Source organism: Lampetra fluviatilis, chromosome 5, assembly GCF_964198595.1.
Source record: "Lampetra fluviatilis chromosome 5, kcLamFluv1.1, whole genome shotgun sequence".
NCBI lineage: Eukaryota > Metazoa > Chordata > Hyperoartia > Petromyzontiformes > Petromyzontidae > Lampetra > Lampetra fluviatilis.
This window is the reverse complement of record NC_136279.1, coordinates 11565176-11687071: the sequence shown is the minus strand read 5'-3', so window position 1 is coordinate 11687071 and position 121896 is coordinate 11565176. Positions and strand designations below refer to the sequence as shown.

The window sequence follows — 121896 nt, the reverse complement described above, 5'->3', positions numbered from 1 at the left end:
CATGTGTCCAGGTGGCGTAGGGGTCAAAGCCCTGACCCTGCACTGCTGAGATCTTGGGTTTGAAGTTTCTGCCCGTGATTACACTGGATTTCCGAGTGTAGCTCGTTGAAATCAGCCTGGTCACCAGTGACTGCACACACAAAACATCCATCGCATTACATTAGAGTTTGCACTTAATTTGGCAAAATGTCAACCTTGTGAATGAATAAATGTCGCTTTCATTGTCACGTGACGAACGTTAGTCCCTCGAGCACGGCGGGTTGGGGAAGTTGCTGCCCCCGAGTGCGGATCAGAGATCACTTGAGATTTCAGAAGCAGTTCTGTGATGTCTAGTTTTCTGCAAGCCATTCTTGAACGTGCACCGGTGAAGGAGGACTGCTGTGGGAGTGTTTCAAATGGAGTCCTCGTCTTGCGATGTTGATAGTGTGCCATTGGGAGAAAGGCAATTACTGTACATACGTAGATTCCAGATTTTGCTTTGGACTTCATGAACAAATAAACTGTAGAAACAGTTGTCTGATTACATTAGCTCATTGTGAATTTCATCGTAAATGTTACTTGCAACAACACTCACATTTTAAATGCACTCAGCTTGATAATACATTCACAATTTGTTCTATTTTAAAAGTTGTCATCTGATTGGGGATGAATGTTTTTTTTACCAGTTACGCTCTGTTACATACACCTGCGATAGTGTCCATGTATCGATTCATATATCGTAATCGATTCTCATGTTCATGATACGCGAAAGAGAATTACCCGTGTAAAGGTCGATTATTTTCCATGTATTTGTTGAAATTCATTTTTATTGATCCTTGCAGCCACATTTACCACGTCAGAAAAATAATCGATTCTTGAATCATGGCACTGAATCGTGACAAGTAATTTAATTTCAAGGGGAGAGCACCTTTACAATAATGTGCAATATGATGTTGCAATACAATGCAATGTATTCACTGCTGTCCGCTGCACGAATGAGCATGCTGCTGTTAGTTGTGTAGTTGTCTACCTTTTTGGACGTTTTACAACAAAGTCATGTTGTGTTCCCCGATGAGGGAGTCTAAACACTGAGGTTTGCTTTGTTTTGAGTAACTGCTGGCTCCCTTGACACCAGTGGGTCGGTTGATGTCAATGTGAAGCTAACGGAATGACCTAACCCTCAAATAATGGTTCATCTATGGTATATAATCTCATATTGTGCTGTTTTGGACCATTACACGTTCTGTAGTAAATAAAATAAAAAATATTCTGAACTGAATGCCCATTCAACTCTCCACATGGAATTATTCTATTTTTCAAGCCACCAGGATTTTATGAGCTTTTGGTCCAGAGTTTACCTGCTTAGCTTTATGGGATTGTTTGACCATACTTCACCACGCTAGTCATTGTAGGTAGGCGATTGGGGGGGGGCGATTCAGTTATCACTCGCCACCGACATTAACTGAGGTCAGGTCTCGAACGTAAGTCACCAGAGTTACAGAGTTCAGAACGCAGCGCACTAACCACTGTGCCACCACTCTACCCATGCACGGTGCTGTATAATAGGTTTTACGTGGATCAGGGGGGGGGGGGGCTTGAGTTTAATCGCTGGGTTCATTGCGTCAACAACTGGCAAACTAGTGTCTTACCGAGGCCCCATCAAATCCTACATTGCACCGACAATGCCCCCTTGCCCCCTCTAATCAGATTGTCTCCTGCGCATTGCATGAGCTATGCACGTGCTCCTATGGATTTGCAAAAGATAGGACGCAGGATACACGAAATATTGATGCTACTGTCTCCCTTGAATTAATTTGTTAGTATTATTGTACCCTGCTTTGATAGGGTAGTGATAAAAAGTACGCGTGGCTATTATTGTGCGTGCTCGTATTGACTGAATTGTGTTTGATGTTTTTTTGTAAATAACCGTAAGAAATTGCATGACAGTATATGTGGCATTTGAAGTACTGAACCTAATCTCCCTGATATTTTTTGTAGATTGTTTTGTTTGTCAATGAAGAAAGAAATTGTAGAAACCATTGATATCAGCAAATGAGATGGAACATATTGATTTTACACTCACTGCCGGTCACGGGGTGGTGGGGAGGGGGGTTGGCGCGCTCACGGCTAACACCAGTGACAATTATCTGAACCGGTCCTGGGCCTCTCCTAGGTCGACTCAGCCTTAAACGAGTACCTGGTGCGGTGTGTAAAACATCGCCACTCGGGAGACAAAGGCGGCCGAGCGTGGTCCTGGCCACCCACCCCCTCGTGTGCCGTTCCGGCCTTCATAGGTGCTGCACTTGCACCCAACAGTCTGTGAAGGCTACACGGGGCATCTTTGTCTTTGGGGAGGTGGGAGGGGGGAGGTTGTGGGGTTGTTGTTTCATGGACTCCAATATTTCGAGAATTGTTTTATTGATGATTTTGTATTGTAGAATGAAGTCAGTTACTGGAATGCATACTTTGTACACAATATTGATGAAAACGTAAATGTATGTATTTTCCTTAAATTACATCCTCCATAATCCCCGTGGTTTATATTATCAGGTCACAGGCATCCCAATTGTGTTCCTTGTAAACTCTGAGTAATACATTTTTTACGTACAGAATATACAATTCAACCTTGGTTCTCTAATCCTACACCTCTTTTTAAATCCTTTATATTAAGTTCGCGTGCTTGCGTGCTTGCTTGCTTGCTTACGACCGTGCAAATCTTTCGGTCGTTTTTTAACCCACTTCCCGTGATCCAATCGAGCTGACATTTTCCACACAGACTCGTTGTGCGTGACAATTATTTTTCGTGAATTTTTTTTTTTTAAATCCTTTATATTAAGTTCGCTTGCTTGCGTGCTTGCGTGCTTGCTTACGACCGTGCAAGTCTTTCGGTCGTTTTTAAACCCACTTCCCGTGATCCAATCGAGCTGACATTTTCCACACAGACTCGTTGTGCGTGACAATTTATTGTCGTGTAAAATTTTTTCCAAAAATTTTTCCAAAATTTTACACTGTTTAGGGAATTTTTTAAAATATTTAATTACCAATTGCTTAATGGTGGCAGACAATCATCTGACCCATAGGTGGCAGCCATCTCAAGCCAGAGGACGAGAGGACTCTAGCCGCCACGCATATAAAGGAGTTATAGTGAAAAACTTTGTTTTTACGGGTTAATTTTTCGAGAAGATATTAGCTTTACGTTTCATCTTAGTATTTTTTTACGAATGAGACTTATTACGGTATATATGCTGCCTAATAAACTGTGTACTGCACTAAAAACCTGTCAAAATGAGTTAGATTACTGGCAAGGGCTATCAATAATTGCAGAGTGATGTCTTCACCGGTCCTGGCCTCCCCTTCTTTGACCTACCTGCACTGACCAGCGTTGTGCATGGTCAAACAACTCCCCATGACCGCCAGTGGATTGACAAACGGCTGTAAATATATGATAAAGAATACTTTGTGATGGACATTCAAATAACAAGTAAGTCTTGAACAATCACGCAGTGCTTGGATAAAAACAAGATGCATCAGCTCAGGATCACGACTGCACGCTACCAGACTTGACTCGTTTGGTCTTCTTTTGCCAATGTCACATTTTTGTAATTGCAAGGAATTTCTTTAGAAAACAATTCTTGTTTTTTTTTCCGAGGCACGCGATACAGATATGACGTCTTGTAACGATGAACGCTTTCCAATGGTCGGTGCAGTTTTATCAAATATTTCATGTTTGCAGTACACTCCTTTGTGTTCTGTTTATGTTTGATCAAATACATGGCTGCAGTTTGTGTATTTTATTATTCGTAAAATTATTTCCTTCCTAGGACAATTAAATAGTAATAAACATCGCATTTAAGTGTTCTTCAGCCTCACCAGTAGAGTGAACGCCTCCCAGTAGCGTCATTAGCAAGGCTAACAGAACAGCGTGAAACCCACTGGTAATTTTGTTATATCTTTTGGAGACTTCAAAAAAGGAATTAGTAGCAAATAAACTCGCATTATTTACCCACAATGGAAATTCAGAATATGTTTGCTTTGAATCCTATACACATGTTTTTAATGTTTGCAATGCCAGCAGTTAATGATTGATAATTAGATTAGTTGGGTTTGATTGTGTCGGTATATGGTCAATGTTTTTAACTATCATTATATCTACATGATCTATCTCAAAATAAGCTAATTATGAATTGTATTATTAGTAGTGAAAGCCTACGTATGAAATTTAAACAGTTAATGATTCAATACTATTCACCTTAAATCAGGTGGAAGCTTCAATAATCCAGCAGATAATAGTGATGCCATTTAGATGTTTTGGTTTAAATGCATATATTTGACCATTATGTAAATAAACATCACCTTCCTTTTTGTGTAAAATCCGAAGCAATATTTTTTTGTGCATGAATAAGAATGAATAAGGGAATGAGGTTCAACATATTTGACCTCTTGCCTGCTATTTTTAACTCCTCGTCGTTACTATCCGTCCATTACAGTTATATACAAAAACAAATCTGGAGCGTGGAAACAAAAAAAACCGAAGTTGTCACCATGCCAATTAGCTAGCGGGTGCCCCAATATATAACATGGCTATATAATTAGCTTTTAGTGTCATATGGACTTTCGAGTTTGGCTGACTCATCCTACCCCGGAAGAAGGGAAGCAATTGGCTAAAGATAAGATCGGCGGAGGGCCTCCTGGGCGTTTAAAGGCACGCGGTGGGCAGCCACTCACGGACTCCTCCGCCTTTGCTATATACCCCGGGCGAGGGCTACGAGACCTGCAGCAATCTATCTCTCCCTCAATGTCTGCGGTGACAGGTAAGGTGCACCCGTTTGAAATTATTTATTCCTGTATTTATTCGTTACGTGAACGTGTGCTGTCGTGTTCTTGCATGGGTGTGCTCCGGTGGGGAAGTGCCTCTTTAGCCGTCACAGTGACGAGGTTCTCCACGAGTGACCGCTGCAGGTGAGCTGCAGGTGAGTGAGTGAGTGGAGGGAGAGTCCGCTACTTTATGGGGAAATGAGTGTGGAAATGCGTCCGTGGGTATTTGACTCAATCTGATTATCGCTGGTACTGACTGGAGCGTTTCTCGTCAAACTATTCCCCGAGTTCACTGAGCACGTGTGAATAACACATTTAACTTCCATGGAATGGGTTCAGCGTTGATACCGAGTAATGTATGTAAATGTTTTATTATTCTTAAATGCTGTGACCATTTGATCCGATAAGCACGGCTGGCTGTATATGGTGCGAAATAAGTTCAACATACATCATACTTAATTTACAGGGTTAACATGTAACATGTTTTGAATGGTTTACAAATATACTTTTCAGGCTTTGCTGAAAGTCGAGGGACTTGTAACTTATACAGTCGGTTTTTTTGCTTGCAACTGAACGAAATGCAGCTGTACCAGCACGGGACTGACATTCCAGAGATGCGCGGATAATTTGCGGGGTTCTCTTCACCGTTTTCTTGCTTATCACTTACGTGCAGTTTTCTGACAATGTTCATACATTGTGGAGAGTATAGCAGAAGTCCACCACAATCCATGTAATTATTCACGCCTCGACACATTCGCCAACCCGCAATTGACCCAGTGTGACGGAAGTTTGGTAGGGCAGGTCCTCATCCAGCAGTGGATTGACAAAAACTCTGTGTTTCTAGATTTGAAGCTTTCGTGACTGCAGGGATTCATACTCTTAGTTTTTTCGGTAAAGTCACGTAGGTAAAAAATAAAATTAAAATTAATAAAATAAAAAAAAATCACGACGTTTCGGAGGCAACACATTTGCTGTATCAATTATGACTTTGAAACCCCCCGCCCACCTCCTACGCATTTCCCATGAATATGCTAAATTCCTCTTGATATGCACATTCTTTTTGTTAAGGCGCTCTTCTTCCACCTCCAACCCAGCTTATGTATAAGCTCCTAGCTTGGCAGTGTCTCATTCTTCACCTGAAGACGGCTGCTTGCGTTGTAGCCGAAACGTCGTGAGAATTATTTTTTTTTATTATGTTTTATTTTTATTATTTTATTACTTCCCTTCTACGTGACTTTACCGAAAGAACCAAGAAGATGAATCCCTGCAGTCACGAAAGCTTTAAATCGAAATTTGATACAGCAAATCAAGTGATACAGCAAATCTGGCTGTGACGGTCCCACCTGATGATGGAGACTTGTGTTGCCTCCGAAACGTCGTGATTTTTATTATTTTATTTTATTAACTTTAATTTATTTTTTTACCTACGTGACTTTACCGAAAAAACGAAGAGTATGAAACTCTATGTTTTAGGCACATAAGAGAGGCAAGTACTGTATAGATCGTAATTGGTATGTAGGCCTGCTTGCTTTGTACGGATGTTACACACACACAAATGGTTGTGCCAGTCCAGTAAATGCGATCGTTACACAATTTTAGAGTAACTCTGCCATCTGCTCATGTAAGCACTTTGAACAAAAAAACAAGGATACATTCCTCAGATCAACAAGATTATTTGGGCCTTCGGATCTAAGGTCATCTGTTTAATGATCACTTTTTACTCTTCACTGTCCACTGCTCAGGGATCCACTCTGCAGTGTTCACGGTTCACTGTGCACTGCTCCCCGTATATTGAATTAACGAAAAGGGCACTTTCATTAACGAGGTTAACTTAGCCAGATATTCCGGACTGCTCGTATCATGTGAATTCTGTGGGGGGAAAAACACATTGATTCAATTCACCGTAACGGCACACCAAGCGTGATTGCTGTGCAAAGAATGTTTGCTATTTTATTTATTTATTAAAGACTAGTTTAAGTTATTGGCAAACAGCTGCAATGCACTCTGCATTGGATATTTTCTCCTGAACTCCTATTGCTTGGCAATTATAGATGGTCATGGAAGCACAGAAGTAAATATATATATTTTTACTATAGTTAAGCAGTTTATAATCATGTCGTACATAAGGTAGATTACCATTCATTGGAGAAGGTTAATTATGGTGGTGCAATCGTTAGCATACTATGCTCCTAATCTGGTGACCCAAGTTCGATTCACAGCCATGACTCATATCAGTGGTGACATATTTCCCCCACATCTTCGCAAACAAACACAGACCAGTATGGTAAAATATGATTTTTTTAATACTGTGACCGAAACGACATGAAGAGGCCTGAATCCAGCGGTGGCTTGACAAAGGGTTTTACATTGTAATGATTTTAAATATTATTATAAAAAATATGAGAAAAGTGACATTTTTCACACGTGTGTCTGTGTTCTGGCCAGACAAGGTCTCCTATGAGGAGCTGAAGCGGTTGCTGCAGAGCAGAGACGTCAGAGTGTTCGACGTGCGGGAGCCATGTGAAACGGAGGAGGGAATGATACCTTCAGCCATCAACATTCCAGGTACAGCCACAGCCATCTCAATCAGCCACTCCATAATTAATTGAATCGCATTTGTTTATTGATTCAATAATGAACTCTTTCACGGTACATGTTGCCTTCTACTAAATTCTACCAAATCTCTTTCATATCATGATCATCGTTGATATTTGAGTTAGATCACATGAGGAAAATGCTAATATGTGTTGTACAACCCTTCCTCTTCCCAACACAGCCAAATAAAGCTGTCACGTGAACAAACGTGCCATTTAATTTCTGCTTTCACAAACCAGTGTGTTGTTGAAGAGTAATCCCACTAAATTTAACATTTGGGTACAGACAATCCGCCGGTAGTGGCAAACACAATCATCAGGCAGTTGCCAGATTTGTGAAAATCTCCAGTGTTGGGCCTTAAAAAAGCCGAAGTGTTAAATTCCCTTTCAAACATTTATCCATTTCATTAATTCACTCATTGAAGTACAACCACTATTCACACATTCAGCCACTCATTAACTAATTCACCAAATTACATTTTTCTAATTTAATTAATTTAATCATTCCCTCATTCATGTACATCCACTTTTCACTAATTTAGCCAAATACTTTTCTACATTCACTCATTCATCAATGTGATCACTCATTAAGGTACAACCACTATCCACTCATTCTGCCAATCACTCATCATTGTATATACACATTCAGGTTACAGCTCCATTTCACTCATTCACTTTCATTTATTCACTCATGCATTAATTATTTCACTCATTCAGGTACAGCTGGTATTCGCTTATTCATTTATCATCCCTTCACAAATAGAATTATAGTTCAACACTGATATTCACTTACATTAATTGGGCACGTTAAACATTAAACTGTTGTTTTGCGATGTATATCATTAAATAAGGACTGACTACAGCACTGTACTTTCCGTAGACTTTCAACCACTTTGCACCCACATACCACCGCCCATTGCATAACCGCAAGCATTGTGATACAATCATTAAAAAAGAAAAACAAAAAACTGGTTCGTCTTCTTTCGCTGAATCCTGTTTCGTTGGCTTTTGTGCTGTGCTAAAGAAACAGAACGGTGATTTCGGTACAAAATGCTGTGTGCTCACTACGGTTTCACGACACAATATCAATATTTTACTAAATACGATGATTCATAGAAATGTCCGTTTCCCATAACTTTGTGAATGTATATGGCACCTCTGTTGTATTTTGATTCCTTTTGTCATGCTTTCAGTACGAATAAAGATGACTTAAAGGGTTCTTCAAGTGCAGTTCACGTAACACAAGCCTGCCACAAGTCTTCCAATCACTGCAACTTTACAATCTATCATAATAAAAAAAAAACTCGTAAACAGAAATGCCTTAAAATAAAAAGATATAATCTGCGACGTTTCGGGAATTACCCTCTTGGTCAGATATGAAGAAGAGCCATTGCCCACAACGTCGGAACATATTTAATATATTAAAATTTTTCTTACTAAATATATTTGTATATATACAGTTTACGTATATTTTCATATGTATATTCTTATTTGCATATTTTATATAAGTGTATTTTTCTTTTGAGGCGGTGTTATTGACGAGTATCTTGTTTGTTTTTTCTGTTGACTGTGCTTGCTAGTGCACCACCGCCAACACAGCAGCAGCAAGCAGCATCACCAAATCACGTGTTTACAATCCATAGTGCTGAAAATAATGACAAAATTAAATTAACCGCAAAAAAATAATTTTCATTAATCGCCAAGTCGTCCATTACGCTCGATCATATTTTACCCAGGATTAATTGAATGAATAATGGCGTATCACTTACAACTTTACAATTATTGCCTTTGTATGTGTGTCAGGATGTCAAATATACATTAAATAAATACAAGAGCAACGATAATCAATACTGATGCCACCATGTTGTCATGGTTAGCATACTGGACTTGCCATCCTGCTTCTGTCTACTCCTGAGAATAAATGGGCACATAACAGTTCGTCCATCGGCAGGTCGCGTGTGGTGAGGAAAAGTGTGAGTGCTCTCATTTTTTCCCGAGATGTCTCGCCAGCGTGGAAGAGTAGGCCAAATACCTCACAGAGAGGTTCTCTAGAGCTCCCTCTAGTGGAGGCCCTTCCTCCAGACGCGGCGTAAGAATGTAATAAAAGGCCTGCGCCACTTTATTACCTTTACTTAATCACGAAATATTGACATTTAACAAAACGGACGATACCATTATCGTGAATCTTATATCGTGGCATCACCACATTGCGGCACACCCTCGTGCTTCAGCCAGTGCGAAGTTGGCGATGAGAGTTAATTTTCCATCGGGGAAACAATTGTGCCACTTGTGATTTGGCCCAGATTTATTACATGGGTATAACATCACACACTTGCGGTTATAATACTGTACAGCAGAGGGGAGAACTCGACCAAGAGTACCGCCATCGTGGAGATGGAATGATGAGATAAGTTCATTTGTAAGAGTGAGATGGATGGTAGCAGCATTGGACCGTGAGGAATGATGACCGCATGGGGTGGTTTACATCCAGTAATGGATAGATAATGACTGTTAATGATATAATTCACATGTATAAATAACATGAATGCAAAATGTCAGAGAGAACACGGGTCTGTGCACTGCACACGAGTTATTTAACCTTTTTTAGAAAAATATTATTTCCATAACCCGCGCCCCTTTCGATGTTTGTCCCGAACACGCACTCCTGTGTTGCACAATGTTTTCAAGAACGTAATGTTCTTGTCGTTACTTGCTTTGTCTAACAAAAAAAAGATGACATTTTTATCTGGGCTTTTTGTTGTAATTTTTTTTATTTTGTTTGCAATATTTAAAAAAAAACACACCTTTGTGAGACGAATGTTTACAGTCTCTTTCTTCAAAATAACTTGTTTTAACAGGTGGCCCGCTGATATTGTCAGTACTCCTTCTGTCAACAACAAAACTGTGCTCGAGCTCACGATGGGGGATGAATGGACATGGCCATGCCACTTGACTGTAAATCCTCAGGTCAATGCTGTGATTGTTCTAAATACTTGTGATAGTATCTAGAATTATAATGATGCCCTTAAGAGTATGGGCCTAGCAATGGGATAATTGGGCAATTTTATGAAAGAGCGTAAATGTGTGAAAACACTGCCTGAGACCAGGGGGCTGCAATGTGACACTTCTATGCAGTGCTGCCAACTTCTCAAATCGGAAAATTGCCAAATTAACCTCAAAAGGTCACCAGATGTCGCAAAATATCACTTTTAATGTCGTCAAAATGTCACTTAGCAATTTACCAAAAGCGGTTCACGTAACTAAATTGATACAGAACACTTAATACACTACTGGAATCGCTCCTAAATTTGCATGTCCTTGTCCCAGAAAGTCACAGGAATCGTCATTAGTCGCTTTGCAAAAAAAAAAATCGCAAAGGAAAGCCAAAACATCTCTTGATCTCGTGACAAAAATCACGATGTTGGAAACACTGCTTACATGTGGTTACTGGCAACACTTACACAGCAATCGAATAAGCTCTAAATAGTTTGTTGAAAGGGGGGGGGTCAACATTTTCCACTCTCCTAACTCTCCTGCACCATTCTTTATCATCCCTCTCTACTCTGGACTGTGCGGGTCTAAACATTTCTTCCCTTGCTGTGCCCTTCCAGTGGGGAAGATCAACGACGCTTTCATCCGAGATTCTGGCACCTTCAAGGGCCTCTACGGGGTGGACATGCCGCACAAGGAAGACAACATTGTGGTTTACTGCCGATCTGGAATGCGTGGACAAACAGCACTTTACAGTCTGCGAAAACTCGGCTACACAAAGTACGCACTCTCAGTTCTGGTTTTAACCCATTCACAATGCGGAGACGTGTTTGTTTTGTCCAGGTCGAGGGCAAACTGGTGTCGGAGATCATTGTTCGGAGTTGGGATTCCGATCTGTTTCAGCGACAGCACTTGTTTAACCTCCAGGATTGTTACAGCACTGATAAATAATCCCTTGTGTTTTTTGGGGGTGGGGGGGAGACCAATAGTAAAGGCTAAAAACAAGCGTAGAACAAATATACCTTACAAGCAGGTATAGGCATGTTCATATTTTTTTTTACAAGCACTGGCTGATCTTATTTACAAATCCAGTATTATCTGGATAACACTCACTTAACCCAACCATTAATTTTGGGGCGCCACGCTGGCGGGATGTTAACTACCTCAACTAGTCTAGAGGAGATCATGGGTTTGATCCCGACCTTGATGCTTATATATTTGGAGTTTGCACGTCCTCCCCGTGGTCGCGTCGATTTTTCTCCGGGTCCTCCAGTTTTTTCCTTCACATTTCTAAAAATGCATTTAGAGAATTTGGCTGCGATAAATGTCCACATGATAAGCAACTTCGTTGAGCTATAATTTAATTTGTGGCCAGGTCGCTTCTGAACAGAGCTATATAGATCAGTAGGCCTTAACTGGTAAAATTAAAAATAATTCATTTTGGTTCAGTTTTAGTTTATATTTCTATTCTCTATTCTGTATCATGCATATTACTACATAATGGGCTTTTCCCCTATCCAATTGAAATACTGTATAAGTTAATATACTTTGATTTATGCACGTGACTACTGTATTTAGTATAACATTAATTCAGAGGCCTTTAGCTTACGATTGTTTTTTTTAAAGACCTTGTCCATCTGCTCCTTTGGGTGAGTAAGAGTTATTTTAACTAAATTTTCCATCAATGATAAAATGCACTTGTGTTTGACAGGTGTGAAGGTCTTTAATGGCCACAAGCAGACTTTGTAATAGCACCAAGATATGACCTGTTCACAACATACTGCCTCTGACTTTGAGGTCAAGATCGCGGTTTTAACTTTTAACACCCGGTCGTAGGTCATGAGCACTCGTTCCACGTTTATGTAACCCAGTCAACCTATTAAAATACAATTTCATAGTTCATATATATAAAACACATTCCTGCGGAGGGAGCTGGTAGGAACGTTGGGTTGCTCGGTCAATGGCCAGGGTCAACGGCAGCGTGGTGTATTCCGCAAATATGGCCGACTGTGAGGGCGGGCACAAGCCGGCGTGAGTAGGTTAAATGTTGAGTTTTATAAGGGCACCACGGGGTGACCAGCCCCTCCCTACCCAGCCACACCCTCCCCACCCAGCCCCTCCCCACCCTCCCTACCCAGCCCCTCCCCACCCTCCCCTCTCCAACCAGCCCCACCCCTCTCATTTTTTGATGCACGATGGACGGACACAATAATCCCCTGTGGGTTGGTGGAACCAGGTGGTTCCTACCAGTAAAAGCTAAATTCCAGCTATCCTCGATTCACCCATGGATACAGTCCTCCCCACGTTTTCTACTGGTCAGTGCAGGTTTGTGAAGAAGAGGGGAGAGGAGAGGACTGGGTCTGATATCACTTTCCACTTTAATTAGGCATGGCCAGGGATTAAACTCAGGAAATGGGTTCATAGCGCACCGTGCTAAGCCGTGTACCACTGCTCCACCCTGTAATTCATATAAAGGACGGGCAGAACAAGGAAGTGCTGCTGCTGCATTAGTCTTGTTCCTCTTCATTTGCGATCGTACAGAATAACAACAGATGAAAGAAAAACATAAATCATGAGATTAATTTATATCATGGAGGGAAAAATCAGACCTCGACATTCTGATTGGATGGTCCTTTTCAGACTTTGAGCACATTGATCAAAGTTCAGCAAATGTAATTAATAATTTAGTTAAATAACTTAAAATGTAGAAATGGTGAGTAATACTACTGATAGAGTGGCAGCCATAGCAGTGGACTCACTCGTGCATAAGGCCACCATGGAGATGGAGCAATGAATATGAATTCGCCTGTATGCAGGATCTAGATTGTTTCATTTCAAGAAAGGCAGTGATAGCGATGGCATTGGTAAGTCTTCATCCAGCAGTGGATAGATCATGGCTGATGCCGATGATGAAGTTACCTTAATTTTTTTATGAAAAGCCAAGTGCAATGTGGTCTCAGATTGTAAGTCACAATATTTTGGTTGACCATGGCCTTAAACATTACTTTTGTCTACATGTGTATGTTTAGTTGTTGAGCAGTGCTAACAATGAAAGTGGCAGTCAGGTGGTTTTTCATCTGCTTACTGCTGCCAAGTGGGTTCCCTACCCTTTATTTAGGCATTTGTAAATACAACGGGCAATTGTGTCGTTTAATAACTAAAACGCAAACAAATAAGTAACTGATTTTGAGGGCAATTGTAGCCAGCTTGTGTACACTGCACGGTGTCCTAGCAAGCAGGTTAAAATAACCAACAAGCCAGAAATGTCAACATTTCAGGGCCATGCGACTGTCACTGCCCAACAATATTAACAAGGACAGGACCCAGGGTGACTGAAGAAGGTCAACGGAAAGCATTCATCATCGATTCATCAAACAAGGCTGCATCCTCTGTTATTTATGCAAGTGTAATAAGGGACTCGATCCTGGTTCTGTCTCCGTCGTCCTTTATTCGGGTTCTTACACTTTTCCCGCACGGCCCTCGCTCAGAGCTCTCCCCTTGGCAGCTCCGTAGCTGCCCTCGCTCCCGTAGCCTCCACACCTCTGCAGCTCCGCTGCAGACCCCCTGTGCAGTCCTCCGGCTGCCCTCACTGCAGCCCCATCGCTGCCCTCACTGCAGCTCCACCGCTGCCCGTTGTTCCTCCGTGCTTGGTCACCGCTGGCCGACGGTGCCAAGTCTTACCCTCCGTGTATCTGGCGATCTCGCCACTCCTCGACCTCCGCCCTGCGTGGCCTCACTCTAACTCTGTCTCCCACACTCCCCCGTCTCTTCCGGTATCTCTCCCTTAAGACCTCACCCCTCTCTCCCACGTGACCTAACTCCTCCCCCCATGACGTCATATCCGCGAAGCCGTTTACGCCCGCATTACACAAGGATATATTATGCAAGCCGTCCACGAATTCAAGTTTTAAATAGAACCAATGCATTGGCAATGAATAATTGAGCCAAGTCAATGTGTATGTTGTTGTTCTGTTACTTGTTATACAGTGTATTACAATATCATAATTAGATTTCATCTAACATTTAAATAGTAAAAGCATCTCAAGGGAAACCATATTTGAATAATCAACACATACAGACAAAGTTAATCAATTTATTTGTACAAAAATCTAAATAAAATCACGGGTTGAACAGATTGAGCAGCAGCGAGATGCACACGCCATCTCGACCGCTGTAGCCCCACCGCATAGAAGAGGCTGATTTGTAATCGTTGGGGCCAACAACATCTGCAGCTATAGGGAAGATCGGGAGGGGTGACGTTTGGGATGGAGATGGAAGGGCAAATTTTAGGGAGTTTGTTTAGGCCATTACCATACCTGTCAACTCCTTATCAGTGGCTACCTTATTGCAGACAAATTCAGACCTTATTGGTCACCCCGTGCCCTTATAAATCTCAACGTTCATCCTACAAAGTCCCACCACAAAGTCCCACCACAAGGGAGAAACACAGACAAATAGACAAAACAATGTTTGCACATATTAAAAAGGCTGTATGCCGTATGGACCTGCAAACTCAATTTCCCTGTACAAGAATACGGGTAAACCGTATGGGTTGACAGGTATGCATTAGTAATCAATGGAAGAGGGATAGTTCTGCCCGATTCTATCTCGTTCAATTATTGTACGTTGTATGTACTGAATATTAGTTGTGAATGTACACTGAATGGGTATTACTTCGTGAGCAGTTTAAATTGTCTTTCCTATGGAGAGACTGGCTCCCTCCATACGAATGTGAAATTTCTACCACCGGCTCAACACCACCAGCAAAGATGAAAGATGGGCATCACCCTGCACTACTTCAAGCAGAGAGCAGCTGGAGTTCGATTCCCAGCCACAGCTAACAGCCACGGGGAGCAAACAAATCTGCTCCTGGGTTCCCTCCCGCCAACTGTTTCACCAACCCGCACTGACCAGAAAAAAAACCCTCGTTATCGGTGTGGCGAGGCCTTCATCTATTGGTGGATTGAGAATGGCTTAGATTGCATTTTTTGTAGAAGTTATACACTCGTATTTGTGCTGTTTCATTTGCAGGTCGCGCAACTACACGGGGGGCTACACAGAATGGAATTCCAAGGCCAAGAAGATGTGATTCAGCATCACCTTCATGGCTCTGCTCAGGCCAATGCGCACACCTGAATGACTTGATATTTGACTGTTTTCATATACAGTAATTACAGTATGTGTGTTGTATGTGTGTGTGTACACACGCACAGAATGTTGTCAATATAAATGTTTTTATTTAATTTTTATATATATATGTTCATGGTTAAATATTTAGTAAATTCAAACGTAATGCTACTGAATCATTTTGGGGGAAATAAGTGTATACAATTCAGGAGAGGGGTTTAAAATAATAAGTATATTACATGCTGCATAGTATATATTTGTGTATTTATGCAGTACAATTACACATGGCTATGATGCTATATACATTCAACAAACCTCTCTGACATTAATTGAGTCCACTATTGTGCTGGTGGGGTTTTTAATAAAATCTTAGACATAATATAATCATATCGGAAACTCAAATGATTAAACCAAAACATGATTGTTCTGATCGTGTCTTATCTTGTAGGTGCATACCTAGGCAGTGTGTTTCAAACACTTCAAATATTAATTTGAATGCTTTTTTGAATGAGAAAAACACTTCAATCTATGGTCAATGCATCATGGCACCCTTTTGATCTAACTCCAGTACATTTTCATAAGATACATCAATGGGTGTGACATCGATATATCCTGTTGGGTGGCACACTTCAGAACTTTAAAGCCTTTTCTCATTAATGGGAGCTCCAAGCTTGTGTCGGACAGCCCAAGAAACACAGCCTGGGTGCGTGTCTGTCTGTCCGTCTGTCTGTAGGCGGGAGGGAGGGAGTGTTATGGAATCATCCTGTTTATAAAACTGGCCAAAGTACTCAAAGGGTTGCCCAAAGTTAGAGATAGGACAGCCTGGGTGCGTGTCTGTCTGTCCGTCTGTCTGTAGGCAGGAGGGAGGGAGGGAGTGTTATGGAATCATCCTGTTTATAAAACTGGCCAAAGTACTCAAAGGGTTGCCCAAAGTTAGAGATAGGACAGGTCCTCTCCAGCACAGTCGCTATCACAGCCCCGTCGTCTCATTGCACCCTCAGCGCGCACCGCATCCTGCACACCTTCCATGAGTTCTGGTCATTAAATGCCTCCCGAGGACAAATGCATTCTGAAAATGATTCCAGAACCCCCATGAATGCGTATGAATGTTCTTCCTTGTTTGGATGAGACCTGCCTTTTGAAGCGATTCAGGGAGCAATATGCAGTTATTAAATGCTCAGAAATGCATTGTAAGCATATATGTATGGTTAATGGGTGCTCCATCTTCACCAACATAAGACTGTATTAATAGATGTGTTTTTAACAAATTGTAACATACGGTGTATAATGGTGAAGACCCATATGCATTTTTGAATGATGTATGAAGGCAACGATCGTGAAATGATATTGCACATAATTTTAGCATTGCATAATCCAGCTATGCTTAGAAGATGTTCATAAAATTTGCATGGAATTGTGTCACAAACATTTAATTTAGACAAAAAGAAAATCTAACTGGGCATGTCAGCTAATAAAAACTTTTTTTTTTGGTCCATGAAAAAAGATTGAAACACCAATTCCTCATATAGAAACAAATCAATTAGTAAACAGAACTTGTGTTTGAATATCAAAATAAGAAAACTTTTAAATATTTAAAACATTGACATTGAGTGCACTTTGGCAGAGCAGAAACTGGAAATAATTTATTTTTTTATCTTATAAATGAACAAAAGGGACACCATCATGCCAAATGTGTGCATGGGTCTCCATCTGTAACAAGTGAATATTTGACTAATGTATCCGCCATATGAGACACTCAGGAAAAGTGAGGCACACCCCAAACTTGCGCCTGGTGTTAATAAATATATACAAATATGGTCGCAAGCACATCTGTGTAGTGACATCGCTGGATGCCACCATGTTGTGGTGTAGTACCGGCCCTAGAGGGGCACGGTGTGCGCTGGACAATAGCGCTGGGTGGCACCAGGCTGTAAGTGCAGTGCCGGCCCTACAGGATAGGGTGTGTGAGTGCCAACCGAAGGCTAAGGTTGTGTGAGGCCATGGCACTCTGGTTGACCCGGGAGGACACGTGACCGGTTAAGTTGACAGAGGGGCCCCAAGAGAGGGCTAGGGGGGTCACGTGATTGGGACCCAGATCCTTCCCGAGGGTTCTGGAAGGTGGACGTGGCCAAGGGCGGAGCCGGCCACGCCACAGAGAATAGAAGCCGGGTCCCGAGAGGGACCAGCGTTGTTCATCTCGGGAAAGAAACCCTTCGTCTACGATCTCCGTTCAACGAGTCTTCCAGCACGTGGACCCGGGCAGATGTTGTAGTCCCGGGTCCGTAGTAACAGTTAAGTGGTAACTAGTGTAGTTAGCCGGGTGGTCACCACCTTAGGTTGTTATTCTGTTAAGGGGAAGTTACCCCGTGTGTTGGAACTGAATAAATGTGTTGCCTCCAAAGTCTACGTCTGCGACTCATGGCACCCATTACATATGTATCCACAACGTCTACTTTAAAATGCAGGTGGGGGGGGGGGGGTGAAAGTGCATCTTATAATGCAGATAATAGGGTTATAGTTTTCCGACTAGCCGAGGGGCGCCACGGTGACGAGATGTTAACTACCTCGCCCGGTATACAGGGGTCGTGGGTTCGATTCCAACCCTAACACCTGGATATTTAGAGTTTGCATGTTCTCCCCGTGGTCGTGTGGATTTTTCTCCGGGGTTTCCCTCCACATTTAGAGTCGTGCATTTAGAGTGTTTGGCTACAATGCATTTCCACACGTTGAGCCACTTCGTTGAGCTATCATTTGTGGCCAGGTCGCTTCTGAAAAGAGCTATATACTTCAGTGGCCTTACCTGGTAAGATAGAAATAATTAAAAATTTGACAAAAAATTGGATGTTGCTTGTATGAAACAATACGAAGTCTGATGGCACCCATAGGAAGTCTGATTCGCACACGTGTTTATGCAAGGACACATTTTGGAGTCAATACTTGTACTTTACTGTTGAACAGTTTATTAAATGACACGAGTATACAAGAAACAAACCGGTGTTATTCGTGAAGCAAATAGTACTGGATTCAATTGCAATATATTTTTTCATTCACCAATCTCTAGCGAAATGATTCAGGACATTATACAATTCATCATTTTACTTTTGGCCAAATATGTTTTTATCCATAATTATTTCCGCTAAAATTATCAACCTGTAATTCATTCTCATCTTTTGTTGAATCATCGTAGGATAAGACATCTGTGGTAGAGTTGGGAGGGGAGCAGAGGCAGAGTCATACACTCACTGCGATATGTATGCATGTATGTTGAACTTCGTTTGCACCGAACGATGCCAACCGTGTTAATTGGAGGTGTGGGGGAAGGACAACAAACTAAACGCAAAACGCAATTTGAAAGAAATTATATGAACCTGGTGACTTGAGTTGTTACTCGCACCTCCAATTAGCACGGTTGGTTGCGAAATAAGTTTAAAATACTACTGCTGTATACTTTATTTTTTTTTATTTTTTACCAGGTAAGGCCCACTGAGCTAAATAGCTCTTTTTCAGAAGCGACCTGGCCACAAATGACAACTCAACAAAGTGGCTTATCACGTGGACATTTACAGCAGCAAAATACTCTAAATGCATGTTGAGAACTTGCAAACTCCAAATATACAGGCGTCAGGGTTGGGATCGAACCCACGACATCCTGCATACCAAGCGAGGTAGTTAACATCTCACAACCATTGCCGGCCACGGCTACCATCAGTGGCAAGTTATACCTGAACCGGCCCTGCCGCGCCTGCCCCCCCACCACCTCACTTCACCAATCCGCACAGTAACCAGCGCGGCGAAGGTGAAAAAAAACCACTCGTGATGGACACGGAATGCCAAGGCCTTCATCCAACAAGGGACTGACAAAATGCTGCAAATTCTGTGTAGATTATGGAGGACAGTTTGAGTACCTTAATGAGCAACAAAGCAGCGTCTTAGCGTACGTGGATGCGGATTGACTTGGGATCAACGCGGTGGTTGGGGGACGCCTTTCTTCGGTGGTTTAACAGCTTTTGCTTCAATTGCAGCCACCTGAAATGGCACCGTATCAAACTCACACGTGTGTATCTTGCGCCTGTGCAAGTGGTGCATTTTTGTTCATACACGTAGGGAGTTGAGAACAACTCATGTGCTCATGAGAGTCACTCTCTGGCTCTCTCTCGTGGGTGCTCACATCTTTACATTTTGAGGTATCTGAAGCTGAAAGTGAATGTGTATAATCTACTCAATTATAATGATATACTCTTGCATCCTACGGGTGTAACGATGCATCCGTTCAACGATACAAATTCTCAAAACTCATAATATGAATCTAATATGTAATCACATTTCATTTGTATTTCATGACTATTCAAAAACGAATGGCCTGCGTGGAAGAATAGGCCAAGTGCCCTCTAAAAGGTCTCTAGAGCTCCCTCTAGTGGAGGGTCTTCTGCTGATTGTAGCGTGAACATGTAAATGTTATATTCATGCAACATTTACGACGATATAATTAACTACATTGTACAAACAAGATGGAAATGTTATGAAGTAGTGTAAATGAGACGGAAACAAATGATGAAACATCAAATGTTCCTGGAATCAAATTACAGTCGTGAAGGACAAGAAATCATTGAATCTCTGTATGAGTGACTCACTCCACTCTTCGTGAATACACATGCACGAATGTACACACATGTGATGTGCTAAACTCGGTATGCTAACTTCTCTTGATAAACTGCTTTAATGAAGAGATGTTACGGACCAGGTGACATGGCATTTTATTGTGACCTTGTGCTGACTGCTGCTTGCATCTCTTTGAATAACCCGACGAACAAACGCTGCTCTCGATAATGCTGCCATTGTGAATTGGATATGATATTATTGAGAGTGACAAAAAGGAAAAGGTGAAAGATCAGGAAACATTGCTCAAGATCAATGCTTGTAAAATGGTACAAATCCAATAATTGCACTTCAGCAGGCTGACAATAATTGTCCTGCAATGATCAATAATGGTGTGCCTCATCTACGATCACGTTCGTATGTAGATACAATACTTTTGTTTTATTCGTTAGCGCCTCTTTACTGCAAACATGCTTGAGAATGTGAATTTTTTTACACTTTGGATTTTTTTTTAACCACATTCACTTTTATAATCATGTGTTTTTTATTCATATTTTAATCTGTTAATTATGCTACAAGCATCATCCTTGTCGTTAGCACCTGCTACCGATTAAAGATAAATGTTCAATCAGGGAAAAACTTACACCAAGATACCTTTGGGCCCTTTCACATCAACATAACAGTCCAGGAACCGTGTTACTTGCCCTGTACTGCAGATGGCAATGTCTAACTGCGCTTGAATGTTAACTCCTCTATTTTGTCTTTGATAATACTGTATTTGAATGAGCTCAGAGCTGGATTCAGTCCAGTCAGGCGCAATGCCACCACCGTATCATTGATTTTTTACAATTCTAGGTCACTGAGCCGACACCATCAAACTCTCTGCACGGGAACCGTTTCCGCTACACAGGAATACATTCCAGAAACCCATTCAATGCTTGCTCGGCATCTCATTAACCTGCCATTTCCCCATTGTAAAACATTTATACTGGTAGGAACCTCATGGTTACACCAGCCCACAGGGGATTATTGTGTCCGTCCGTCCGTCGTGCAGGGAGGGGCTGGGTGGAGAGGGAGGGGCTGGGTGGGGAGGGTGGGGCTGGGTGGGGAGGGGCTGTGTGGGGAGGGGAGGGGCTGGGTGGGGAGGGTGGGGAGGGGCTGGGTGGGGAGGGGTGGGGCTGGGTGGGGAGGGGCTGGGTGGGGAGGGTCGGGCTGGGAGGGGTGGGGCTGGGTGAGGAGGGGTTGGTCACCCCGTGGTGCCCTTATAAAACTCAACGTTTAACCTACTCACGCCGGCTTGTGCCCGCCCTCACAGTCGGGCATATTTGCGGAATACACCACGCCGCCGTTGACCCTGGCCATTGACCGAGCAACCCAACGTTCCTCCTAGCAGCTCCCTCCGCAGGACAATGTGTTTCTGCCCCTTTTCGTGGTCACCTGACAGCTTGGTAGAGACCCCAGCGGTTGAGCGGTGAGCTCGTTGCAAAGCCGCCTCTTTTAACGAAGCTGCGTCTCCGCACGTTCGTTTCTGTCCACTCTGACCGGAGCAAAGTCCTCACCTCTTCCTGCAGCCGCACGAGGCTGTTGCGCAGGTCCTTGACCTCTTCGATGCGCTGGACAATGCAAGGATGGACAATGGCACATGGAGTCAACGCGTGTTTTGATTTTGATCGCTCAACAGAAATTGAGGTTTCGTGATGTGCATTGTCGTGTACAATATTGAATTGATTTCTCTTTATCGCCATGGTTGTGCTGCGTCTATGTGAGGTGTATGTTTCGGTACAACATGGAACACATCTCAGAGAGACACGGAACACATGCTAGAGTTAATGGTTACACTTATTAAGAAACTTGCTGACTGGTATATGGTGTTCTGAATTTCACTACTGGTCCGATTCAATACAAAGTCTGTAACTCATACATTTGTAGAAAATAAATAAAAACATGGGTTCATACATAATAATTTGGAACACACGGTTTTTAAAATTATGTTTGTCAATGGCGGAGCCAGGATTTTCAGGTAGGGGGGGCAACCCCTACAGCAATAAATAATGATAGAGGAGTTGTTAGTAAGTAAGGACTTGTCCCTTGCTTTTTAATGGATGCGTGTGCGGCGATGGCAAGGGTCGAATTCGAACCGCGTTGTGTGATCGGCATCGCGCTCGCTGAAGGTGAATGCCTTCAGGGAAGTCGTGTCCTGTATACGCAACTGCGCACAATTCTGAGTCACTTATAACCGCTTTGCCGTTACTTATTGCCAATTATGGACTCAGACTATTGTCCTATCATCTCATAGAGTTCCTGGCACATAATAATATGCTACACAGTGGCAGTGGGGTCGCAAAATTCCGATTTATTACTAATAAACCTCAATGATCCTATCGAAATTAAGGATTTCGATCGGATCATTGGGGGGCACGTGCCACCCCACCTCTCCCCACTGGCTCCGCCAGTGATGTTTGTACACTTAGAGTTGGGCTTAACCTATTGTCACTGATTTGCTTAATCGTCTTGCAACCAATCCACAACCACAACCACCAGTAGTGGCATAAGCAGTAGTAGCAGTGTGAGTGTGCATGAGTCATTGGTTTGTGGAGGGATTGGGGGGGAAATAGAAAATCGTGTCAAACATACTGAGCCAGAGGCGTGTTTTCTGAGTTAATGGTTTTGGCACACCTCCAAATCCATTTAGCAACAGAAAAAAGCGCTCCCGTTCAGTGCAACGATGCCTCTCTCATAAATGCCCTTCCACTGACAACACTGCCCGTTTGCGGCACCCCCACCACCACCACCAACCCGTGCCAGCTGCCACAACGTGGAGAGTGAATTACAGACGGCGTTAAATGCCATTGCGCGCTTCAAGAGGTTGACGGGGATGGGGGGGGGGTCAACGTGAACTCACTTCCTCGGCGATTTGTTCAAACCTCTCCTCGTGCTCGGCAGCCCTCACGGCGAGGGCGACGAGCCGGGAGTCGACGTCTGCCAGGACCCGAGAGCTCCTGCCAGTCGAGTCGTGCATGTCGCGTGTCATCGTGGCGGCGAGCTGCAATCCCCCGGTACAGCAACAACGAAAACAATCACGACAACAACGACAGCAACAACGGGCGCGTTTGCACAACGCGGTGGGAATCCATAATATAGGGGGGGGGGGGCGGGGGGTTAGATCGCGTAAATATCAATGTGTCGTTAAACCCGCCACCACCCGACACAGCCGATTTAGTAAGGGTTGTCACGAAAAAATTGCGTGCCAATTCGTTACTAGTACAGCAAACCGGTGTTTTGGAAAGCACAACATTTATCATCTGAACACGACGTTTCGCCAGTAGTTACAACGAGCTTCATCAGGCGACAGCCAGATTTGTTTAGGTCGGGTGTGAATCCAATATATATTTTAAAAAAATGTAGGCAATTGTAGCCGGTCCGCCCCGTCCCATCTCCTCCCATCGTGAATCCTTTCGGGAGTGGGGGGGGGGGCTAAATAGACAACAGCAATACAAAATTTGATTAAGTTCGGAGACAGTGAGTAGGTACTCTGTGTTCTGTTCTCCGGAGACGTGGGCGACTCGATAACAGCTGCAATAGCGATCAGAGGACACCCTCCACGTCACAGCACCGCAGCTGAATTCCTTGGTCCAGAAGAGGGCCCAACATCTCAATTTGGGACATCCCTCGTGCTCTGCTGTGCACGTGGGGGCTCGGGGTACAATCTCCGGTCACCATTGCCTGATCTTAAATCATCGTAAAAATACGCACCTGGCTCTCCACAGTTGTGCGAAATGATTTCTTAGGACCCTTTTAGTTACAGAGTGCAGAATTGTTCATGCGATTCATGACAGGCGAACCTATACCGGCTTCACAATCTGGAATTACAGTCAAGGCTTTTAGCCTCTGGATTTCAATAGTGTGTGATTTGAATTTCAGGTCTGCTGAATTGTAAGAGATGCCCAAACATCTCCACGTCTACACCCACATCGTAGCTAACCCTATGTAAATCTCCAAACGTCAAGATTAAAGCACAGCAACCCACTTGAAGCCCCCTCACTCAATCCGTGGAGAGCAACCTGGGACAAGGCTGACGTTCCTAACAAGCACTCTTTTTGCCGACCCCGCATAAAACGTTCCCGGGTTCCACTTTGCTCCGCAAACAATGATCTGTAATTGAACCGCGTCAGAACATTTGCACGGCAGAGGCAGCCAGCTCCTATCCCGATGGAAGATTAAGAATGGCCGACAAGTGCGACTGCAGTCACCGATTTCAAACGATGGACGGCATGACACCGCTGCCCACCTTGCCAAACTACTGGCAACATTTTAGATATTCACCGATTTCAAACGATGGACGGCGTGACACCGCTGCCCACCTTGCCAAACTACTGGCAACATTTTAGATATTCACCGATTTCAAACGATGGACGGCGTGACACCGCTGCCCACCTTGCCAAACTACTGGCAACATTTTAGATATTCACCGATTTCAAACGATGGACGGCGTGACACCGCTGCCCACCTTGCCAAACTACTGGCAAAATTTTAGATATTCACCGATTTCAAACGATGGACGGCGTGACACCGCTGCCCACCTTGCCAAACTACTGGCAACATTTTAGATATTCACCGATTTCAAACGATGGACGGCGTGACACCGCTGCCCACCTTGCCAAACTACTGGCAACATTTTAGATATTCACCGATTTCAAACGATGGACGGCGTGACACCGCTGCCCACCTTGCCAAACTACTGGCAACATTTTAGATATTCACCGATTTCAAACGATGGACGGCGTGACACCGTTGCCCACCTTGCCAAACTACTGGCAACATGACTCATGCACACTCACATTGCTACTACTGCTTATGCCACTACTGGTGGTTGTGGTTGTGGATGACGATTAAGCAAATCAGTGACAATAGGTTAAGCCCAACTCTAAGTGTACAAACATCACTGGCGGAGCCAGTGGGGAGAGGTGGGGTGGCACGTGCCCCCCAATGATCCGATCGAAATCCTTAATTTCGATAGGATCATTGAGGTTTATTAGTAATAAATCGGAATTTTGCGACCCCATTTTAGATATTCACCGATTTCAAACGATGGACGGCGTGACACCGCTGCCCACCTTGCCAAACTACTGGCAACATTTTAGATATTCACCGATTTCAAACGATGGACGGCGTGACACCGTTGCCCACCTTGCCAAACTACTGGCAACATGACTCATGCACACTCACATTGCTACTACTGCTTATGCCACTACTGGTGGTTGTGGTTGTGGATGACGATTAAGCAAATCAGTGACAATAGGTTAAGCCCAACTCTAAGTGTACAAACATCACTGGCGGAGCCAGTGGGGAGAGGTGGGGTGGCACGTGCCCCCCAATGATCCGATCGAAATCCTTAATTTCGATAGGATCATTGAGGTTTATTAGTAATAAATCGGAATTTTGCGACCCCATTTTAGATATTCACCGATTTCAAACGATGGACGGCGTGACACCGCTGCCCACCTTGCCAAACTACTGGCAACATTTTAGATATTCACCGAGCAACACCTTGCAGCTGTTACACTGGCTCGCTCACCAACCTCGACGTGACCACCTGATATGAAAGGATGGCTGCTGTCAGTGGCATGCTTGGGCGCACAGCCTATAATGACTGATTTACATCATTGTTAAGTGTACGCTCACTGTTTTTGAGCCATCCACGTGGGTGTAAAATAAAGTATTCCGCCCTCCTTCACGCCCACTGTTTAGTCTGCAGAGGGTGCTATTGTCAAAGCGAACCCACGAAGAGGACTACAGAACTTGAATGGTATCAAAGTTGAGCGAAACACAATTGAGATCAACTCATAAGGTTGTCATCCTGTTAAATAATATGTGAAATGTGTTGATACTGATTGCTTCATCGTTAGTCACGGTCAATGCACTGCTGGATGAAGGCCTCCACAAACTGCCACCGCCTCTCACAATCTTACGACGTAATATTCCACCTAGCACCTACCTGCACATGAACAGATTGCGTCTCTGCATTACAAGATATGCAATCAGCAATGTAGAAATACAAGAAATGCATTCAGAAATGGAGAAATCGAGTGGTAATTGATGATCAGTTAAAGATCAGAAGTAAAGTTAATTTAATCGATTTAAGTCCCCCATGAACTTGTTTGTGCGTGTCATTCAGAAACCGTTCAATATAAGATCGTGGTGTTTCTTTCATTTGATAGCGCGTTAAACAGCCAATATAATTAAAGAGAGAACCATTGTTCTATCTTTTATTGTTTTTGAGATATTTCGGATTAAAGCGGTTCTTAACGATAAAATACGCCTCGAAAACAGTAAAAGATAGGAGCTTCCCCTTATAGAGTATTACGTTCATGAATGTGTGTTCTTTCCAATAACAAAAAAACCCGGAATATTTAAATTCAGTGGTTTCCGATGGGTTTGTCTTTAAATCTAAGAAGTTGAATCAAGTCGTCAACAATTTTTGTGTGTTTTTTGTGGAAAAATACAAACTTTTGGAGTAGTTAGTGTCTTACCATAGATTTTAAAAATCATATCAGGTTAATTATATTTGTTCAATACGTTTGCCTGGTGAAGTTAAGCATCATGAACTAGTTATGAATACATTGTATCTTACACGTTCTGTCTCTTGGCCTATTTTCTGCTGGGTCCCACTTATCGCCTGCTGCAGGGCTGTTATCGCAACTTGAAGATGTTCCTTCAACTCATTGGTTTTCTTCTGCAGCTCTTTAACTTGAGAATCTCTACCGTAGAGAATAAGAAAGCACAGTACAATTCACAGTTACTGGAGCAAAAACTGACATCACTCCATGTTAAGATTCTGAATAGCTGAATAAGGATATAAGTCTTTAAAAGTTGAATAACCACATTGAGTAAAGCTACAGTATATCAGAGAGCTTAACATTAATTAAACAATAAATAACAGATAATTTTGCTGGGTCTAATTAAATATTATAAATTGCAATACCTGTTGTGGTCTAGGTATTAGTTTAAGCATCTATTCATAAATGATGCACAGATGGATAAAGAGCTAATTTAGCACATGCAATATTGACTAGGTGGTATCACAGAGCACCTGTAGTTTAAATTCTTTGGGTCTTTCGGTAAAGTCACGTAGATAGGTTCAAAGAAAATAACAAAAAATGACGACGTTTTGATCGCAACACAAGCGGTCGACATGATGACGACCGCCAGAGTCCAAGTTACGCCTATCCATAGTAACCATTCCATCCTCTTTTTGCTACACTGATGAATATATATATTTTTAAAGGACAATAATGACAGATAGATGTGTCGTGCCAGAATGCTGCAAGCAGAATGCTGCAAAAGCATTCTTGGACTTTTTTTGGGCTGAAATGAAGCACTGATTACATGCAAACGATGCAATCGTTTCGCGAGAGATGTCAATGTTCGAGGTCACCTGCGATGTTTTGGAGGGTGCAGTCAGAGAGAGAGAGAGAAAGGGCTCATTGCAAACGATACCTTTTCATTATCTCTGCCTTGACGACTTTTCTCAGCTCGTGTCGGCTTCGGTCAAGGTTGCTCGCGAGTCCTGCGACGTCTTCATCCATCTTGCGGTACTGTTGCATTATGCTGTTGCTCTCCACCTCACACATAGCACTCGGAAGGTTTAGACAAGCTGCTCTTTCGAAGAAAATGTTGTGCGCTACCGTCACATTCACCATGTGTTCATACTGTATATAACGTTCTGCCACTCAATGAGTCAATCCTTGAAGAGAAACTTTACCCTTTGTAATGCCTGCTGTGATCAGTTTAACTTTCACGATCACGACTATGGCTTGCACACATTTCGTAATGCAAGATTAAACTGCTGGAGGCCAAGTACATCTTGGAAAAACAGCGTCAATACTGTAAATGTCGCTTTCCATGATGTGGCAGAATAATCATCTCACAGTTGGAAGGTCGCAGGAGTTCATTCAAGTCATTATCTCTCCAGGGGTGATAAAATGCAGACCAATTTGTGGAATGTCCTTGTCCTTTGTCAATGCACTTATGAATGAATGCCTCCCCATGCTGTGTTAGCCACAGGGGGTGTTTGACCATACTTCACCGCACTCTCCTGTGTGGGGTTGGTGAAGGGTAGGCCCAGCACTGCTTCAGATGTCACTTGTACTGATATTAGCCGTGACCGGGAATCATACTCATGCTCTTGAGTTCATAGCGCTGTGCGCTAACGACTGTGCCACCCATTGAAAATATTATTATCAGAGTATTGATAATAAGTGCTCTAATTTGAACAATGCTTTTTAGTTCTCTCCAACGAAGGTTCAATGCATTAATGCATTAGCTCTGTCCGTCTTTCTGTCCATTTATCTGTCTCGAACATTGGGTCACAATAACTCGAGGACAGACGATTAATCACAACTTAAATTCAAGTCAAGAATTGTGCTGCTATTAGGGACACTTTGCCATGCCTTTCAAGCCTTTTCTCATTAATAAATCGTCAAGGTCGTGTCGGACAGCCCAGAACACGCAGCCTGGGTGCGTGCCTGCACGTCTGTAACAGGGAAGGTCACGATAGCTCTCCTAAAGACGATCCAATAACAAAACTTTAGCATGAAGTTGCCTTGCTATTATGGAATTACCCTCCTATGAAAAAAACTGGGCTAAATGATTAATAGAGATCCAAATTTTGGGGATAAAAACCCAGTGGTAATGGCTAAGACTTTTCGGCCAAGGCAATAATAGCATCAAATGCCATGCGTGCCTCGTCTCTCCATGATGCCCAATTGTGAGATTATCTCATTTGGCAACTCAGAAGGTAATGCTATTATCTCGAATTAATTACTAGATTTTTCTGGGGGCAAATACGTATTGGAAAGCTTGACATTTGCCACGCATATGCATCATTGTTTCTGCCTTATTTAGCATCAAATTGCGCTGGTCGCTGATACCTTCTGCAGATCACGAAGAGCCGTCAGCTCCTGCTGGTGCAGCCGCTGCAGTGCCGTCAGCCGCTTCTCGTTGTCTTGCCGAAGGCCTTTCTCAAAAGCCATCTGTCCACATTCCAGAGCTCGCATGCGCTGGACACAACAATTCCGTCAGTATTATGCATTTAATAAGCTAAAAATACGTTAATTCATTTTAGCTGCAATTTAAAATTCGATTATGTAATCTGAGTTATGAAAAACCCAGTCATTTATAATGTACTTTGCAGTCTGACTTCTCCTTTGCATTGTTGTGCACATTTATTAACGTCCTTAGGCAGTGCCAGATTGTCTCCAAAGTGATCACGGACGGCTTAAAGCCTCAGAGGCACAAGGCAGCAGTAGGCGAAAGTAGCTTCACTGTACTAATGATTTGTAAAGAAGATGGAACTCATTGTTGTGTTCTATGGGAACCTCATTTGCCAGTAAAAAATATGATAATTGGTTCTTTACCCTTCTATCTGGCAACAAAACTGACACCTTTTTACAAGGAGTCATGTTTGCATAGACCGCAATACCTGCAGTCATAATACAAACAAAAGAACATAACTCTGATAATGTGCACTGTCCGTAAAGTTGATTGATTGGTCCAACCCATATGAGACTAGGCTCTAAGGAAACCTGTCTCGGGTGTGGATCAATCAACTTTACGGACAGTGCACATTATCAGAGTTATGTTCTTTTGTTTGTATTATGACTGCAGGTATTGCGGTCTATGCAAACATGACTCCTTGTAAAAAGGTGTCAGTTTTGTTGCCAGATAGAAGGGTAAAGAACCAATTATCATTGTTGTGTTGCTGTCTAAATTAATATGGCCACAATTGTGACCCTTGATTTGATTTAAAACAAGGCTGTGTGCATTATATACGCAGGATGGTGATATCGCACAGCAAGGTCCGATGGGAGGACCAATCCTATTGGCTACAAATCTATTTTTGTCTATGAATAATTAGTCTTATTACCTACAGCCAGCATTAACTGTTTCGTCAAATTAAGTTTCTTCTTCATAATTTACAGAGATTGTTAGCGTCGGGTTTTGCTGTGCACTTTGGCATAGCTACCTTCTCGATTGCCAGGAACCTCTGTAGAGCCTCCTCCCGCATCTTCATTTCCTTCGACACAATCTTCCCGCTCACCTCGTCCACCATCTCTGAAAGCTTTCCCTGAGACGTGTGAACATTTCATTCGGGATTATTCTCGTGCCAACAAATTGAAGATATCGGTTGTAAGGACACAACTGGAGTATTTTTTTGACGAGTGAACTTAATAATGAAAAGCAACATATCAGTATACGGTATGAAGAAAGTTTCAATCAGTGCATATTAGCTTCTATAGTTAATAGATCACAAACATGGACACTGCGAAAGAAAATGCAACAAAAGCTGAAATGATCACAAGGAAGCGCGAAGAGGTTCATACTTGTTATTACAATACATTGAGAGGTAGAATAAGGAATACATAGAGAATGCATGAAGTTGAAAGAGGTATTGATGTAGTCATACTCTCTCCAATGACACGTGCCTTCACCATTCACCACTTAATTTGTTTCCCGCTTCGTTAGCTGCGTTATCACGATGTGTAGGAATAACTAAAAATACTCAAGAGCGAATGGTGAGCAGTGATATAGCTTTCACCTTCCTGGCATCTTTTAATTGCCACTTCGACCTTCAAAGCGGCTTTCATTTCGCTACTTTGACCTTTGCAGGCCGAATTTAATCAAAACAAGCGCGTTCCAAAGCAGGTTAATTTAATGGTTACTTTTTTTTTATTACTTACACCTCTCATAGGCTCGAGGGTGCTGTTATTGATTGATGAAGTGAAATGATTTGATGCAACAACATACGTGAACATGCCCTCAGCTATTTTTCATTTGAGATTTGTATGGACTATTGATCATTGTAAATGCTGAATTCATCAAACGTGCATTTAGGTTCATGTTGCACGCTTTGGATGCCAATGGTTAACACAGTATATAGTAGATTATAATTCTAGGTTTAACATGAAAAATAAAGAATGCTATGATTTTTTGCCTTCAGAAATCCTTCAAAGTATTACTTTTTAATTATTCCAATGATTCTTAAAAATAACTGAAATTATATTTATGGTGATGTGTTAAAAATGTTACATAAAATAATTTAATCACATTTTCAGTTGCAGTCAAGTGTGAATTGTATATTTAAAGTTGTATGTAGTTATAATTCAAATAGCTGAGAATTCATTTTGTAAAAAAAAAACTATGTGGCTTCTGCCACTGCACACTGAAGTAGAGCCATGACTCAAGTGTTGTTCTTGCACCTTTACATAAAAGCACTCCTGAAACCCACATAGAACACCATATTACGCCAAATTCTCTGGAGTGTAAGCCCTCAAGGCTCAACAACCATGACCTACAAAAAATAATAACACTTTGAATACTTCTGGTATCAGAAATGCACGCTGAGATTCTATATTTAAGTCAAATCAAGTCATTGCAATTCAGTACAGCCTATTCATTTAAATAATGTCACACGAACTGAAACCCTGGCCAGATTCTACAAATTTCCATTTAAAGAGGTACATTGCATGGCTACATAGTAAAAGCTTCAAAGTTAAGGCAAACACTTTGAAGTTTAAACAAGAGGTATAATTTTGGCAGGCTTTAAAATTATTTGTAATTTGGGGTCGAATTTTGGTACAGTAATTAGTGCAATGTGCTACTAAACCAGCCACCTGAGTTGTATTCCTGGCAACATCTAACGTCAGTGGCCAATTATATTTGAGCTGGTCCCAGGTACCCCCTCAACCGCTATGCACTAACCAGCACGGTGAAGTATGGTCGAACCCCCATGACTGAGATGGCACAGGGAGATCTGCATCCAGTAGTGAAAGACAACGGGCTGTAAATTATATTTGTATTTAAATATGTATAATATGTTCACGTATAGCCCATTACACCTGTCTTTTGTGCAAGGTGGTCACCCATCCAATCACTATCCAAAGTCAACCCTGCTTGGCTTCCGAGATAGGACAATGTCGGACACAATTGAACAGCCAAATAGAAAAATGTAGATGTTGCAGTGGAACATTGTATAAAGCGTAACGTATCATTGTGTGATGTAGGGGAGCACCAAACACCTGCATGAGCGCCCCCTGTCCCTCCGTCTCCTGCTGTCGCTCCTCTATGTGTCCGCGCAAGGCCTGTAGCGTCTCCGCGTGCCTGCGGTCGTGCTCCACTTGGGCTGTGCTCAGTTCATTCAGCCTGGTGATGGGCAGAGACATCCATGGCAGAGACATTATCATTGGCATGCTGTTTCTGTGCAGTGTCTTGATATGATGTAGACGCTGCATCCATCTAAATGGTCGCTGCTGATGTTGTACTTAACGCTTTGATTTTACCAGAAACTATTGACAGAAAATTTCGGGACGATTGGCAAACCGTTCATATGTTTTGTTACAAATGGGGATACAGTGTATCTCGGCAATGTTGTTCTCATGTGTTCAAGTCACTGGTTATAACTTGGAATAATATGGTATTCAATTGTGAAGAGTTTTGTGCAGTACTGTAGTTTCAGTACTATTCTAAAGACAAATTAGAGACATGGTACAATCATTGTGTGGCACATTAGGAAGGGACCACTATTTTAATTATGTCCTTGTGCAGCAAGGGAGTAAAGTGTGGTTCTGTGAAAGTCCTGATGTGCTGTTCAGTGCATCAATGGACGTGTGAACAGCAGCATGTGATGCCTGAGTTGGGCCTGTAGGTGGCTGGCAGGGTTAATGATTAACCGGACTTGGACGCCAGTCACATGGTTAATGGCGACTGAAGAATTACTGTGTGTGACACACGTGCTGCTACATTTTACAGAGTGATGGTGCTGTTCTTCACAAGATTGCTATTAACCACAAAAAATGTGTCTGCCCTCGATTTGGAGCACCTGCCCACGTCCTTCATTTCGAGTGTGCAACAATTGAATCATCATCCACGTGTACATTGAAGAGAAATGGAAGGTTATCTCAGTTATTCAGTGGAAGAAGTATTGTTGAAACAAAATGTTCATAATGCTGTGATTCAGTGCAAAATACATGGAATGGTAATTCGTGACAACTCTGAAAGTACTCAAATGCACTTAGCAGCGGTCAGAATTAATAACTAAAAGTGGATATTTACGTAAAAAAGTTGCATGTAATGTGCATCCTTTGCGATTTGATGAATTATAAAGATTTTGGGTCAGAGGTTGTATTCGATAATCTTTTTTGGGATATTGTGATGACTGTAGCAGCCTCTAGTGACAGCAGTTATCACGTAAATATCTTACATACAAGGCATACGAATTCAACAGTCAGTTCCTACACGCTTGATTCGATGTATATACAGCAAAATATAGGTTCGATATCTATATCGATCAACTAATCATTGCACAATTACATCTGTAATATAAAGCTTGAGTTATAGAAATGTATATATGTGTGTATATCGATACTTACCTTGCCTCCATAGTCTGAATCAGACTTCTTTTTTCAGATTCCACCATTGCCTGCTTGTTTCGAATATCTAGCAATGCATTGTGGATATCAGAAAACCTACGAACAATAAGAAATAATAATCATGCAGAAAATGATGGTTAACCTTGTGTATTACACACCAATCACACCAAATATATTGTTTTTAAATGTACATTCACGGAATGTTTTACGGCACGCAATATACCAACCCATTAACTCCATCATAGATTTACTCAAAATAACGTGGTTAAGACTGGTGTGGGTTAATGCAAGTCGGTGCTAGTCTGTAGCATCGGGAAGCAAATGACAAATTCGTGTTGGAATCTGCTTTTTAATAGTAAAGAAGATGTAATCCATTTTATTGTCAAAGTAATGAACTTAATATAATTCGTTTTTGAGCAGCAACTAATACTGCACGTTTGTACCTGTGCTCAAGCATGCTTTTCAAATGATTGCTGGAGTACTCCGTCACGTGCCTTTCTCCACTTATTCTCTGCAACGTCTCCACCTGAAGTAAAGCAGGTGCATTTAGAGAAGGTTTAGTTATTGGTTTTAATATTACGTAAAAATTGCAACCAAAACAAAATCAATCGAGATGAGAGATGCCACAAGTTGTTCTGAGGTCAAGAAAGGAAAGTCAATGTAGGGACTTGAGGATTGGAGTTAAATGGTTCCATGTATGATCATGGGTAAGGAGCATTGAAGCTTTCATTTACATTTAAATGACTGGATCAGTGCAATCAATGTCCATGTATCCACATTTTTCCTTGTAGGGGTACAAAAGGATACATTTTCAAGCGTGGTTATCTCTGAGTACAACACATCTACGATAGTTTTTTTTTAAATTATATCCCTTATTAATTCTACCAGCCCCTTTTTGGCCAGTATCAATATGATAAAAAAAAATAGGCTTTACCCTTTCCAGCAATCATACAGGTGTTACGATGTTCAAACAGATCTTTACAAATCAAATAATACCAGTATCCTGTAATAAATTTCGATTTAAATGCTTTCGTGACTGTAGGGATTCATCTTCTTGTTTCTTTCGGTAAAGTCACGTAGAAGCGAAATAATGAAATAATAATAAAACATAATAAAATACAATTTTCACGACGTTTCGGCTGCAACGCAAGCAGCCATCCTCAGGTGAAGAACAGGTCTGTCGGAAAGACAGCGTCTTTTTTACCGAAAGAACCAAGAATATGTATCCTGTAATACATACATTACATGCAAACATTTCTCTTCTACAAAAAATTGGCTAAACATCACAAGCGCGACTCTCCAAAAAAATCTGGAGATTCAAATATTTCCTGGGCATATAACTAACCCATCTCTTCAGATCTCGTAGACTAATCAGGCATGAGCCTAGACAGTGTTTGGATGGGTAACCACCATGTATAACCGGTTGTTAAAGGTTGTGCGGCTACGTAGTGGGGAGTAGAGAGCTGTGAAGTCAAATCCATTGTTCTAATGTAATTCTATGCTTTCGCTCTTCTCTCCAAAAGTGGGCTCACGTAGAATTTGGTAGGACGCCACTTTTGTTCGCACGCAGACACTTGAATGAATGAATGTTAAAAAGAGATCCAAAATCGTCTTTAAAATCTTCTCTCTCTAACATCAGAAGATTTTAAATTCAAAACTCATCCCTAATGTACACCGCATCTCATCGTTGACAGCAAGGTTCCTTCTGTGACACAATTGAGTTATGCCCCCCACCCCATGGTCATGGTACTGCTGCTGTTGGTGCTCACAGCTGATCTGGCTTCGACGTCGCTCCTGCGGATGAGCTGTCGCATCTCGGCGTGGAGGAGCTGCAGCGCCGCCGCCTGATCCTCGAGCTGGCCACGCGTCTGCCGGGACTCGCGCGCGAGCTCCGCCAGGGACTGCCTCAGATCCACCTCCCCACGCCGCCTCTCGCCCACATCCTCGCGAATATCCGCCAGCCTTCCGCGGCACAACGAGCACGTAAACGTTTGCAACGATTTTTGTAAATTATTATAACGATCAGTGATATGCACTGGTCAAAGTTGCACTCTCGCCGCAGCGGCGAGGTGTTATTTCATTCTACTGGTATAAATGAGGGTGTGGATTCGATCCCGAGCATGACGCCTGTACGTCTGGAGTTTGCATGTTCTCCCCGTGGTCGCGTGGATTTCTTTCCGGGTCCTCCAGTTTTCCCTTCTACATTTAGAAACATGCGTCGAGAATATTTGGCTGCTATAAATTTCCACGTGATCAGCCACTTCGTTGAGCTATCACTTGTGGCCAGGTCGCCTCTGAAAAAGAGCGATATAGCTCAGTGGACCTTACCTGGAAACATTTAAATAGTTGAGTTTTAAAGGTTCGGTTTGCTTATCTCCATAGGTGGCACTGAGGCAGTGGTGGGAATTCCACTTTCCCCTACGGTACAGGGTAGAATGTAGAGGCCGACAGCAATTAAAGATCGATTGACGACGTTAAAAGGAGACCTGTAACAGAACGTTTTGTGGGACTGCATGAAGCGATTGCCGGAAAAGTGGAGACATTTCATCCATCCTCATCATCGACCGACTCTTGATGGCTGACAGAAGAGAAGAATAGAAATAAGATGGCATATACCAGTTTTTTCATCGCACAATTATTAACTTCCAACGTAGAAGTTATTTCAAAGGATTTCAGATGAAACCCTGGAATCCGAATGGAAACTTAACCTCATGACCTGATGAGGACAGCACAATTAGGATGAAAATTTGGCACAAGACAGACAAGTGGAATCAAATGGCAGAATATGTAGCGGACACCTACGGCGTATCTACCCATTGCTCGTGATGATGATGAAACAAACAAACAGATGGAGGAAAGCCCAGCACAGGTGGCAACTTTAACTACCTTTGATCGAGCTGGGCCCTGCATGCCTGCACCACGCTCTGCTCCAGCTGCTTCGTGCGAGTGGCGAGGGTACCAAAAGCCAGCTTCTCCTCGTGCAGCGTCCCCTCGGCACGCTGCAGACGGGATACGATGCCCGCCACGGCGTCTCCGCCCGCACGCACCGAGTCCATCAGGGCGACTCGAGCCGCCCGCTCAGCCACCAGCCTCTCCACGGTCTCCGAGCGCAGCTGCCTGAAGTCGCTCTGCAGCTGGGCCACATCTGCCCTCAAGCCGTGCACCACCTCCGAGCGGAGCTGCCACACCTCGCCCTGTAGGTTTCTTGCCAGGGCGTCGTCCGTGGATGCGTGCGCAGGCGCATGCCTCTGTGGTGCTGAATACTCCGTGATGGGATGTGTCGAGCTGAGTCTGATCGCAGGCAGGCGTAGGACTGGGACCGACGACAGGTCCGAGGCATCAGCACGGCCTTCTGACATGACCTGATGAGCAGAAGATAGCGTGTCGTCATGGTCAGTAGATTTTTAGAAGGACGTATCATATTCATAGCGTGGAAGAGTAGGCCAAATTCCTTTGAGGTTTTCTTGAGCTCCCCCGAGTGGAGGCTCTTCTGCTAGAAATGAGCCGAACAAAACATTTCAGGCTGTGGATTTACCTTTTTTATGTGTTATTTTAATACTTCGGTTTTTTAAAGCAATATACGTTAAAAAAACACATTCAATAAATTGTTTTTTTCGCTGACCAATGCTGCTAAATCTTTAATCAAACAAGTCTTCATCTAAGCCTTTATAAGTGAGGTCTAACTTTCTCCCCCATAAGGGCTAAGCGGTAAGCCATGCCCAACCACAGACTGCCTATGCCACTCTAGGCATAGGCAGGGAGTTCAACACAAAGTCATCCGGATTCTGAAATTGGCAAAAACGAAATGCAAATAAAATTCAAAAACACTTCTGCGATAATCTTCTAGAATACGTTTATGAAAATAAATCGCACATTTTTCAAACTGACTATAGACATTGACAATAAGCTTTTCTCAAAGGCGAAAGCAAATAAGAGTTGTAAATTAGCCTAAGCCATTAAGATAGAAGCCGTGTACAAAAATCACATTTCGATAACGTAACAATATTTATACTCTTTTATTTACAATATTTCCTCAATAAATACAACATCCACACACACACATATAAAAGTAACCTTACAATTCGCAGAAAAGTATCCAGGAGACTCAATGCGGCGCTGCTTATTGATAAACTCAATTGTGACTGCAATTTGAGTTCCTGTTGTTTAAGGGAGGTGAGAGCCCTCGAGGTGTAGCCGTCATCAAGTGGCTGGAGCACTACCCTCACGCTCCACTCTCACATCTGAAAGTCATCGAGGCTATTACTGTACACAGATCGTGGCCATTGACACTCCCCTATGCGTGTGTGCGGTTTTTTTTGGGGCGGTTCGTGCAGGGGACCAGCCATGTGTGAGGCTATATGAGTTCACGGCTGCCACTTAGGTGGGGCTTTTGGATTGAAAGAAGCTCTGTTCAACGCTGATGGAGCGGCACACGAACAGAAGAGTGGGCTAACAAGAAGGGCACTTCAAGCAGTCTCCTTCACGCGCGGCCACTCTCTTGCACCACCCTCTCCTCCTTTCGCTTGTGCTTGTCGAGGCACTCCTCTGTGTACAAATGAAACACGTTCACGTACTACCCATACCTCCTATATATGTTTTTTTAATTCCTCGTGTTCATTTAGAACAACAACCATAATTTTACATTCAGCTGGTCGAGCCAGATGATTGCGCCAGGAGCAACAGAGTGGCGGTCGCCCTGATGATGCCTCCGTTTTTGTGAATCGGGTGACCAACTGAATCACTGAAAAGTCAATCTCAAAATGAACATTAAAAAAATGTGGATGAAAATCAACACCTATGTAAAACAACTACATGTACGCTTCTGGAGTGAATGTAGTCGACAGACAACACATTATGTGAGATTTAATGCTGTAATGCCAAGACAAGATGTGAAATTCCATGTGGATACAACACTAGTGGTCTATAGATTTCGATGCTTGGAAAGATGGCACTTGTTTGCAGTTGGGCCATATCACTAGAAAATGTGTGAAAGCAACTCATGGTTTTGTTTAACATATTTTCTGCTATTTGTTTTGGAAAAGCGGCCAATAGGAAACATCATGATTCCCACCGTGTGGCACAAGGGCGCAGTGGTTAGCATACCGGAGTTCAAAACCTAGCCTTAGCTCACATACTGGCGAGTGATATGAGAACAACTCCCCTTCCACCAACCAGTGTGTTGAAGTATAGCCCCCCCAATGACTGACACTGCAGCATTGATTCAGTGAATTAGAAGCAAGACTCTGGACTGTTTTGCTTGAATCAATGCTGCTGAAATGATGCACTCCACAGACCACAGAACTGTCGTGGGGCTGACTGTTGTGTAATTTTATTTATTTATTTTATTCACGCGAAGAGACAAACATTTGAAGGAGACAGCGTCTGCTTATCTATATTTGGGACATTCTCCACCGGGACCCGATGGTTATGTTGAGCTCTAGTCTCCACATCGTGCTCTCCTGCCTGCCGCAAGATGTTCAGGAACTAAAAGCCAATGTCGAGGTCTGCTGGCCACCAAGAGAACATCTGGATCTTTATTTATACTGGAGGAATCCGATGAGCTATAATGTTACTTTTTACAGATGTCCAGTAGGGGCGGGTCAGAAAGTTACAAAAACAATTTTAAAAACTCCATGGTTCGTGTAGCGTGTAGCGCTCACTGCACTTAGTATAACGCGTAGGTTTTCACGACCAATATTATACATAATAAAGGTGTTTTGGATTAGATCATGTAAATATCAATGTGTCGTGAACCCAGCACCCGACACAGCCAATTAGTGAGTTTTGTCACGTAAACAAAACGTGCCAATTAGTTACGACCGATGTGTTGGAGAGTAAACTAACAACATTTACAATATTAATGACGTTTCACTGGTGATTACAACCAACTTCATCAGGCGATTTCCAAGAATTGTGAACAAGTCTTCCTGTTTCGGGCTTAAATAGAGGAGCAAAGGTGATGGGGTCAGACATTGTGACGATGTGTGACGAGGGGGGGGGAGTGTTTGAGAAATGTGACGTCACATCAAAATGCCCAACTTTAAATAAATATAGACAACACGTTCTACTTAATTAAATAGACTTTTTAATACATGTTTTCTCCTACAACATCAGAGTGCAGCGCCACATTAAATACACACTACAATGACAATAGTTTAAAGCGATCTGAAGCAAGTTTTGTTTTTGTGGGGGGGGGCAGAGCTTTGTGACGTCATATTTGAGGGGGGGGTCTGACTTTTTGTGACGCCGTGTGACGAAATGGGGGGGGGGTCAAAAATCGTCCAAAATCGCGTGACGTCATTTATGGACGGCCCCATGGCATCACTGTGAGCCGATCAGGTGCGATGACTAGAGGGGGGTTAATGTAGTCATATACATTACAATGAGTTACCTATTACCAGTTGGGTTAGTCACAGTTAACCAACATAATTTACTAATATAATGAGCCAAGAATGTATGTGTGTAACGTCACTCCATGTCGACCAGCCCCCCTAATTAATAATCATGAAGAGGTGGGGTCCTCCACATTGACCCCCCCCCCCCCCCGTCATTAATAATCATGAACGGCGGACGTCACTCCGCATGAAGACGGTGGAGTGGAAACGAATATTTGTTTACGCAACAATCACAATAAAACGTTGATTTACATCTTTAATATTACAGCTTCCGTCTTAGGACGGGCTAACAAGCTAGTGAATGAAATAAATACGTAACTAAATGGTGTATTACTTTTTGTTATTTCTCTCAATTTCAAAAGATTATCTAATTAGTCTTGATTTGAATCTTGATTTGAAGCTTTCTTGACCAGTTAATTAGTTTTTACGAAAAACATTATCACAATCAATATAACGTCATTGCTGGCACGCATGTTCTGGTAACTTCCCGACAATCTTTGACATTTCTTTGGACTTTGTACCAGAATTCGCCTGTAATTGATGTAAATGTATGTTATTTGTGTTAATTCATCGATGCCAGTAATATGGCATTGGGGAGAGGAGGGGGGGAGAGGAGGGGGGAGAGGAGGGGGGGAGAGGAGGGGGGGAGAGGAGGGCGGGAGAGGAGGGGGGGAGAGGAGGGGGGGAGAGGAGGGGGGGAGAGGAGGGGGGGAGAGGAGGGGGGGAGAGGAGGGGGGGAGAGGAGGGGGGGAGAGGAGGGGGGGAGAGGAGGGGGGGAGAGGAGGGGGGGAGAGGAGGGGGGGAGAGGAGGGGGGGAGAGGAGGGGGGGAGAGGAGGGGGGGAGAGGAGGGGGGGAGAGGAGGGGGGGGAGAGGAGGGGGGGAGAGGAGGGGGGGAGAGGAGGGGGGGAGAGGAGGGGGGGAGAGGAGGGGGGGAGAGGAGGGGGGGAGAGGAGGGGGGGAGAGGAGGGGGGGAGAGGAGGGGGGGAGAGGAGGGGGGGAGAGGAGGGGGGGGTGCGCGAGCCGCACCCCGCCTCCCACCACGTCACTTCCGGCACTCCCGGCATGCCCCCTGCGTGCTGGGCGAGCATCCGAGATGGCCGACCTGTCTCTGGACGAGATCATCAGGAAACGCGGCATCCAAGTGAAGGGCGCCAGGTGAGGCGGGGGGGAGATTCTCTCTTTCTGGCTGTGATCATACCGCGACTAGAGGCCACCGCGGGGCCCGAAAGCGACGACCGCGCGTGGCCAGGGGGTAGGCCGCGATTGTGCGACGCCTCCACTCTTGTTACACCAGACGGGCGCGAAGCCCACACGCCTAGGCCGCACAAAATGAGCCACTCGAGTTATTTGTCTTAGGGGCTTTATATATTTACGCGATGTAACCCAACAACAACAACAAAATACTCGTGTGTTATGGATGATGTTGGTCGCGAAAGCCTACATGTTAAACCGCGGGGTTGTCGTTGAGGTTATTAAGTTGACGATTGGAGTTGCCGATAGATCGATAATGATCGCAGTGTCAGTTGTTCATCCGGTGAGGCTCGCCGAGTTTCGAATAAAAACAACTTTCTCGGGGAGAGGTTTTGCATTGGATTGGGGTTGGTTTTTGTTTTAATTCAAATGCGCGTACCGAGGCGGTGCCCCCCCCCCACTACCACAGATATCTTCTCTCTTCACCCCGCACTGATGAGTCGTGGTTAAATATCCCATTACCGACGCGGCGTGGGGAGGCCTTAATCGGTGGAATCAGGATCACTGGAATATATTAAAATTGAAAAGTTAATTTACACAGGTACAGTACCGCTCTACTGAGTAATGTACTGTGTACCATCCACCGGTGTGCTGTACTAGTAACGGCACTTTCTGTTTGCGTGACAAACCTTACTAATTGGCTGTGTGGGGTGGTGGCGGGTTTAACGACACATTTATATCCACGCTATCCCACAAAAAAATCGATATTATGGATGATATTGGTCGCGAAAGCCTACGTGTTAAACTGTATACCATATTGTATATATACAGTGCGGTTTCATCTCTTAGTTCTATGTTGCCAAAGTCCAATGTTTCAGATCCATATTTCATCGCAGGTAATATGCTGTTTAAAAATGTATTCATAAGCATCTATAAAAAGTGCATGGTTGGGGTTATACTTATCGATGGAACACGTGGATCAGAGAACATGCGCAAATTAGAGATGTATATTCTTGGGTCTTTTGGTAAAGTCACGTAGATACGTCACGTATTTACGTGACTTTACCAACAGACTCAAGAATATGAATTCCTGCAGTCACGAAAGGTTTAAGTCAAGATTTAATGAGACGTGTTGACTTAAAAGTAAGTGAGCTTGGGCAGGCCAGGTCGTTGGAAGGAATTGATGATGGTTGCTTGTCAAAGGAGAGACCATGCCAGAGAGTACGTCTACTGCTAAGATGTAGAAATGAGATCAGTTAATGTGTCAAATGAATTGCTGCTTCGCATGGCTGAAAATCCTTTGTCCAGTAGTGGATTGATCATGCTTAGTTGTCTCTACTATTACAATAATTACCACAAAATACACATGTTGAGTCCATACATTGACTAAGTTAACACATTCCTGTGGAGGGAGCTGGTAGGAACGTTGGGTTGCTCGGTCAATTGCCAGGGTCAACGGCGGCGTGGTGTATTCCGCAAATATGCCCGCCGGCGTGAGTAGGTTAAACATTGAGTTTTATAAGGGCACCACGGGGTGACCAGCCCCTCCCCACCCAGGCCCACCTCTCCCACCCCCCACCCAGCCCCACCCTCCCCACCCAGCCCCTCCCCACCCAGCCCCTCCCCACCCTCCCCACCCAGCCCCACCCTCCCCACCCAGCCACTCCCCACCCTCCCCTCTCCACCCAGCCCCACCCCCCCCATTTTTGGATGCACGGCGGACGGACACAATAATCCCCTGTGGGCTGGTGGAACCAGGTGGTTCCTACCAGTATTATACGTGTTTATATAAGCCTCACCTCTGTCAGGAGAATTCTGCCAAGTTTTTGCAGGATCGGGTGATGTAATTAGCAGATGATTTTCACCATTGAGATGTTTGGCTAATAGCAGTTACATTGTATGTCTGTTTTGCTATGGGAGGAAACCCATGCATAACATGAGAACATAAAAAGTCCAGGCCCTTTTTGCTGTTACCACTGCACCACCCTGCCACCCAATTCTGTACTTCTGCCTTACTTTTGCCTTTGCAGAACTGGGCCCCGACCCACAAATGTTAACCTGAGGGCCAGACTGGGTGACACTGTCCCTGCACCATACAGTGGGCGCATCAACCAGGGCCCGTCCGGGGTGCGGCCTTTGTTGTCTCGCCCCTTCGATGCCCGGGCCAGGCTGGGCACGAGCGATGGACGGCCACAACCGCTGCTGGTGCGGGATGCTCGCGAGAGGCTGGGACCAGCAAAGATTGTTGACGCACGGGCGAAGCTGACAAACAAGCCGCCCACGCAACGGGTGATGGATGCACGGCAGAAGCTGTTGAGTGCCCGCAGAGGTCTGGGTGGGCCTGTGGCAGGGCCGGTGGTGGGAAGCGCACCCGCAAGGGTTGATAACAGGATGGCAGATGCCCGCCTCAAACTGAGCGGCAGTCGCAATGGAGTCACTGCGCCCGCTCAAAATTTTGCTGCCGTCACGCCGCAGTTCACTCAGGGAGCTGCACCGGTCTTCCGTCATGGGTTGGGCCTCAGCAAGACCATCATGGTGAGTTTGTGAGAAATTAGCATGTGGGTGAATTTTCTGACAATGAATCATGTAAAACATTGTTAATTGTAATCTTTCCTTAACTTTTAACCGGACCCTTCCTGTCATATTAATATGCTATCTGAATATACTATAGATTTGGTGTATAGTCTTGTATTGATATATCTGCATGCATTTGGTGTGAGTGGGAAGCATTAAAGGTTTAAATTTGAGACTTAAAACAAATATAGTGCATAGTTAACTCCCATTGTTTACTTAATGCTGTGTTCAAAATAAATATAACCTTGTAATTGTACCATTAACATAGATGTCAAGTGTAACTCATGAATTTCGGTGAGGCTTAGGGTACTATAACATTTTGTGTATACATGTGCTTGTAAAGGGGGGACATTGTTTCAATATAGCTTCATGTTTATTACGATGTAAAATATAAATGTAGAATGTGCGATTTTTTTTTGGCAATATATTTACATAATGGAGGCATTTTTTTCCTAAAATGGTTTTTCATATTGAAAAGCTGTGAAAATGTGCATGTTTTCCATTTTTCAGAAATCTGGACCAGGAATCAAACCTCAGACTGGACAGCAGGCTTCCACAGGTGTCCCACCTAGACCAGGATATATGTCTGGTCCTGGGCCTACATCAGGACAAGGTTATATGTCAGAACCAGCAATGCATTATAAGGATTTATACATGCCTGGACAGCAATACCTGGATAAACCTGCAGTCACGTCTGGACAGGGTTACACATCAAGACCAGGTGCTAATACTGGACAAGAATACTTGGCCAAACCCACAATGATGTCTGGACAAGGATCTGCACCTCGACCTGGAATGACCACTACAAAAATTGGGCTAACACGGACCATTGGGATGAACGTAAACCGCCCAATGCAGAGTGAACCACCGCAGGTAAAGACCTTAAAATACATTTGTCATTTTGTTTTATTTCCACATGTTTAGTTTCTCTTGTTTTCAGAAGAAAGCAATTACCAGTTTAAAAATGGTGGGTATATTTATAATAATAGATAATTCTCTGTTTTGTATATTTCAGAATGAATATAATATGGGAGATGAAGCCTATACAGATCCTAACATGAAAATGGCAGCAATTAATAAAAGGGCTGCTGATGAAGTAAGTACATTTACGTTAAAATATTTTCTAAGGTAGCATCTTATGAAATATGTACAGTGCCCACAAGTTCCGTTTTTCTGAAATGTAGATGTTAAACACAACTGTGTATTTGCTTTGTTAGGGGTTGAAAGGATGGACAAAGGTTGTGCCAAACCAGTCTTACTACACTCCTCCAGCCCCACCACGACCTGCCCCTACACCCCCATCTCGGCCTTCACGTCAGATGGATCTTCGTAATGAGATGTTCACCCCCAAGCCACAGACCATTCCGGTAGGAAATTGAGGTTTGAAAAAAGGTTGAGCTGCTGATATTTGTAGTATTGACCAGCAAGAGTTTGTATTTTTTTGTATCGAAACATGACCCAAAGCATTTTTTTTTCTTTCAGAAAGCTGCTTCCAGCACAGGTCCAAGCCCACTCGAAGGGGTAAAGCTAACAGTGGAAAATCTACATCCTGAAGTATCCGAGGAAGACATTGTTGTACGTATATTTCATTGTAAATTAGCTTTTAACATGGTTCACCTTGAAAATTACTGTCTGAAATTTAGATTTAAAAGTTACAACTTTAAAAACATGTTTAGTTTTAACTAGGATTGAAGGACCTTGTTCGATATTTCTTTGTACTTCAAGATTCTTCTTACAAAAATACTTTTGTCTTAATGGGCTCTGATGTGGTCCTAATTAAAGGCACAATAGACTCGATTATCCACGTTAATGACAGGGAGGACGGCCGCGGATAATTCAAAATCATGGATGATCCAAAATATCCCTTTTCTGTGTATTTCTATGCCAAAAACCACTAATATAGGTATAAATTATGTTTCGGTTCAGAAAATGTTGTTTGTTAATGAACAAAAACATTTGTTGTAAATAATCGGCTGAGCAATGCGCGTGCTCTGGACACTTTCCTGCTCCCACGCAGAAGACTGCCCACTAAGTGGATAGCAGCAGAGCCACTCCAATCAAAATCAAACGCCCCCCCACCACTGATGTAAAGATATGCAGCTTCTGTACTGTAGAGGCGATCACGTGGATTTCGGATTAACCAGAGCACATTTTTTTTTGTTTCAGCACGTGACTTGTAATTAACATTTTCAAGAATATCAATGTTTAGAAGTTTTAGATTATAAATTTGGGCTTAAGGGAAAATCAAAGAGTTATTAATTTATTTAAAAATATCAGGTGCGCAGTTAATCCGCAAATCGGATAAACCGCACGCGGATAATCGAGAGTCTACTGTATTTTCTTTGGAAAATCGTGTGTCGCATGTGTGGATATTTGCTGCTTTGATTGCATTTTGACCTGATTTTTGGTTCTAAGAAAAACATGCTACTGTTTCATGTATGCTGGTATTTTAAATAAGTGTGGAATTCAGGTGAGCAAGTGGCCTAAGAGTTTAGTGCCGAGCTGACGAGACTTATACCCTGGGATGAATCCTGAAAGCTTCTCGTAATTAAACCAGGTCTTCAAGTGTAGTGCTGTAATGGTCTTGGCTCAGTCACCAACAACTAACACACAAAAAAACTCCATCACATGTATTTGGCATCTGCACTGAATGTGGTTAAATTCTAGCTCCATGTGACTGTCATTTGATGCACTTTTCTCTGTAGCAGGGTGGATGGGAAAGTGATGCCCCCCCGCCCCTGTTATTTGGGCCTTCACTGTATGTAATAAGTATTGCTGTAACTCCTTTCAATGGGCTATTCTCGAACACAAAGAGTTGCACTTTTTCTATGAAATTTTCAATCATATTTTTAATCTCATGAAATGATACTGATAGCATAATTTTGGCCACAAGGAAGATGAAGGTTTAAAAGTAAGAGTGTGGAATTTTTGTTGTATTTTTAGGAGCTGTTTAGTGCTTATGGAGCACTCAAGCGCGCCCGCCTGGTCCAGGTTGGCATTGCGGAGGTTGTATACGTGCGGAAAGATGATGCCATTACAGCCTATGAAAAATACAACAATCGCTATCTGGATGGTAAGCCAGATTACATTCGCAGGCCCATTACCATTCATTATTTAGCTCTCCCAGTGGGTTTTCAGATCGTAGTGCGTCTGGTATCAGCATGATGTCCGACGTTTCGCTCCATGTACTGGAAACTTCAGGAACTGAACTAAATAGAGTTGCTTGCGGTTCCCAATGAAGCACACAGAATGTGGAGTGAAATGTTGAACATCATTCCGTACAAGATGCAATACAAGCCGAACACCATTGATAAGAGCTGTACAATAGAGCTGCAAATCCATGTAATCAATGATGTAATAAAGACTGACAATTGCATTTTCTTGCACTCTTAATTGACATTTTTTAAAATCCCATGTACTTTAACAATTACAATGTTGATTTTTAGTTTCTACTGTACTTGTAAAAAATACGTTATGTTCATAGAAATAGCATTTATGTTACTCTTTGGTTCTTTTGGTAAAGTCACATATAAAGAGAAAATAATAAATTAAATAATAGCATATGACGTTTCGATTGCAACACAAGCAATCATCATCAGGTATAAATGAAAGAGAAAACAAACCTAGTATACTTAGAAATATAATGCAATACAACACAGTCGGCTAACACAACAGTAATCACCCTATCTGGTTGATTATGTTCTTCCAGAGAATGCTAAATTTGAGAGAGAGATAAAACACAGAACCGGAGACAGACAGACATATAAGCAGAGAGAGATAACACAGAGACAGGGAGAGAGAGACACGCATAGGCACACAGAGAAACCAAGCCTCCGTGTCGAGGCCTTAAATAGAGAGAGAAGGAGGGGGGGGGGCGGAGAGAGAGGGGGGGGTAGAGAAATTAGCATGTTAATGAGTGGCACGGAGCATGCGCAACAACAAAAATGAGGGGAGACGGAGAGAGAAAACACACTAAATCAAATGAACCTAGCAAAATTTCGAAATGTAATGCAATGCAACACAGAGTTGGTAAACACACAATGCATAGCCTGGTTGATTACGTGTTATTCAAAGATTGCTAAATTAGAAGTTGAGTGTGAAATTTGAAAGACACAGACAGGAAGACAGATACACAAGCAGAGCGAGACAATAACAGAGACCCACAGAGAGAGAGAGAAAAAACAAACTTAAAACTTCCCCGTAGAAGTGGTTCAAACTTAATTTGGAGCTTTCGTGACTGCAGGAATTACTCTTTGGTTCTTTCAGTAAAGCTTCCTAACAAAGTCATTATGCTTGTTTAAAGTGCTCATTGTATAATGTATTTTGTTTGTATTTTACAGGTCAGCCTATGAAATGCCAACTTCACTTGAGCAAGCATGATCAGCAACCAAACTCTGCTCTCAAGTAAGCTTGCCTTGCTAATAACCATGCAATGGCTCTTGTTTTTGTTGTCCACTTCTTGCTAATGGCCTCCCAGATTCTCTTCTATTTTCTCCTTTACCCAATTTCGTATATCAAGCAGTGGCCTCCGTGGCCTCAAACCCTTTGAATTGGAGCTCTGAGATTGCGGTTTATTAAACATTTATGAAATATTGTATTGATAGCATTAAAATGTTACATTATTTGACCAGAATTCCCAAGTGTATTTCTATAGACCATATTATGCAAAAATAATCTTGGAGTTAATGAAAAGTCGTGCATTTGTGTTTTAATCATATTCAATTATCAACGATTGAGAGTTGTCAACTAAATCTAAGGTGGTCTAACGGGAGCTGTTTAGGCACTATTCCTTGCCATTTTTCCTGGGAAATGTCCAGGTTTATTGCATATATGTACAATTGATACTAGAGGAATTAACTATAATGTGATTAACACCAACACTGTCAATATAGGCCACTTAATATTGATTTAACACACAGGCTTTAATGACTAATATTCAAAATAAAGGTATTATGCGTTCGATCGTGTAAGATTAACATAATCAACTGTACGGTAATTGATTGTGACTCACCCGGCCATTAATACGTACTGCATATTCTCAGATGAACATAATCCATTGTAATTTATAGGACTACATATAAATGTTTTTTGCACTTGATAGGCTCATAGTGATGACATCACCTTTGCTCTATTTAAGACAGAAACAGGTTGACAACTTCATAATTCTTGGAAATAGCCTGATGAAGCTGGTTGTTTTGGCCAGTGAAATGTCGTACTCATAAATATTGTGTGCTGAAGTAGTCGCTTATTGGCACCTTTTGTTTACGTGACAATCTTTAATAATTGGCTGTCAGGTGGTGGTGGGTTAACAACGCGTAATATTGATTTACTCGTGACACTCCTACCACTGCCCGTAAGGTAGAGTAGGTGGTGTTGCACCCACCTGCGTTACGACCTGGGGTAATGCACCATTTTTATATTGAGTAAGCCAAACATTAACACACCTCAGCATTAACCAATAATAGTGCAAAAAATAATATGCATGTTGACAGTGTAGAGGCCCAAGTTGTAGTGACTAAAGTTGACTGAATTATACAATTAAAAACTGTTAACAGGTCAATTGAGCCCCTCTATTACCTGATTAGTGTGACTAAGGTGTTTCGTAACAGATACATTTTTGTAGGCTGTCTGTGAATGGTAAGGCCTCATTTGGCCAAGGGCTGTATTATATAAAGTCGCGGCAATATGTTCCTCTCCTTCAGAAAGTACAGCTATAGTGTGTGTGCATGCATTGTGCTGTCAGACGGTTGAGTGACGGTCCTTCCACCGCAAGCTACATGCAGCAGACTGCCTGGCGCCAGGAGAGCAAGCGTGCCGCATCTACTACCGAGCTCGACCCAGACGTCATCCAGTGGGCACTGTTCAAGTCCACAAGCTCAAAATCCAACACGTTCCGGCCTACTGCTTTTAACATTAAAATTTAAAATCCACAAGCGGCGCGTGCGTTGCGTGATGATTGTGAAAGAGCGATGTTGTAGATGTCTGCATGCTTCGGGCCTGCAGATTTATACATTGGGTTATGTTACTGTGGGTTGTATTCTTTTTCCCAGTAGCGGTATTGCTTCAGTGTGTTTATGAACACAATTTATACTTTTGTTTTCCATAAGCTTGACACGTGAGCCTTGTAAGAAATGGTAATCTTATAGCAAATTAAATTTGAAAAAGCCAGTTGAGAATAAAACATTACTATTATAAAATAGAGTAAGAAACATGCATTATTTGCTACCATCAAGATGCAAAAATGTACTTTTGTTAGCTGTTAGCTATGAGTGGATTGTGATAGTTTTTATTAAAATAAAATAATTGAGGTTTGCTTTTTAGGCTTTGTTTCATGTACATTTTTTTTGTTTGATCACCATCTGCTGTATGGCATATGCAGCTAGTAGACTGTTTAATGTAACCTTTTGTCATACCTGGTCTCACAAATATGAATGTAGATTTTTCCACATTTTCAGCCCGTAATGGATACACGTTTGTGTTTTTGTCTGCCATGTTGGTCTTAAGAAATTAAGCTAAATAATGCAAATATGAACAGTTTTGTTTGAAAAGCGTGCTTATAATAATGCCCGATCACAAATTCGTTTCCTTAGCAAATTGTATTACCATGGGGTAATTTCTGCTGAGGTTCTAAATTAAAATTTGGTTATAACATTCCTGTGTTTGAGGGCAAAAAATTACTGCATTGTTACTGAAACTTTACCATTTGAGTCCAGTATCCCCAAGCTCATGTTAGATATCTGGAGAAAATACCAGCCAGCAATATCACACAACATGTACCATGGGAAAGTGTAATTGCCTCTCCGATGAATATGAACTGTTGTAATATACTTTATCAGTAAGGTCGTGAATAATACCATAACCTTTTTTTCCCAAAGGATGCAATTCGCCTTGACGTTCTCTTGATAACACATTTTCACATAACGTAAATAGTCCGGACAACAGAACATTGCTGTGTATATTATACAAGTTTTGAATTTTGTAACGTACAGTACTGCAAGGTTTTCCACCTTACCTCTGCTTCTGAGTTAATTTTGTTTCCTGGAAAAAAATAAACTTTCTTTTGAATGTTACATATATGCTTGATCTCATCCAGTCGCGATAACAGCATTGAACCTGATATGTTTGTGACTGCTTACCACACGTCTTAAAAGTACACCGACTACTGTAATTAGTTCTGCAAGAAATGCAGTGCAGTATTGTGAATAGGGCAGGTGGTAAGGTATCGTTTTATTAATGAAAGTTGGGTCTCGGTACATGAATGAAATTGTACGCATATCTGTACAGCAATAACACATTCTCTAAATAAAATTGTGATCCCATGCCAAGCCATTGAATTGCAAGGGAAACACATGGTTACATTCCTACTTGTCACCTATCTTTCCATTTACAACACCGTCAGAATAAAATGATCACATTACACATTTGGATGCTGCCTTGATATGTTTAGGACATTCGGCCAAAAGAGTGACCACGTCTGAGAGGATGACCACAGGGTGACGAGGAGCGAGGTGGATGATTGCATCAAGTTTGCATGTTAATGTGACATTGGGAGGCCTTCATGCAGCAGTGGATTCATTAAAGCTATTCATAAAGATTGCCAATCTTGATTCTTTCGGTAAAGTCACGTATGTTTTATTTTTATTATTTTATTATTTCCATTCTACGTGACTTTACCGAAAGAACCAAGAAGATGAATCCCTGCAGTCACGAAAGCTTTAAATCGAGATTGCCACAATGTCAAGTGAATGCACTGCATTCTGGTGCTGTTGGAGTATGAAGGTTATCACTCTGGACTTGCAATCCAGAGGTCGCCGTCTCAATTTGATTTCGCGGCAGTAAATGTACACAGTCGATCGGCAGGCCCCATGTGGATAAAGTGTCGTTTTCCCACTTCCAAGATGTTCTCCCGAGTGGATGACCTTTTTCCAGCAGTGGTGTAAGAAAGCAGTTGTGGCGCTGCACCTTTACACGGTGTTAACATTGAAACGGAGGCTGAGGCACATCTCAAGGACTCCGATTGGCATTTTCAAGCTTTGGGTAGCAGTCTAAATTTAAACCTCCATTTCCAGCATTTTTCATTCGGCATTTAATGGGCATTGTACATTTAATTGGAAAGATGGACCTTGTCTGATGTGAAAGCAGAAGTTACTCATCAGTGTCCTAATCCTATAACAGCTTGGTGAGAATTTTATTGACTGTGTTTTTCCCTTAACGTCGGAAAAACGGATGTTGCAGACAACTTACCAGGTTATTGCTATTTCTTTATAAAAAAATAACCTGCCAACTTCCTACACCCATGTTAAATCACACTAACCCCACCTTTTAATAAACTCACAAACCACATTTGTATAACTGTCATTAACGTCATGGTGTTAAGCTATATAGAAAATGTCATGAGCCTCAAACCTTGTAAATCCTACTTCCAAGCATGTTATTTCCACCCTGATGCCTTATTTCCAAGCTGACCCTTTCAATGGCAATGGCTGAATTTTCGATGCTTTTATCATATGATAGCATATGCACGACGAACGGATTGTCGAATGCAGTCAAAAGTTCACTAAGATTTTTGCAGTCACAAAAACTTCAAATTTAGAATTCACTACTAATACCTGCGATCCATTGAGAACATTTCAAATCGCGCAATTGTTGAAGTTTGGTTCAATTCAAAATTAAGACAAGCTGTCATTGTGTTCTCACTTGTAAGATCGTGCCAGTAATATAATACACCCTGGCAATGGCACCTGAATGAAGAAAAATATGTTCGATGGCGTAATATAGACAGTGGAGGTGGAGGAGGTGCAGCTCATAGTGGCTGGGGATTCACGTGGATAACACTGGTCAACACACTTTTTTCTGGCATAAGGTATTCCAACGGTTTTAAGGTAATTTTGGGGTGCTGATTCCAAATCTGGCATCAGTTTTCGTCTATCACATCAGGTTTTTGAGATATCAAATATTGCATTTTCAATAAAAACTGCAGAATAAAAATATTAAATAAATGTGGATATCTACATAAAATTATATAAACACACTATCCTAAAAATACAGTCACTGACTCGCAACAACTTGCAATCATAAGTGACAGAGTTAATTTCGGGTAAAATAAATGAAAATGGGGTATGCCGATAGCATAAAAATGAGATGTGATAGAGCAAATCTGAGATCAGATTTGGAATAAGCACCCTGAAATTAGTCTAAAACAGCTGCAAAAGTCCAGGCCAGTGTAATAATAGGTGACCTAATAAAGATGAATACTTTGGATAAAGAACCATTGCAGCTTGTTGAATGTGCTCTATTACTCTTCGTAAGAAAATCAGCTACAACAGCTGCGCTACTTGCAAACAGCACACAGATAATCCGCTACCTTTCCGACACTATTGTGTTTAGCGCGTAAAAAAAGGGCCTGACTGCCAATTATCACTTTCGGAAATTGAGTTTGGGCTTCATTGTAAAGTCACGTTGGTCGTTATTGTGGGGCTTTGCACATGGGCGTTGTGCAATTTATGTACTTAATCTGACATGCAAGCGGGTTTTTTTCTTTCAAATCGGAGGTAGTTTCAAGATATATAAGCAAGAGGAGCATCGCAACTCTGCCACAAAGACACTCCTGCAACGCAAAGCAAGACTGTGAAAAAGGGGAAAAGGTCTGTATTAGAATATTCGTTACAAAATAATTTAATACAAACTTTAAAAAAAATGTTTAAGAGCCGATTTAACTCAAATTATAATTTGACAATATAATTTATTCGAAGACCAATTTACAATAAAGTAACCTCAAACTTATTAACGTTGTTTGGTTTCACCCTTGTACATTAACACAATCACGTGAGTTTATTTTCCATTTCTGATTTGAGCTGATAAAAGATGTCTGATTTGGTTCAATCGTGACAGAAATAAACTTCGTACAATAATTTAACAATTGAACGTGTACTAGCATAGTTGTCAGAATGTAGTCGTTCCATGCTAAGATTTCAAGTGGTGTTTAACATTTTTACATGACGTTTTATTCCTGTTGTGCACACGTGCTCAGTGCTGCTGGAATGATGGGAAACTGCTCTCGACTGCTGCTTCTGCTGGGGATGCTGTCAGTCATCTCCCCAGCCACCAGTGCCATGTGCTGGGCACGGCTGGACCAGGTGAGGGGGGAAACACATTACCACTACTTCGATGGGCAGTGCTCGTAAGGCCGCTTGCTTCTAGCTCTACGAGGTATAAATTTCGATTTAAAGCTTTCGTGACTGCAGGGATTCATCTTCTTGGTTCTACGTGACTTTACCGAAAAAACCAAGAAGATCTACGAGGTATGTTTACATTGTACCGCATGTTGTTCAGCATGTCTGACATTTCACTCGTGCTGGGAGCTTCAGTCAAAAATAAATATCTTTAGATATTACGTGAAGGAGCTTCCAGAAGCAAAACGTCAGACATGCAAAAAAACCCGGCACAAATTTGAAACACATTCTAGAGCCGCTATACAGCACAACCACAGCAACCTAAGCAGTACAATGGGTTCCTTCTCTGACTCTTATTGTAAGTGTCTTTGTTGCGAGTTTCTTCATCTTTTAATAACCTTTAATTACAACCAGTTGAGAGCCTCCAGAATAGACTCTTCTCCTTCAATGCAGACATGCTAAAATATATGGTAGTGGTTATATGGTCAATTAATCAAGCCACCGACATCTTTCACAATCCGGAGATGTGATAATCCACCTAATATCTGCAAACGTGTTTCAGCCTTTGGCGACATTTGACAACTTGCCTTAAAAATATGCAGACAATTATATATCACCCCTGGTTAAATGTTTCCCCGTGATGCACGTTCTGCTACTTTGCAGTTAGATGCTTCATAAAGCCAAAAGGTAATGATTTCAGCCAGAAGATTTGTAATTTTCACAGACACTGGCTTTTCACCCAATCTTAAAAACAGCACCACCATTATCATCAGGTATTACCAACCATGACTCCTCAACTGCCAAACAACAGGATTACAAGAACTTCCTTGGATAGGATTTCCTTTAGGCAATTAATCCCCCCCTAACCTTAGCAGTTTATTTTATAGGAAATTTAAGGAGCACAAAAATACTGTTCAGCCGCTGTGGATCATGCCGCCGTGGTGTATTGGTTAGCTTGCTGAATTTGAAATTCAGAGGCTGTTGGTTCAATCTCCAAGCATTTGAAACAATGGGGAAATTTATTAAATCGCCCCTGCCTGTCCTCCCTGCAGTATAAATTTGTACACCACGGGTAGTCGATCGGCAGGTCTGGTGTGGTTTTAAAGTGTGAGTTCTTCCACCACTTCCAAAACGTCTGGCCAGCGAGGAAGAGTAAGACAAATATCTTCTGGAGTTCTGACAAGCTCTTTCTTATTGAAGCCTTTCTACGAGCAGTGGCCCGAGGAAGCAATGGTAGGGCAGCACTTTAAATTTTCCACATGCGGAGAAATGTAAAGGCTGGTGATCTCGATGGCACAACCACATCCTCTCCGCCAATATCGTATCACTGTCTCTTCCACCTCTGCTGCCACCCAATATCTCATCACCGTCTCCTGTCTCTCTTTCCCATTCACTGACACTTCCCAGGGGTGCTTCACCGACTGCAAGAAATACTGCAGCAATGGGACACGGGCAGGCACGCCGGCGGCGGTGCTGGAGAATCTGCTGGCATGCGTGCAGGTCAAATGCAACGACGACGGTGATGACAACGACGACGGTGACGACGCTCCCCTGCTGCAGTGGATCGCCAGCAGAGCCGAATCCCACAGCGATTTCGACATCGCCAACAACAAGTGGTGGCTCGTCCGCTGGGGTGGACAGAGTGGCCTGAGTGGCGAGGGTGGCCAGAGTGGTGGAAGTCCGAGGGTGGAGCAGGTGGATTTGGCGGGGCAGGTGGAGTCCTCCCCGGCCAGTAGTTCCAGCCAGGCCAAGCGTTCCGTGTCCTCCCCCAAGTACGCCATGGGGCATTTCCGCTGGGGCAGCCCCGATAAGGCCACCATCCGCAAGCGCAGACCGGTGCGACCCAACACGTCCGACAGCCCCGAGGTCCCAGACTACGCCTTCAATGGGGTGGACGGTCCGGCAGACGACGCGGGCGACTCCGTGTTCATGAGCCGCAGGGAGACGCCGGCCTCGGCCGGGCACCGTGGAGTGGACGCGGCGGCGGCGGTGACGGGGGAGGATGCCGAGGTTGGAAATAAAGACGGGGTCTTCCACGTGCCTCCGCCATTCAAACGCTACGGTGGCTTCATGAAAGTGATGCAAGAGATTGACCATTGGCCACTGGTGCCAGTAATCCGCAAGGTCATGCACAAGGAGAGCACAAAGTCGCTTTGAGCGCCTCCCGTGTTGAGGCGACGCAGTGCTTTGTTTAGGTCGGTTCATGAAACGTCGATTTGATTTGCATGCATTGACGTCAGGATGCATTTGTTGGTGTCGTTTACTTAAATTCAAAAATAAAAAATCTATTAATCGCTTCAGTTATTGTCTTTCTCCCTTGCAATGCAATACGACACGAGTGCTTACCAAATGTTGAAGGCTTACATTGAACATTTCTGCAATATAATAGATACAACTGGCATCATTACGCAACAGACAAACGCAAATATTGTACACCTCTCATTTAACAAGCCTGTTATGTGAACATCGAACATGCAGTCCTGCCTTATGCCACGTCGGTTGTGAGGGTTTTTTTGACCATACTTCACCACATTAATCACAACGGGTTGGTGAAAGGGGGTGCCCATGACCTAACCATCGCTTCATCACTCTGATATTAGCCGAGGTGGGAAACAACTCGCCGGTTCACGCAGTAGTGTGCGAAACGCTTCAGTTACTGCACCCCTCTGCTTTATATAACGGTGTATGCATCTTCACTGGGGTCATACATCGAAAGTGTTTCTAGTAAAACCGACTGTGAATGACAACGCACACCTATGACTTGAGGCGTGGTGTACATTGTCAATTACATTGTGCATTAGAATGTCGCCACCCACCAATGTAGCCCTTGGGGAGAGTAGGCAGGGATGATGGGTGAAATTAATCAATTATTATGAGTTCCAAGTCACAGGCTGTGCTCCACCTAAGAGAGGGAGCCTGTGCACATGGTCTCAGCCAGGGGTGTGCAACCTTTCAAAGAAGAAGAGCCATTTTTTTGGTCTTTGACCGAAATAGTGCCGCATCACACGCAAAGCTACTTGTACACATACACAAACATAGGTGACAAACAAATTCTGACTTAAATAAACAAAATAGGTGATGGAATAAACTGCATATATTTAAATACTCCCCCCCCCCGTTCGTTATTATTTAACAATACAGTTTCGCTCGATATTTTGTTGCCACCAAGACATTCCATAGTGACCCATTCTCTGCCATATTTAATCAATTATCTTTACGTTAAATTACGTTTAAGATTTATGGTGTTTTTTTAAAAAGACGGCTGCCCGCAAGAGAGCAGCCAAAGAGCCGCATGCGGCTCCGGAGTGGCAGGTTGCAGACGCCTGGTCTCAGTTTTGTGATAAGAGGGCAGCCTTTACAGAGAACCAGGAAAAATAGTGTTGCTGCCTCACTCATCACACTACACTACTACTGCTGCCACCGTCATTTCTGCTACAGCTTGATGCCAAACACAAAGATTATCCGTCAAATGTAGGTTTCGTTTTATCTTCACTCGAGGTTTTTGGGTTAGATCGCGTAAATATATAGATGTGTCGTTAAAACCCGCCACCACCCGACACAGCCAACTAGTAAGGGTTGTCACGTAAACAGAAAGTGCCAATTCGTCACTAGTACAGCACATCAGTGTGTTGGAGAGCCAAGCCACAACATTTACAAACTGAGTACGACGTTTCGCCAGCAATTACAACTAGCTTCATCAGGCGACAGCCAGATTTGTGGAGAAGTCAATGTCTGGCTAAACGAGCAGTGGGGCAGCATGCACCTTAGTTGGTGGCCCGGGGTCAGTGGTGGAAATTCTGTAACTCCATAGTAGGGGTTATTCTCTCCATAGGACTATTTAAGTGATAAAGTAGCTCCCCGTTGTGTTTTCAGGTTGTACCCCAAGTTGTTCGGTATGATGTGTGATGTTTCACTCCACCTGTTGGGAGACACGTGGAACGAAAAGTCGGACATTGTGCTGAATAACATGCAGTACAGCCCGAAGATAAATCTTGAAGAGCTGATTTGTTGAATACATATTGGAAAATTCTTTTCCCGACGTGCCTGGGTGGCTCAGGGATGGGAGAACTGAATCAACACCGATGAGATCCCAAACATGAATCTGAGTAGCCATCTGAATGAAGGTTTAGCTGATGGTCTCAAGCTAGTTATAAGAGCCCATCTCATTTCATGTGGATGAAAGCTCGTTGAGACTTTTTTTAATGAATTGGGCTTTACTGCCATGTGACAAACATATCTCTATAGCAGAACTTTTGAAAACGTGAACCCCCCGAATGTATACAAGATAATAAAATTCGCTTTCAGGATCTTAGAAGTAGTTGTATGAAATATAATTTCGCAAGCTGTCCTATAACACGGGGTGATGCACTGCTTGATGAGAGTACCGAATGTATACGTCGTCGCATGGCATGGTACGGACATAAAACTTGGACACAAATGTAGAAAAAAGGACAATGTAACGAAAACATCGTGTTGTGGTATTAAACATTCCACAAAGGGCTTCTACCGTGGTTTGTGTTGGCTCTATAGTAGTACAACACAGCCAAGGAGCGATCACTGTGCGTATGGGAAAATGAAATTAAGCAGTCACTTCGGGTCGGGCAGTCTTGAGAGAGACGCAGGGCGCACGCTGATTGATTCTTGCCAACAAAAAAGGGGTCAGGGGGTTAGGAGCGGGAACTGGCAGCATAAATGTAATTGCACATGAGGTGCTGGGTGACGGTTTAATGGGAAGAGGGCAACATGGCGTGTATGTAGGCTGAACTTCTTCCGCATCGTACGCAGCCAGCTAATTGGAGGTGCCGGGGAAGGACAACAAACTAAACACAACAACAGCATTTCTGAAGAATTGAGTTTTCAATCTAGATTTAAAAGTGCCATAGCTCCCAGTTTGCTTTCTAATATCGGAAGGAAGAACTTTCCAGACGACCCCAGAAACGCGTCTGAAAGCGTGCGATGCTGTGACCGTCTGTTCGCGCATCTCAATTAAGAGGCGCGTGAGATCAGCTGTTGGGTGGTGGTGGTTTAAAGGGAAGGGGGCTTATTCAAAGGGGTGGGGAGCCATTAGCAGTGGGTTTTTGCTTAGTGACTCCGAATGCAAGGTGCTGTGTATGTTGTATAGGCTTCATACACAGCGATATAGGCTTCGTAACCAGCGGTGGGATGACACAATGACATGTCTAAATTTAAGGCGCAAGAAAAACATCCGCATAGAGTTTCAACTGGAGCAAGAAGAGTGGAAAATGCTCTGAACGTTTTCACAAGAGGGCAAACCCCAGAGACATCGCAATGCCAAGACATCACGGCCGGACCAGCTTCTCCTTTGGCTGCAAAGGAAGAATCTCAGGCTCAGACTGGAGAAACATTTTGACTGACGCAGTCAAAATGTTTATTGGTTGGTGCAAGATGACTGCTGGAGCAAACACGACCAGCCAGCCATTCGCATCAAGAAGAAGAAGAAGATCTGGCACAAGAACGGCCTCAATCTCCACCGCTTTTGGGTGAGAACCAAGCACCCTCTGAACCACAACGAAGGATAACCACTGGCTCTCACAGGCTCTTCCAGAAGAGATTCAGAATATCTGTACTGGAGGAATCCGATGAGCTATAAAACTATTTTTCACAGATGTTCAGTAGGGTCACGGGGTCAGAACGTTACAATAACAAACAATACAAAAACACGATATGAGTGCAAAGTATAAGGTAAACAAATCATTTAAACAACATACAAATAAAACCACCTCCAGAGTCGATAACAAAGACAACACGAATGGACACAGCGCCCCCTACCACCTATTTAGCCATCCTAAAACCAGCGGAATATTCCCCCAAGGTTTCGTCGACTCGGACCAAGATAATAAAAAAAATCGTAGCAGCTGACGGGGACTGGGAGGCTGTCGTGCGTCGATTTGAGACTGCCGACCAAGCTGTGAACTGCACTGAAGAGGAGGCTTCGGAGTCTGTGTCCACGGTTCTGAATGACGAAGCGCCATTCATCTGATGGGCAGGGTTGCCTGCACTATAGCGCAAGGTGGTTTAGCACACATAGTACTTTAATTTGATAAATGGAGAATATTCAATGTTTTTTTTTATTGTAGTTATCAAAAGCATCTAATATAAATTAATGCCTTTAAAATACAGTTCATAAATAACATTTACATGAGCATCACAAGGGCTAAACTAAACTATTTTTTATTTATTTTACCAGGCAAGGCCCACTGAGCTATTGAGCTCTTTTTCCGAGGCGACCTGGCCACAAATGAAAGCTCAACCAAGTGGCTGATCACGTGGAAATCTATAGCAGCCACATTCTCGAAACGCATGTTTCTAAATGTTGAGTGAAAAGCCAGAGGACACAGACAAACCCACGGGCACGGGGAAAATATTCAAACTCCACACATACAGGCGTCGGGGTCGAACCCAGGGACTCCTGCAAACAAGGCGAAGTAGTTAACATCTCGCCACCAAAGGGGGCCCCCTTGGCGACTCGGAAGATAGATGCTGTAGATGTGTGATAGGGTAAATAAGCAGCCCTTTAGAACTGTTGAAACTCTACGCATATACTGCAGTTTTGTGTATCTACATACGTAAAGCAAATAAGCGTATGTGTATAGACCCCTTTGTTAAGGGTTTGCACGTTACAGATGCCACCCTCTTCAACGTTCCTTGTGATTGTGCAAACTATGACAGCAAGAACAATGAGCGATCCTGTATGATCCGGAAACAACACAGATGAAGCAACAGGTGTATACATTAGACTGGCATGTGTACACATTAATGAGATTCACGGTATTGGGTGAGTGGGAAGTCCCAATACTGACTTAAACAATTATGGGCTCATGAAGGTCAAGGAGTTTGATGATTTCCCATTTACCCTTGCATACAATTGGTTATGTTATCTTTAGGCATATGACAGATCTTAGAGAGGGCTTTTGCCTGTAAGATCGGCGGCTCACCATTATTGATTCTAGCAAGCTTGACTGCTGATGAGACTGTCGAAATCGGTCCATAGATTTTGAATGCTACTGAAATTTACTCGCAGCTGATGGGTTGCATAATACTTTTTTTGATATGACAACTATATGGAGACAGTCTGCTCAGTTGTCTTTGGGAATGTTTGTTGTCATACTTTTGTACCCTCTCTCCTGGGGATATGTGGGGGCATATTGTGGGGCATATGCTGTATTGGGGCCTGATCCAGGATTCTAGATGGCCCCAGCCCTCTTGGTTAACAGACTTTCCATGGGAATCTCCATGCTGGAGTATCCTATCACAAAAGTAAAGGCAGGGACGCTTGGGACCTGGGTCACACATGCACACCCATGGCCACATCGGAGTTTGGATGGTCAGATTTGTACGTATCAATGCACATCTAGCCAGTTTTACAATTTCGGATGTACATTGCAGACGCTTTAAATGTGGGTAATGTTGATTTGAAGCTTTCGTGACTGCAGGAATCCATACTCTTTGGTTCTTTCGGTAAAGTCACGTAGGTATAAAATAAAATAAATCACATTTCGATCGCAACACAAGCGACCATCATCAGGTGGAACAGATACAACAGAACTCCTGACATAGGAGAAAGAGCTGCTGCAATAAGAGTTTATATCGGATTTTGGTGGGCTCAACCCAAGGGTAAGTGGGCAGAGCTAGAGAAGGAATTTGTATGTAAGTGTAAATGTGGGACCGTCTCACATTGACATGCTAATCTCTCACATTTACGTACAAATTCCTTCTCTAGCTCCGCCCACTTACACTTGGGTTGAGCCCACCAAAATCCTATATAAACTCTCCTGTTGTATCTGTTCCACCTGATGACGGTCGCTTGTATTGCGATCGAAACGTCGCGATGTATTTTATACTTACGTGACTTTACCGAAAGAACCAAAGAGTATGTGGGTAATGATTACGATAATCATTAAGTGGCTTATTATTTATCTTACTTTGTCTCTGTGACAACTCCCATTTACCTCCACATTCACACCCTACCATATGGATGGGACTAACGATTTCTCAGGGCTCATACAAGATTTAATGTTCCAGACCAACTAGGATTGTGATTGTACGACAGAAGGAAGCACTGGGTTCATATTTCTCAGCATTTTATTCTGATAACATTATTTAAAGCATATTGTTTAAAACATTTTTACAATGTACACCCTCTGTACATGCAACAGCTAAGCTTAATAATCTTCAATAAGTACAAGGAACATGTTTACAAATGCAAAAAAATATTTCCATTAATAAATACATTTTCCATGCTATAATACAATACCTGTCAAACGTGCAACAACACTGAGGTGCTATTTCAGATGTGCTGCACACAAAAGTGTCAACAGAAAATGTGGAACTTAAGTGATACATTTAAAAAAGCACCAAATGACTCGGCACCTGCCTGAAAACAGCTGTAGGTGAGGAATATGCACATCATGTAGTTCATGGGCTCGAGCAGAAATTAGTATCACCGAAGGCAGCAAAACCTTTGCAGTAACAATGTATAAGGTTACGAAGAATGGATTACTTGAAAGCACACGTGTAACGTAGCCATCACATAATTCACTGTAATTGGCCACATTAAATTGTAACCACGAATGTTATCCCACCTAAGGTGCTATCGACAAATGAAATATCTGTTCTGGACTCATGGACCAAAAACCGTCCAGTTCAGCTCAAAGAATGAATAACCAGGGGTCCGTGATATGCCCGGTGACATATCTTTATGTATGTACAGCCCTTTTGTCAATCCATTGCTGGATGAGGGTCTCCTGATGGCATGCGGGTCGCAGGTGTATTTGATCATATTGCAACACGCTGTTTAATATCACGGTTGTGAACATAGACGGGGGAGCCTGGTAGTGCAGTATGACAATAATCTTTCTGCACCACCTTCTGCAGCCCCCCACGTAGCTCCACAGCCTATGCCCACCCATTGTGCTTGGTGGCCAGAAATCCCAGCAATATACATGTTCAACCCTTGTTTAGCTTCTCAACATCTGAAGACATTGGGCACATTCTGGGTGACTTGGTCATACGCTTCTATTGCTGGTGGGGAGGGAATTAAACCGTGGGTTATGGGTACTGAATAAACAGGCAAGCAAATAGGTAAAGGTAGCACCTCAGATATCATGAGCAGCAGCAACAGTTGGGAGCTTTTGCCTTCTCGCGCTGCATGTGCACGGAGCCAAACGCGTTCACAGATTATGACATTTGCAGGTGATGGTACCGCAACCTAAGGGAACAATGTGTTGGCATCCATCTATTCAGCTTGGCATGGTATTTTCCCCCAAATCAGTCCAGTTTCTTCACCATGTAAGGCCCTTCCAACTCGTAGCCAATCTTGCGGTAGTAGTCTCGTGTCCCAATTCCTGCGCAGACAGCAAGTAAAATAATTCCTTGGTTTAAACAGTGAATAAATTAAGCCTCTGTGCAAGTATAAGGGAACGGACTTTGTCACCGATTTGGAATGTGCACATCAGATATTATGGTGATGGTCATGGAACTTGATGGTGTTTGGCACATTACCTGAAATGACAGCTATTTTATTTGCACCATGCTCATCCTTTGCTATTCTCTCTGCCTCTTCCATGAGCAGCATCCCAAATCCCTGCAAGATATAATTCAGCACATGTTAACACAAGTCCAAACAGAGTAAACATGTATGGACATGTATAGCCCTTTAGTCATTCACTGCTAGAGGGCATCACCACGCAGTTTGGGTCTTTGGAGTTAATGGACCATACTTCACAAATTTGCTCATAGATGTGGGACCATAGATGTTGGAGCATAGTTTAGTACAATACATATTGCTGCACTGCTCTCTGGTGTCCATAACACAGCCCCACAAAGATTGCTATTATATACACCATATAAAGGACATCATGATGATCAAGGGATTATAATCTTTAAATAAAATAAGTGTCACCGCGGCCTTACAAATTGCACACGAATGGATGCAATGAATATCACGTCGCGGTCTGCTTTTCGCTTGCAAGTTTCAGATTTACTGCAATACACCCGTCCTTGGACGGGCAAAAGGCTAGTACAGTATATAATTGCAATATGATCATGTGTAAAATAACTCGTATAATAACTTGCAACATTGCCAGTGTCAAGTTTTGTATATAACACGTCTTTGTAATATTTTCAAGGCTTGTTGACTGCAGAGCAAAATGCAGAGGTGTAGGGTTTCACGATTGTGCTGTGTAGCTTTCCGATGTGTTTTCGAGTTGTACCGTGAACTGAACTCGCTTCCTGAAGCTCATGGGCACGTGAAGAGAAACGTTGGACAATAAGCCAAATAACACACGTCACAACCGAAAAACACATCTGAGAGTTACGGAGGACACATCCTTCAACTTAAGGCGGTGCGAGGAGCTCATCGCCACTACCTGGTGCTGGAACTTGGTGGGATCGCGCGCGCTCACGGGCACCACGCTGCCGTAGACGTGCAGCTCACGCACGATGGACACGCCGCCCTTCAGCTCGGGTCGGAAGCTGTCGGGCGAGCAGCGACGAAGACGCAGCAGCCCCACGAGCACGTCCTGGCGCGGGTCCTCGTACGCCAGGAACGTCTCCCAGCCGCCGTTAGCCACGTAGTCCCGCCGGATCAGCTCCACCTGCAGAGACGCAAAGTGTGCTCTTGCCAGGGGCTTCTGACCCACTGAATGTATGACGGGTCAAGAGCAGACATGATGACTAGAAGCCATCCCGATAGCAAATACTATACTACAAGTGGTGTAACGGGTAGACAACATTTTTTGTGTACTATCAATAATACAGTTGTAAATTACAAGGTTAATAATGTTCAAGACTGAAAATGAAACATGACATTTATCTCTATCATTAGGTAATCACATCTAGATTATGAATGTTGCATGCCACCCCAGTGATGGGATTACCTCGTATGGCTTCACTTTGTGATGGATCTCCTGAATGCCCACCTCTCTTGTTCTGACATCTCGGCACTAAAATTACACAATTAATGGTTCGTGAGTGGACATCTGTATTGTTTGATTCACTTGTAATTCGTTTCTACTTACACGCGAATTGATTGCCCCACTGCATTTCAAACACAAAAGCAAGACCTAATAAATCAGATTAGTTATTAAAAATAACATCACACGTAAGCAATCTATAATGGGCAAATCCCATTGCCAAGGGACTGGCCGATTGAAGGAGCTCGCCGTGATTCATGGTGAACGATGGTCAATGAAATAAGAAAAAACTAATATTACTGTATATTTTTTAGATTATTGTGCTGCAGGTCAGGGCTATTGACGCAGAGTCCAGGGTTTACAGGTTTTAATACAAAATCCATTACAAATTACTGTCTGAGGAATATTATAAAATTGACCAATATAGGAAGGATTGTGGAGACTAAAAGATTGCACAATAATAATGATAAAAGTAGGTCATCCGAAGGCAATGTTACGGCCCATTGTTAAACACTGGGAATTAATAAATTATCAAGACTAAATGCCAATGTGCTAATTGGAAGAATGGTTCCAAGCCATCCAATATTTAACAAGCAGACAGAAACAACCCACTAAAACAAATGTGGATAACATGATCGTGTTTGCAAGGGTAACCTGATGTTGGATAGGATGATGGAGGATACTTGGCAAGTTTATGGATTTGTGCATGAAAGAATCAAGGCCCACAAATACACACCTCTGTTCCAAGGTCCTTCATTCGTGCCAAGGCCAACTCACGCAAGTTCCCATGCTCCACTCCAGAGCTCACCAGTGGCATGGGGATGTCCCTGCAATGGTGGAACATGTAATGCAGGCTCTATGAGAACATTATATTCCAAGATGCGTGGTTTGGGTTTAGTCGTGACAAAAGCTCAATTGAAGCTAGGTTTGACAATTTTAAGTGATGTCCCATAAATGCAGACCCTACAATAAAAGTCCCATCCAATAAACATGGGTGACCACTGGTGGTGTAGCTATCGTGCATGCAGGCAATGCAATTGCCTCATAGGTAAAAGGGCCCCCCCCCCCAGGCACACAACTACAAATATTGGTGAATTTGGACAAGAGGGCCTAATTTAATTTCTAGCACCACAGCCCATACCAACTATGCTGCACCACCAAAGGAACTCATGCCATTGCATAAAGGGACTGCTGTAAAGATCAAGCCCTTGTGCCTAGACTGCTCGAGATAAAACCATACCTTTGCACACGGTAGACGCGGGTCCAGGGTGGCACCAGGGCGAGGATGCGAGCCACCAGGTCGACCAGGCCACTGGGTGGGTAGCTCTTGTAGCGGCCCGTCTTCCACAGCTCGTAAAGGCCTGTGCCACGGATCACCAGCGTTGGGTACAGCTTAAGGCCGTCTGGCCGAAACGCTGGGTTCTCAAAAAACTCCTGTGACAAACATGGACAAGTGGTGACTGAGTGGGGTTAAAATTTGCTTAACAGGTTTGCTAGTATTCCAAGATAGTTTAGGTTTTACAAGGATGCATGGCCGAGTGATTTACCGTGGCATGCTGATTGTTCGACATGTAATGTTTCACACCTGCACCCACTGCATTGGAAGGCTTATCATTATTTGAGGTTATGAACAAATTCTAGATTATTTAATTTGTTAAACAGTTTGTATTAAAAAATGTTTGTCATGCAGAATTTGGTTTGCTCCATTTGCAAAAATCGAAACATAATTTTCATTAAACGTGAATAATAGATTTTTATAGGCATATTTTAATTAATGTTATCATAAGAAGCAATTTTTAATATTTAATTGATGCATCGTCACATGCTTACTGGTTATGTGTGGCCTGATTTCCTATCTTATCATGACAACTGTAAAAGCGGATTTTTTTTGCTTTCGTTTTAAAAATATGTAAAACGGCAATAATCTTCTTAGTAAAAGAAGGTAAATGTACATTTTGAACATGACCAATATTAAGTGGCTGACACTTATTAAATAGGTCTGTAACTGGCACATTGCAAGAATGCTTAATACCCTATATATACCAAACCACGTCTACCATTAATAATGAATAACACACAAAATGCAATTGCATCTCAAGACACTGTACAGAAACGTGGACATTTAAATTACAGAAATATTCAATGGATAAGACCATGTTCCAACCCTCGCACTTAACACTGTCCACCAAAACGCACAACTTGGTGTAAAATTGTCCCCTCTACGTGAAGCACGTAACCACAATTTTGCCTTCTGTTCTCATTTTACATTTCGTCTGATTTTCTTTTTAATGGCTTCTGTTTTGTGGAATGGTGTTTTGAGTTTCACCAGACCGAGATATTGTTGAAATGGTTTCATTAGGGACTTAGTTTCACAAGGCTAGTGCCACTGGAAAACATCTTTACAGACTAGTGATGAATTTTTATTATTACTTTGCTCAGTAGTGCGAAGTATTGCATCCCTGTCGCCTAGGGTAACACAATTGAAAAGGTGCACTGAACATATTTTTTTTTCTTTTGGAGTGATGTGTTCACTTCTTTTAGTAGGGAATTTTCTCCAGTGGTCGATACAACACTTACTATGAACTGCTCGAGGTCTCTCTCCATGCCCACGTTGGGCAAGTCTGGCATCATATGTGACACCACCTTAAAACCTGCGTCCTTGGACATATGGAAGGATTCGCAGACCGCCTTCACTGTGTGGCCTCTGTTGAGTATAAAAACAACATCGTATAACATTGGTAAAAATCTTAAACAAAAAAACAAGCACCACACAAAACATTTGGCTGACTGAATAGGATTCGTCGTAAAGAGTAATGTCCAGGTATTGCACGGACCACTTTGCTCACTCGTGGAAAGGTCAAAATGTATGTTGGTTTTGTTGCTCTTGGTGTGTATGGAACTTTACCAAATAATTAAAAACAAATTTGATGAATTCCTCCTGTCAGCAGGGCTTCGAGTGATGGCAGAGTGGTTAGCGCATTGCGCTGTGAACCCAGTAATGCAAGTTAAGATTCCTGGCCATGGCTAACATCAGCGGTGAGCAATATTTTCACTGGACTTGATCCTGCCCACCCCACCCAGGAACAATCCAAACCACTATGGTGAAGTATGGGCCAAAAAACTCCCATGATTGACATGAATTGGGGACTTCATCTAGTAGTGAACTGGCGAAGGGCCTTAAATGATGACACAAGGTCACAGTTATTTAAATCCACATGAACAAGTGAAGGGTAATGAAGACCCTGAAGGGCCTCTGGGATGCATCGTGTGCACCTGTTGGTGTCGCGAGCCACGTCCTCGTACACACTCTGCACACCGATCTCGAGGCGGGTGCAGCCGTAGCCGAGCATGTCGCTCAAGTGCCTCTTCAGGCAGTAGTCTGGCCGTGTCTCTATCGTGATGCCGATGCACTTGGTCTTGCTCCTCTCCGAGTATCTACAGAGGGCAGCTAAGATTTGTTAATACATTTCTATAGAATTCATGAGGGCAAGCTTTCTTTAAATCAAGACTTTTTTAAACGCCGGACTGAAACACTCAATCAATTGAAACACCCAACAAGAGAAATAGCAGTACTCAGAAGGAAATATGCCATTTAAAACTCATGCCATTTTTCAAAATTCTACAATTTTACATATATTAACACATTATGCATTAAAAGTGATGGTGAGCAGAAGAGCAAAAAATATTGATTTTTTTATTTAAATGTTGCATCTTTGTGTTTTTCTTTAGCTTTCCTTTTAAAAAACAAATATCCCATTTGGCTTTCTTCTTCTTCTTAAAGCCAACCCTTTAAAAATAAATATCCCATTTGGCTTTCTTCTTGAAGCCAACCCTTTCAACCAATTAAAGAAAATAAGCAGACAGCCACACTGAATATCGTGGGACACTTCTCCCCTTACTTTTAAGAGACTTTGACAAGTTGCTTTAGTTTGGCTGTTGGAGTCTCTGGCATGTATACTGCATCGTAAGAATCCCAAACATGTTCTGGTCTGTCTGAGGCAATTTGAACCGAAACCCACAATTATTATATACACTGGAAGTAAAAGTACTTAAACGAATTATTGTTAGATCGTAGAAGCGGTGTTATTATGACGTATTCGTCTCTGAATGGGTGCACGTGCTGGCTTCATGCTCGATGCGTAGGATTCTAATTGCTTCCGTACACCCCTACTGTGCGGCGCTATCCTATGGCAGACTCCCCTTTGTTGCTATTGACCAAAAAGTTTATCTTATTATGACTTTATAAAAAAAACTATGTGCTGTTCATTTTAATTTCTGCATGTCACAAGAAAAGATCAATAGCTTAGTTTTGATATAAACCATATGTTTGTAATATGTGGACAAAAGGTGATATGTCCCTGACTGAATGAAAATGATCTCCATGTAGAACTAAAAGTGACAGAAAAATCGAATATCTGTTACTAACAGCAATTATCAATCTGCAACTGAGCAGATTAAACTGGAGGGGTGGTGGTGCTGTGTTGAGGATGCTCGTCTCATAATCTCACAATTTTAAGGCTACAAATGTAACTCATTGGGAGAGGGTGTGTTCAACTCAGTCAAGGTGAAGGTGGTTGTCTGATGGAGACAAATCCTTGTAATACCAATGTAAATTTCCCACCACCTTGTGGCCAACATAAATTATTTAAGCAGGAAGCCCACTCACACGGACACGCACCTGACTGCTTCAGCCACACTGTTGGATGAGTGCCCCGAGAGAGCGTCGTGAAGATTGCGGATGAAGTAGTCCCTGTACTCCTCCGACAGGGCCATGAATGTGCCACCCATGACAATGAACTCCACCTTATCCACGTTGTGGCCCAGCTGCTTTAACTGCAACCACAACACACGCGTGTGAGCGAAACACAAATTGACTAATTAAAGCGAGACATTTTTGAGCCTTACATCACATTTCCATAGGACCGGGTAAGACAGCAAAATTACATACATTATTACATGAAAAGAGGGTACAATAATATTCATCATAATAACGATAAATGTTTTAATTATTTTCAACTAACAAGTTTATATCTGAAAAAACTCCACCTTTAATCCAACATACGATACAAGTTTCCCCATTCAGTGATTAGTGCCACTATTTTCGCATACAGTAAAGAGGAATTTTAAGGTTGATGCATTTTAGTATATAATGAAATGTTTTAAAGTCAACTTAATACCGATTTTAGATGAAAGTTGTGCACCATCAGCTGGTGCAATTAAAAATCAATGATTTAAGGAACCAAATGCCTCACCTGGTCCACACGGTGGCGGGTTTGCAAGTAAGGGTCGTAGCGAGCTCTGATGGCCCTCATGGATGTCGGCTGGAGGAAGTAAATACAAATGTTTAGCTTTTAGAACCGAGGTTGTGTCTTACCAAATCAACCTCAAAGTGTTACAGACTAGGTATGGTTAAATCTGGTTAGTACTTGGATGGGGGGCTGCCTGGGGTTACTAGGTGTTATTGGCTTTTATTTTGAGGTGGGCTGTCAAAGATTTATTGAATATATCTGTGTGGAGATTGAATATTATTTTCCATTTTCTCTGGGAACTCATGTTTCCCCCCACATGCTGATATATTTAATCGAACTGGCCAAACATCCCAATGCAGGACTCCCCTGAAAATTATTCTTTAGATGTTATGCTTTCCTGGATAAATAAAAACACTGAAAGGCAATAAGAGTTAAAGTTTGCTTAAAATGTTATTGCATTTAGGCGTTTTTGACAACGAAAACTAAATTATGAGTTTGCTAACGGACATAGTTGCTATGCAACCTTAGTTTGAATCAGGTTAAGTCTATTTAATTATTTTGTTTACTTCCAAACAACCTTACCTCATAGCCTGTGTACGACTGGGTTGAATATTCAAAGTCTGAGTCTGGGCCTCCTGGGCAATAGCTGAGGAAAAACACAGATAAATGGGTAAATGTATAAGCTGGCATAGCCATTCAAGCTTGGTGCGTTTTACCATTACCGCTAAAATGGAGCAATCCATCAGCATTAAATCGTTTTATACCAACATATGACTATCTGCCAACATGTGATTCACATGCAAACAATCAACACAATCTATTAATCGTGGAGCAAACAATCTCAAATTACACGGGGGGGGGGATAAAATCAGTGCAGATCACTCACACGCAGATGTTTCCCGTGAAGTTGATGTGCGGACACCTGTGTGGCTTGCACATGACTGCAACCACTGCAATCTGATAACAGAGAAACGTTAACAAAACTCAAGTTGCTTGTCACATTTCCCACAAAACACGAATAAAAAAATGTAAACTCTGTCTTCACACATCTTGGGCTACTTAAGAGACTCTGGGAAAGAATTGACAAATGCACTGCTGCAAGCAAAGGCAATACACAGAACTACCGATGTAGAAAGAGAATTAAATGTGGGTGGCACATTGTGCATGTGGTTGAGCCCTGCTCACGTACCCCGCTGGCCGTGCGGATGGGTTTGGCCTTCAGTTTGGGCACGAGGACTTTCCTGTGCTGCGGCGGCACTGCGGCGATGATGTCGACAAGCTTCGGCTGGGATGGAAGCCCATATTTGGCCGCCGCCTTCGTCTTTAGTCTGTGTGAGCAAAACGAATACATTTCAATGTGTGTGCTCCCATGTACATGTGCAGGTAATGACCAACACAAAATTGTGTGAAACTTGAAATAGGCTTTGATCACTTAGGCAAAGCTCCACTGTACACAGCACTGACAATTATGTTGTGTTGAGATGTGGCCAAATGTAGATGTTTCCATCACCGTTATCATCAGCCATAATCATTTACTGCAGAATCAAAGCCTCCCTGAGCTGTTGCACTCCCTCACGGTTCTGTAATGCAACAAACCAACTTGCACCTAAGTATGAGCTGATGTCATTACTCTAAATCCTCACTGGACATCCTCCTTTGACTGTCACTCCATTGTCAGTCTCAACCACTGGCCATTATAGCTTTATGTTTCTGTCTTGTTCACGGATCCACATCTTGTCTGCTGTGACTCTGTAACATGCACATTTTATTTTATTTATTAAAATCTGTTACGTAAACAGTCCGTCGAGGTGGACAATCTCGTTTGCAAGAGTGTCCACAGCATACATCGGACACATACATAGCAAACACTTATTTAGTCACTTTAGAAGATTTGTCTCATTGTATTTGTTCATGTCCATATCCAATCAGGCAAGACTCACTGGTTAAAAGCTTCATCTTTACGCACACTACTATGTTTCTTTTCCTTACCAAACAATGTTTCTGCTATTGTACGCCGACTTTGTTACCAGCAATGAGTCATGAGACGAAAATATAGATTCCAATATCTTGCAAAGCAGTGCAACCCGTAGTATTAGAGGATGGCCCACGGAAGCATACGAGTTATCTCTTTCATGTGACCTCTAGTGCACGAACTTATAAATGAACCTGCAGTACTTCACCTGTTTAGGTTAACATCCTTCTTGTGCTCGTGTGCCTCCAGTAGTTGATTGATGATGTCTGTGATGGTCATCACCATGAGCTCTGCATGGCTTGCTCCACCGCCTGTCAGAAAAGTGGCAAAGATTACATTATATTTTAGTCTACCAGTCTATTGGCTTTCCAGACCAAAATTTTCACGCAGCATTTGTGTAAGCAACACACTCAGCCGAGTTCGAACTCAGAACACAGCTCACACAGCTTGCGTGGCGTTTTACAGGATACGACATCTACATTGTGAATTGTGCTTCTGTTTCTGGGTTTATATTTAAGGTGAAAAATATCACATCACTGTAAGACTATTCAAGAATGACAAGTTATTACATTGAATATGAACAACAAAAAATCCTCTAATTCTGGTTTGCTTGGTCCTCTTATCCCCTAAAAGATCTACACTTGGGGGATGCTCATACAGCTATAATGCACCTCTTCTCTGCAACTCATTTCCAGTAATTGTTAGAGGCCACTACCCTCTCTGGTAATTTAAAGTCGCATGTGTTCTCTCTCCACTACCACCCACGTAACATTGCATTACATATCTCCAGAGGTGGGACAAAGTCATTGTTATGCAAGTCCAAGTCGAGTCGCAAGTCATCAAATTCATGACTCGAGTCTGACTCGAGTCCAAGTCACATGACTCGAGTCCACATCTCATAGGTGGGACAAAGTCATTGTTATGCAAGTCCAAGTCGAGTCGCAAGTCATCAAATTCATGACTCGAGTCTGACTCGAGTCCAAGTCACATGACTCGAGTCCACACCTCTGCATATCTCTCATCTCAATGCCCTTTCTATTCATCTATTAAATGTAAAAGATGCTAATAGCTGTGGGCTTTACCTGCTCAGATAAAAGTTTAGTTTCATATATATTATTTAAATGATGTGATTACCTTTTTCTAAACGTTGCACGCCTATCGTGTTTCTGTATTGTTTGTTGTTGTGATGCTCTCACCTGCCCCCACGGGACATCTGTGATAAAGAGCTTTAGAGCTCTTCGGATTCCTCCAGTATACATTTTCAGATTCTGTATTTCCGGCTTCCTAGGTCCCTTATTAGGACTAAAATCGCCTCTAGCGTAAATAAACAACCTGCATTGTTTAGGCGCTTATTTTCCTAAACTAAATTAAGTTTCTACATGTGTAGGCAAGGCATTTCTATTGTTACCGTAACGTTGCTGATTGGTGTACCTCACTCGCATTGCTACGACCTTGTTAAAGTGCTTTGAGATGGTAATTATCATAAAGCGCTATATAAAATGATAGTCAAATACACTCGAGTTACATCATTCAAAATGTAAAAGCACATCATGACCAAAATCACCAGGAATGTGTACGTCAGCTTCGGCTAAGTGGGCTCAAATGTCAACGCAATAATCTTTCATTTAAACACTTAAATATTAAACGACTCAAAGAAAACAGTGGTTCGCTATTGCGTGTTTCAGTCGCTGCACTAGAAGGATCGCAGGGTGCACAGAGGCCTAGCAGCACGACAACAACTCCACTTTATAAACGCACCTTTGTTCTTGTTCTTCACCATCACGAAGGACGGGCTGCGGCGTGTCCCGCTTTTACGGCGTTAGTTTGTGCCTGTGTCGTCTATAAATGTGCGCCTGTGTGTACGTGTGTGTGTGTATATTTGACGTTGTTACGAGTGGAGAGATATTCTCAGCTGACGTTAAAATACAAAACACGTGGACGCGGAACCGGGGAGAGCCAGGCCAGCTCAACCGCTCACCGAGCCAGTCGATTGGCGAGCGAGCGGCAAACTCGACGCTCGATTGATCACCCTCGATTCACCCCCCACCCAACACCCCCCCCCCATCCACCTCACCCACACCCCCCACTCACACACACCACGTGTCGTGTACAGCCATGTTCTATCCACTGCTGGGTGACGTCACCGCCCCCATTCAACCTCGTTTCGCGATGACGTCATTCCCGCGACGTCGTCCCAACCGCGAACGTTACGTGCTGACGTCATTACGCAATCCACAAAATCGATTTTTTATTTTAAAAAAATCGATTAATCGAGCGATTAATTGAGTGATTCATCTCCCTCGCGCGTCTCGTTTTAAACAGCTAAAATTACGAGAATAAAAATAATAAAAAGGTAAAAAAAAATAACGAAACATTAAACTTAGCGGCCCGACTTGGGCTTTTCCCGTCGTTCAACGCGCGGCGTCGAAAAGCGCGGGAGTTCGGCCGCTCGCTCGCTGCGGTCTTTGTCGCCAACATATCAACAACCAGCAAACAACAACAACAACAACCAGCAAACAACAACAACAACTCCTCCAACGTTACAGGTTACCGCCGCAGCAATACCAGCCGACGTTCGACAACTATACGCCGACACGTAAGTGGCGCGCGTCTATTTGCCCACCCGCATGGCTCACGGGGCGATACCAAAATAAACGAAATTAAATTGAAACGAGGAGCGCGAACGTCGCCTGCAGTGTGTCGCCCGATTCTAAATGCCCTTTCGATGTGTCTGCCACAATAGAGGGGGGTTTTGGGGTTATATTTACGCGATCAAACCCCCATAAAAACCCCCTCTGTTATGGGTGATATTGGTCGCGAAAGCCTCCGTGTTGAACTGGATGCGTCTGCTCGGTGTTGTTGTTTCGTAAGTGTCCTTGCTCGTCTATAACATGTCGATCGTTACGGACTCCTCATCCGTAGCTCGTGTTTATGTCCATGTACCACGGCCCTTGGGGCAATCCACTGCTGGATGAGGGCTTCGCCACGCCGTGTAGGTCGTCGTGGGGCGGGGGGGGGGCAAAGACTCCATGCTGGGACCCTTTGACCATACTTCACCACGTCGGTCACCGCGGTGTTAGAGAAGGCGAAGGACATTGTAGAAGAGTGAGATTTGCTGTTCTGAGTGCCACGTAACCTCGTGCATGGTGGCCGCACATCCAGGCGCTCTTCAAACTCAACACTTGAAAGATTGGGCGCGTTGCGGGTGATTGTTGGTTATAGGTCGTCACTTACTCGTTATTAATGATACAGGTTTTTGGGATGAGATCGCGTAAATATAAATGTGTCCTTAAACCCGCCACCACTCAAGAAACCCCCCTGTATTATGCATATTGGTCGCGAAAGCCGACGTGTTAAACTTACTCGTTATTATTCTTGGGTCTTTCGGTAAAGTCACGTAGATAGGTTCAAAGGCGACCGCTTGTTGCGATCGAAACGTCGGAGTTTTTTGTTATTTTTTTTGAACCTATCTACGTGAAAGTCTTGACACGTAGATATCTATCTACTTGACTTTACCGAAAGACCTAAAGAATATTAATTCCTGCAGTCACGAAAGCTTTAAGTCAAGATTTTTACTCGTTATTGTTTACTAATTGACTCCTCGTTTACGCATTGCTGTTCAGTAATTGTTATTGCTCACGCAATGTTCACTAAGTGTTGATATTCTTGCTCTTGATACTGTTTTTAATTCACTGCCGATTATATTTGTTCACTGTTACAGGCGTGTCTCGCTTAACGAGCGAGATACGTTACGCGAACATTTCTCGGCGAGCGAAAACTCGTCAAACGATCATCCTTTTCTCATCGACCCCCATGTTCAAAACTGAGCTACGTTTCGGCCCCAAAATGTTCCACTCTTGAACTATTTTTTTACGTGAGAAATACAAATTGTTATTTTAAAGTAATAAAACATCAAATATAACACTTGCCACACATGAAGAACTACAGTGCTTGCAGGTACAGTACCTGCCCTCATACTATGAAACACGTGCGCACTCGGCATAGGAGAGCTTGTAAACAAACAGCTGCGGGCTGCCTTGCGCCCCCTGCCGATCGATCGGTCATCGCTCGCTATGTGAACATTTCTCTCGTTTTGCGAACAGATTGGTCTAAATTCAAATTGCTCGTCAGTGCGCATTCTCGTAGAAAGAACGCCCGTTAAGCGAGACACGACTATTCACGTATTAATAATACCCGCTTGTTGTTTTCGTTGTGAATTGTGGTGCAGAATCTCCTGGCATGGAGGTGTTGTTTCATACCCCGAAGAATCCGCGTGTGAAGTCCTTGCAGGTTACAGGTGAAGTCAGGGTTGCCGTTGTGCTCACTGGGTTTTCCATACAAATTGTACAGTCAGAGAAACATGTGGGTTTTCTGTAATTGAGAAGCATTCGTTTTTTGGGAGGAGGGGGGGAGATGCCATATTGCAGATCCGGTAATCCACGGTGCACCGCGGAGGTTGTACCGAATGTTCTCGCCAATGTGGTGTGTCGCGGATTACAGGGGAAGTGTGGCATATAGCCAGCAGCTTAATTAATTTGTCGTAAATTTGCATTCACTTGGGAGGTAAACACACTTGCTGTGTTAATAGCCGTTATTCACGTTGTCTTTCCTCCCATGTAAAAATGCCCGAATGGCAGTGCAATTTGATTAATTTTGCATTGGAACCCAAAGTAGAGGGTTGACCTCTGGCCCTTGTTCATTTAAATTCGATTCATCCTAAATAGACTCATCCTAAATAAATATACAAGGAGAGTGTTTTAATTGACTGTATGAACCAGATGTAACGCTGCTTGCTGTTGTGATTTTAGGAAAGGGAACACCTGCACCATCAATGGAGATCCCTCCTTCACCATTTATGAAAAAACTGGGCTATGGCACAGGCGTAAATGTGTACCTCTTGAAGCGGTGAGTACTGAAGGTTTCATATGTGTTAATGTATTTAGTTATTTACTTCCAATTTTTTGCTATTTTCCCAAAATATTAAATTTGTGTTATAATTGAATGAGATAAATAATTCCTTCAGAAATATCACAGCTGCACACCCTGTGTCAGAATGGTCCAGGGATATATTTTGTCATCAGTTGTACACATAGAATATATAGATTGGCTCCTGCTGGTTTTTACCTGTTTTACTGTGATTCTTGTAATCGCTTGATTAAACGTTTCTCAATATTTTTCTAACTTCAAAACATGTGGTTTATTTGAAATTAATGAGTCTACTCATGTAGAACTCGATCATTCTGGACTTGAATAAGTCGTATAATTGTATTATTTTGTTATATTTATGACTTTCAACATACGTACATAATACGTATTAGAATAACTTGGATCTTGATTTAAAGCTCTCGTTACTGCAGGAATTCATACACTTGGGTCTTTTGGTCAAGTCACGCAAATAAATTAACTTGACCGAAGGACCCAAGAGTATAATAACTTGGATGTTGGACAGGTAGGGGTATCCAGATTTGTGGAGCTGTGTACCAGGTATGGTGGTATGACATGCTTCTGGGTATTGTGGCCAACTTCAAGATTTAGTGCCGTAGTTTTTATACAAACAAGTTTTAGTGTACTTTAACCAAATTCTTAGCTTGTAAAATGTATACACTGTAAAGATTAAAATATTTATATTTCAACTCTGTTGACTATATTTTGGAAAAATGTATCAACATTAGAAAGTAATTACCTGTCATCCAGAGGTTAGGCTACCATATTTTGCTTAGCCTGTACAGGGCATAATTCATTTTTATAAGTTTGTAATTGTGAAGTTTGACACACCTTTTGGCTTAATAACAATGGTGATATGGATTATAATAATCTTTTGTGATGATGGCAGCTCTCCGCGAGGTGTCTGTCGTTCCCCATGGGCCGTCAAGAAGATAAATTCACTGTGTAAGAGTGGCATACAAGAACAATATCAGAAGAGGCTGAAAGAAGAGGCCAAACTCCTGCAGAATCTAAGCCACCCGAACATTGTTGGTGTGTGAAACAACTGTCACCTCTTTCCGTTTTCTAATGTACCTATTGCTTAAAAAAAAATCCGTACAGGTATTGCTAAATTTACTTTACTTACAAAAAAATTATTGTATGCATGTTTTTTAAGTCTAAATTGCTTTTCCCACTAATTTAATACGAAACATTCGGAATGTGTTTCGGACAGTCATTCCAACTTTACTTCGAAACTTTAAATATACACCTTGATCACTTTTCTAAATTGAAAAATAACAATAAATATTAACACGATTGAATGATAATTAAATTAAATCAAAAATTATTAGTTTTTTAAAAAGATCTGCATGTTGGAATGCCTGGAAAGATGTGGAGGCGTTATTGTTGCACTGTAGGGATCTCATGGCGCGTGCCGTGGGAAATTTCATCAACGTGGATATTCGAATTCGTTAATTGAAAAGTGTCCATAATTTGTCAATTGCCTTAACGCGAAATTACATGAACCGAACGTTCATACATCGAGGGATACCTTTACTGGACTTTTATGCTCCCACGTCTATCCTCCCCACCTTAACCAATCCACATTGACCGACTCGGGGAATTGTTGTAAACTAACCCCTAGGACTTGTACGGTGTGGGAAACCTATTATCCAGTAGTTTATTGACAAAGGGCTGCACACGAAATTTTTGCCAAGTAATGGATTTTTTTTGCCAGCCTTAACATTTAACACCTGCATTTTTATATATTTTTGATATATACTAACTTTACATATTATCGTTATGTAATTGTATTCATGGTGATTTGGGAAACTTAAAAAGCACCACTGTAAATTATATTATTACTTTGGGACTGAGAAAAGGAAACAACGCAGTTGAAACTTTTTGCTTTTGTCGTTGCAAGGCCTTGTTTTGTTTCATGGTGAATTATTTTCCGTCCATTCCTCACAGGTTACAGAGCCATGGCTCAGACAAATGATGGTGGTCTAGCCCTTGTCATGGAATATGGGGGTGAGAAGTCCCTCTTTGATGTTATTGAAGAGCGACTTGATAATGATCTGGGACCTTTCCCAGCATCTGTCATTCTCAAAACAGCACTCGAGGTTGCCAAAGGGCTCCAGGTAATGTACAGTAAATCTTTAATACAGAATTCGCCGGGGATATATTCCTGGAGAAAGGCGCGTATATTAAATCTGCGAATATTAATACTTAAAGCTGATGAGGAAAATAGGGTTAGGGGGCAGAAACATGTATTATGTTAAAACAAGCTGTGTATACATTCAACTAAACCCTCGAAATGCGCAAGTTCTTGTTTAGCGCGTTTCACATATTCGCGAGTTTCTAAAAGAATACAAATTCGCGACCCGCCCAACTCCCAACGTATCAGACCAACACTGGGGAGGTGTGCGCATAATTTTACATTTGAAACTGCCTGCGAAGATTCGGCATGCTTGCTCGGGTGCCGACTTGGTCCTCAGTCTCACAGTAATCCCGCTCTGAATTCTCTATTGTGCATTTTTACTTTATACGAATTTTACATTTTGGCATGAGCAAATCGACTCTGAGGTACGTTAAAAAGAACGCGAATGCAAAACATTGTTTTCAATAATGTGTTATTTATTTATAGTAGTAATTGTTTTTAAACATTTACCATGTCCCCCCCCATGTCCACTCGTACCAGCAACGTAACAACATTTTTCCCGTTGGAACAAGGTTTCTGCATTTGCGAATTCAGCATTCGCGAACGTTTTCAAGAACGTAACCCTTGTGAGGGTTTACTGTATATTCATGAACACATGCATTGTATAGTGCTATTTTTTATTTAACTTCCCTTTAATAATGATTAACAAACATTTACATTTGCAAATATAATCAAATGAATATTATACAGTCCAAATTCCAAAGAATTGTAAAGGAAAGCACTCGCGTGTAAACGTTGCAGTAGACAGTGGCAGACTGAGGGGGAGTGTTTCATGGACAACTTCCGCGCTCTCACGATCTACACCGTTTCCATGCCTTTGGACTTTTTGTCGGTTCGGAGCGTGCTATGGCCTTCGAATTTCAAATTGCACTCCAATACATTTTTTGCAAATATGCAAAACCGCGCAAAAAAACCCCTCGAATAATAAGGGTCTACTTTATGTCAAACTGACACGAACTTCACAAAAAGTTGAAGGATTTCAGGATTTTTGTATGAAACACGGATAATAAGATACTGTGAAAATATGCAGTAATCTGAGGACTATATTGCCTGATATAGCTAAATAATATATTACTACTAGGTGCTGCACATTACTGATATTTCATCCTTGTTCTGAATTTTTTGTTGTTCCTTTTTCTATAACAAAACGCGTGCTCAATACAGCATGCCATGCAGCTCTCGTGAGCGGGTATCGTAATTCACGAAACACGGTCCCGACGCAACTGGAGGAAGGGGGTAAAATATGGGGAAAGGGGCCTGTTGCCTCAACCAAGTGAAGAAACCATGTCGGGGAGAATATGAACATTTAAATGGGGAGTAGAGGGGGGATATAATCGACTTAATAAGGGATGTCTAGGGGAGAGGTGGGATGGTGGGGAAGGTAAGAGGGGGTGGGGGGGGTGAAAGGGAGGGGGGGACAAAGAAAACCCTGAAAATCAAATAATATGCATGGCTAATGAGTCTTCATCCTGACCTGCCACCGTTCGAGTTTCGCTCCCCGCTTGACCACTGAGGGGCTATACCCATCTTTTCCAGTCCCTGACTCCGAGGGCTCCTATTCCAACCAGCTCATTCCAAACTGTATAAAAGGGGACCACCTGGCTTTAAACTCCTTTCCTTTAAGCTTATGACTTAAGTGCACCATGCCCACATGCGCTTGTGGGCATGGTGCACTTAAGTGTGCAATTGTCTCCATGAAGGGGGCTCATGATCCTTCCAGTTGACCAGTATAGTCTTCCTGGCTATGATGTTAAAGGTCTGGAGCAGGGCATGTTGATGTCTCTTGACTGTGCCAGGTTTCGCACCCTCCAGGGTCTCTTCTACCCACGTGGAGAGATTTGTGCCATACGGTTCATAAAAACGCTCGTGATGTTATGGTAAAGTTTCGCAACATCTAGGCAGAATTTGAAGGCGAGGGGATATGTTTGCGAAGTCCCCATTATTCTCCCTTTTGAAACTTGAGTCTTGTATGTAGATGTACTTTTCATGTTGTTTTGTATTTCAGTATTTACACAAAGAAAAGATGCTGCTCCATGCAGATATCAAATCTGCAAATATTGTGATCATGGACGATTTCAAACAGATCAAACTCTGTGATGTTGGATATGCCATGGCATTGGATGAGAATATGAAATGTAAGAAACCTGTCTTTGCAATTAACGTGTATCAGATTTACGATTCCGAAAGTGCCACTTATGTACAATTATAATGTATGCTGGTTTTGCATTTTAAATTGTATAGGCAATATTCATTCGTCAGGAATAAATTAGACATCCTGTTAACATGCGTAACATGTGCTCATATCAAAAGACCATGTGCAAGTATTGTCATCCACCAATTTCCAAAACCACTGCCTGTATAAGTGGTTGTGACTGCAAACTGGTCTAAATTTGGCCAAATCTGAAATGCATGTACATTAGCGATATCCTCGCAATCACGATCATTAAGATCAGCTTGAATATAATTATTTTACCTAGTCATGTGATTTTCAGCTGGAAACATCCATTTCACTTTATTTATTATGCTGCTCTTAATATTGTATCGGTGCATTGCGATAAAATATATCAATGTGCCTGCTGCTGCTACAAAACTTTAGAAGTTGTCAAGCGTGTCTCAGCCAAATGATCTGCAATGTAGTATATTCTGCAACATGAATACCAAAAAGGTTGCTCTCAAATATGTGTTCTTGGCAAGGCCAATACTGTTGTGTAATTAAATAATAATTGTACGAAATTAGTAGTTGTGCCAAAGGTCCCTTTGGATAATTCAATTTAGTTAAATGTTGGCTGTATGCAGACCACACAAGTTAATTAAAACTATAATCAAATCCAATAATTATTTGTTAGGTTCTGTTAGACACATTATGGTAACATGCTTTTGTAATGAAGTGTAGAATCATTTAAGGATATTCCTGAGCTAAATAGTAGTGGAATGCATTGTCGGGTGCAGGCTTATAGGGGCAGCTGAACATTCCTAAGGATTTCAATATTCCTACATTGGTATGACTGCTCTGCAACATCAAAGTTGTATTGCAATTGCATTGTTAAGAACATGTCTGTTTGATCAGTGAAAAACAAGGAAGACGCTTATATTGGTACTGAGCCCTGGAAGCCAAAGGAGGCTCTAAAAGATGGCGTCATCACAGACAGAGCTGACATCTTTGCTTATGGCCTCACTCTGTGGGAAATGATGAGCCTGCAGATTCCACATGTAGTCATCCCTGATGAGGACAGCGAAGGTAAGGATATTCTGCTGGGTATCAGTGTTTTGTGTGCAATGTATACTTAGGAAAATTTGTGTTATTGGAGCTAATGATGTTTTAATAATGTCATGTCAGTTTCCACTTGATAATTTGTAAAATACTACTGACCTCCACCTTGCAATGTGTGCATTATGCTGAAGATTTGTATCCACCTTAATCCTGGTGAACGGTTTAAATGATTTCAATTCCTTTCACTTTATTGTGGTAAAATGTATTTTTTTTAATGAACTAACTCATGCTCATCCAATTTGCAAGTGCTATATCATGTGCATCCACGCATTAACTTACGTACCATTCAATCAAACTTGCATTACTCATGCCACATCTTTGTAAAAACTAAGTTGTTCTATAATCACCTGTGTGAATGTAAACTTACTGCCCTTGTAATTTTAATCGTAATATCAGACAGCCATTTGAGCTCGCTCGCCAATATAATTTAAGTTTGTACAGCTTGTTACGCTTGATGTCCGGCTTTTAGCTCCAAGTGCTGGGGGCCTTCTGAAAGCACTTGGGGAACTGTTCAGCACAACCACGAAAATGTAAACCGCAGTTGATATTTTTTTAAATAATTCTTCGTGATGGATTTTCAACAGAGGAGTGCAATGAGGACAGCTTTGATGATGAAGAGTACTACGCTGCCCTGGGTTCACGGCCTGCTCTCAACATGGAGGAGCTGGATGAGAGCTATGCCCGCGTCATTGATCTCTTCGTAGCATGCACCGATGAGGACCCACAGAAGCGTCCCTCTGCCGAGAATATTGTTCGCATGCTCCAAGAGGAACTCTAATGAGCTCGCCGTTTCATGCTGCACCAGAATAGGAGAGGTCTTAAGTGATTCTAGCAACTGCAGAGCTTGAAGAGTTTGTTATTGATTATCTTTCCATTTTTTTCTATACCGCAGTATGCAGTGTTCTACTGCAGAGCAGAAAAGTATTCAGTCGTGGCCTGCTTTATATTGGTATATATTTCAATGTTTTTAAGTGGCAATTTGTTACTTAAATTCTACATTTTTGTTCTCAACTGTTGCTTCATATTGTAATGCAAAATGTTGTCGCATTGCATTTTTTTGGGTGCAGTGGTTCGTGCACTGTGCTATGAATCAAGTAACCTTGGTTTAATTTCTGGTCATGCTAACGTTGGCCAGTGATCTCTGAACCAGTTTTGACATTCAATTCGCATTGACCAGAGTGGTGAAGTATGATCCATCAACTCCTATAAGCCACATGGTGTGGGGAAATCTTTCCTCAACAAGGGATTGACTAAAGAGTTTTACTGTGTATACTGTATTTCTTGCAGAATGTTTTATTTTACTCATTGTAAAATCGCATATTAAAATTCATTTTCAAAGTTGTATTGTTTACAGAATGTATCGCTATTCGTGTGTGCCTTGTCAATTAACATAAGTGTAAAAGTTATAAAAAAAATTCCGTAGAATAATACGAAGTAATGCAGATTTAGTGGAGTTAGCAATTTGCATGTGTTTGGGCAACCAATAAAGGTGATGTGCAGTCTTGGTGACTTAAAGAAGAACCATGTCACCGACTGGTGACCCCCAAAGGTCTTACCCGTTTGAACAAGCTGCAGGTTACATGTCATTCATTATTTCTGTTTTGAGAAGATAAACAATTTGCTGCTGGTGTAGGTTATATTTCATATTTGCCTCCCCCAGAAAAAAATATATAGAAACCTTATTTAACCTGTGTTGCCTCTGCAATTTTAGATACGATTATTTAGGCACTACATTCAAACGGTATCCTAAGCCTGGATTGGATCAATTTAACATTGGATTGAAATTTAATACCTCTGCACCTCGTTGAATATAAATCGGCTATGCTTTGAAACCTGTAAATGTGCTTTTTGAAAAACCATTTTGCAATGACTTGGGTAACATGGTTTGCAATGTTTCAGTGCAAACTACAGGACCTAACAGGAATGAAAATAACTGAGATAACTTTGCATGTAGAATTTATGCATAGATGTTTTTATATCAAATATTTACGTGCACATACCACTTCTGCAAGAGATTTCTATTCATCTGATATGGTATTGATGTAATGTGTGATTATATGTATTAGCCAGTAGAGGGCAATATAACAGAAAGAAATGAGTACTGTGATTTAAATATGATACGAGGGTCGATGAGTCAAGTCGACAGTCACATAGCCTTTATAACAATATATAATTGTAAGAATGTGGTAAACTGTCTTTCCTGTTTTATACACTCTTTTCTACCTATTGCCAAATCCTTGGTTGTTGCAATGCACATGTCAAGGTGGCTACATGGGTGTAGTATAGTTGATCTTCCACAACTGCATGGTTTGGCTCGATCGTATGGTTGTGAGTTCAAATTCTGGTTTTGAACTGATTCAAGCCAATTACCACTCCGATGAATAAAATGAGTCGTCTAATGTAGAGACTAGCCCACACCATAGGAATAATTTCATTTTCCAGCTAAGTGCTGATAATGGAGATAACTACCGTTATTATGTTGTTTGAGTCTAGTCAATATGACAACCATGAAACTTGGTCTTGCCAGATAAGAAACAAGCCTCTACATTGACAGACAAAATTCAGCAGCAATATCTAAGTTTCTGGATTTACAAGAAAAACATTGCTTCATGCAGAACTAATACATATCCAGCTGCCCTGGGCAAATCATTGAGCAAGCCAGTGACGTCGATTGCCCACTTCAGCTGTTTTTGCTATCTTCGTGGAGCAGATATGATCCGGTGTTAGTGTGTGTTCTGGGTCTGTTTACAACTCCATTGGGATTAGACAGATTGGCTGCTAATCATCTAGTTATGGTCCATTCCTCTCCCCAGCTTGAAAATAGGCTCATAGAAGTACGTGTAAGGCAACGTGATTACGCTTGGCACGATTTGGACTTTGTAATGTCCATGTATACATGTAATTCCAGTATTTCACACTCTTGGTTACATAATTCCTACGATTGAAAACCTTGTTTATACGATTATCCAGTAAATTGCAATGTAGTTTTGGAAATTGTGTGTAAGTGCAACTTTATTGTGGGTTTGACCATGGTAGCTGTTCGCATGTGGGTAATTCGGCCTTTCTGGGCCATGTATTACTAGCCAGTTTCAATGTGGATTTATTAAGCTCAAACGTTTGCAAATCTGGCCTCTTAATCCTCTGAAATAGCCAAATTACCACAGACTGAAGTATAATTTTCACCTACAGCAATAATCAAAAGTAAGTTTTATATATTTTAAAATATATAATTCCTACTATATTTGAAATGTACTGCTGCCGTAAGTTCTATATACTTAATAATGGAATGGCAGTACATAATCTATAGGAATGTGATCAATTAAATACATCTAAAATACAAATTCTGATTGGGTTTTAACATTTGCAAATTTGATTATCTGTAATACCCTGCTACTTCAGTGTAGATAAGTGGATGAGTAATTTCTACTCTTAAATGTGTGTATTGTAATGTATATGGTAAATTACAAACGTGTGCATTGTTCTTTTGTGCTACATTTAATATCATTTTCCTGAAGACCCTTAATATAGCTTATTTAAAAGCACCACGCAGGGTATATGGATGATACCAGCCTTAATATTAACAGATGGATCAATTCAAAATCCTCAGCAACGGTTATCTGAAGATGCAAGATGACGATTGATGTCCAAGCACTGGCCAGTGACTGCCAAATGAAAGCACTGTCAGTGATTCCTAAATAACCTGTCTGATATATCCAAGATTCGAATTCATTGTTTGGTGATTGGCTAATGAAACAAGGGCAATGTACTACTGACCTTGCTTTACAAAGTTAAATGTTCATGGCTGCTGATAAATGTAACAGCCACCAATTTATTACCCATCAACTTTTGAGATATCCCCCACAGGATATAAATGTTCTCAATCTTGCGATCTAGGCCATAATGCCAATGATAATGCAATTCCAATGCAACTTGGTTTAAACACCAAAATGTAGAAATGTGTAGTGATGGAAACAACCCAGCTAAATAGTGTTTTGTGTATCGTGCTGCATAGTGAGGCCGTTTTTTTTTCAGACAGCAGTGGCTGGTGCTCACAGAGTAATGAAGTGTTACTGTTTACATGCACTGTGTGAATACTGTCTGTATCAATGGTGTTTCCAGAAAGTAGTGTAACTACCAATTTGTAGCACATCACTGGCAGTAAATCTATACTTTTTGTAGCCCCGCGGCTACAGTTGTAATAGCATGCTGAGAACAGGTCAGACTGATATTCAGTGCCTTATAATTACAGTCGTTTCCCGAGGTAGGCAGAGCAAGCACATTCTTTTATTGTATTTTATTGGGTCTGCAGCACTTGCAATTTTAAATTACTCTCAATTGTAAACTGGCAAGCGGGATTCAAGATGTATTATAGCTGGCACAATACGAATATAATTGTATTCTAAACCACACTCTAGCTTTTCATTTTCCATTCCCATAGCAACTAACACGGACATTATGTGCAACCATTTAATTGAGAGCCACATGAAGAAATGCTTGCACATGCATTATGGCCAGTCTGCATGCATTGCCATTCTATATGGCATGCGTGCTTTTCGGTTGGGAATACACACACACAAATCCTTCAAAAAGTATGGCAGTGTCAAATCGTACAGCGCTTACATGTGCTTTGCCGTAGAGTTCTGTTTTCTATGAGCAATAGAATTGCAAATTGTGACAAGTGTAGCAATGCAAGAATCCAGATTTGTTTTGACTAATCTTTCTCTCTTTTATCTATGACCCAAACAAGGTGTCAAATGCAATGGACACTAACGGTGAAGAAAATATTTGATGATTTTTTTTTTTAAATATCTGAAATGAATGGGCTTTTACGCTGCACAATGCCATGAATAAAACATGCAGCAGACCGTAGCGTGTCCAAAAAAACTGGACTAAAGCCTCACCCTGTAGCTTCAATTCAATGCCGTGTTGTGCAAGCCTCATGACACCATTTTGCTACGAGGTGGAGAAAATATTATGGGTTGGGGTAAGGGGTGTTTTGCTATTTGGTGCCAACGTGGCTAAATTAGTCACAAAATGGTAATGCATCCTCCATCATGATAGGGAGGGGGCAATTAAATGAGACCACTATTGTGCTGCTAGGCATTCATGTCAGGTTTAGGAAAAGAAGTTTAACAAAAAAAAGCCTGATTGTAAAAAAATAGTTTTGATGCTTCTGAATTGTATGGGTCACGAAGAAATCTGGTGATGGACATGAAGGAAGAGCTCCTTTTTCATCATCTAACGAGCGGATGTTAGCAGGAGATAAAAAAAAAGGACAAACTCCCAGAGGTTAGGAAAGGTCAGTGGATATTTTAGTTGTCACAAGAGGGTGGACATGCAAAATTACCTACGTTCATGATGATGCCTTTCCCTTGTTCAATGATGCCACTAATAAAAGCTGTCACTTCAGAGGACATGGATGTAATTACTGTGGGAAACAGGACAGTAGCATTAAAGCCCTGACTTCAAAGTTAGCAATTCCATTTTGGACAGACACTTCTCAGAAGATATTTTGACTTACAAGACTTCTCCTTTCACCTGCAGAATGGAATGTCTTCCATTACAACCAGAGATGTCTCATCCTATCCCTTCAACCTGCCATTCCTATCCCCCACTTCCACTGCGTCCACCATCTTAGTGAACAAGTCCTCTAATAGCTTTCAATTATGTTAACTGTTTTGTGCAAAAGCATATTTGCATGTTTTTTTTACTTTTTTATAACTCAACCATTGCAGCTGGAATTAGAGCAGCTGTATTTATTGTAGTATGGAAAAAAGACTAAATATGTGCTACAAGCACATTAGCTTGCATTTCTCTGCAGCTCTAACTAAAAAGCCTTTACATTTTCCTCCCTTTGTATTTTCTAAAATTCAAATAATATTTGCAACACACTCTTAAGAAATATACCTAACAAAAGCTGCTATATTTTATACTCTTCAGTACCAGTTCAGAGATAATGTTTGCAAATTGGTCCATTGGCAATGTTTTCCCAACATCAGGACTTCTTGAATGGACTCCACTATTTCCAGGCAACATTTTCAGATCTACGGGCTCTAAAGTGGTTCACAGTAGGAGGAAAACACAGCACACTGTGTTTATGGAAGATTATTATACTTGCCATGAATTAATTATCACAGGGCAAGTTTTCGTTAAAATGTAGACGTATGGCCTTTTGTCAATTCACTGCGGAATGAAGGCCTCCCCACAATAGTTTGGTTGTGGGGGGTTGTTTGACCTTCACCGTACTGGTCAGCGTGGGTTGGTGAAGGTGATGGACCAGGATCGTTCAGATATCACTCGCTAATGATGTTCGCCATAGCCAGAAATGTCACTCAAGTAGTCGGATTCATCGTGCGGTGCGCTCACCACTTGGACTTAAAAATGCCCAATGCTATTTTTGTCAATAATTTAAGCACCTTCTGAAATACCAAAAGCGAATACTATGTCGTTTATGTAATACACATGAGATGGTGCCATGGTGTAACTGTAATGGTTAGCACATTGGACTTGCAATCCAGATGTCTTTTATTTTATCTCCTAATGCGGCAGTTGAACAATGACGAACTTTATAAACCTCCCTGCCTCTATCAATCCAGCAGTATACATGGTACCCCATAGTTTATTGGCGGGTCGTGTGACATGGATAAAGTGTGGATACTCAAATCTCTTCCAAGATGTCTGTCCAGTGTGGAAGAGTAGGCCAAATATTATATAGAGGAGCTCTAGAGCTCCCTCTAGTGGAGATCCCAGCAGTGGCATGAGCAAGCACCTTTAAAGGAATTTGATTCCCCCCCAAGCAACAAAACAATCACCATAAATCCATGATATAGGCATTGACAATGGGGTTAAAGCTCTTGACAATGCTCACAACATACTCAGCACACTCACGTTCTCAGTGTAACAGTTAACGAATCAAGGTTTAGGAGACTTGTCCCAGAGGGTATTGGTTAAGTGCTGCAAGTGTCCATAGTCATACATCAAACTCTGAAGTTGGTGACTTTCAAAGTAGACGTGGATCAAGTTCCATAAGGATCTATGAAGGATGACTGGAGTGCTAGCACTCTTTGTTGGCAGCTCTAAAATTGTTGTAAAAGGTACTGAGATTTAAGGAGTGAGTTGCTGTGACAGTCGGAGCCCAGAGACTGCATGTGTAAAGAAATACACTGCTGGTCTATTTTATTAATCCATGGTTGTCGAATGGCCATGATTAACTTCATGAAGGACCTCCTTAAAATATATATTTGTCAATATCCATACCAACAAAATGTAAAGGTGCCGCCCTGCATTTGCTTTCTCATGCCACTTCTGGTGGAAAGGCCTCCATAAGGGAGAGTTTTAGAAGGCCCCTCGAGAGGATATTAGCCGACTATTCCACAACATAGTATGTGGTCACAGCTTGCAGCGTCCCCGAACAACCACAGCGTGCGGCAGCCCCCAACAGACTGGTCAAGTAAATGCTTACGATCCACTCGCACAGCGTGCGGTGGGCATTCATCCAGCAGCGGATTTAAGCACCAAAAAAAACTCGAGTACTAATGTAATGGACAGAGGACGGCTCTCCCTCAGGGCAGCAGTGGACAGAGCACGGCTCTCACTCAAGCCAGCAGTGGAGAGCACGGGGATCCCTCAGGGCAGCAGTGGACGGAGCACGGCTCTGCCTCAGGGCAGCAGCGGAGAGAGCACGGCTCTGCCCAGGACAGCAGTGGACAGAGCACGGCTCTCTCTCAGGGCAGCAGTGGAGAGAGCGCGTCTGGTTCCCTCACGGCAGTAGTGGAGATAGCGCGGCTCCCCCTCAGGGCAGCCGTGGACAGAGCATGGCTCTCCCTCAGGGCAGCAGTGGAGAGAGCACAGCTCTCCCTCAGGGCAGCAGTGGGGAGAGTGCGTCTGGCTCCCTCACGACAGCAGTGGAGACAGCGCGGCTCTCTCTCGAGCTAGCAGTGGGGAGCACGGGGGTCCCTCAGGGCAGCAGTGGACGGAGCACGGCTCTGCCTCACTCTCACTCACCCGTCTCCTCTGAGCTGCATGCGATTGTGTGTGAGTGAGTGTGAGTGAGCTGTGTGTATGAGTGGGCCATGTGTGAGTGGATCGACCGTCAGCTTCCTCACTCTGACTCACCCGTCTCCTCTCGTGGTCACGTGATGCACTTCAACCAATCCGTGCCGCGTTAATCACAGTCACAGAAGGACAGAGCTTGGCTATTATATATGTGTATGGCCAAGATGTCTTTGAAGAGGGAGTACTCACCCTTTATCCCACCGCACGTGGCCTGCTGATTGACATAACTATGGTATATCCATGCATACTGATGTATCGATAGGGGGAGAATTTAAGAACCTTGCCCATCGTTTCAACTGACACCCCGAAAATTTGAATCAGTGGCAAGTCCAGTGTGGTAACCATTACAACACCGCAGCATCCTTCCATTGTAAGTAAATATGTCTGAGCATTTCTTATCGAGCACTATTATGACTCCAGTCCATCACGAATGCGCACAAGAGAGAACAATACATGTGTAGTGACGTGGAATGAGTCACTGGAGCACGTGCCGCTAGAAGATCGGTAGACAATAGAATTAGGGGTAACAGCCCGTTCTACCAGTTGCACCTGTGGGCAAAGCACGGAGCCATCTAGGGGATCCAGACGGGTGCGGGGCCGAGGGCGGAGCCTGGCCACGCTGGGCAGGATAAAAGGCGAGCTCCGACTCACAGTCGGGGTGGCTGTGATCTGGAGTGGAACTCGTGCCGTCCCCGCCGTCCCCGCCGTCGTCGTTGTGATTGTCACCCTCTTCAAGCTGTGGGTCTGGCAGCATGTTGGCTGTCCCGAACCGGTGTGTGGTTATCCCCTAAGGCTGTGAAGGTCGGAATAAAAGGGAGAGAGAGAGAGTGCCGCCTACTAGTGTCTGTGAATTGGCACACTACACATGGATAAGGAATGATCCTGTGTATTGACTCCAAAGTTTCATTATTTAGTATATCCCTTTATATTAACAAAGCTTGTTAATGTATCCAGCACTCCACAAGATTTGTTTCGCGATAAATAATTGTATTTGTTCGAATGGCAATAAAAACGTGTGGTTTGATTGTGTTACAGATAGTCTTGCACAAAAGTGGATGATCATTTCTGGTGTTGTATCAGATTTTTTTTGGTGTACTCATTGGAGTAAGTTTAATGTAGTCAGTAAGTTGAGATTCATGCGGTAATTCTAAGTCCTATTAAAGGAAGGACATGCATTTAATTGAAATCAACAAACCTACTAAGTTTAGTTAGTGTTGTGTATTACAAGAGAATGCATTGATTTTTTTCTCTATGTCGGTATGATCAATACGTTTTTCTTGAACGATTGCTATTAATGTCCTTGTAGAATAATGCTTTCATCTCATAAACGGAGTCGATTGTCCGATAAAGATCCTTGTGTGTGCGTGCGCACACACACCTGTGCACATGCTGGTTACCTCGAAGCCAGTACTGTCACGTCGTTGGCTCGCGATGGCTCCTCCATACCTGAGTGTCCAGGCCAAACACTGTGGAAGTCTGTGCCTCGTGTGGAGTGACTGGCTTAATCCCAGGCACTAATAGTGAATTGGGGCTGTGGGGCAGCCGTCTCTAACCCCATCACCACCTGTGCCTCGGCACCCCTGGGAGTTACATTGTCTTAGGATCTTCTATAGCAACCTGACGAGGCCAACACAGCTCTGGATGCGATGGAGCACCCTCCGTATCGCACAAAGATACCAAACCCAAACATAGGCTAGATACACTGTCTGCACTTGCTGTTAGAAAGCACTTTTTTAGTCCGAAAAGACGCACAAGGTTGCTGAGCGGTGGAGCGAACAGCTCGCATTAGGAAGATTGCAAGTTCAAATCCTGGGATTTACTCAGTTCCATCATCCCTTGGGGATCGATAAAATAGGTACCAAGGGGAATTGGATATCCTATGTATCAACATGTCCTGGTTATTGGAATGTGGAGTTTCACCACTGGCTCAGGGCTGCAAGCAGGAGCTAAGCATCACTTCAACGATCATTAGAGCAGGAAATCACTTTAGCTATTTATTTTACGCACAAGGAGGTGGTGTAGCGCCATGACTGTCCACCTTTGTCTTCCCGATGCTGATGTTTACACACTGCATCAAGGTGCTCATTTAGCCTACGTAGATTGTTCGATAAATATCCTGTTGTTGAACACCCATTAAATCTGGCACAGCACACACGTTGATGGTGGGGTCGGCACGACACATGGTCACATTGCGGACATCTACACACCGCTGTGGATCGGCTTAGGCCACCAGTTACGGAAGCTCAAAATTTGAACCCAGGTTGCTGGGATTGTAGAACACACATACTCAAGTACACATGATGTAACACACACAGTGCACATCCACAGTTTGTTTACCTAATGCAGTATTTATATTATTTGCTTTGGTCCAAAGTCTATGCTCCCTTCCTTGACTTTATAACTTGCTTTACTGTTGAATGAATTGCATAAACGGAGGACTTTGCCTGTGCGCATTACTTATTCTGTCTAAAACGTGTTTGTCCCCCACATCGGCTGCCCTTGAATAGATTCATCGCGCACAGAGTATGCAATTGGAAAAACGTATTGTATTGTTCCATTGCTTGGTATCTGCTCAAAATATAGGGCTGCCATCTTCAAGCAATTCAACAACCTTGGCCTTTGTTTGGCCACACACGCATTGTGAGCCACTGCCTCTGTCTCACAAATACGTACTGGGGTTTCACAGGGTGAAGGTGCTGATGTCAACTTGCTGCATGAAGTCAATTTAGCGAAGCTCAACTTCCGCAAACCACATGTTTGTTGTCAAAAAAATACCGCACATTAATACGTTTGGCTGACACTTTAAGTCTCGTGCATTTGGTCGGGAAATTAATCGCGCAGACAATTTTAGGTGTGAAAATGTCTTCCACATGTAAAATTCAGGATATTTTGAACACAATAAATAACAATTGCTCGTCCACTTTGTCAATCCACTTCTGGTTGAAGACCTTCCCACGCTGTGCAAGTCGTTTGGGGTTATTTAACTATTTAGCTATACTTCATCATGCTTGTCAGCGCAGGTTGTTGAAGGCGGGCATCAGAGAATGGAGCATAGCATAGGGCAACAATAGCATTTGCTGCACTTTCTGACAAGGTAGCCCCACCGCAAGCCTCTTGACACCAGTTGAATGTGTAGTGACATCGGGGGATGTCACTGTATGGTGCCGGCCCGGGAGGATATAAGGTGGGTCTCTGAGAGGGATCGGGGTTCTTCATCCGACAGCTGGAAGCTCTACATCTACAAGCTGAAAGCTCTACGTCCTACGAGGCATCAACACGTGGTCGGGGACCCGAGTGAGAGTCTGACCATTCGTAGCGATAACTCCTACGTATAGTGTAGTTAGCTGGGTGGTCACCACTCTAGGCTGTATCTGGTGAAGGGGCATTTACCCCTTTGTGTTAACGTGTTGATGTTACAATAAATGTGTTGCCTCTAAAGAGAAACGTCTGCGACTCAGTTTGACTCATTACAAATGCATAGTGGTGATGACCCATCCAAGCAATAACCAAGCTCAACTCCGCTTCACTTCTGACAAGTGATGAGGCCGGCCACATTGCGGATGATTTTGCCCATAGGAAATGTAACACAGAAGCAGTGTATATGTCACAGTCATTTACTGTGATGCGTTATGTTGCACACATACTCCTCAAATACTTACGTGATGACTGTGTGGTACTGTAACTGGAGCATGCCGATGTTAAATGGGTTAAAATAGTGACAGGATATCGGCATGAAGTAAAAATTGTGAGGCAGGGGCCATAAAGAACAGGGCATGTCAGGAACGAAACACATTTTTGTACAAATTTTCTAATATACTGTGTTTCGTAACATCAGCAATATCCTTGTAATTCTCAGCTTCTCCCCTTCAAAGGCAAACATAGATCACTTGAAATTTGCCTACGCTTACAGAAACGCAAAAAAAGGTAAAACATGAAATCAATATTCCCTTGCTGTTCGCGTATGATTGGATATTTTTAATTCAACATGTCATGTACCAAGTTTAGCAGTACATCGACGCTCAGAGTGTAGCAATGAGCACGTGAAATTGGCAAGACGCAGCTGCCTCCTCTTGCTGAGTTTACCGTGTCAGATTAAACTTGCTGATGCCAAACTTTATCTCGTTGGCCCAGCCTAATGAAAGGCAGCCAGGGACATTATGCTGTACGCATGTGCTTGTGCACAGTAGCCCAAACGTGAAAGCAAACGCTGCATACAGACCTACGTATAAAATGTGTGTTGAGTCGAAAATAAAAAAGTGCCACTCACTAGAATTGCTTGGTTGTTCGTGGTGCATATTTTTTTAGTATTTTCATGTGCAAATCAGTCAAACGTTTGGTACAATACTATAAGATGAGCAAGTCTGTTTTGCCCACAGTTGCACAGAAGCAGAGATTAATGTTGTAACTTGCCGACCCGCCCATACTGGACATCTGTGTGAAAAATATATTCATAGCTCATCGGTTTTCTCCAGTCTAAATTCAGATTCTTTGTATGATTCTGAATGTCAGCCTGGCTCTGTGTGAGTAGGTGACTATTTCCACACCTGGCATGATGAGGCCTTCATCCAGCAGCTGATTGACAAAATCGCTGTATATTTTCAGTACTTGATTCAGATGGAGTCTATAAACTGTGCATGCTGTCAGTAAGTTTCTTAAATCTCCCCCCCGCCTCTGTCCACCAAGCAGCATAAATGTATGTATGTTGACCGTCTTTCCCATCGTAAGTAGTAAACCGTGCTAATCAGAGGTGCTGGGGAAGGACATCAAACTAAAAAAACAAGAAGCAGTTATCAAGAAATGAAATAAATGGAAACACCACAGTCACTGGCAGGTCACGTGTGTGGTGAAGTAAAGTGTGGGTACTCCAACCTCTTCCAAGACAACTGGCCAGCGTGGAAGAGTAGGCCAAATGCCCATTAAGAGGGGCATAATTTCGTGGAGGATCTTATGCCAGTAGTGGTATAAGCAAGCAATTACATATTAAACAAACTATGTTTTTTTATTTTACTAGGTAAGGCCCACTGAGCTATATAGCTCTTTTTCAGAAGCGACCTGGCCACAAAAGATAGCTCAACGAATTGGCTTATTGTGTGGAATTGTATCGCAGCCAAATATCTGAACCTTTACCCTTTGATGCTGATAATATTCACCGACAAAAATGGGCAACGACCATGCTATTGTACTATGGCCAGTGCTAAATTAGTTGCCCGTTTTAGCAGACAGGATTCCTACCCTCACAGCGTTGAACAGGGGGTTGTGTTGTCACTCTGGCAGGGTGAGGCGATATGGTCTGGCCTGCTTGTTCGGCAAACACGCGAACGTAAAGCGCATTCCGTCAGTCGCGACCTTGTAGGATGACGCGCACACACACACACTGAGGAAACGCGTGTACGCTCAGATTTTGTTCCCATATAACCACTGCACAAACTCGTACCACTCCAAATCAAAGAATGTGGATGCACACCTATATATAGATGTTGTGGCTGAACAGGTGTTTGGCGTTTAGTTGGCTATCTGGGTGGTCTGCGCGGTCTGCTGGAAATTTCACGCACCTGGTAGGAAAGATTACCCATTAATCCAGGCGTTCCGACATGGCGTTTCCGACACACAGCACTCAGCTTTTCCAGGAGTTCACATCACCCCATGACATTTCTCTATAGTCAGAGAAGATTAGCACAACCTGAATCGTGCCACTTGGTGGAAGGCATGAGTGGTCGATTCATCCGGGGGGGCGGGGGGGCTGGGATTCATGGTCTTGATTCAATTCAATCAACGATTCTATTGTAAGGACATCCAGTGGCTGGAAGGGTGATATGGAACCCGTGAGATCCAACATGTGCGAATGAAATAAAACATGATTATTTCACAAAATGTATGTATCATCAGCTTTAACAAGTAAACCCGCAAAAAGTATAACCAGTAAAAACAAAGTTTTTCACTATAAATCTTTTATATGCGTGGCGGCTAGAGTCCTCTCTTCCTCTGGCTTGAGATGGCTGTCACCTATGGGTCAGATGATTGCATTGCACCATTAAGCAATTGGTAATTAAATATAATATTTTTGTCCTAAAAAGTGTAACATTTTTGAAAAAAAATATCACGAACATTAATTGTTACGCACAACGAGTCTGTGTGGAAAATGTCAGCTCGATTGGATCACGGGAAGTGGGTTAAAAAACGACCGAAAGATTTGCACGGTCCTAAGCAAGCAAGCGAACTTAATATAAAGGATTTAAAAATATATTCGCCTGTGGAGGACGCGGGGATCGATCCCGCGACCTTTGGCATGGGAAGCGAGGGCGCTACCAACTGCGCTACTCCGCCACGGCCTATGGAGGGGTTACGCTCTGGGCTCTTACACTGTGACGTTCAGCCAAAGCCATGAATGAGTTATATTTGAATATATGTAAAATAAAAAAAATTTGCCTAAAAAGTGTAAAATTTTGGGAATTTTTTTCACGAACATTAATTGTCTCGCACAACGAGTCTGTGTGGAAAATGTCAGCTCGATTGGATCACGGGAAGTGGGTTAAAAAACGACCGAAAGATTTGCACGGTCGTAAGCAAGCAAGCACGCAAGCAAGCAAGCAAGCACGCAAGCAAGCACGCAAGCAAGCAAGCAAGCGAACTTAATATAAAGGATTTAATAAGTATAACCAGTAAAAACAAAGTTTTTCACTATAAATCCTTTATATGCGTGGCGGCTAGAGTCCTCTCGTCCTCTGGCTTGAGATGGCTGTCACCTATGGGTCAGATGATTGCATTGCACCATTAAGCAATTGGTAATTAAATATAATATTTTCGTCCTAAAAGTGTAACATTTTTGAAAAAAAATATCACGAACATTAATTGTTACGCACAACGAGTCTGTGTGGAAAATGTCAGCTCGATTGGATCACGGGAAGTGGGTTAAAAAACGACCGAAAGATTTGCACGGTCTTAAGCAAGCAAGCAAACTTAATATAAAAGATTTAAAAATATATTCGCCTGTGGAGGACGCAGGGATCGATCCCGCGACCTTTGGCATGGGAAGCGAGGGCGCTACCAACTGCGCTACTCCACCACGGCCTGTGGAGGGGTTACACTCTGGGCTCTTACACTGTGACGTTCAGCCAAAGCCATGAATGAGTTATATTTGAATATATGTAAAATAAATTTGTTTTGCCTAAAAAGTGTAAAATTTTGGGAATTTTTTTTCACGAACATTAATTGTCTCGCACAACGAGTCTGTGTGGAAAATGTCAGCTCGATTGGATCACGGGAAGTGGGTTAAAAAACGATCGAAAAATTTGCACGGTCGTAAGCAAGCAAGCAAGCACGCAAGCAAGCACGCAAGCAAGCAAGCGAACTTAATATAAAGGATTTAAAAACAAAGTTTTTAAATCCTTTATATGCGTGGCGGCTAGAGTCTTCTCGTCCTCTGGCTTGAGATGGCTGCCACCTATGGGTCAGATGATTGTCTGCCAGTATTAAGCAATTGGTAATTAAATATTTAATTTGTTTTCCCTAAACAGTGTAAAATTTTGGGAATTTTTTTTCACGAACATTAATTGTCTCGCACAACGAGTCTGTGTGGAAAATGTCAGCTCGATTGGATCACGGGAAGTGGGTTAAAAAACGACCGAAAGATTTGCACGGTCGTAAGCAAGCAAGCAAGCACGCAAGCAAGCAAGCAAGCGAACTTAATATAAAGGATTTAAAAATGAGTAATGATCGATAAATAGATGCATTGTTAATCTCTGATATACTGGCAGCTGTATTTGGATAGTCGTGCACAGTACTTAATTAATTGCATATTTGCCAGTACATAATATAACATGCAATTAAATATCATGAACTAAGATTCAACAATGAAAATACATTCAATATATTCAATAAAGCTGTCTGTTCAGTGCACCCCAAAACAAGTCCTTAGAAAAGTAAAAAAAAACGTTTACAATTCGATAAGCTGCCATTATGTCAAGCAACACACAGAAATTTTAAATAGATGATGGCCTTTGTGCATTATGCAAAAACCATCAGTATCTCCTGAAGAAGTGAATTGTTTTCCTCTTGCCTTAGTCATCTAGCCTTAGACTGAATGTGACCAAATAACATGATGGGTTTTTCTCAGCTTTCACGGAATTGATTATTAGCACTATATAGCAACATTGCTGGACTAACCTCGCGCAGCAAAGCTTTTCTGTTCTATTAAATATTAATGGATAATGGCTTCTAATTTTCATTTGCGAGCTTAAACTGTCCAGCTCACTCTGTGCTATAACTGTGCAGTTTGTGGGAATAATCACACATTTCAGGTTCAATTAGCTGACCTCCAACTTAGCTGATATGCTGTACACACTGCTTGCTATCAGTAATAATACACACGATATTACCTATCAATCGACAAAGAAAACAGCATAATACTGCAATTTAGTCTGATGAAATTTGGTTTCTATTACGTTTACAATTTAAAGTTTGAGCCCTTCTGATTCCCTGACTAGATGCAAGCCGAGGATCAGTACAAATGTCACTTTCTACTGAGTTTATCCATGAATGAGAATCAAACTGACAATGCCAAGGTTCACTGCTCCACAACACCCGCGCACCTCCCGTTTTCTCATTAGCTGATGCTTATATACATACACAATGTAATAGTGTCTCTGAAACAAGATTGTATCTGTTTTGTTTTAGAATGAGCCATCAATTAAACTGTTTACATACACATTTTTGTGACATAAGGTCTTACGTTATGAATACTAGAGAAATAATAATAGGCACTATCAATGTCTCACATGTGTTATTGTTATATTGCACATAACACTAACACAGCCTAGACTCTAGAAGCATACTACCGTTGATTAGCACCAACATTTTTTTTTCTGAAGGCAGCACGACTTAGATTACAGTACAGCAGCATGCTTGTTTAAAATTCTTCAAGACCATGTCAAGCAATGGGTAGTTTTTGCAGCTTTGGTGAAACTCTACGTTGTGAAAACACATATCCTTTAAAAGAGCGTCAATTGTAACTGGCCCAGACACACAGATGTGACATCAACATTCCATCCACAATGTCTGCTCAAGACCGAGTCTGACCATTGTTGCGTAGAAGCAGGGTTTAATTTCTGCAGGGTCTGTCCAGGTTGGAAACCCAAAATATAGTCCGCACTTGGCACACCACGTCTAGTATACCTATGGCTGTGGCTACAACTAGCCACGTGCCACCTCCTGGTCTACCAGTGACCCAGAACATGTTTTGGTGACAAATTAATCCTTGACTAGAATGAACTGAGAGATGAGAGACAAAATGAACTACACGGTGGACACCGATGGGAGGTAAAACGAAGCAAAGGAAGACAGCAGAAGAGATGGCAGTGAGATTAAATCAAAGAGTTCGGACATCATAATTCACAAAAACCTCAAGGAAAGGGGGAAATGAAAGAAAAATGAGGGAGGCTTTTACCGCAAGCAGTGTGAACGGACAAGCTGATCATAAAACACAGAAGGAACTGGAAGCCATGAAGGAGGCACGCGATGGCATTCCCGTGGTGTTGACACACGTAGACCGGTGTCCATCATTTGTAAGCCATTAATGCAAAAGACGGTGAGTGAGCCATGTTCTGAGCAGCCGCCCGCATACATATGTAGTGAGTCCAACTGAGTCGCAGACGTTGTTGTTTAGAGGCAACACATTTATTCGTAACATCATCACGTAACACAAAGAGGTAACTGCCCCTTCACCAGATACAGCCTAGGGTGGTTGCCACCCAGCTAACTACCCTATACGGAGGAGTTACAGCGACGAAGGGTCTGGACCGTCGCTCGGGTCCCGACCATGTGTTGATGCCTATAGTTCTTCCAGCTTGTAGGACGTAGAGCTTCAGCTTGTAGATGTAGAGCTTCAGCTTGTAGAATGCAGCGACCCCGGTCCCTCTCAGGGACCCACCTTATATCCCCCTGGGTCGGGGCTGCTCCGCCCTTGGCCCTGCCCACCTTCTCGAGCGTTCCAGCTCTCTCTCGATCCCTCTCGAGAGCTCTCCCCGGACACGTGATCGCCCCCTAGCCCCCCCACCTGGGGACCTCTCAGTGGACACTCCGAATCACGTGCCTACGGGGTCAACCAGAGTGTCATGGCCCGGGGCAACCCTGCCCCTGGGCTGACACTCACCCCCTCCCCCTCGGGGGAGCCCCCACCACACGCTGTGCGTGGTGCCCGCGCTATCCCAGCGCTCACCAAGCCCCTTTAGGGCTGGTACTACACCCGCCTACGATGTCACTGCACATACGCAGAAGTCCGGCAGCCTGCATCACACCAAAAAACATTACAGAGCATTGGTATGATAGCACAATGTCACATGTTTTTTATTTATTTCAATTTTCAACAACATAAACACAAATTTAAATGTAATTGTACTTTCAAAGAAAAAGTCGAAGTGTTTAAATGCACAAGGATTAAGCAATTTGGTGGCTCTGAATTGGAGGTTGAAATTCCATGTTACAATGACTGGAGATTAGAATGTACACAAAGTGGTACTAATAGCAATATTAAAGTGCGTATTTACCCAGGAAAGCCTCGCCGAGTGTCAAGACTCTTTTTAGGAGGGTTCTGCCTATTTTCTTCACAGTAGGAGGAGATGTCACTGCTGAGAGTAATACCAATTGACTAAATTGTAGGTACTGTCATTTATCAGCATTGGGATGTTTAACCAATACCAGTTACATGCTCTTTTTACACACTTTCATTTAACTCACTCTGTCTGTTAGTGTTGTCGACGTTGTTGTCGTTGTTGTTGTTGTCGTTGTTGTATCCTCAAATCTTGTAACTCAATTTTAACCCACTTCTCAATGTGGTATCGACTGCAAACTTGGTATACTTATGTCATACTGATGACAGTACTATAGTCTATCATAAAAATAAATATTTTTAAACAATATTTGTATATGTTATTTTTCGGCTTGGGTCTAATTGTTCACGGTAAACTGATGTTGGCTGAACTACGGCCCCTTACGTTATGGCAAGCTTCGAGGCCACTTCCTGGAGTCGTGGAGTTCTTCCATTACTAGTACATTTAAAAAAAGTTTTAAAAAATATTACTTATTACTGATTTTGTTCACTACGGAGGGATGGTGGACTGTCAATCACAGTGCAGGATTTTTATTGCTCTGCCACAGTATCTCGTTACAATATAATAATTTCCATGTTTTGTCATTCCACTGCTGGATGAAGGCCTCTCCATGCTGCGTCAGTCATGGGGGTTATTTTTTTCACCATACATGACCTACACTTGGTAATTTGAGAGTCGTTGACAGTGAAGGTGCCCAGGACCAGTGTAGACATCACTCAGCCACTCAACTGTGTCTAGTGGCTCCAGCCCCATAGCGTCAGAAGTGGCTGAAGAGGGCCAAACCCCTCTAAACAAAAACTACTGTACATTGTTGAAACTTTTAAAGCAGCGGTTCTTAACCCCGTGCGGTGTGACCCCATTGGGGCTTCGTGGCACGAAAGCTTTTGAGGGGTGGGGGGCGGCGGGCGCAGGCTGTGGCATGGGTATCGTGCAGGAGATATTTCGAGGAACGTCGTCACCACACCGTGGTGACAAAGCGCACTTATAAGCAACACGAGACACGATGAATGCCTTGCAAGTACCTCGTTCACTGGAGACATGTACAGGTTCTTCTTCTGTATTTTTATAGTTGTGTTTTTGGGATTGAAGAGCTGGGTGGGAGGGGTAGGGCAGTGATTTGACTGGAGAGTCACCGTACCAGAGAGTTTGAGAGCCACTGGATTTATGTTTGTTTAACATTGCCTGCCCCCGCCTCGCCAAACCTGAGTTTTTGTTCGACCCCCCTTTAAACAAGGTCACGCTCGAGGGTTGTGTGACACCCTCACTACCGTGAGAGTCTGGTGTCGAGTAAAATGGTTGCTGTGCAAATGGCACACAACAACACACCCCACAATACTGTACCACCGTTTCAGCACATTGGCGACATTCAAGGCGGCGTTCAAGGTTTAATGGCAAACGGAACATTCTTGTGTGCAGAGTCAAGGAACGGCAGTATAGTTGGTCAACACGGGTGTTGAAAAAAAGGACACACACCTTAACACGCAAGCTTGTCACCACCAAGTCTTGCCAAACCACCTTCATATTCATGGCAACTGACGTGTAAAGAACATAGCATAACACCCCTAAACTTCAACACACACAATAATTGCTAAGGGAGGTGATACACTTGCAAGTTTTGATTGGCTTTTTTATTACCATTTTTTACATGATGTTAAAATCATGAACATGGTCATAAAGAATATTTGTTATCATGTACAAAGTCACAATGCTGGTCACCAAACCGCACTGACCAGCATTATGAAGTATGGTAAAATCATTCACGTGACTTGTGTGGTGTGGGGAGGGCTTCATCCAGCAGTGGAATGAAAAAAAAGGTCTGTATTAACACAAGATCAATCGAACCAGTTGTGTATTGGGAGCCATGGTTTAATACATTTATTGGCTTGGGGGGGGGGGGCAAAATACAGCCCCATAATAATTGTCCCCATACTTAATTATAGCATCATAATACATTTTTTAAAATTCCGAACACATTTTGTACGCATAAAAATAAATGCGATTTTCGTTGCTCGTGTATTTAAGGCACTGAATAATTAATTTCACTGCGCATTAAATTGAACCCAATTAGACAAACGGGCCACTTTGATTTTTTTTTGCACGCATGTGAGATTTGGTCAATAGTATTGATTGGATAAAATATGTTCTCATTAGGAGGCCTACACATTAATTAACTAAACTGTACAGTAAATATTAAATACTTGGACATTAAATACTCACATCATTTATATGGATACACAGTAATGCTTTATTTGAGCAAATTATAATATTATCTTTATATTCCTGTGCATTTCAGATTTTAGGTAAAGTATGCTGGAACTGTACTGTATGTAAGCACTATTCCGAATCCACTGCTAGATAAAAAAAAAACTTGCCAATAAAATCCCGATGTCATAATGACAGTACTCTACTATCTGATCACTCTTTGTATGACGCTTTCAAAGTTACGAAGCATTTATACACTTCACAACATTCTCAAAGGCGAGTTAGTATCACATTAAATGAATGTATGTTTCCGGCCAGGAGACTCAACGGCAGTGCCTTGGAAGTTTACAAGTCCTGGTTGGGAGTTGACTCAGCTCAACATTCATTTTGAGGGTTGATAAAAATGAGTAATACTTTATGAAGTTAACACTCACTCCTGCCATATTAACGTGGAATTTCCACCACTGGCTCAGGGCTGTAAACTGAATGAGTACCGTTTTAATGTTAATTTGAGCAAGAAATCACTATGACGAATGTGTGTTTATACACCGCCTGAACTTGAAGCTTTAGAAATTGTGGAAATGTAAAATGGTCTTTCAAATATTTTTTATCGCAAGCTATTTGAGTTACAAGTTAGGTGTGTGCGCTTTCATCTGATTGACACTATGCTTTTCACTCCCTCACAATGAGGTATCTCCCGTTTCATCCCGACATTTTGACAGACAGGATATGCATTGAAAAAGAAATAAGGGGTGGGGGAAGGGAATCGTTGATGCTTGAATGAATTTGAAACAAACGCCTTTTAAAATATTTTTTTTTTCTGAAAGCCACGGTCAGGTTAGGTTACTACACCAAAGCACATCTCTCTTTTGCGCGGCCGCATGGAACATTTGAACAAACACCAAGCTGCTCTGGATTAGAGCCATGGTCACTTGCCAGGTAAGTTTTAATATTTGTTTTCCTCGCGGCTAATATAACCGTGTGCTCGCGTGTTCGAGGGCGTTCCCGTCAGTTACCCTAACGGAAACCGACACGACTGCGTCAGTGCCATCATCATTGGCGGCCCCACAGGTGTGCCCGGCTCCTGGCTGCCGTGAATTTTAAATAAAAAAAACCACCCATGTCCCGGGGTTGGACCTGATGACTCACCAGCCACAATCTACCTCACACACACCACCAGCGAAGCTCACCTGACCAGAAAGCAAGCCTCCGTCTTCGCCAGTTTCTACACAAGTCCAGGAATAACAGCACCCCCCCCTCTCCTTCCTACACCACGCCAATACCTCTCACCCCGGCTCACTTTTGTGTTATTGAAAAAAAACAGGTCCATGCTGAGTTTTTTTTTTTAAACGCTTGTGTTGGGGGGTAAACATCCACATCAGAGGTAAGCTTTCATCGGTTTGTTTTACCTGCTCAGTTGATTACAGTGTTAGACATTGACAACGCTGGATTCTAGCTAGACTCTGAAGTTATAATGGTGTGAAATTGTGCCGTTGTGATTGTGAGTACGACAGTTGAATTACTCGAACGGTTTATGTGATCATTGGCAATTGATTTAATATCAACGTGTGCCGAGTTCACTGCTTTCAAATAGATCGTGTGATTAAAAGCAATGCAGGTACATCTGTGTAACAAATATGTAATTAGATGTGTTTTTTTTAACTTTTATTCAGAACAGATTCATTTTTTATGTTTCGTATAAGTTATTTCGGTAAAAGAACATAGCTAATGTATGTATAATGAACCACATTTACAAGGTAACAGCTTGTACTGCTTTAATTAAAATTGTATTTTTTAGATAATTGTCAACAAGTCTTGTCATTTCTAACACTTAACCCATCTCTTCAACCGTAGTGTGAACTACAGTAAGAACACAGTATGCTAAATGTGGAAAATGTGCATGGCTCTTGATATCTAACTCCACCTGCTTGACAGCGTGACGTACAAAACAAACGTGCAAACCTATGTTGGTTAGACCACACTTATAAAAATAACCCCCTTAAGATACAATACTGCCAGGATATTGAGCTTCATTTCTTTTTACCTTCACCATATCTTGATCAATGTTGCGGCATCTGTTTGAACAGCATTATTACTGGCTCCGGGACCATGTTTTGTGAATATGCTGCTCTATCTTATCGCACCATCCATCAGTTGTAACCTTCAATGTGACCCAACAGCACCGCATGGACTACGCACACACATTGATAGGATGGCAGATATCTCGTATAACCGTGTGGGCTGCTGGAGCAGTGCTGTTAGCGAGCACCTAGCCAAGGCAGACACGCGAGAGGGTCGTGTGACGATGCATACTTGTGCCCTGCCACCTTTGTCTGCCGAGTGCTGCTGATCTTTACACACCGCACCAGGTACTCATTTCTCAGGGCCGTTTCTGATACCACTCGTCAGATGATGTTAGCCATGGCCAGGAATCAAATCGGGTTGCCGCGTTGGTCGTGCAGTTCGCTAACCATTGCGCCACAGCCCACACCAACAATAACAGTAGCTGTAATTCGCCACTAAGTGGCGGTGATGTTACCATAGCGCTTGTGCCAGGCTAGGTGCACTTGGAGGCCATATGAAGTGTGGAAGCTTCGCTGGCAGGTCACGGGACCGACCCAATTGTTTTGGGTTAATTGAAATGACTCCACACTGACATGCACACATGGGAATCGCATACATACAAAGTGTGCTCAACAAATACACACGTTAAAAGCAAATTTTAAATGATGCCATGCTTTGCTAAAATATATATATCTAGATACTGCATTATATACAAATGCCTGTAAGGCACTGCCCACAGTTCAAATAGTTAGCCGAATCAGGAAAGTGAATGTGCCACACATTGCATTATACGTTGCATGCCATTGTCAAAGCATCGCCATCATTCGCCGCAGCTGACTGCACACAGGTATCTCGTGTCACTGGACAGAGGACCTCACTTTTAAACGGTGGCCAGGATGGTTTGGAACTCAAAAGAGGAGGCGTTGGATGCTCTTGCGTAACCCCACCATTACAAGCCAACAGACCTATCATCATCTCACGGCCATGCACACATTTTCACTTTGTGCGAGCAAAAGGTAATGGTTTGTCAAGACATTCGCGAAAGGTTGCGGCTGTGTAGCCTGAGAACTAAATATGGCAATTCTGGGTCATCTTAATGCATTGTACTGAACAATACATCCTTTTAAAACTGCTATGGGTGGTGGACATAGCCAAAATGACAGTCAATAGCCACAATTTCCCTGCTGTTGTAGCCGTTGCTCTTACATGGGCACATGCTGACGACATTGCAGTAAGGCTTATGGCACTTAAACCACTGCATGGTTTGAAGTACACTCTACTTATTGCACCTGCTTATGTTAATTTGCCGTGTATACTAATAATTCCACTGCATTGTAAAAAAAAACTTTTCTAAATTACATTTGAATGAGAAATTTGGAATGTCGTTCGCTTTTTCAACAAATACAGTAAGTGCACTCATCTGTAATGATCCACTTCCGATTGCATCCTGAAGCTTAATGGATATTGTAATTACGGGGGTCAGCTCCCAGACTGCATCTTCCCACCATTGCCTGGTGGCGAAATGGCTTCTCCGTTCACTCGTTAGAAAGGGTCTCTGCATGTGTCACTATCAATGACATCCCTCGACCTCCAGCCCATTTTAGACATCGTAATTGCCATCTCTGACATTACACGGGGATGGGTTTCTGCACACAGTGGCATTCAATTGTGCTCGCTCTCTGAAGTCTAAATGAATGCGATGGCATGGAAGCACTCAACCGCACAGTTTAAACCAAATCTCGGCAAGGGGGGGAAATGTATGCGCAATGCACTGTGCCCACTAACCTATAGCACAAACATCCATTTATTTAACGTGTCAAATGATTTTAGCCCCAGGTAAGAACTGCTGTGATGTAATGGTAATATATTTGTAACCATTAGAGGAACATAGCTGGTATAAATTTGACAACATTTCATATGCATAATTTTACAAGGATTTGGGCTGTAATATTGATATAAGATGTACTTAAAAGTTGAAGCTATGTTTTGAAAATATCCTGCAGAATGACTGCACGGCCAGCAATGATATTCAATGAATTATTGAACGGATTCGTTGCAAGAATAAATGTTCCTTTCATCATGGAGGTGAATGGCAGCATTTCTCGTGGCTACAGGGTTAATGTAAACTCAGTACATACAACATACATACAACATACATACGAACTTAAATACATCCATCTGTGCATACACGATTCGGTGCACGTACCGTGAGTTTAAGAATCAACATTAATCGATATGAATGAGTGCATAATCTCACACCCTTATGTGACAGCGAGCAAGATGAGTGCTTGACAACCCATTCACTCATTTAAATATTTAATTGGGGTTGCCATTTTCCCTGTGACTCGGTATAAGCGAGACAAAGATCCCACATATAGCCTTAACAGACATTTTGGAGAAAGCGCTGTTAGCGAGTAGCACCTATGAAGGTCGACACGGCACACGAGGGGGTGGGTGGCCAGCACCACACCTGGCCACTTTTGTCTCCCAAGTGGTGATCTTGAAACGCGACACTGGGTACTCATTCGAGGCCGAGTCGACCCTAGAGGTGGCCCAGGACCGCTTCTGCTCTCATCACTGGTGTTGGTCGTGAGCAGGAATCAAACTCGGGTGACCGGGTATTGAGCGCAGTGCGCTCATCTCTGTGCCACCTCTCCATCTGCAATTCACGTCCTTTGCATGATTTGAAATGCTGGAATCGATTCTTACTTGCACAATTTTATGCATGCATTGTGAATGTAGCAATTGCTATTTATGAATGCATCATTGTATGACTTATCTACAGTATATTGTCTTCACTATTTTTGGTCATGTGTTTTAATTATTTTAGTGCATATCTAACTACTTCACAGTAAATTACTGAGAGAACATTTTATTCTGGATGTGTGTTGGTGTCACATTTTTTTAATCAGTGTGTTATTGCAGGCAGTGCGCATTATTTACACAAGCTATTACTGTGTAAATACATATAATTGCAGACATTATGATTGTATCTTGACTTAAAGCTTTCGTGACTGCAGGAATTCATATTCTTTTGGATCTTTCGGTAAAGTGACGTAGATAGGTTCAAAGAAAATAACAAAAAACTACGACGTTTCGATCGCAACACAAGCGGTCGTCATCCTGATGACTTTTCTTTGAACCTATCTACGTGACTTTACCGAAAGACAGAAACGCATATTATGATTGTGCTCTTTTGACATAACAATCAACGTAAATATAGGTCCCTCTCTGGGTGCCCATGGGTGCAGGGTTTTTTTGCATGAAAGACAACATCAGCACAAACTCCCAAGCAATTTTACGTGGGCACATACTGATGACATCGCAGTTATAGGCTGTCACATCATAGATTGTCCGACATAGATGCACTCTGTACCACAATAAAAACCCATTACATATATGCTAATAAATGAGTGGGAGCCTTTTTTTGACCTCGTATATTCGATGGCCTCCGGAATTGCTTCTCGGGTGAGATTATCGATTCAGGCAAAGATAGTAACATGGAATGTAGCCTACATTTCTGTTCATTTTTGGGGTAAAAAAATATAGATATTTATAACAAAGACATACAAAACCATGTACCGATGCAGCATTATTAGGAAAAAATAGATGCACGATCTGCAAAACACATTAAGTTCTGAAAACAAAAATATATCTAACAAAAAAATACATGATGATAACAAAATACTGTTGAGTAAGTGTAATTGCTTATTGATTTTTTTTTTACAGACAACTTACAATATCCCCGTAAATTCAGCTGCACCTCATGCTCGGTCTGTATTTGCCAATCCCTATTGGTATACATAGACTGTGAAAAAGTTAATTTTGCCGAGCACACCTGTACAGGCCAATTGTCCCTCCAATGCATCACAGTGTGCTATGGTGTGAACTAACCCACAGTGTGACTGCAGCCACCCGAACCAGACAATGGGCCATATCGCGAAAAACTGCATCCTATGCCCGCTCAACGGCAGACTGAGCAGTATTAGTCACGCTACTCTAGAAAGTATTGCATGGCTCACATACTTAAATTTGGACGTGTGATTTGCCCCTACTTACCATATGCTAGAATAAGATGATGTGAACGAATACGGCTCGGAATGGAACGGCTCACAAAGCCACCTCTGCCACAATGAGCAATGCAAGAATGTACATGTGGAATTACATTCAGCGGCATGACATAGTATTTTCCAGAACTTACGATGTGCTAAAAAAGACCATTGCCCAAAATGTCACCGATTATAGTTTTTTCCTCTTTTAGGTCACAGTGTCATGGGCAAATGTGAGTGTTTTTGTTACTACAGCAAGGTTGGGTACAGTGTCCAAGTGGTTAGATCAGTCAAGTGTTTCGTACTCCCAGACGTTTTGTTTGTAAACCACTGTATGGTGCTGTTAATGTTTCAAACTTTTCTTAGTGATTTTGCATATACCAAAAGGTCAATTTGATTGGCATTTTTATCATGATTCATTATTTAGATAAAAAGGCACCTCAGGAAATGGATCTCAGTGTGCCGTGCATGTAAAGGAGAAATATGAGGAAGAAGTAACTGGCGAGAAACAGACTGAAGAGACAAGATAGAGAAGTAGAGAGAGAGAGAAGGTGTGTTTTTTGAGGTGGGGGTCTTCAGTCGGGACTTTAAAGTCTCCAATCAGCTGTGAATTTCCTGACCACCAAGGGCAGGGAATTCCAGAGCCTGGATGCCATACAGAGAAGCAATGTGCCAATTAACGTATCCAGTTGATGCCCAATATGTCAATTTATAACTACAAAATAAGTTGAAGCTGACTTTGAGAAATGTACCGCAATGATAACGCCATGATAATGATCCTGGTGTTAAGGTATGTACAGTATCACGTTATTACCAAGGGCAAGGAGAGCAACTGGACTTATCAGTTGTGTGCGGTGTTTCGTGTATCGGTAATGAGGTACTGTATGTTTACAGCATCAGTATATGATGCATGACATCATTTGCAAAACGTGTACTTTAGACACAAAGTGTAATGCTTTCAAGTTTGTACTTTCTGGATAGACATTCATTCTTGTTTTCTTGAACTTTTAAAAAATTCTGCAGTTGATCCTAAAGTGCAATTGATCCTAAAGTATAATAGTCCCCTATTTTATGTATATTTTTCATGTTGAACTTTTAAATCATCTGCAGAGTATTCATAAATGCATCAAACGTTAATAAACAATAACATTTACAGTACTCTTTGGTTCTTTCGGTAAAGTCACGTAGGTATAAAATAAAATAAATCCCGACGTTTCGGGCGCAACACAAGCGTCCGTCATCAGATGGCGAAACGTCGTGATTTATTTTATTTCATACCTACGTGACTTTACCGAAAGAACCAAAGAGTATGGATTCCTGCAGTCACGGAAGCATCAAATCAAGATTGAACATTTACAGTATTGAGATTGTTATTACTATGTGATTGAAATGCCGGTAACATATTCCTTCTACACTGCAGGTTTTAAACCTCTAAACTCGTCAGTGATCTTCAACAAAACATTATAGAAGCATTAAAAAAGAATCACACCCAAGATGTTGGTCGCCAAGTCCCTGTCGGATGTGTGGATATTTGGATCCTGGAGGGATGAATGTCGAACGATGAAATCTTCACATGAACTGATGTGTGTGCAATTTTACTTTTTCGACGTTTTTAATAACTGATTATATTTTGTCTTGTTGGATAATCACAACTGCATTTAAAAGAAGAAAAATACATTTCATAGTGGCGAGGACATTTAAATATTCATGACAATATTAAACACGATAAAAAAGAGATTAATTAATGTATAATCATCGTCAGTGCTTTGTAAATATACTGCTGGATTAGTTTAGTTTTGTGAATGTTTTGTCAGTTATTTATTGTTTGGAAAATCATGACAGGTTGTTTGTACAGAACGTACCTTGGTAACATATTTATACATTGGCATTATTGTGTGCAGATTACCACATTCTTCGTCTTTGAGAAATGTAAGAGAGCTCACCTGAAAATCGAAATACCTTGGACTTTGTGTTGCCACTATGCCAAAGAATACAATGTTCAAAGCATGCATTTAAGCAAAAAATCTGAACAACCTCTCCACTGCGATTCCAACCTGAGCTACCATATTCTCATGTTTCCGTTCCGTAGGCTTTAGTAGACGAATGTGACAAAGACGTATTAAGTAATTAAAGCAATGTGACTATCCCAACCAACTAGTGGGGGGGGGGGGGGGAACTGTTCATTATGCACACACACTTTCTCAAATATGCAATCGTCCATGTTTCAGAATCAACTGGCCTCCCAAGAGGACTTTGCGAAACCAGTTCTGTGAGATTCTACTGCAGCCCAAAGGGCCATGGGGCGAACAGGGCATGCAAATTGTTTCTTGGAAAATTGTCAGTTTTAAATCGGACACCGAGTGGGACAAGTCTTGAAAGGAGCAACAGTCTTGCAATTAAAGTTTTATTTTAGCCACGCTTCATTTGATTAAAATGCAAATGTATAAAAGTTTCTACAACTGGCAGCTCACGAATTAACCAAAACACCTCGCGACTTCACCACCGCGTTTTGATCTAATAGCTTTTTTAAATGTGGCAAAGGTGCAGCCCTGTAATTACGTGCTCACACCACTGTTGGCAGAAGGGTCTCCACTAGGAAAGCCTTCCATTCAGACCAGACGTCTTTGTAGAGGTGGGAGAACCCGTAATTTACCCCACCACATTCGACATTCTGATCGACTACTATTCTCAGTTATACTGCTGGATGGACAGGCGGAGTTGTTTCCGCATTGAAGATCCAGTCTGCTAACCCTTACACCCGTGGCTGGCATCGTCCTTGTCTATTTATACAAGAATGTGAGAAAGACACATAAACCGTCACGCAAACTCCGGTCATCCTTGCACTGGATATTGACGAGCCATCGAACAAAGACGGTTACTGCATCGTGCGCATTCAGATGCGCTTCTGCGGCCGTCTGGAACTATCTTCAGATATTAGGAAGCCACAGTTTTCTTGACTAGAGTGCAACTGACACTTTGAATCCATGTGGAAATGTCCATCATTGAGGCAGGTGTGTTTGTCAAGGGCTCAACGGATGCAAGCATTAAAACATGCATCGGCGTCTTGGCCATGGTCCTCAGAAGCATACGCACATTCACATGCAAGCGTGCTACAGTGTTAAAATGTTCTAAACATAGTAATGGGAGGTGAAAAATATTTGCATTTTAACTCCGCCACTCTGTGCTGCTGATGATATCTCTGCATATTGAGTGGAGTCATTTTGATACCGAAAAAAAAATAATGCATATATTTATGTTTTACTGCACACTTTCTCTGGAATGGAAATAATACACAGCCTATATACTGTGATGCATTGATTAAACGCTACGCATATGAATATTGCATGAACACAGCTTTCTCCGGAAGTATAATTTACATTCATCCATAACCCACCGAAGGAAACAATAAATCTCAAAAATTCCACACCAACATTTCAGAGCATGCGTCATATGTAGTACCTCTTAATGTCACCATTGCGTAGGTAGTATCTTTGTTGACATACTGTTAAGCGTGACGTTATAGAATACGCGATTCGTTTGTTTCCTGTCTGAGATGATATGTCTTGTGACACATCTGCCGTTAACCGGACAGGGCAGGATAATGCCTCCAGTCTTTGCAATTGTATCCCTAGCTGCCTTGTAGCTATGGTGACCACAGAGAATCACGAAAAAAAATATTCAGTTTTTTCTATTTATTGGCATTGGAAGGCTGTTTCTGTGGTGCATGTGATTAACATTGACTTAAGTTCGTGCTAAGATATTAGTTTTTGTTTTGCTTTTGTATTTCTAATAATGCTTTGATTACAAATTTCTGTACAAATGTAAATAATGCCACTGGCGATGTAGGATATTGCAATGTTCTTTACGAATGTGGCAAAGTTAGATTTTTTTTCTCTTCTTCGATTAGGTAAATAGTTCAGTTTGCACACTTGGTCATTGGTGGCAGGGAAATTGGTGATGAAGTGCTTAGCGCACCACGCTATGAACCCAGAAACCTGTGACATCAATGGCGAGTAACATCTTAGCTGGTCTTGGGTCCACGTTCCCCTTCACTCAGCCATCCTGATCAGTGCAGCGAAGTATGGTCAAGCAACGCCCATGACCAACATGGCATAGGGAGGTTTTCACTCAGTCGTGAAATGACAACGGTATACAAAATATTATTATAAGCTGTCTTTTGTTATCCAAAACAATATGGATAACTAAGTACAGACTGTACACATTCATATATATATACAGAGCTCCCCCATATAGCTTAATAGCTACTGCACATATTATGGCCAGCACAGCACACACAAAGGGGTCAGTCACTTGGTCAGTATCATGCCCAGCGGCCTTTATATCGCCACTGCAAATGTTCACACATCATGCTTTCCATACTCATTTTAAGCCGAGTTGATTTGACAGGTGAAGTCCATATATACATTTTTCGATTGTTTGCATGGGCAGGATTCCAACTGAGGTTTTTGGAAATGCAGAGCAATGCGCTATAAGTTTACACCACTGCTGTACATTGATTACATCCCGTAGCAAATACTGTCATCCTGGGATATGGTTGGGAACATTCAGAAAAAAGGTTTGCAACCGTGTGGAGACAGCCAGTTACGGAGCATGTAAAAAATGCTATTTTTACCGCTAATCTGTTTTGGTAAAAACTGTTATTTCAGACTTTAAATGTGCAATAGGGCTGTCTGTCAGTAGCACCCCCTGTCAACAAACCCCAGCGAGCATTGAGGGGATGTTCTGGCTGCGCTGTCACTCTCCACAATGCCCCTCAACAAATTCCGTCGCCTGTCAAGGCATCAACCAAACTGACACTCTTCGGAGTTGTCGAGTGCACAGCGATGGTACCGCCGTAATACACAGAGTTCAGGTGTTTTTAGAGTAAATCCCACAAACGAATACCTTGGCCTGTTTATGGATTATCAGTGATTGCTTAGACTTGTTTTTATTGCACTCTCCTGAAAATGGGACTCCCATGTCTTCCAGTTTTGCAAACACACAAATCCTTTAATTCATCTTAAAAAAAAAATCAACAGTGAGCTGAACGCCGCTCTCTCGACCGTGCTTGCGGAACATTATTGAAGCCTGGAGAAAAAAAAAGGGCTCGGGTAAGAGGACTTGAATCGAGCGGTTTATGAGCCATGCTTGGCCATTAAAGGGAAGCTGGGTGAATGGGTGGGAAAGTTTTTTTTTATGGAGTGGAACTAATCCGACACACAGCGGTCATTTGACACGAGCCGGAGGGATGTGTGGTGACCATATCGCCTACCGTATCGGCTGACCGGGGCGTGGGGGGGGGCCTGGTCAAAAAATCGGTCCCATTGTCCCGCCAATTACGCTTTGCCCTCATTTGAGACCAAGCGGGACGTTCCGCTTAGCTTGATGTGACTTTAAATCGCTCAGGGGTGTCTTGGCTGGAGGCTCGCTGGCCATTCCACATACTGATCGTAGCAGCCACTGGAACTAAAATAAACGTTCTGATACAAGCTCTTATATTTTTCTATTTATCTCGAGCCAACAAAATAATTACATGTAATACAATTCTCTACTGCTGCAACAAATGCAAATGTCTAAGTTGTATAAAATGCACGTTTCGAACTTTCAATCATGAAGGGTGATTGTAAAGTCATTATTCAGAAATTTTATTGGAAATGCAACTAAAATCTAAATTTTATATGATGACTGCATATCCAGAGCACACATGCAAATACACACAAGTGCACACACCCATTGTATTATATGACCTAGATGCTATTGTACAAGAAGTATTTCCACCAATGGCAATAAACCTTCACACGATCTCGTGAGGGATTTTATACAATGTGGCAATTTGCATTTTTTTGGTAAAGCACAATTTTTTATCTGGCCTCATTTCATTATACTGATCCCGTCCACTTTTAATAACCGTACTAGTTGTGCATATTTGACTAATGATGATCATGATGATGATTGCTATCTGATCGATAAGTGCGGTGGATAGTTTGCTCCTCCCTATTAGAAGGCTGCAAGTTCACATACCAGTCAGGGTCAACTCAGCCCTTTCATCCCCCTGGCTCAAGAAATATCAGCTGCTCTGTGGGATGTCAACAGAAGCTGCTCTATAGGTTAACATGCCCCTTACCATAGGAATATGCAATTTCCGTTACTATCTCAACCTCGGCGAAGGAGATAAGTGCATCCCTATGGTCATTTGCACAGGAAAGCACTTATACTCTTAATGTTACACGTGTTATTTGACGTTTGTGCTGTCAAGTGTTTCAAGACTATACATACCTTGAAAAATGAAATACCGTATACAGTTTCATACCGATAGATATGGCAGCTCAATGTGCTTTGTTCTCTCTTTGCCTTTTTCTTTCATCATTTTTATCCCAGTCTGCATTCATAATCGCCGTAAGTATATGCACTCAGTTATATTTACCAAGTGTGCCCTTGCAATCACTCTTTCATTTCATTCCCTGATCTTATCACTCTGAAACATATTACGTTTTTCAGTGAATTAGTTCATTTCCATCGGTTGTCCTATTGTCTGTTAGCAGCCAATCAAAGACGTTAGTATCTCCTCCATTTATGGTTATTCCCTTCTTTCTCAAATCCAATTTTGGAAAAAATATACTTTTACATCACGTTGAATAGCCTGACTCCTGCTGATTTGTATTGTGTTACTTTCTACGTTCAATATCAGTGAAGCTGTTCCATATTTATAAATGGTTTTGATACATTTTATTAGCATTTTTTATAAAGACCTTGGTTTGTGAATGCCTGAGTATCTGAATCAGTTTCCTTTTCATCATCTATAAAAGCCAGGCATAATTGTATACGGTATAATTTTGTCTTTTACCGTCTGATTAATCGCATGCACGTGTTGCGGTGAATGGTAGATTTCTTTCTCCTATGTTCTTATGTGATTGGTTGGCCTCTGTTGTCCATTATTCAGATGTATATAATCCTTCTGGAAAAAAAAATGATTTGAGCATGAAAGTCAATATGACCAATGTTCCATAAGAGAAAAGTTATCAATCAATGTATATTGCCAGTTATGATGACGCGGATTATTCTATTCAAAGAAAAGTCAGTGGTTTGGGCAGGACACATGTCACGGGGTAGATCGCTGATTGATAAGCCTGGTCGCAGAATGGCAGCCAAAAGAGCAGACGTTACTGAGAGGGCAACTGACACGGAGATGGAGTGATGGAATTAGCTCATGTGTAGGAGCGCAACGACTTATGATATGGCAAGACATTGTGGGATGGCGACGTGGGGTGGCCTTCATCGAGCAGTGGATTTACCATTTACTGGTTATGATGATCACACTGTCATGAAAAGTGGCCTCGTATTGTATTTATGAACAGTCTAGGCAAAACGTTAAATACTTGCACCATTGTGTACGTGCACAGGTACAAAAGGTCACTGTGTAGGTGAGCACTGTAAGAAATAGCCTGCTGACTGCGTAACGTCTGTTACTGAAACACGGCACGCACATAACATTGAGATAAACCAACGGTGACAAAAACAAGTTAAAGGTAAACATGTCTTTAGATATGGCCAGAATGGCTGCCTCGTGTAGATACAATTTTTTTTACTACTACTGCTTGAAAAAATTACGTCAACATGCAACAAAATACAAAAGCCAATGTTGTGAGAAATGAGGTCTTAATTTGAATGTTGAGTCATGCAGTCTTCGTTGCTCACCTACTGGTTTAATGTTTTTTAAAAGGGGGTATTTATTTATTTAAGAGAGGCTAATGGGCTTCCTTCATAAAATACGTACCGGTGTGCTGTTGGTCTGATGTTCGGTGTGCTGTCGGTGTGATGTTCTGTGTCCTGTTGGTGTGATGACCTGTGTGTCCCGTTGGTGTGATGGCCTGTGAAATGTCTGACAACCTATTCTTGTATTTAATCTCCCCAGGTTTCCTGGTTGCTGCATGGGAAATCCATTGGTGCCTTGCACTCTCTCATAAACACTCTTCTGGGAAAAGTCTCCTCCCCCCCTCAGCAACTTCTATCCCCCTTGGAGACTCTGCAGGTAAACATTGTTACATCTAAGGAGTCATTGTTGCTTTTATAACAGGCCTTGCTTGATTAAAGAAAGTAATCACAGATGTCTATCAAAACAAAGCTTTGCTATTTTTTCTACTCATTGATTAATACGTTATATATATTAATATTTTAAAAAATCAAAACAACGCTATCATTTGATGGAAAAAACATTCTCAATTCCCTCTGCAGGGACCTGAAAAAAAGTGAGCATTACATAAGGTGCAGAAGTTGACAAAAAAAATGTGTTAACCAGATATTTAAGTGTTTATGGTGATTGACTGTGATGTTTTGTTTATCCTGACATAAACAAAGAAAACTAACGAGATGTAATCCCAGCCTGAACACCTGCTACGAACACACGATCAGATGTTGGTACTACACGAGTGAATACAAGTCACTTTCTGTGATATGAACTGAGTGCAGAAAAAAGAGAAAACATGTCAGGTTTGGCCTATTTTTCCCCCCCAGAAAAAAACAGATGTTGCAGATAATCCTTAAAAAAGGGCATGTGTCTGGAAATGGAACACGTCAAAACAGTGACCTATTGAGCCTCCAGAAGCTCATTATGGTGTTTACATCCTCAGTAAGTGCGCTCCTTTTGTAAACACGGGTGATTCCGACAGCCTTCTCATTTCAACATTGGCGGGATGCAAAGCTGGCGTTGGATAGTTGACCGCTGGGACAAATATGTTACATTAGCAGGCGTACTTAGCCACATGGCTTCACGGTTAAGTTGTGTGGCTTGCAATCGGAAGGTTGAGAGTTCAAATCTGGGTCAGATTCTATTACTAGGGTTGATAGAATTAGTATCTACTTGTAAGAAAGTTAACCTCAGTTGTCATATGGATAGCCTTGCCCCCTCCATATGAATGTGGAATTTTCACTTCTGGCTCAGGTTAGTAAACGGGAAAGGAGAAAAACCCTCCTGACACTTGAGGATCTGTGAGCCCATTTTACTTTTTTTACGACTCTTGAAGTCCTCAAAGACAGTCCATATGTATATAAATAATATACATTCCTGTGTCAATCTATTTCAAGATCTGTCTATGTATACATACATATGCACCTCCGATTATCTCGGTTGGCTACATACAGTGCAAAAGAAGTTCAACATACGTACAGCCAGAAAAACAGTTGTTCATAGCAGAACGTGTACTTTGACCCTAAGTACAGTATTGTACCTCATGCCTTAACCTGTGAACCTGATAGTGTTAAATGTGAGATCAGTTGTGAGTTCGTCTTGCCCAAAAGAAAAAAAACAATAGCCAGTTGCCAATAATGATCAAGCAAGTGTTACTAATTAAATAAGGATCAAGAATGCTTTTCTATAATCGGATGTAAAATATTTTAAAGTATCAGATAGTTTTTTTTTATTGTGTTAATAAATCTTGACTTAAAGCTTTCGTGACTGCAGGAATTCATATTCTTTGGGTCTTTCGGTAAAGCGACGTAGAAAAAGTAGACATATTTTTTTGTTAATAAAGTATGGCTATTAATGAAAAAAAGTATCACCAACTGAAAGTACACTCGCAATTATATTGACAGAAAGAGGAGCACGTGGATTAGAGAACACGTTTGAGAACCTATGTCGAACATACGCAAGTTAAAGACACAATAATAACTGTGAAGAAAGGTTATTGGGCTTGGGCAGGATATGTCACAAGTAGGGATGATGGCCGATGGTCAAGATCAATGATTGAGTGGCAGCAAAGGCATGGAATGCGTACAACGAGGAGATGGAATAATGCAATCAGCTCGTGTGCAGGTGCTAGGTGGATTACTATATTGCAGGTTCGCGGCGGCTTGGGGAGGCATTCATCCAGCAGTAGATTGGCAATGGCTGCTACTGATTATGATCATTATGCTTCGCCGAATTAACATCTCGCTATAGTGGCGAGATGTTAACGACCTCACCTGGTATACAGGAGGTCGTGGGTTTCATCCCGACCCTGATTCCTGTATATTTGGAGTTTGCATGTTCTCCCCGTAGTCGCGTGGATTTTTCTCTGGGTCCCCCGGGGTTTTCCCTCATTTAGAATCAACACGCGTTTAGAGTATTTGCCTGGCAGTACATTTCCACGTGATAAGCCACTTCTATGAGCTATCATTTATAGCCAGGTCGCTTCTGAAAAAAATATATATAATGCTCAGTGGGCCTTACCTGGTATTATAAAAACAAATTGATTAACTTTTAAAAAAAGCAATAGTTTACTTTAAAGAAGCCAATTGTGCCAGCCTGCTACCCTTGGCAATCCGACACGCATTGCCACCACTGAACTGTTGTGCAATCTAAATTACATCGGCACCAGCACACCTCCCTACCGGTCCTAACTCGTTTTGACCACCAGACAGGCCAAGATGAAAAGTATAAACTTTTTACGTTCACTTTCAGTAAACACTGCAGTGATGAAATCCAACGGTAAGTGTCCCAAATCTGATTTTAAATGGTGTAGGCAACTCGAGCAGATGGGAAAAGTTTTGCTCTATTTTTTCTGTGAACAAGTCACAGTTTGCCATGCGACCGACTACTTTTGGTATTGCCGTACGCTACAAACTGGTGGAGGTTGGGTATGGCGTTAAACTGTGTCCAATAACGGTGTCACTTAAATCAAACAACCACTGTTGAAGAAACACGTGTGGGAGATGGTGATGGCTCGGGGAGGCCTTCATTCAGCAGTGATGATGATAATGAAGAAACCACATTACCTGATAATATCAAGGTACTTTATTCTATGATGAGATCATAAATAAGGGGTTTAAATTTGGCACTGTATTGCATTGTTACATGTGGTTTTTTTTTCACATTACAGTACCTTTGTTTCAAAAACACATGGAGGGGTATCTGAACCAGTGCTGGGCACCCAAACCAAGTACTTCTCCAACTCACACTGATATGCCATGGGGAGGCCTTTATCCAGCAGTGGAATAACAAAGGGCTGTTAATTATGATTACACTGTGTAACAAAATTTGTTTCCCTTTCCTGGGTAGTAAGTGTTATTTCGTAATTGCTTATGCCTCAAAAGTACAGAAAATGGCTATTATTCTCCACAAACTTTTCTGACTTCATGTGAACGAAAATACACATATTCGCCCGTTTTCTCGTTGAAAATAGATACATTTCAAAATATCACTGTTTTGGTCACAAAAGCAAAGTTTGTGGGGAATACTTTCCATTTTCTATACTTTTAGGCATAAGCAATTACGAAATAACACTTACTACCTAGGAACAAAAATTGTGTTGCATAGTGAATTATGCTTTCAGCCTAAGTAAAAAAAAAGCCAACGACTTCTTGTTCAACTGAACTTTGAGGCAGTGCTCAAATCCTGTTTACAGCTCTGAACCAATCATGGAAATTCCACATTCCTATGGCTGGGGCGAGTTTAATCATAGGACAACTGTTGGCTTCCCCCAAAAGTGGTACTATTTTATCACCCCCGGAGAGATGTTGGGCTGAGTCGACCCCCAACCAGAAATTGAACTCGCAGCCTTTAGATTATGAGCCATTTGCTCTAACTGCAAGCTACTTGGCCAGATACGTTCCTCGTAATTCATAGCCCCCTGTGTTGGTGAACACTTGGTATTTGCACATACACATGAACTTTATATTCAGGGTGATCCATTTTAGATACCCCATTGATTTCGAATGACCCCTCTTACACTCTACTCAACAGCTGATTAAATGTCGTGGAAGCAATGGCTCAATGTCTTATAATATAAACAGAGTGCATTGAGATTGATGGATGATAAATAGGGGCTTTAAAATAAAATGTAGCTTCTCTGTAATTTCTCCCTATGAATTTAGTGGGATATCAACAAATGGATCACCTGCTATAACCAGGTGTTGAGCACGTTCTCGCATACATACATAAATCTCGATTTCAAGGATGGTCCGGGTATAGTATAATCTAAAACACTTTATTTTTAATGTCATCAACTCATGCTAGAACTAAATAATTTCAGCTTACTGCTACCATTGTCACAAAACAATTCATTATAGGTTTCTTTAGAGTAGAAAGATTTCTGCTTCCATATTCAGAATTATATAATTTAATACCGCTAACATAGCAACATACCACACGGCCACTCCTTTGGCAGAAAGTTATCTTCTGAGAGAGAGTCGTGCTTGGCATGGGCGATCCGGCATGTCTGAGCAGCCTCCTCCTTTATTCTCCTCAAGCCCACACTGCCAGAGGGTTCTACTGTGTTTGCAGAAGCATTTTTACGGGATTTGCAACCATACATAAATGCCATCTCTTGCCACAGATTGTTGAATGCCAATACATTTTTTGCACTTTAGCAAGGATTAAACTTTTTAGTCCAGTGAAAGGGATAGAAAAAAATTTGTTTTGTTATTTCTATTTTATTAACATATACTGACCAACCCTAAACCTCATTCCTGTGCTCCACCCTGCACTCACCATACATCAATGGCCGTGAACGCTAAC

General features: G+C 42.3%; 6 protein-coding genes across 6 annotated transcripts; 4 read left to right on the top strand and 2 right to left on the bottom strand.

Moving 5' to 3' along the window:
- Positions 1–4659: 4659 nt before the first annotated feature.
- On the top strand, positions 4660–17841 carry LOC144932228 (thiosulfate:glutathione sulfurtransferase-like). Its single transcript, XM_078856178.1, has 4 exons — positions 4660–4790; positions 7240–7359; positions 11000–11159; positions 15411–17841. The coding sequence occupies exons 1-4, from the start codon at positions 4775–4777 to the stop codon at positions 15466–15468; spliced, it is 354 nt and encodes a 117-aa protein (XP_078712304.1). The 5' UTR covers positions 4660–4774; the 3' UTR covers positions 15469–17841.
- Positions 17842–18455: 614 nt separating this feature from the next.
- Positions 18456–37756, bottom strand: CCDC154 (coiled-coil domain containing 154). The gene is made up of 13 exons (XM_078856759.1): positions 37609–37756; positions 36416–36891; positions 35299–35491; positions 33973–34055; positions 33530–33625; positions 32180–32303; positions 30127–30228; positions 29033–29161; positions 27600–27724; positions 26734–26860; positions 23005–23145; positions 21540–21715; positions 18456–19532 (listed from the first exon to the last, which is right to left on the bottom strand). Exons 2-13 carry the CDS (start codon positions 36886–36888, stop codon positions 19436–19438), a joined length of 1866 nt encoding a protein of 621 aa, XP_078712885.1. The 5' UTR covers positions 36889–36891; positions 37609–37756; the 3' UTR covers positions 18456–19435.
- A 3183-nt stretch (positions 37757–40939) lies between these two features.
- On the top strand, positions 40940–50760 carry POLDIP3 (DNA polymerase delta interacting protein 3). Its single transcript, XM_078856758.1, has 9 exons — positions 40940–41080; positions 43147–43651; positions 44201–44563; positions 44706–44786; positions 44908–45057; positions 45173–45265; positions 46634–46763; positions 48031–48094; positions 49434–50760. The coding sequence occupies exons 1-9, from the start codon at positions 41019–41021 to the stop codon at positions 49612–49614; spliced, it is 1629 nt and encodes a 542-aa protein (XP_078712884.1). The 5' UTR covers positions 40940–41018; the 3' UTR covers positions 49615–50760.
- A 2528-nt stretch (positions 50761–53288) lies between these two features.
- Positions 53289–56162, top strand: LOC144932227 (uncharacterized). Its single transcript, XM_078856177.1, has 3 exons — positions 53289–53334; positions 53721–53826; positions 55270–56162. Exons 2-3 carry the CDS (start codon positions 53731–53733, stop codon positions 56017–56019), a joined length of 846 nt encoding a protein of 281 aa, XP_078712303.1. The 5' UTR covers positions 53289–53334; positions 53721–53730; the 3' UTR covers positions 56020–56162.
- A 5800-nt stretch (positions 56163–61962) lies between these two features.
- ELP3 (elongator acetyltransferase complex subunit 3) lies at positions 61963–73993 on the bottom strand. Its single transcript, XM_078856756.1, has 15 exons — positions 73776–73993; positions 72226–72328; positions 71235–71373; positions 70932–71002; positions 70628–70691; positions 70049–70117; positions 69475–69629; positions 68070–68231; positions 67374–67500; positions 66037–66230; positions 65533–65623; positions 64761–64826; positions 64251–64478; positions 63385–63466; positions 61963–63227 (listed from the first exon to the last, which is right to left on the bottom strand). The coding sequence occupies exons 1-15, from the start codon at positions 73795–73797 to the stop codon at positions 63151–63153; spliced, it is 1650 nt and encodes a 549-aa protein (XP_078712882.1). The 5' UTR covers positions 73798–73993; the 3' UTR covers positions 61963–63150.
- A 416-nt stretch (positions 73994–74409) lies between these two features.
- Positions 74410–83798, top strand: PBK (PDZ binding kinase). Its single transcript, XM_078856757.1, has 8 exons — positions 74410–74613; positions 76246–76314; positions 76826–76922; positions 77851–77993; positions 78912–79081; positions 81167–81296; positions 82229–82399; positions 83017–83798. The coding sequence occupies exons 2-8, from the start codon at positions 76257–76259 to the stop codon at positions 83208–83210; spliced, it is 963 nt and encodes a 320-aa protein (XP_078712883.1). The 5' UTR covers positions 74410–74613; positions 76246–76256; the 3' UTR covers positions 83211–83798.
- The last annotated feature ends 38098 nt before the right edge of the window (positions 83799–121896 follow it).

Bases quoted from the DNA above. Each gene is read 5' to 3' on its own strand.
- CCDC154 (XM_078856759.1), bottom strand. From the start codon at position 36,888: ATGTCAGAAGGCCGTGCTGATGCCTCGGACCTGTCGTCGGTCCCAGTC. The intron at 33,626-33,972 runs GTACAAACGTGC...TATTGTTCGTAG, and splicing joins AAAAGCATGCTTGAGCACAG to GTTTTCTGATATCCACAATG. The intron at 21,716-23,004 runs GTGAGTTCACGT...TGCATTGTCCAG, and splicing joins TTGAACAAATCGCCGAGGAA to CGCATCGAAGAGGTCAAGGA.
- LOC144932228 (XM_078856178.1), top strand. The intron at 7,360-10,999 runs GTACAGCCACAG...GTGCCCTTCCAG, and splicing joins TTCAGCCATCAACATTCCAG to TGGGGAAGATCAACGACGCT. The intron at 11,160-15,410 runs GTACGCACTCTC...TTTCATTTGCAG, and splicing joins CGAAAACTCGGCTACACAAA to GTCGCGCAACTACACGGGGG.
- PBK (XM_078856757.1), top strand. From the start codon at position 76,257: ATGGAGGTGTTGTTTCATACCCCGAAGAATCCGCGTGTGAAGTCCTTG. The intron at 77,994-78,911 runs GTGTGTGAAACA...CATTCCTCACAG, and splicing joins AAGCCACCCGAACATTGTTG to GTTACAGAGCCATGGCTCAG. The intron at 82,400-83,016 runs GTAAGGATATTC...GATTTTCAACAG, and splicing joins CCCTGATGAGGACAGCGAAG to AGGAGTGCAATGAGGACAGC.
- POLDIP3 (XM_078856758.1), top strand. From the start codon at position 41,019: ATGGCCGACCTGTCTCTGGACGAGATCATCAGGAAACGCGGCATCCAA. The intron at 43,652-44,200 runs GTGAGTTTGTGA...TCCATTTTTCAG, and splicing joins GCCTCAGCAAGACCATCATG to AAATCTGGACCAGGAATCAA. The intron at 44,564-44,705 runs GTAAAGACCTTA...TGTATATTTCAG, and splicing joins TGCAGAGTGAACCACCGCAG to AATGAATATAATATGGGAGA.
- LOC144932227 (XM_078856177.1), top strand. From the start codon at position 53,731: ATGATGGGAAACTGCTCTCGACTGCTGCTTCTGCTGGGGATGCTGTCA. The intron at 53,827-55,269 runs GTGAGGGGGGAA...GACACTTCCCAG, and splicing joins GCTGGGCACGGCTGGACCAG to GGGTGCTTCACCGACTGCAA.
- ELP3 (XM_078856756.1), bottom strand. From the start codon at position 73,797: ATGGTGAAGAACAAGAACAAAG. The intron at 70,692-70,931 runs GTGAGTGATCTG...GTTTTTCCTCAG, and splicing joins TTCACGGGAAACATCTGCGT to CTATTGCCCAGGAGGCCCAG. The intron at 64,827-65,532 runs GTGTGTATTTGT...GTGTAATTTTAG, and splicing joins TGAAGGACCTTGGAACAGAG to TGCCGAGATGTCAGAACAAG.